At 36.3% G+C, this 132,898-nt stretch overlaps 1 protein-coding gene, 1 long non-coding RNA gene and 3 pseudogenes across 6 annotated transcripts, besides 1 other annotated feature; 1 reads left to right on the forward strand and 4 right to left on the reverse strand.

Moving 5' to 3' along the window:
* Window positions 1,948-2,720, reverse strand: MTND2P41 (MT-ND2 pseudogene 41; annotated as a pseudogene).
* TMPRSS11F (transmembrane serine protease 11F) lies at window positions 5,440-82,111 on the reverse strand. Of its 4 annotated transcripts, NM_207407.2 has the most exons (10): window positions 82,052-82,111; window positions 51,129-51,280; window positions 42,765-42,883; window positions 26,184-26,251; window positions 24,565-24,728; window positions 22,211-22,249; window positions 20,860-21,061; window positions 16,927-17,186; window positions 11,568-11,710; window positions 5,440-6,309 (listed from the first exon to the last, which is right to left on the reverse strand). In NM_207407.2, the coding sequence occupies exons 1-10, from the start codon at window positions 82,060-82,062 to the stop codon at window positions 6,151-6,153; spliced, it is 1,317 nt and encodes a 438-aa protein (NP_997290.2). In that variant the 5' UTR covers window positions 82,063-82,111; the 3' UTR covers window positions 5,440-6,150. The 4 variants fall into 4 exon arrangements, with proteins under 4 accessions (NP_997290.2, XP_047271626.1, XP_047271625.1 ...); XM_047415670.1 differs by lacking the exons at window positions 26,184-26,251; window positions 51,129-51,280; window positions 82,052-82,111 and adding exons at window positions 26,702-26,854; window positions 27,437-27,596 and having other exon boundaries at window positions 42,765-42,823; XM_011531935.2 differs by lacking the exons at window positions 5,440-6,309; window positions 16,927-17,186 and having other exon boundaries at window positions 11,574-11,710.
* Window positions 5,750-25,475, forward strand: LOC550113 (uncharacterized). Its single transcript, NR_046116.1, has 3 exons — window positions 5,750-5,800; window positions 12,857-15,463; window positions 25,347-25,475. It is a non-coding gene; the product is annotated as an uncharacterized LOC550113 (long non-coding RNA).
* Window positions 12,852-15,539, reverse strand: SYT14P1 (synaptotagmin 14 pseudogene 1; annotated as a pseudogene). Its single transcript, NR_027094.1, has 2 exons — window positions 14,154-15,539; window positions 12,852-14,093 (listed from the first exon to the last, which is right to left on the reverse strand). The product of NR_027094.1 is annotated as a synaptotagmin 14 pseudogene 1 (transcript).
* LOC100420693 (solute carrier family 47 member 2 pseudogene) lies at window positions 28,563-30,096 on the reverse strand (annotated as a pseudogene).
* Window positions 65,619-66,120: an enhancer, noted in NCBI's record as "NANOG hESC enhancer chr4:68979095-68979596 (GRCh37/hg19 assembly coordinates)". NCBI's record gives its function as "activates a minimal SCP1, AML or CMV promoter by ChIP-STARR-seq in naive H9 embryonic stem cells {active_cell/tissue: H9 hESC(naive)}" and the evidence as "EXISTENCE:reporter gene assay evidence [ECO:0000049][PMID:30033119]".
* Window positions 82,112-132,898: the final 50,787 nt, after the last annotated feature.

Below are 132,898 nucleotides of genomic sequence, written 5' to 3' on the forward strand. Positions count from 1 at the left end.
TTAAAGCCAGGGAGAATAAACAATCACTTGAGATGGCTAAAACAAAGTGATGTTTTAGATAGTGACATCCAGACTTTAGTAAGATGACGTGGAAGCATTCCGTGGAGAGGCTGAAGGTATAGGAGCATTTTAATGAAAGGGAGCAAGGAGGACTCAGTGAAACCAGCTGGGAAAGAGGGTGCTAAAGAGATGTTAAACCAGTGGAGGAGAGAGTGGTATGGGGTAAAGGGGGAGAAATCACACTCATTATTGGTAAGGAACAAAATAGGGGAAATGACAAGTGGTCACAGAGTGTTCATTGGTGCATAGAGTGGGGAAGGGCAGGATGCCATACTTATGGTTCCTGGTCCTGATATTAAATTTAATTGACAACAGACTAGCCTAATGTCCTGGGCTAGGTCTCTGTGCCTTAACTATTTGATGTATCATAGACATCAAAACTGACGGTTACATACAAAATATGGTCATAAAATATATAATTTAAGGTGGAGAAATACATTTTATAATGCTATTATGTCAATTTGTGAAATAAATGCATTCATATATACACGAATTAGAAAATAAAATTAAAAATAGTTGTGTTAAGTTGGTACAATTGCGTGCTCTCCCCCCATCAGTAAGTAGGTGTCATAATGTTTCTTTAATATTTTTCAAAGGTGGTGAATAATCCATTTTCTTTACTTCTTAAAAAATAATCTTTGTTCTGAATTACAGCTATTTTTTCATCAAATAGCTTAGTAGTTGTCTTTCCAATAGTTTCTTCTTTATTCTTAGATTATTTTTCCTCTCCATTTTTAAATTTCCCCTTTTCTCATAGTGAATTCTAGCCTGTTCGTTAAACCTTTGAATCCACTTTTCCTAAAGATTATCAATATAGGACAAACACTAAGGATAAAAATGCTAACATTATATAAAATCTTATTTACAATCTTAACAAATGTGTGGCATTGTCTGTGCTGAAATCAGTTTATAATAATATGCTTTACACTTATTTTTTTTTTTTTTGAGATGGAGTCTCGCTCTGCCGCCCAGGCTGGAGTGCAGTGGTGTGATCTCAGCTTACTGCAACCTCCGCCTCCTGGGTTCAAGTGATTCTCCTGCCTCAGTCCCCTGAGTAGCTGGACCTACAGGCGCGCACCACCATGCCTGGTTAATTTTTCTGTTTTTGTAAAGACGGAGTTTTGCCCTGTTGGCCAGGCTCATCTCGAACTTCTGACCTCAAATGATCCACCCGCCTCAGCCTCCAAAGTGCTAGGATTACAGGCCATCTTCCTCATTTCTTATTAGTCATAGTTAAAACCTTAAGGCAAGGAATATATTGAAACCTGTAAAAGAATGTTAACTGTAAGCATTTACAAAAGTGGCTTAATCAAAACTTGTTTATTTTTTGCATTTTAGTGGGCTTCTATAGTTTTTTTTTTTATAAAACAGATATTCTGAAAAAGTAAAGAGTAAAACAGATATTCGGTGTTTTAATAAGGCTTGAAATCTTTTGCTGCCTTATTTTAAAATATGGTGTGGATATTTTATTTCTATCATATTAAGGCTTTAAATTACTTCAAAATTTAAAAAATTATAACTGTGGGGAAAGTGAGAAAAGGATGGAATACGGTATGAATTTGGGGGGTAAACTTCCCATGAAGTATTATGATCTGCCTATTTAACTAGCTTAGTAGCTTTGCCTACACTCTATTCATCTTCTGTTTCCTTAGGTATAGTTGAATATGGTTTTAAGTAGGTTGTTGTCTTAATCATAAAACTGGTTTGGTCCAACAATATACTTTGCAGAACACCATGTAAGTTTAGCTTACTTCACTTTTTTTTTTTTTTTGGCATCCAATTGATGTGAGATAAGATCTTGCAATTCTTATTATTGAATTACAGAAATTAAGCATAATTTACTTACTTAGGGCTTTGAGGATTCTTGGTCTGATTTAACCTAAGTTTCTAGTTTAATATCTAAAATATTGGTGAGATTGGCAGGAATAGGGCTGAGGTAATAATGAATGGTGGTAGGAGGAGGATCTGTTTTATGTTTTAAAATTGCAATTTTAATGTTATTAGTTGTTGGGAACATCATTAGTGATGTGGAATAAATTAGATGTATATAAAAGTACAGGTTGAGAAGAGCTATGATAGCAATGAATGTAGGTATAATGAGGCTATTATTTTTTGTTATTTCTTGAATGATAGCTCATTTGGGTAAAAATCCTGTTAGCAGGGGCAGTTCTCCTAAGGATAGTAGAATAACAAGGATTATAGATGTTAGTGATGGTCATTTATTTCACATACAGGATAGTGATAATGTTGTGTTACTTATATTTGCAATGAGTAGTATAAATATGGTTACTGTTAATATTAGGTAAATTGTAGATTTGAGAGTGATGGTGGGGATGTAAATTAAAATTGCGATTACTCAACCTATGTGGGTAACTGATGAATAGGCTAGAATTTTTTATTGTGTTTGAGTCCTCCTCAACCTCCTACTCGAATGAATAGTACTGCAATTGCTAATAGTATATTTAGGTCTATTGAGGAAAAGATTTAGAACATAATAGAAATTGGGGCTAGTTTTTGTCATGTAAAAAGAATCACAGCTGATGTTGGGGAAATCCCTTGTGTTACTTCTGGAACTCAGAAGTGAAAGGAGGAATTCCCAGTTTCATTGCTAAAGTTACAATAATTATTGGAGATGCTGTTTGGTTTAGCATATTTATAACTACTAGGAGAAACTAGTTTGGCAGTAGTCATTTAAGTTTAGTGACTTGTAGGTCTGCAATGATCCTGCCTACTGAACCTGCATAACTCAGGTTAGAATAGTGGAGAAAAGACTGGACTGGATACTAGGGCTCTTAGATTCTGTTCCTCCACTATCTAAAATCCACTGTATAACCTTGCAGGAATTCTCTTGGCCTTGATTTCACATCAGTCAAAAGAGGAGGTTGATGTAGATAATCTCTTAGGTCTCTCACAGCTCTAATAGCTACGATTCTAGCTTTCAAGTTTATTTTTCATTTTCATGATTGCATGAAGAGATTCCTTGCATACCTCCTTTGTCCATCAAATAAATACATTAACAAAGAAATAAGTTTATTCAGTGAAAAGAATAAATTACTATTAAAATGTTTTTGTTTTTCATATTGTTGTTGAATCATATAGATTTCACTGAGAGATGGTCAGCTATTGGCAACAACTTTGGTCTAATATTGTTCTAGCATTATAAACTAACTAGAGTTCTCATGCCACCCAAAATTCCATCAGGACTGCACAGAGATTATGAGCTGCCTTATTTATTGTCAGCTTAATGGATTTGACCTGTATTTTAAAAAGAGTCATACAAATTATAAGTTTTTGTCTATGAAAATATATGAATATTACTATAGCATCATCACACAGGAGGCAAAGTCTGGTTTTTTTTTTACGTTTTAGGATTTTTTTTGTTTTGTTTTTAACCACAAATATATTTTCAAACTTCACAAAGCATAAAAATGCCAATACTGTACAAAAATCCAAACTTCTTTAAAATCTTAATGGATTTTCAGCATCATCCGAAATGATATCAGTTTACAATGACATACTTTGCATTTTTGAGTAAGTTTTGAACATTCATAGAATTTTCAACTTTATTATTCATCTCAAAAGTCTCACAACAATGCCATAAGGTAGACAGCTTAAGGTCCCATTTGGAAGATGGAAAACATGAGGTAAAAAACATTACATGATTCCTACAAAACCAATCAATAAGTCAGACACCTAAATAGAAATAGGACATATAAATTCTGTTTAAAAAATCCACTTTTCCATTATTGGATTTTCTTATAACCTTGTGTATTTATTTCTCTCATTTGTGCTTAAATATCATTGAATTCAATTGAATTAAGCACAGAAATATTTAAATCAGTATACACAGTTTCACAGATACTTATTCACAAAAAGGTATCACAGTCTTATTAAATATAAATAAAATTACACAAAACACATATTCACGGTTATAGAAATTACATAGAGGAAAGTAATTTTTTGGTAGTCAGATCTGCTTTCCTCTATCTACTAAAGGAAGTGTTTAGTTTTAATATAAAATATGTTCATCATCAATCAAGCCCATCTTTAATATGCTAAACATTCTCAAAAACTTTAAATGTTTCTGTGCTATATGCAAACTGTAGGAGTTTAAGTGAAGGACATGTAAGAATTTAAGTTTTTACTCTGTTTTCTCTGGTGGTAGTTACTCCTAGTCATTGACTCAGAAATTCGATGACATTTCATTTTTAAAGAGGAAATGTGTATGATAAGCTTTTTGTGTTTATATCTTACTGAGATGTGAATAATAACTGGGAGATATTTTTAGTTGTATTTCTCTCAATTACATATAAACACATATAAACACATGTACATGTAAACTAACAAAATTTTCCAACACTAGGGAAATGAATAGTCTAGATTTTTCTCTAATAAATCAGAGCAGCAAATCTAATCTCACATTTGAGGTCTATAGAAATACGGATGCATCTCTGTAGTCAGAACTATGGTGACAGATGATTGTCACATCCTATGACTACTTGTCTATAAGCAGACATAGTGCAAAATATATTAATAAGGCATAAAAGTGATTTTGAAAAAATTATAGTAGTTCACCGAATTTGTCTTACAACGTAATTCAAAGTACTTTGAAATCAATTACATGGCTTTAAAGAAGCAAAGATCAATTTTTTGAAAGTATAGTAAGTTTTATTGAGTCTAAAGCACATTATTAATGATAAATAGTAGCTAATCCATGAGACACTACCGTGTGCAGACACTATTGCAAGTGTTTTACTTGTGTTAATTCATTTAATTCTCAAAACAACTATTATGAGGTAGTACCACTTTTATTCCCATTGTAGAGGTGAAAGAGTTAATGAAGAGAGATGTTAAGTAACTTCAGCAAGGACACACAGCTCCTATGAGGCAGAGACGATGTTTCAACTTGAGGAGCCTGGTTCAAAGTCCATGTTTTCTATCACTATTACCATCATTAGGATTTGGGCCGTATGTACCACTTATTTGAAAAAAAATTGAGCTCATTTATCTTAAAGCTTGCCAAGGCATTCATTTCCATATAACAAAGATTTATTTAGTTCATAGTATATGCAAGGCACTGTCCTACGTGCTTTACACAAAGCTTTACACAAATCAGCTCTGATATTCTGATAGACACCTGACCTGATACTCTGATGGACATCTGACTTGTCAGAGAGCTGAAGACTTACAAAAGTACCAGTTGCCATATACTGATATAAATATTTCTAAGTAAATAATTGGATAACTCATTCCATCAAAAATTAGCGTGCTTGTCCTGTTACTAATTATTTGAAACCAATTCTCCTAGCCTTCATCTGCTTCTTTTTATCCTCCTGTGCTCATGGAAAAACGTTCCAAAGAGTCTTAATTTTTTTTTTTGTCCTTTCTGGGCCAACTGCTACTAACATATAGATGGCAAGATGCTGTTAAAGAATAAATCAGAAAAGCTTCTTAACAACACAACATGCTTCCTGAAGCTAGTGCTTGAGTTATAACACTGTGTTAACAGCAAGTTCAGATACATTTAAAAACTTTTAAAATGTCAACTGTTGAGGTTAGAGATAGTGCTCTGTATTATTAGATATAAGCCCAGTTCAAGTCATAATGCAAATCCCATGCTTCTCCATTCTTGCACACTGAAGGTCCACTTATCAGTTCTAGAATGTTGAAGCCCTGAGTCTTCAGGGAAGACTGTTCTTTTTCACTAGAAGAATCTCACATGCTCCAGGTATTATATGAGGTAAGATTTTGGCATTACTGGCAGCTCTTCATATCCTGTGGAAAATGATGTTCCTGTCTTCAATTGAGGGAAACCACTTATTTATCTTATTAGGAAGTATCACAAGCAGTTTCCCTTGTGAGTAAGGAATAGGTGCTGTCTGTCATTTGCTGTGTCTTCTTCCCTCATGGTAGAGAGGGTTTGGTCCTACGTATGTAAAGGCCACCTCAGGATATTAGATTTGTCTGGGTCTGAAGGGCTTCTTGACATCTAGCAAAAGCACTAATCCAAAGTAAATGAATTTAAACAATACAAAATACGCAGGAGTATCAGCTCTGTGTGCCATGTGTATAACTCATGGGCAATCCACACTACATACCAGTCTTTGAGGCAATCCAATCTCGATACTTAGTTACTCTGGTGTAGACTCCAGGTTTTTTGGGAAGTGCACATGATTGTCCCCAACTTACTATACCTACAATGTACCAGATGTCATGATTATCATAAACCAGAGGTCCACCAGAATCTCCCTGAAATAAAAACATATTTTAAATTGTTAACTCTACTTTAATTCAGTGGGAAGGTATTGTAATCTGACGTTCACAGAGAAAAAAGGAAATTGGTACACAGACCACAGCCAGACTACAGACTATATAATGGGTCTCTCAACTGAATTAAAATTTTTGCTAAACTTTAAAGGGCATTGTTTTTCATAGGAAGGCTAACATTCATTCACAGGAAATGGTTACATTAATTCTGTATCAGTATCCTTAGGTTTTTTTTTTCTAGTTTGAACAGGCCTGTTTAGCATGGTTTAGTAACTATGTATATAAAATGTTAAATGTGAGATTAGCATTTGTAAGCCTAGGTATACAATTTCAAGGATCTCTTCCAAATGCTGTCACCTTGATTGTATTTTATGGACCTATTTTTGGTCTCCTTTTCTGTTACTCACCTATTTCTAATTAGTTTTCTTGCTAAATTTTTATAAACTCCTTTAAATCTCATTTGGAAAACAAAAATAAGAACAAAGAAGATTAAGTAAATAAACAAATAAACATGTGGTCGTTAAAAGTGTGGTCTCAGCAGCTGAAATGCCGGTTTCAGGTCCAGCTCTATTAATTACTGGCTGTATGACCCTAGGTGAGATACTTAAGCTTTCTGTGTCACTTCCTCACTTATTTATTTATCTGTTTCTTTAATTAACTATTTATTGAGTTCCTATTCTATGTCTGAGGCAATCTGATGTCTGTTAGGGATAAAATGATGAACATAAATGACAGGCCCCTGTGCTCATAGAGTTTGAAGTTTAGGTTAAAAACAACAACAACAACAACAATATTAAATAAGCCCAAAAACAAATGCAAAATTACCATCATGATACGTGCTATGGTAACACACAACAGGGAAGTTTGACTGATAAGGAAAAACAGGAAAGTTTCCCCTGATGAGTATAATTGAGCTGATATCTGAAGGAAGAAGAGCAGAGCACAAGGGAAGTGGGGGTTAGGTGTGTTATAGGCAGAGGGAACAGTATTGCAAATGCTCTGTGGCGCGAAGGAGCCTGGCAAATGCAAGGGCCTAAAAAAGGAGGTGGATGTAGAGAGGAGTGTAAGAGGGGCAAATAGTGTGTGATGAGTCTGGAAGGTAAGGAAAGACAAGTCCATGTAGAGCCTCATAGGTCTTGTTTAGAAGTTTTTGTTTGTATCTTAAGACTAAAGGTAAGCCACTGAAGTGTTTCAGAGAGAGATCTGACATGATTAGCCTTTTTTTGGAAATGGTTCTGGCTCTTATTTGACTAACGCATGAGAGGAGCATAAGAGTAAAAATGAGGAAATTAGCAAGACAGCTAGTGTAGTTGTCTGGTCAAGGGAGGAAGGAAAGGAGTGTGAAAGAGAGGCAAAGAAAGGAGAAATGGTGATGCAGAAATATTTAAGAAGGTAAAACAACCTATTAAGACTGAATCATGAAGAAGTGGAAAACCTGAAGAAATGGAAAACCTGAACAGATCAATAATAAGTAAGAATACTGAATCAGTAATTAAAAAGTCTCCCACCAAAGTCAAGTCTAGGACCAGATGGCTTCACAATTCAATTCTACCAAGCATCTAAAGAAGAAATAATACCAATCTTTCTTAAACTCTTCCAGAAAACTTAAGAAGGAATACTCCCAAACTCATTTGACAAGGTGAGGATTACCTTGATACTAAAGCCAGATAAGGACACTTCAATATTCCTGATAAACATAGGATGTAAAAATCCTTAACAAAATACTCATGAACCAAATTCAAATAGATTAAAGGAATCATTCATCATTATCAAGTGGGATTTATCCCTCAGATGCAAGAATGGTTCAATATATTCAAATCAATAAGTGTGATTCATTACATTAACAAAACGAAGGCTAAAAACTATGATCCATTCAACAGATGCAGGAAAAGCTTTTGAAAAAATTCAACACACTTTTGTAAGAAAAACTTTCAACATAATAGGTGTATGTCAAACACAATAAAAGCCATATATTGGCTTTTATTATTAAAGCCATAGTGAAAAATCTAAAGTGTTTCCTGTAAGACCAGGGACATCAAAAGGATATCTACTCTGATTTCTTTTCAATGCAGTTCTGGAAGTTGTCGCTAGAGAAATTAGGCAAGAGAAAGAAATAGAAGACATTCTAATAGAAAAGGAAGACATGAAATTGTCTTTGTGTGTTGACAACATGATCTTATAGATAGAAAACCCTAAAACCAACAAAAAGCTGTTAGAAGAGATAAACAAATTCAGTAAGTTTGCAGAATACAAAATCAATATACAAAACTCAGTAGTGTTTCCATATACTAATAGTGAGCTGTCTGAAAAGGAAATTAAGAAAACAATCCATTTACAATAGCAACAAAAAAAAAATAGCAAAAAAAAAAAAACACTTGGGAGTAAATTTAACTGAAGAGGTGAACGCTTTGTATACTGAAAACTGTAAAATATAGAAGAAAGAAGCTGAAGAAAACACAAAAATGAAAAGATACTCCATGTTTATGGATTGAAAGAATTATCATTGTTAAAATGTTCATTAAAATGTTAAAATTATCATTGTTAAAATGCAATCCCTACCAAAATTCCAATGCCATTTCTTTCACAAAGAAAGAAAACAATCCTTAAATCCATATAGAAGCAAAAAAAAACCTTGAATAGTCAAAATAATTTTGAGCAAAAAGAACAGAGCTACAGGCCTTATACTACCTGGTTTCAAAATGTCTTATAAAGCAATTGTAATCAACATAGTGTGGTCCTGGCATAATAACAGATTCATCAACTAATGGAATAGAATAGAAAGCCAGAAAAAAACACATATATTTATGGTCAATTGATTTGTTGACAAAGATGCCAAGAATACACACTGAGGAAAAGATAGTCTATTCAATAAATGGTGCTGGGAAAATTGGTTATCTATATCAGAAGGATAAAATTAGGCTGGGCGTGGTGGCTCATGCCTGTAATCCCAGCACTTTGGGAGGCTGAGGCAGGTGGATCACTTAAGGTCAGGAGTTCGAGACCAGCCTGGCCAACATGGAGAAACCTCATCTTTACTGAAAATATAAAAACTAGCCAGGCATGGTGGCACATGCCTGTAGTCCCAGCTACTCAGGAAGCTGAGACAGGAGAATAACTTGAACCTGGAAGGCAGAGGTTGCAGTGATTCTAGATCGTACCACTGCACTCCAGCCTGAGTGACAAAGCGAGACTGTCTCAAAAAAAAAAAAAAAAAAAGGAGAAGAAGAATGAAATTAGACCCTTACCCTTACACCATGCACAAAAAGAAACTCAAAATGGATTAAAAACCTAAACTTAAGACTTGAAACTATAAACTACTAGAAGAAAACAGACAAAAACTCCATGACATTGGTTTGGGCAAGGATTTTTGAATATTACCTCAAAAACTCAGGCAACAAAAGCAAAAATAGGCAAATCAGATTGTATCAAACTGAAAAGCTTGCACGGCAAACAAAACAAAACAACAATTAATAAAGTGAAGAGACAACTCACAGAATGGGAAAACATGTTTGCAAACCATATATTTGATAAGGGCTTATATCCAAAATATATAAAGAAGTTAACACAATAGCAAAAAACAAAACAAACAAAACCTGATTTTAAAAAATTGGCAAAGGACTTAGATACCTCTCAAAAGAAGACATACAAATGACCATCACATTCATGAAAAAAATGCTCAGTATTACAAATCATTAGGGAAATGAATTTAAACCACCTAAGTGGAATCAACCTCAGTGTTCATCAATGTGTGAAGAGATAAAGATAATATGGTATATCTACAAAATAAATATTATGCAGCCATAAAAAGAATAAATTCTGTCCATTTGGGACAACATACATGAATCTAGAGGACATTATGCTAAGTGAAATAAGCCAGGCACAGAAAGACATATACTACATCATTTTACCTATATGTGCAATCTAAAAAAGTTGGATTCATAGAAGTAGAGAGTAGACTGATGATTACCAGAGTCTGGGTGAGCCTAGGCGGGTGGAGAGTGAGGGAAAGGGGAGTTGCTAGTCAGAGGGTGCAAAGTTTCAGTGAGAAGGAATAAGTTTTGAGATCTACTGCAAAGCAGGGTGACTATAATCAATAATACTGTATTATAGATTTCAAAATAGCTAAGAGAGTAAATTTTAGATGTCTATCACAGAGAAAATGTTAAGTGAGGTGATGGATATGTTAATTAGCTTTACTTAACCATTCCACATTGTATACATGTATCAAATGTCACATTGTACTCCATAGATGTAATACAATTATGATTTATCAATAAAAAATAATGGACAGTGAAATCTAAGCTGGAAAAGTAGAAGCTGGAAGAAAGGAAATGATTAATGAACTGTGAGAAAACAGAGGAATCAATGGACAATAGGTGTCTATGAAGTTGAAAAAAGACTTTTTCATTCAATCAGTCATCACATATTTTCACCAGTCTATTTCAGGTGCAGTAAATAAAATAGATTAAAATATGTCTTCCTTCATGAAGCTTACATTTTAGTTAGTGGAGAAACAGGAAATAAGCTAGATAAATAAACATACTGCATACTGGATGGTGACAAAGGCTGAGGAGAAAAATAGAACAAAGAAAGGACACAAGGAATGTACATGTAGGTTGTGCATGTTGGGAATGAGAGTTGGTAGACTAGGGTATAACATAGTAAGTGTATATAGGGAAGCAGTAGTTAAAAAGCAAGGGGGAAACACTGGGGGATAGTAGTCAAAAAGGAAGATGCAAATGAGCACTTTTGGAGTGGAGTAGTTTTTGATAACAAGGCCCATAGTGTGACTCTAAGAGGAGGGTCTGAGGTGGCTGAAGAGTATAGAAGATCACTGGAGAAGAGGAGGTCTAGGAACTAAAAGTCCAGCATTTAAACAGGTCAGTGTTGCTAATGCAGGGCTTGGAATGGAAAGAAAACTTGTTTCAGCTGTCGCTGTCATTAAAAAATGTGAGGGGCGAAGGGAAATGACTGGGAGGCTGGGGGATGAATATGGTAATTATAATATTGCTTTTATCTCATTACATTAAATGAAATAATGTATAAAAAGTGCTTAATTTTTGGCTTAGCGTATATTAAACACTCAATACAATTATTGTTATTGTTATGATTATTAAATAAAGTCAGTTCTCGGTGTAAGAGATGCCATTTTTTTTTCTCCTAGGTAAAATATATGCCAAACTCAGAAATAGCTAATGGAAACTTTCCTCATAAACTTTTGGCCTTGACTTTAAACTTACCTTACATGCATCTATTTTTCCTTCCATGAATCCAGCACATAACATTCCTGGAGTTATCAGGCCATCATACACATCCTTTCTGTTACACACATCAGTGCTTATGGTTTCCACTCTGGCTTGCCGAAGTGTATTTTGTATAGGTCCTATTGCACAAATGGATAAAAAAACAAATAAACAGTATTCCTCAAATACAATTGTATCTAAGACATAGAAGACACATAAATTGTAGCAAAAGCCAAAGATTATTTTATTAACATTAGCTATCATCTTATTTTCTGTCATAAATGTCTACATGCAAGGAATCATAAACATACATGTTCCAGTATTATATCACATTTGTAGATCTTTCAAGGATATTAGGAGCCTTAAAACTACATGCAAAATACTACATACGCATGCATTTTTTCATGAGGAGAGGGTCCATAGTCCTCATTAGATTCTCATACAGGTTCATAACATTGATCTTGTCCAACTGCCACATTCTCCATGTAAGGAAACCATGGTCCCTGGAAGTTCACTGACATTCCTAAAGCTATTCAAGTAGAAACCAGGACAGCTGCACAGATCTCTTCACCCTACTCTACTCTGTCATGTATTATTTAGGGGTGTCTCACAGCATGGGAAACAAAATGAATGCCCAATATGTGCTAGTGATCTGATGACAACACAGAACAGGGCTGGGTGTTAGGAGGAGAGGATACTGCACAGTTGAATATCGAAAATAAGTAGTTTAGGGCTCTGGGTTGAAGCTATTGGTGAGTAGCCCTGAGTTAGCTGTAAGAGACTTTTAAGAACCTCTCACAAAGCCAAGTTGGATATGCATGGGGCATTTGGAAAACTTTTCATATAATAAAATTCTGTCAAAAAAAAAAGCTAGATTAAGATATATTAGCAGTAGTTGGCCAGGCGTGGTGGCTCACACCTGTAATCCCAGTACTTTGGGAAGCGGAGGCGGGCGGATCATGAGGTCAGGAGATCGAGACCATCCTGACTAACACGGTGAAACCCTGTCTCTACTAAAAATACAAAAAAAAAAAAAAATTAGCCAGGCGTGATGGCGGGTGCCTGTAGTCTCAGCTACTCAGGAGGCTGAGGCAGGAGAACGGCGTGAACCTGGGAGGCAGAGCTTGCAGTGAGCCAAGATGGCGCCACTGCACTCCAGCCTGGGTGACAGAGTGAGACTCCAACTCAAAAAAAAAAAAAAAAAAAAAAAAAAGATATATTAACACTAGTTTTTTTTTCAGGATATCCTTGACAGAAACATAAGTATCTCTCTTTTTTTTTTTCAGGTTCTAATTCCTACTCGTTTATTGTAAAAATCCTGGAGAAAGCTCATTGATGTAACAATAAAATATGAATTTTTCCCTTTAATGCAGCCCTGTAAAACACATTCTCAAACCTCATGTCATCCAATATACCTTTTGTATTTTTTCTTATAATTCATGTGTATGAATGCATAGAGCTGCTTTTTTTAAATGAAAAAATACAGAATTTCACGGTCTTTTTGGATTTCTTTTAAGGCCTTTCAGTATATCCAAGCTGAAGTAACATCTATGCATTGTTTTGTTATTATGGTAATAACAAGTTCTAGTTTATAATAATATATAGTACTTTTTTGGGACTAGGAGCAATGATATACTGCTTTTTAGTAACTGGTAAATAGTATGTTTTTGTCTATTTGAACTAGAAATGAGAAGGAGAAAAAAGAAACTATTTTTAATATATATAAAACATACTCTATTTAATAAAGTATATGCATAAAATGATACATTAGGTAAGAAGCAAAATTATAAAGAAAACAGCTTATAATATTCCTGATTAATTAGAGTTTCTAAATATAAAAACAAATGAAAGTGACTTGCCATTTACAAAATTAGCACATCATACAACTTTTACATACTTCGGAGGAAATAAAGATCTTGCGACACTGTTCTGAGGAATCGTTGCATTTATAAAAATCGAAGGCTTAATTTTGCAAATACAACTTTCAAGCCGTATGAGCAAATTCAACTTACATGAAAGGCACAAGATAACATCATGTTGAAGAACTTTATCCGTAAATTTCATAAAGTCTAGTCACAAGTTATTGGAAACTTCGTAAGGAATCTCAGAACTGTTTTTAACATGATGTTCCGATTTAAACTGAGAACTGCATAGTCTTTATATCACAAATGTAAATTGAAGTAAGAGTGAAGATTTAGAGAGAGAATAGTTTCTTATTTTGGATGCTACCTGCTTTAGGCAGTGTTGGTTACTAAATACTCAGAGCAGAAAATTAAAATTGAATCGTTTTTCATTTTCTACAGCTTATCTGCTGTGTTTTCAGTTTGTAAAAAAAAATGTATTTTCACATTACTGCAATTTTTGAAGAGTCAATCACTGAAAGAAATTTTAAAGTAAAGTCTTGCTCTACTAGCTTCCTACATTGAAATACAAGAATACAGGAAGTGCTTTCAACAGAAAGTTACGTAGTTCTACAGTACAACCTGTCTAAAGACTTGCAAGGGACCAGCACAGTGACTTTGTCTCTTTGGATCAGGCAAAAGCAGAAGCAAATGAAAAATGAACTTTTAAAAAAAAATTAACATATTAAAAACATTCCTGTATGAAAACGAATGCTTGTCTGCACTTAGATTTAGTGCTATAGAGAGGAACTGAGGCACAATGAAACTAAGTGCACAAAAGGAACATGTCTGAAATAAAACAATTTTCAATGTGACTGAAACCCTTCGCCATTAGATATGACTTACGATAGGGTTGGAGGACTACTTTTTCATATTAAAGAACATTACAAACACCAGGGACTGGCCAAACTATGTTTTATAAATAATATGTAGAGTGATATTAAAATTATATTGCGACTAAAACTCTGGTTTTTAAAATCACTTATAATTTTGATTTTTCATAAAATTACCGGCTCTTTTGCTAAATTAAAATTAACTTCAAATCAAAAACATCTTATTAAATTTCTGGAGGACTGTTAGTTTAACAATGATAATGTACGTTTCTCAGTTTCCCAAACAAGCTCTATCAGATACACATATTTTCTTCATTTATCTCAGTATTAGATGTTCTTTCCATAGAACTTAAAGCATTTTGGTAAAAGGTTGAATATGATTCTTCAAAGAACAGCTCTTCCAATGGCGACTTGGTAGAAACAGTAATGTTGTAATTAGAAATATGCTGCATTGGATGGTAACTGTTTGCTTATTGTATTCATCGTGACTCTAGCAACGCCTGCCATCTACGTACTTGCCGTCCTTTTGACTCTTTCATTTCAGTCCAGTGATTGAGTTCTTCTCCAGAGCTGTTGAGACCTAAATAAATCCAGCCTATCATCTTTCTTCTCATGCTGCTTTTGTTATACACAGACAGCATGAGTGTCACATGAGAAAGCTGAAATAGGGTCACTTTGAAAACAAAAGTTTCCTTGTATACTGGATTTGGCCGCCCTCTGCGGATGGATATCTTGCATTTGGACATCTCTTGATCCGTGGATTTCCGTAGAGTTAACTTAACATATGTATTGGGTGGTCTGTTTGCTGCCCAATTTTTTAAGTGGCTGCCTTTTATCACTTCTGCTGATAGTCTCCCATTTGTGGCATTATAAAGCAGGCTAATGAGAATTTCTGGAACTGACCCGTCTTCGAGAGACTGACATGCGGATGTACTTTCACTACAAGACATTTCTGACACGCTCATTTGGGAGTCACAGACACATTTTATCTTGTGAATTGTTCCTTGTACTGTATTCTGAACCAAGATCTGGAAGCCCTCCAACATTTTCAAAACAGAACTGCTTATTAATATAGAGAAAAAGAAGCAGCATCAGGATAATAAACACCCAAACAGCTGACAAAAACCCAACTGCCTCTGGAGATACTTTTCTAAAACAGGTAAGTTCATGTACTCCACAGGTTCTCTCTCCACCTTCAATCGCCATGATGAGCTCACCATGGACCGCACCAACTGATGGCGGAAACTTAAGTATTTCTTATTTCTCATTAAAACATTCAGTTAATCTTTTTCTCTCTTTTTTTTTGTTTTCTGTTTTTGTTTTTGTTTGTTTTGAGATGGAGTCTTGCTCTGTCACCAGGCTGCAGTGCAATGGCGCAGTCTCGGCTCACTGTAACCTCCACCTCCCAGAGTCAAGCAATTCTCCTGCCTCAGCCTCCCAAGTAGCTGGGACTACAGGCCTGCACCACCATGCCCTGTTAATTTTTTTTTGTATTTTTAGTAGAGACGGAGTTTCACCATATTGGCCAGGGTGGTCTTCATCTCCTGACCTCATGATCCGCCCGACTCGGCCTCTCAAAGTGTTGGGATTACAGGCTTGAGCCATCACCGCTGGCCTAATCTTTCTCTTTAACGTAGAGTGAACTAGTACCTAGAAATCTTAAGTTCTGGTGTTTAATTTATACAATTACTAGACTTGATGTCTTTTAACACCCCTAGCAGGTTGGACACAGGAAAAAGATACAGATTTTATTGACTAACCAAAAAAAATGCTCAAAATATTTACAACCCACTTTAATGTTTATGATCATCATAAATTCTCATACAATGAGAAATAATTAAAATAAACAAAGGAAAAAGCTATCATTACATTTGCGATTTAAATTATATGCTGAATAAAATAAAGTATATGTGATTTAAAGTATATGTAACATATTTATATCTAGGAAAGACAAAATTTGTGATTACTTACTGCCTTGCACTCCCATAGTGTTCTGTCCCTTCTTATATCACCTGATGCAGTTGTTTCTTTTCCTTCTATATTAGTCTCTCTCCCTGACTTTTTTTTTTTTTCCACCGCTCTAGTTGAGCAGTTGAGGAGATTTCTTTCTTTCTTTTCTTTTTTTTCTTTTTTTTTTTTGGAGACGGAGTCTAGCTCTGTCACCCAGGTAGGAGTGCAATGTTTCGATCTCAGCTCATTGCAACCTCTGCCTCCTAGATTCAAGCAATTCTCCTGCCTCAACCTCCCAAGTAACTGGGATTACAGGTGCACACCACCATGCCCAGCTAATTTTTTTTGTATTTTAGTAGAGATGGGGTTTCACCATGTTGGCCAGGTGTGTCTTGAACTCCTGACCTCAGGTGATCCGCCAGCCTTGGCCTCCCAAAGTGCTGGCATTACAGGTGTGAGCCACCACACCCGGCCACCACTGCTCCAATTGTAAACTCAAATACAGGACCTGATTTTTACTTTTTAACCCACAGTCTCCTGTTCTGCCCAAGGCCACACATACTGGAAAGACCATTACTTTTATTAAAAGCTTAAGAGGGATTCTTTAAGATAGATAGCTCGTTTGATCTCAAGACATTCTTGTGCTAAGAAAATTAGGTTGAAACTGCTCACCATCATCTACAATGGATCCAAATCCTGTGACGAACACACTTGTTTTAGGTGGCAACTTTATAGATGAGTCTGGGAGGCAAACTCTCTGGACTATATTTGAAAACTCAACTCCAGTAGAGAGCTGAACCAAAGCAATGTCATTTTCATTTGTTTCTCTATGGTAATTCTCATGAAGAATAATTTTCCTCACATTTCGTTTCACTGCGGGTGGTGTTATAGTTGCACCAAAAGTAGCAATCCATTGAGTTGGGTCTTTATTTCTGCAAAAAATTAAAAAGTAATACTTGTGATGCTTGACTTAATTCTGTAAAAAAGACTGAGACTGTATTTCTTCCCAACTGTCAGTATTATGCTCCTGAAACATTCTTTTGGTGAGAAAGTTTGTAGTTGATAACATAATAGGAAAAAAATTGTTTTTAAATTTATTACAATTAATTATGTACAAATAATTAATAACTGATTAATTTCCAATTTTTAAAGTTCTTGCTTGCTGGGAACTCTTCAGGTTCTTTTTTCCTTAATTTCAACAAACTGTGTAGTAATTAATTTTGATTTGTTTTGGATAATATACATAGTAAGAGGCATTTTCTCTCCATGTCATATCTTCCACCGATTCTTATTTTATGACTCACTTTTTGGTTCTTATTTTACTGGTTTTACTGTGATCGTTGAAGTGAAGCGTAATTTGTCTGCTTTGCAAACCTTCATGTATACACATGGTTTTTTCTCTACCCTACGCCCATATCCCTCCTTGATATACAAGGGCTAACTAATCCTAACTCAAAGTCAGCTCCTACCGCCCATGGATCTGGCCTGGTCAGTCCCTCTTACTAGACTTTCAGTTCTCCTTTCACATAGATGCTTTTCTCTCCCATAGATGCTTTTCTCTCCCACAAGGTTTATATCACCAGCAAATTCTAGCTAGTCCTATTATGTCTTTACTTCCTCATGGTCCTCCAAAGCCTGGTTCTTTCTTTTTAAAGTTATCCTCATCCTGGGTGACTGGAAATATATAGTAACTTGAAATTCTATGGTTGAAGAAAGGATTACTATGTTGGTGAATCATCAACCTTTAAATGTAATAAAAAAAAAAAACCTGAAAGATCAGTGGTTTCCTAAGTGCTGCACTGCCCTAAAAATGAGCAGGCAGAGGCCAGGTGTGGTGGCTCATGCCTGTAATCCCAGCACTTTGGGAGGCCAAGGCGGGTAGACCATGAGGTCAGGAGTTCAAGACCAGCCTGACCAATATGGTGAAACCCCGTTTCTACTAAAAATACAAAAATTAGCTGGGTGTGGCGGTGTGTGCCTGTAGTACCAACTACTCAGGAAGCTGAGGCAGGAGAATCGCTTGTTGAACCTGGGAGGTGGAGGTTGCATTAAGCCAAGATCACACCATTGAACTCCAGCCTGGGTGACAGAGCAAGACTGTCTCAAAAAAAAAAAAAAAAAGAGCAGGGAGATGGGAGGGGTTCTGCTCTCATCTATTTCACTTCTTTAGAGATTAAGATAAGATTTTATTCAAACCTGAAATCTTAGGACTAACTGAAGCATCCATTTGAAAACTAGACACTAGATACTAGAATTCTCAGAGATACAAAGACATATATGACTTCAGGCCTTAAGGAGTTTACAAATGAATCAGATAGAGAATAAAAATTATCCCATTCCTTTATGCATTGTCAATAAGAAAGGAAGCCTCACCTGATAGGCCAATTTAACATGTTTTATGAATACGAAAATTAAGACCCAGAAGTTCGGTGATTTGTGCAGGTAAGTGACACTCTGCTGGTTAGTGCCAAAAGGAGATGGTTCTGGTCTCTTTCCATCCTTTCAAGAATGTTTTCCCCACTCACACTGTTTCACAAAGACTGTAATCATTTTTCATAGACATAAAGGTTTTAAGGTTTGTCTTAAATATGATTTTGAAAATACATTATTTCTGCAGAAAAAATAAATTTATAAAAACTTAGGCCGGGCGCGGTGGTTCACGCCTATAATCCCAGCACTATGGGAGGCTGAGGCGGGCGGATCATGAGGTCGGGAGATCGAGACCATCCTGGTTAACACGGTGAAACCCTGTCACTACTAAAAATAAAAAAATTAGCTGGGCGCGGTGGCGGGCGCTTGTAGTCCCAGCTACTCGGGAGGCTGAGGCAGGAGAATGGCGTGAACCCGGGAGGCAGAGCTTGCAGTGAGCTGAGATAGTGCCACTGCACTCTGGCCTGGGCAAAAGAGCGAGACTTCATCTCAAAAAAAAAAAAAAAAAATTAAAGATGTGAATAATGCAATATTGTCTTCAAAGTACCACGTAGTTTTCCTTCACAACAGTATACCACATTGTGTGATTACATGAAATTATTAATATATCACTTCTAAATTGCACTTTTTTTTCTCTAGGATCATCACTTTACCCAACTCTTTTGGATTATTATTATCAGCATAAAATATGCTATAATGTGTCTCCCATATTTTTAAAAATCTTTCCTTTAACTTCACAACTTCCCTCAACTGTCAAATTTGGTCTGATCCCTTTCATTTAAAAACTTCTTAAAAGCAGTTTAAAAATTTACTGCATCTAATCCTCCTTCCATTTTCTATTGAATCATTCCCATCCCTATCACATTAGAAAAACTTCTTTTATCAAAGTCACTAGTAATCTCTACTTCATCAAGCTCAATGGGCAATTCCCATGTAGGTCTGTGAGTACCCAGAGCCTGCACTGGACCTGCTGAAACAAGTATTTCAATCGCCACAGCCTGTATTCTTCACTAAATATTAAGTTGGAATTCTGGATTTGTTTATTTTTAATTTACATAAAGAGAGATCAGTTATAAACTAAAATGGAAGACACTCTCACAAAAACAGAAGTGCAAAGATTGGAGGACTGTGTGAATATGAAAAAATTAGAAAATCTTCACAAGTGAGTGGGACTCAAATTTGCCCATAAGGCATAATGCCAGTTATTTCGGTAGTTGTAAATACACATATATAAGTGAGTCCCTTTTCTCTTCTTTTCTGCGAAAAAGCAACAGATAATCACCTTAGTATCTTGGAACCATCTGGGATGTTACCCTTAGAAGGATGATAAAGCACCTCTGAGAATCACCAGGGATAGGCTCCTTTAATAAGGTGCAGGGTGCAGAAGTAGTGCCACTGGCCAGGCAAAGGGTCTTTATTTAGAGTTTTGTCTTTGAGAGTTTAGAAGGAAAAGCTTTCTGTACCATGATGGTAAAACCTCAGGGAAGAAAGATGGTGTGTTCCTGACCTCTTGGGGCAGTAGGGTGCCTATGTATGTCTCTGTACATGAAGTGACACAGCTGAGTTTTAAGAGGTACAACCATGAAAGCCCAAACAGAGAGATTTTGCTGGGCTGTACATAACCAGTCTTGAATACTGTGAGGGGAGTAAGACAAGGTAGCAGGTCTCTCCCACCTTCCACACACTTTTCTGGACCATACAGGCCTGCAGGGTTCCTAGAGAATGCAATGAGAAGTGAGAACTTCAAGAGGGATACCTATGATTCTTTTCTTATTTGTAAAGTGATGGCAATGCTGACAGTGGAAAGTTAGAGGGATTAATTGGAAAAAAACAAAAGTAGCTGACTTTCTTCTTGAGTATGTAAAAGAGATTAAACTTGTTACATGTGTAATAGTCTTCACACTAAAATAATCTACATATTATTTTATATAATATATAATAGGAAAGACAGCACTAGGGTCATGATGATAGAGGAAAATCTGTAAGAACTACAAATGACAAAAACTAACCATCATAGATAGGGCATAGGGGAAGCATAATCCATTTAGGGGACAGCTAGGTCTACCCTGAATGGAGCAAAGGTTAAACTGGAGAGACTGGACTCTTCTGATGCGCTAAATCAGTGGCAGATGAGGACTGTGAAAAGAAGGCTCACAGCAGCCTTGGTTAACTTACTTCCAAAAGCAGTGAGCTGCTGTGAGCAGCCATGTGTTACTGATGAGGCTGGCTCCACACTGATGGCCTGACCCTATGAGCTGGAGGCTGGCCTGCCATGGCCATTCCCCTTCCATAGCTGTTTCCCTTCCTTGGACAATTCTTTGAGTAGAAGAGGATGCTGGTAATGGCATGTTTGAAGATGTCATCCTTATTCCACAGCCTGCCACAGAAATACATGATCATTCATATTCATAAAAAGGAGGAAAAAAGTATATTCTGATTTGCTTTGGTTATAGACAATCCTTTGTCCCTGCTACCATGTGAACCATTCATAGCACTCAGCCTTTGAGCTTATTTGATACAGGTCTTGCTGATCCTACTGAGGTTCAGAAGAAATGTTTACTAACATTTCAAGGCATTCAGTCCAGGAATTAACTTCTATCTCTCCTTATAAAGCATATATAGATAATTCATTGAGCACCAAAAATGTATAGATCCTCTGCTATGTGTCTTAGATGTATTTATAGAAACATACCTTTTAGATGAGAAAATTAAGCCTTGAAGAGGGAACATTGCTGGCGGTCACCCAGCTGGTAAGTGACAGAGTGGGATACAAAATTAGGAGGATCCACACCAAAACTAGTAGCAGTATCCTTATTACTGAGAGAGAGCCCAATACTAACTGTAGGTCATGATTTTCCCTTAACTAATGACTAAAGAGAATCAATTTATTGTGTTTGCAAAGCCCTGTATTTTAACAGATTTAAACACTATCGACCTTTTTGGTCTTTTAAAACTTGAAAGGCTAGTTTAAAAAAAAATTCTTCTTCCCTGATTTCAAACCCTCAATTGACTAGATTTCAAGTCAATCTTAAAAGAGAACTTAAAGTGTTACAACATTTTTAATGGGCATGTTTGTCCACAATAGACCTTAACTATGTACCAATGCTGGAATGTGGGGTGCAGGGCAGGAAGAGCAAGAGAATGTACATAACAGATATTTCAATAAAAATGCAAGCAAATTAAAAAAAAATTAAAGCCTAAATGTTACCAGTTTAAAACACTCTCTTGAATTGTTAGATAATATTAAAAGTTATTTATAATGAATATTAATATAATATCTAGAATATTATGTAAGGTGTTTTTAACCACATCTCGTAGGTCATATAAACTTAGAATTGTATTTGGTATAAATTTATAAATTTAAATACTTAAATGCTAAAAATAATAAAAAGACTAAGTGTTCGGTTTACAAAAATATAAAATGAGTCTTAAAAAGCTTGGTAAACTTTACTGCCAACTTTTCTATAACTTTTTTCATGATCTTTTACTGTGAAATAAACAGTTAATTGTGGGTTTTGGAACTTACGACTGTTGAGAAGATTCCTCATCTTTTTGCTGTCAATAGCTGGAATAAGCAAAACATGAATTAGTTGGCAGAAGAATATATTCCCATTTTCATGTTGTGTTGTTCAACTGGTCATTAATAGAAATGTGAATTATCTAAAGCATACATATTTCAAGAGAATATGAGATTTTTCATAATCAAGTCATATATAAATAACCCTTTACTCTGATTTTATTTTTGGTCCAAATTGTGTAATTTAATTTAAAATTAAATCAGAGAGCATTTTATTTCCTGATTTTGCTCAGGAAAAAGAAACAGAAATTAGGAAATTAGGAAATAATAAATAAAGATAAATGTCCCTGACTGCTTTCTTTGGGGGCTCCAGTATAATCTGAGGCAGCAACCTCCAATTCCCATCACAGTTGGTGTTTACCAACCTATATGGTTTAGGCATATTCCTAATGGCCAGTCAGAAATGGTAGCTCTATGGAGCTAAATGCATCACAGACCCCTGAGGGCCCAATTTCAAGGCCCTGATCTAACAGACTAGGAATTTAGTCAATGCAGGTTGATAACCTTGTCTCCCTGAGGATTCTCTCTTGTGAATGGCTTGGATGGTTGTGGCTCAGGCAGCAGGCACTAGAGGCATGAAGTTCTTTCACATACAACCAGTCCAGAGACTCCAGCCATACACAAACTTTCACTTCATTTTATGTTTCCCTTCTGTGACATCTTTTTTCCCTTCAAATTTATTCATTCATTTTCATTATAACTCAGCTACATTAGATGTTTGTTGGGTTAGTGATTGGTTTTCTGTTTGTCAGTGAGAACATGGGGAATTACAGTGATTTTATTAGAAACATTGACTTCTCCCCAAAAAGGGATGCGAGCCCCAATTCCTACTAGAGGTTTCATGGATATGTCTATTTAACAAAATACATGTATGTGGCAGAAGAAAACATACACAGTTAAATCTTCATTATTGAGCATGGTCAGAGAATTTAGTTATTTTGGTATTAAAACAACTTGTATCATAAAAAATCATTGTATGTAACCAACAATGCCAAAATTTTTTAATAAATTATACAATAAGAAACTCTACAGCTGTAACAACTCAGTAAACATAATATAATGTCACTTTTGTAATGGATATTTTACTTTAGGATATATGATTGTGGCTTAGGCACAGTTATATCATCAGGAATTGAGATTTCCACTTATAGAATGCTGGAAAATACTTTGTTTTACTTTGGAATATAATTGATTAACAATCAAGGTGGATACCGTACTCTCCCTTATTTCTAATTACTTCTTGAGAATGTAACAATATTTGTGGGGATTCTATCTCAAAATATATTTAAAGAACTTTCCTGATTTCTAACAACAAAAGAATTAACTTTAGATAACTTGTTTCCTAAATAAATGCATGACTATTGGGAAGGGAGAAGTCTTTTGGGTCCAAAATACAAGCCCCTCTCCCATCTTTTTTTGTATTAAATTAGAAGTAACTAAACTTGGAAATACATAACAAGAAGCAATGAAAGGAGCTGGAACATCTATCACATGTGACATGTATGCTAGTGTTTGAGGGAGGAGAAAGAAAATAAAAAGACACAGGTCCTGCCCTTGACATTTAAAATTTTATTTGAAACGCATTATTTTACTACCTTCAATTACATATTGGAATAGAAATCAGCTCGGGTTCCAACTAGCTGTAAGGTAGTTTGAATTTTAGTTTCCTAAACTTTTTGAACTTCCTTTTCTTCCGCTTTGGAAGGAAAACAAAACAAGAACTTTCCTATTTCAATTCATGAGCAATAAATAAGGAAGTGATGAAAAATAGTTTTAAGTTGGAAACAAGCTAGAGAACCTCTTTACAGTTCATGTCACTGGCTCTTCCTACAGGGGTAAACCTTCATGAAGATGTCTTTCTTTGATACTGTAAAAAATAACCCCCAGAAATGATCTGTAAAGACCTCTGTGAGTCACAATACCTGTGTCTAATTCTAGCCCCAAGGTTTGCTAATCCCATGTCTCACATCTTCCTTGAGTCTCAGCTTCTTTACCTGTAAAATGGCGAAAGTAATACTTACCCTTTGGAACTTTTGTAAGGACCCAATAACATATGATATGGAAAAAAGTTTAGAAAGCTTATTAAAAGCCCTAGTAAAATATGAAAAAAGAAAAAGTTGTAATACTAAATTTTGCCTCATAGTGGAATTTTATTTTAGTTTTATTCCATGCTGAGATTTTATATATATATATATATCTTCCAAAAAAAAAATATATATATATATATATATTGCTTACAAAAATTAAAGAGGGTTGTAAGAGGAGGGAATGACAAAAGTGGCAAATAAAAATAAAAGACTTACGTGTGAGTCTAAATGATGGTTTGTTTATGGTCAAAGACAATTGTTTGGTCTTCAAACTTTGATATAAAGCCTTTTCAATTTTTTTCTTGATTTGTTCAGCACTATCAGTAGATGGGTATCGAAATATGAGCACTATAAGAATATCCACACCTTGTTCATCTGGACTGAAGAACAAAAAAGCAGATAAAAATGGCATTTATCTAATCATTAATGACTTTAACTTATTAGGACTCACATTAAACTTAAAAAACATAATGCATGATACATGTGCATACCAGATTTTTAAATTATCTCTGGATACAGAGATTAAAAATGAGTGTATAATAACCAGGAAGTGTTGGAAGCACTGTAGAAGAAATAAAGACAACATTCTGGAAATACTGGATAAAATACCTACCTGAAAACAGTTGTTCACTGTCCTTACTTAGCTCATAGTTTAGAGGGGTTTGCGGGCGGAGATGTTGGTGAAATCATGCTTTATACATACTTAAAAGGCTTGCTTTTTAAGGCATTTTGAACAAAAGCTGTAACTAATGTCATTATTCTTTAGAAGTGGTGTGACAGGGAGGATCCTTTTGTTTACCAAACCTAGTTTCCTTTGTCTCCTGAGCATAGAGGTAGATTCCATTTCCTGGGCTTTCCTGAGGTTTACTGAAACTTTCTAATGAATCTGGCCAATGAAATATGGAAAGAAATAATGTTCCCCACTTCCAGGTCTGGCTTCTAATAAAACCTCTCATGGCATTTTCCTTGCTCTCACTCTTCCCTTGTCTGCCAACCAGATGCAGAAGATCCAGTGGGCAATTTCATTTCATAATCTTGATTGGCACCCACACCCTTGCCCCAACTTCTGACTCTTTGGACTGTACCATAAAAAGGAAATAAACCTTTACTATATTAAAGCACTGACATTTTGGGGTCTGGTGGTCTGTTAATAGATAAATGATTAAAGAAAGCAGTTATAAAAGAGAATCATTTGATAAACAGTTCAAATATATAAATTTAAATTGTGATGTGCAGGGTTAAAAAGCCTCAAGAAATCTTTTCAGAATGAATTTAATTTGAGAGATAAAAGAAAAGAAGGAAGGAAGAAAAGGAGAAAGGGAAAGAAGGAGAGAGGGAGGAGAGAAAAGTGGAAAGGAGAAAGGAAAAAGTCAAGAAGGTATGAAAGAAAGAAGTGCAAGAGAAAAAGGAAAGACATGAAAAGCCATTTTAAACTAACAATAAACATGCACTGTCATGAAAGAAACACTTTACTGTGGAGAAAGTCATTGTCTTCTGGTGGAGTAGGCTTAAAATGAGGAAAATGAAAAAGACGTTAAGTTCTACTTAGCCCCTAGCTTAAGAGACGGGGGGAAGAGGGAATGTTAACTGTGTCATTCCCCTGTTTCTTGTGTTTGTTTCCTCTTTTTGTATCCAATAGCTGAGATTTTCTTGTCACAAAGCACCTTACGACTTTCTATTGTGATTGGGAAATAAGTAGGAAACCTTGGGCTGCTCAAGATTTATGAAATCTCTGTGTTGCTGTAAAGACTTGCTCAGGGCAGCTAAGCAATTAGGTTCATCAAATACCTCATCTTAACAGTATTAACTTGAAATTATAAACCAAATTTACATACCTTAATTTGATAACATGAGATTTGATAAATCGACCGCCTACAGAAGAATGTCGAAATATCCTAGACATCTGATTTTTAAAAAATAAGTATTAGTCTTCAGAACTTAAAAGTAAAATAAAAAAATAATTTTTTAAAAGAAGTATTAGTCTTAAGAAAAGTGTTATTCCTTGTCTTATCTAGAGACTTGGGCAAAAAAATAAAAATAAAAAAGATTTTCAGCTTATTCCCAGTCATGTTAATGGGTACACTGACAGTTGTAAGACTAAACCTGGGGTCTAATCTTTGTGGAACCAAATAACCACAACAAAATTGTTCAACTTTGCTAAGCCTCTGTAAAATGGGATAACAACAATATCTGCCTTATACAGTTGATTTGAGAATTAAGTGAAATTATGTCACATATTTTACACCTTGTCTGGTATCTACTAAGCTATTGATGATAGTTTTAAATACTGTCAAGTAAATTAAAAGTACATGCTATTTTTTAAGACAGCATCCCTATTTCTAAGAAAGCTTACCTTGTTTGCTGCACTCATCCCAAATATGGCATCTCATCCAGTATTGATAGAATTTGTTGATTTCTTAAATGATTATGTCATCACTAGACCATTTGACATGACTTGAAATGACTTCTGCCATGTGACTCTGACACCCTCACTTGTTAGTCATCTCTATGAGAGACAGGATTTCACAACTGGTACTATGCTTGGGAATAAGTTTCACCACACTCTTATACCATCAGCATTTCATTACTTAGCTTTCCCAGTCTAAGCCATTGGAAATTTTTCAGTATTCAGGAAACTGATTTCATAAAGGGTTCTGATTCCAGCTGGCTATTGAGGCACTGCCTTTTTGTCAAAAAAGCACTGGGCTAGCAGGGTGCAGTGGCTCACGCCTGTAATCCAAGCACTTTGGGAGGCCAAGGTGGATAGATTGCTTTAGCCCAGGAGTTCCAGATGAGCCTGGGCAACATGGCAAACTCCATTTCTACCAAAAATACAAAAATCAGCCAGAGTCATAATCTGGTCTCAAAATAAATAATAAATAGATTAAAAAATTTTTTTAAAAAGCACTGGGCTGAGAGTTATCAGTCGGAATAACAGGTCAATGTAAGTTTACATAAGATCTATTTCCATGGTAAATTTTGCCCCCAATTTCTACATCCTGTCAGAGTAGGGAAAGTCTCCCTCCCCACAAGATTCCTTCCTCTCCCTGACTCTTCTAATGTAGTAATAATGCCCAGTAGACTTTACCTCCTAAATGTTAAATCCACTTTCCTTGATTCAATCTCATTGCTATGGTCTCAAATCAGCTCCTTAGAAACTTGTATTTGGGCCTTTGCAGCAGCCTCCTCATGGCATGTTGATGTGGTTCTACCCTATCTTCTGTCCCCTCAGTTGTTCCCTCCGAATACTGCAACCAGGATGATATCTTTAAAATGCAAACCTGAGTATATTAGACCCTGCCTCAAGTTCAATATTTCCTTCAACACAATCTTACCCCTTCATTGGCCCCTACTTTGCCCCATCCCTACCTTCAAAGTCTCTCTCTCTGTCTGTCTCTCTCTCTCTCTTTCATTTTAAGGTGTTTATTTTGTAAAAGCTTGTATGGCAATATCCTAGACAGGACTTGAACAGGTACTTAATATATACTCAGTGACAAGATTAAGCACATTAAGAGAAATAAAAGAAAACTAGGTCACCAATAACAGTTTATAGGACAATGAACCATTTTCCTGGAAGAAGAAAGATATTCAACATAAGAAAGAATAGGCTGGGTGCGGTGGCTCACACCTGTAATCCCAGCACTCTGGGAGGCCAAGGCGGGTGGATCATGAGGTCAGGAGATCGAGACCATCCTGGCTAACAAGGTGACACCCCGTCTCTACTAAAAATACAAAAATTAGCTGGCCATGGTGGTAGGCGCCTGTAGTCCCAGCTACTCGGGAGGCTGAAGCAGAAGAATGGCCTGAACCTGGGAGGCGGAGCTTGCAGTGAGCCAAGATTAGGCCACTGCACTCCAGCCTGGGCAACAGAGTGAGACTCTGTCTCCAAAAAAAGAAAAAAAAAAAAGAATAAAGAACACTTACAGCAGGAAAAATCAAATTTACATACTTAGAAATTATGTTACAGTTAACAGACAAAAGTTTGCTTAAAGTTATACCTCCTTTCTTGATTTCCATTAAAATAACACAGTTTCTCAGAATAACCATGGAGACATCACCTTTCCACCCAGAGTTGAGAGTAAAACCACTGTCCAAATAACAAGGTCGCCTTCCATGCTTAATATAAGGCATATAATTACCATTTCTAGTTGAAGGCTGGTGATAATTTTTCTGCTTTAACTATAGTCATTGAAAACTGTTATTAAAATTCCTGCTAAAAGGATAGCAATAGCAACAGCTAAAGCTATTCCACAATAGAAAATCAACTGTCTCAATGTCAAAACATCCCCAACAGAGGGCACTGCATATTGGGTGTTTTCTTCCATTAGTTGTGTGATCTGGCACTCTGGTCTGACAATATCAGGCAAAATCACTCCATCGGTTACTTCTCTTTCTGGGATAGGTAGCTCTATTGGGGTAGCTATAGTCTCTTTGTACCCTTTTAGACTAGTTCAAACCTGTGCCTGCTCTGCAACTCTACTCTAGTTTATTCTCAAGATGTACACTAAAGAGAAAAGGTTTTGAAAGACACGCTCAATCCAGACCAGAGTCCTATTATCCCAAGTTTAGCAGCAAACATCAGAGATACTCCCATGGGAAAAGAAAAAAGGTTTTCCCATAACCAATGGCAGTCAAGATAGCACCAATCTTCCATTTTCCTGTGCCTCTCATGACTCCACCAAAGGTACCTGCAAGTGCATCAAATAGATGAAGACGAGCAAAAACAGGCATCACTTGGCTCACAAAGGGAAATAATATCGTTGTCAATGGTAAATACATAGGCAACCACACCCTTCAAAACAACAGTAAAACACTTGCTGCAAGTGTACACACACTGGCACACAGGAGAACAGTAAAGTGGGAACACCAAGCCTGCTCATGATTCCTTGTTCCCACAGCATTACCCACTCATACGCAGGCTGCCACACCAAAGCCAGGGGGCAACCATGTAGACTACAAAGGCCAGTTCACAGATGATGATGCCCTGAGCTTCCAGCTCTGTCACATTAATCAGTCCTGCAAGAAGGGTTCCAATTAAAACAGTCTGTCACTCAATATATACCATGAGCATACTGGGATAGCCAGCTGGATGTAGGAGCCCCACTCCTGGGAAAAGTCCCTAGTCCAACCTCCCCAAGTATTGATATGAATTTGTTTTTCCACCACATGTAGAGGAAAAGAAGTGCAGAAAGGAAGAACTGGGAAGTGATGTTGGCCCAGGCAGATTCTAACCCTCTAAGTTCCACAGTCTACAAGCAAGAGTGCATTAAGGCCCACATAGACTGCATTCTCTGTGATTCCAGTGATAACTTAAGGCAAGTTGATGCCCTGACTTTTGTAAATATCTCCTCTGCAGCCAGAACAGGAATGCTGCTGGAAGAGCAAGAATGAAAATCATCACATAAATTTGGGCCATCCTGGTGATGTCAGGATCCACTTAAGAGCAGGAAGATGCTGTCAGTATTGAGAAAGATGGCCCAGCAAGGAAAACAGCACAGCATCAAGATAAGGATTCCTCTTTGAAGTATGGTCCCCACACATTTTAGGTTCTTGCCTACAAAGGATTGGGACATTAGCTTGTCACAAGGGGAGGCTAATCCAGTTGTAACTGAAGTACCAGTACGATTCACAAGTGTAACACTACTCAACTTGACTGCCCAGATATCCACAGAATATGAGATGGATGATGCAAATAAGAAAGATCATCAACTGTGCAAGGAACACCAGGCTTTGAGCAAGGGCTGCCAGCTCCTGCAGCCTAGCACCTTAGGTAGTGGGCGGTGTGCCGGCAGACTCCACGCCATCCCAGATGGTAGCCAGGGCTCCATGCCATTGAGTGGAGAGGGTTCCGTGGCAGCCAGGATGAGCACGTTGGGAGATGGAAGACGGAAGCGGAGACAGGAGGCTGGGCTGACCTGCCCTGCCCTGCCCTGCCCACTAACAAACCCACTACAGGCACAGCCCTCCCAGGAAGCGGTGGATGGTCCCCTGGCCTTTGGCAACCCCCATCCCACCCTTACTCCCACCTGCTTAACTCTTTTGTAACCCCTCCCCTGATCCTGGTCCAGCTGGAGAGGGGCCAAAACCTCTTATCTACTGATTTAATTGCCTTTCCTAATCACAGTAGGCTGGTTCACACCTCTGTGACTGTGTACATTCATTTTCCTCTTCCTACAACTTTTTTCCCCCCTGGCAAATTTCTTCAATTACAACCTTACCTTACTTGAGAAACTCTAATGACAATTAAGTTAGCTCTAACTTGCCCTCCTCAAAGTTGAACACTCCTTTATTTGGGCCACCTTGTCATCTTGAATATGATTTTATTACATTAATAGCAATTATCACACTGGTTTACAATAGTGTCTCTCTCACTCTACACTATGAACTGTGGTAAGGCAGGGAGTGTGATTTATGTTTATATATCCAATGTTCCACACATTGTCTGGCCCACAGTAAACACACAAGCCATGTTTGACAAATAAATGAGTGAATGAATAACTGAATTAATGAATTAAGAATCAACAATATGGTAAAGGGAAGAAGATGGTAACACATTGTTTTATCTGCAAATTGTGTTGCCAAGTGAAAGTAGAAATCTGTGGTTATCTGCAGAAAGGTGGGACCCAGGAGGCCCCAGTAGTGACCTCACATATTTGGGTCATTCCTCAGGTTTGGATCAGTTCTGAGTCATGACACTTACAATTTCACTAAGCTTCTCTGAGCCCATTTTATTTCCATCACTCAGGGAACAGGGAGAAAAGGTGATTTTTGTATCTCTAGCACATCTGATTAATGTCCTTTGAAATTCTGAACTGTGTACATATGACACTTTGGGGAAGGATTAGGAGTCTTATTATATTAGAGTATAAGAAAATATCAAGATTCAATTCAAACTAAAATGTGATATTAACAAACCATAGTCCCCCAATGCATCAACCTCTATTTAAAAAATGGCATATTCTGGTATAGTACAATACTGGTGTGACCTTTACTAAAAGCTTACAAGTATTAATTCCATACTGCATGGCAGGCATTGGACTGATTCTTTTGTTTAAAACTCACACTACCTTAGGAGGAAAAGTATCATTCTCATCAGCTCCATTTGATAGATGAAGAAACTGAGACTCAGGATATATAATCTTGTCTAAGGTGGCACAGGAAGTGGTGGCTCTGTAATATGAACCCAGGGAAGCCATCTTTAGATCTTGTGTTAAGCGCATTAAGTGACTTTGACAACCTTGAATTAATTACATATTTGAAGCAGATGTTAAAGTTGGTGGGAGACAGGCAGGTAGGAAGGTCATGGTGAAAGAAACCCTTAAAGAAGCCCTCAAAGGCATCTTTTATTTCCTGAATATAAATCTCCTAAGAGATAATCTCTTCAGAGATTGTTTACTGCTTCTAAGTTTAACAGGGGTAGGGGAACTATTCCTCCTCAGATACCTAATGATTGTTATAACTAGTTTCTGGAAAGTTTAACTCATATTTACTTTTTTCTGTTGGAAACTCAGTAATATAATGCTTTTAATGTGATCCAAACTACAAAAACTAATTGTATCCTTTCCCTTTTTACAGTTCAAACCTAAGAATAGATCATTTTACTAGAGATTATTCTATATGAAACAAGATAGTGTGCTCATGGTAAAATGGGGGAAAAAACTTCACCCTAAAATCAGATACCAATTGTAGTCTTTGGTTTGAACTCCAGCATTAAAAAACAAAATAACATATTTGAAACAATACTTATGGCTCTAACTAATTAGCTTCATACCACCCAGGTACTGTTTTTGGCAAGTCTGAGCTCACATCTTTCCTTTGGTTGTGAACTAAATGCAGATTAAGTCCTCAAGGAAGATCAGTAGTTACTGTATGCCAGGTAGGGAATCCCTTTTGAGGTTCACCCATGAAAATAATCAGGCAGGTTATGCAAATTTCCTGTTACTGTCAAGGGAATATGTGCCAGCAGAGGGCAAAAACACCAACAAAACTGATTCTTTTCCTCTTTCCTCTCCAGGAAAGCTTCCTGCTGACTCAAAAGGATTTTTCTTCTTCTGAACTCCTATTATGGGAATGGATGAAATCACTTACAGAGCCACAGAAGGAAACAAAGCAAAGCCAGGATCATGAGTTGGATTATCTGGAGGCCTAGGCCAATGGGGAGTTATTGCTTGCAGTCACTGATCAAGCAAATAAACTTTTCCTTCTTTCTTATGAAATTTATTTAAGAAGCTGAAATTACTTAAATGATAATGAGTTGTGAGAAAAGAATTGTAGTAGATATTTGTTCTCTATCCAAATTGCACTGAGTGGGGAGGTGTACCCATACCCCAGCTTCGAGAATTGACTGATAACAGTTCACACCTGCACTTCTCCAGAGAATTGTCCTTGTCTGACCTGAGCACCTTGTTTAGTAATGTCTGGTAGGCTATGCTCCACCTTCCCTGGGCAGATCCACTGGTCTAAGACAAACAACCCAACCCTCTAATTTCTGGGAAGAATCACCTCCGTGATTAATCTAAGCTCCAGATCTCCCAGAGAAATCATGCTGAGGCTACATTTGTGAAACTACATTTTTATCTAGCTTCTTCCTTTGCCCTTTCCTGCTGTCCTCACTTCCTTATGAATTTTTTTCTGAAAGATCTTGATTAATAAATTATTTAATCAAGATCCCCCAGTCATAAGTTCTGTGTTTTGGAATATAACCTATACAAAAATAAATTAATTGGTACTAGATAATGCTCCGCTATGCATCTATTTCAATGTCTATTCTTTGGAAGTTCTGTCATCACACATCCCCAAGTTTTAGATAAGGTTTTTAGCTAACAGCCAGGAAAAGATTCAATAAACTTAAAAGAAAAAGTGTTTTTAAATGTAATATTTTTTGTCTCTAAAGAAGTTTTTGTATTGCAAATGTTAATCTCTTAAAATAGAGGGGAACGAAGAATGAAAAAAGAAATATTTTTAAGATGTCCTTTTAAAACATAGTCCCTCAAGCTAGTTGTTGTAGTTTTAGAATATAAAGAGCCCAGTAAAGATGGTTTCAGTGAGAAGCTATTATTAAGAAATGAGACTAGAAAGTTTTGGAGTCAATATCTGTAGCCTTTTGATACTGAAAATTCTGCATAGTGGATGGGAGTCATGAGAATTTTCCAGTCTTTATTTTGGAAATCTCTTACCTATCCAACTATAATAACTGTCATGTCATTTATAGTATTATCTTTTTGGATTGTCCTGAGCATTCAGTTCCAAAGTGAAGTCAATGTATCATAGAACATATGGAAAAATTCCAGAACTCATGTTTATATTTATTTTTATCTAAACAAACAATTTTTTACAGCATTGGCTTTGAGGTGTGGAATCTTAGCAGAAGTACATTAATTACTGGATGCTCCCAAGGGGAAAATGGAGACCAGTCTGTTAGAAAGATTGCTTGTCCTAGGATATGTACTTGATAAAGTATTCCTGCATTCCATTTAGTTAAGTAGTGATACTTCACACATTAATTTTAAGTAATTAATATTAATTTAATCACACGAGCAAGTCTCAGTATGTAAACAATTAGTATCTTGTTTTAATTACCAGACTAGTCATTTTTTTTAACTTTGGCAAAAACGATGGAGTACTGTCAAAATATAAATCCAGTTTTTAAACAAAACAGTTCCACACAAACTCTACCACACGTATGGCTTTCATATGGCTTTTGGGCATAGAAAGATGGTAGAGACAGACAATCTTCAACATTTTTGCTGAAGAACCATGATTTAAAGTATTAATATATCATTAAAGTGGATATGTTTCACTCACCTCCTCTCTTTGCCACCAATGAAAAATAACTGAGAACTTGTTGGGGGAGTGGCAAGACGGCTGCCCAGATACAGCCAGAAAGGAACTTTCCCACTGAGAGAGACCAAAATATTGAGTAAGCCAACATACATCAAACAGATCTCTGGGAGAGAAAACACTCAGAGTTGATAGAGAGGCAATGCAGACACAGAGGCTGAAGATGAGGAAGCTGGCAACCCTATGTGGTCTTGCTGGATGTTAGGACTAGCTCCCGGCCCTGAATAGCAACTAGGGAAGGGGTGAATGAAGTGACTGTGAGGCAATTCACTCTTGCTGGGGATCTCTAGGATCATACCTACAAGAGATCCCACAACCCCCATAGATACTTGAATTGGCAGGGGGATCTGCCTCGAGAGTAGGCAGAGAGAGCTCCTGCCTGCATGGACCCCAGAGGGTTTTGCACGTGAGGCAGCTACAGCAAAACATGGCCACAGGAACCCATCCTCCAAGGCTCTCCCCCTTCCTCCAAATAGCTCTGACCTCTGCTGACCGCAGGGCCAGGAGAGAGCAGTGCTGCCTTTCTCATGAGACTAAGGTGTGTCTCTTCTGTACAGCTGGCTGTCCACCAGCCCCTCCCAAGGATGCTACCTGGCTGCTCCCACAAGAACATGCACACAGCAGAGCTTCCACTGCCCAGTATGAGTGCTTTACTGGTTTGCGAGCATATCTGCTCCCCAAGCAGAACCAGTCTCCAACCCCATGAGGCCAGAAGATAAAGCTGCAGGCTCAATCTCAACCCCGTTGGGTTAGAGCACATAGTTCAGGAGTGCCAAGCTGAGATCTGTGGCTGGTGCTGCAGCAGGGGAAGAGCCCCCACTCTCAGAACACTGAGAAGAGTGAGACATGGATTGATGGGCTGGTACAGAAGCTGGTGTGCCTCCCTCTACAGGGATAATCCAGAAAGAGTGTGGCCTGTCTGACAGCCACTGCCTCTGCCCAAAGAAGCACCACAGCTCTGGACACCTAACAGCCCAGTGATCTGGGTACAGAAGGCTTGGGACAAAACCAGCTGGTTGGGCCAGATACTCAGGAAGCAAACAGAAGGAAACTTGGGTGAGGGAGAACAAGCTGGGCAGGCCCCACAGCTATCTGATGGGCAAAAAAACTGTGAGCCACGAGCACCACATAAGCTGCATACCCATGACAACACCACCCTGCCCAGAGACCCCTCACCCTTGACAGTAGGTCAAAGCATCAACAGACCACCTTCAGATATACCCCACAACCTGCTCTGACTCCATTAAGCTTCCACAACATTGCAGGTCTCTTGGCAACCTAATCTTTAGCTTGGACTGTCACTAGTAGAGGCAGAAAGCCTACCTGGGCACCCCTTGAGGCTAAAGAAATGAGGGCATGGTGCCAGTGATTAAAGGGGGCCCCCTAAGGCACAGGGATGGACCTGGTAAGAGCATCATCTCTCTTCAACGCCACAACCACAGAGCACTGTTGCAAACACACTGAAATACACAAGAGCAGGGCAGCTAACAGCCTATCTGCCAGTCATTACTCTTAAGCACCATCTACTGGATCACAGTCTTAATTATAACACCAACAAAATTCTTCCAAAACACATGCTTATGAAACCCATGCAAGAATCTAGCCACAAATAAAAACCAGTACAGAACTTTGGCCCTCTGAAAGCACCAAGAAATGAAGACAACAGACTATACTCAACTTATACAACAGCCAAAATGTCAAGGGAAATAAATAATAATAATAAAAAAAGCCCCATTCAAACGACAGCAAATTCAAAAAGATAAAGGAACATGAGACCTCTCATATGAAAAAGAATAGGTGCAAGAACTCTGGCAATTCAAAAAGTCAGACTGTCTCCTTGCCTGCAAACAATCACCCTACCTCCCCAGCAATGTTTCTTAACCAGACTGAAAAGACTGAAACTACAGATATAGAATGTAGAATCCGGATAGCAAGGATACTCATTGAGATGCAGGAGAAAGTTGAAATCCAATCCAATGAGTCCAGTAATATGATCCAAGAGGTGAAAGATGACATAGCCACTTTAAGAAAGGACTAAACTAAACTCCTAAAATTGAAAAATTTACTACAGGAATTTTATAATACAGTTGGAACAACAGAATAGACCAAGCTGAGGAAAGAATCTCAGAGCTCGAAGACCAGTTCTTTGAATCAACTTAGGCAAAAATAAAGAAAAAAGAAATTTTAAAAAAGAACGAAACCTCCAAGAAACATGAGATTATGTAAAGAGACCAAACCTATGATCCACTGGCATTCCAGATATACAAGAAGAGAGAGGAACAACTTGCAAAACATATTTAAGCATAGGATCCACAAAAATCTCCCCAATCTCACTAGAGAAGTTGACATGCAAATTCAAGAAATGCAAAGAACTCCTACAAGAGGCAATATAAGACAACAATCCTCAAGGCATACAGTCGTCAGATTCACCAAGGTCGCTGCAAAAGAAAAAAAAATCTTAAAGTTAGCTACAGAGACGGGTCAGGTCACTTATAAGTGGAACCTAATCAGGCCATCTCAGCAGAAACCTTATAAGCCAGAAGAGGCTGGGGACATATTTTCAGCATCCTTAAAGAAAAGAAATTCCTACCAAGAACTTCATTCCCTGCCAAACTAAGCTTCATAAGTAAAGGAGAAATAAAATCATTTTCAGATATGCAAAAGCTAAGAGAATTCGTTACCACTATCGGCCTTACAAGAGGTCCTTAAGAGAATGCTAAATGTCAAAATGAAGGAACAATACCAGCTACCACAGAAACACATTTATTTATTTATTTATTTTTTTATGTTCTTTTTTTTTATTATACTTTAAGTTTTAGGGTACATGTGCACATTGTGCAGGTTAGTTACATATGTATACATGTGCCATGCTGGTGCGCTGCACCCACTAACTCGTCATCTAGCATTAGGTATATCTCCCAATGCTATCCCTCCCCCCTCCCCCCACCCCACCACAGTCCCCAGAGTGTGATATTCCCCTTCCTGTGTCCATGTGATCTCATCGTTCAATTCCCACCTATGAGTGAGAATATGCGGTGTTTGGTTTTTTGTTCTTGCGATAGTTTACTGAGAATGATGATTTCCAATTTCATCCATGTCCCTACAAAGGACATGAACTCATCATTTTTTATGGCTGCATAGTATTCCATGGTGTATATGTGCCACATTTTCTTAATCCAGTCTATCATTGTTGGACATTTGGATTGGTTCCAAGTCTTTGCTATTGTGAATAATGCCGCAATAAACATACGTGTGCATGTGTCTTTATAGCAGCATGATTTATAGTCATTTGGGTATATACCCAGTAATGGGATGGCTGGGTCAAATGGTATCTCTAGTTCTAGATCCCTGAGGAATCGCCACACTGACTTCCACAATGGTTGAACTAGTTTACAGTCCCACCAACAGTGTAAAAGTGTTCCTATTTCTCCACATCCTCTCCAGCACCTGTTGTTTCCTGACTTTGTAATGATTGCCATTCTAACTGGTGTGAGATGGTATCTCATAGTGGTTTTGATTTGCATTTAAACACATTTAAGTACGTAGCCCACAGACATCATAAAGCCACTATACAATCATCTACAAAACAATCAGCTAACATGACAGGAACAAAATATCATATATCAACACTAACTTAAATGTCAATGGTCTAAATGTCCCATTTAAAAGGCATACAGTGGCAAGTTGGATAAAAACACAAGATTCTACAATCTGCTGCCTTCAAAAGAACCATCTCACATGTAATGACACCCATAGGCTCAAAGTAAAGGGTTGGAGAAAGATCCGTCATGCAAACAGAAAACAAAAAGCAGCAAGAACGGTAAAGAAGGAAAAACAAGGCCATTACATAATGATAAAAGGATCAATTCAACAAGAAGACTCAGCCATCCAAAATATATATGCACCCAACATTGGAGCACTCAGATTCATAAAACAAGTTCTTCTAGACCTATGAAGACTTGGACAGCTACACAATTATGGTGGGAAACATCAACAGTCCCACTGATAACATTACACAGATCATTGAGGCACAAAACTAACACAGAAATTGTGGACAAAAACTTGACACTTGACCAACTGGACCTAACAAACACCTACAGAATACTACACCCAACAACCATAGAATATATATTTGTCTCATCTGCATGTGGAATATACTACAAGATAAATCAAGTATTTGCCCATAAAGCAAGCCTGAATAAATTAAAAAAAAATCACAGCAAGCACACTCTCATACCACAGTGCAATAACAATAGAAATCATTACCAAGAAGATATCTCAAAACCACACAACTACATGGAAATTAAGTAACTTGCTCCTGAATTACCTTTGGGTAAACAACAAATTTAAGGCAAAAATCAAATATTTCTTTGAAATTAGGGACAGTAAAGGCACAAGACATCAACATCTTTGGGGTGCAGCTAAAGCAGTGTTAAGAGGAACGTCTATAGCACTAAACAAATACACCAATAAGTTAGAAAGATCTAAAATTAGCAATCTAACAATGCACATAGAGAAACTAGAAAAACAACAACAAACCAACACCAAAGCTAGCAAAATAAAAGACAATTAAAATCAGAGCAGAACAAAACTAAATTGAGACACAAAAATCTGTTAAAAAAAGATCAACAAAACCAAATTTTTGGTTTATTGAAAGAATAAACAAGACTGATAGCTACCTAAATTAGAAAAAGAGAGAGACAATCCGTATAAATACAATCAGAAATGACAAAGTTGACATTACAACCAATCCCACAGAAATACAATCCCACAGAAATACTCAGTCTATTATGAACACCCCTATGCATGTAAATTAGAAAACCCAGAGGAAATAGATAAATTATTGGTAACATATAACCTCCATGAATGAACCAAGTAGAAATTGAAAACCTGAACAGACCAATAATGAGTTCTGAAACTAAATCAGTAACAAAAAACCTACAAACAAACAAAATCCCTGGACCAGATGAATTCACAGCCAAATTCTACCAGACATACACAGAAAAATGGGTACCAATCCTACTGAAATTATTCCCAAAAAATCAGGAAGAAAGCAGTCCTCCCTAATTCATTCAACAAAGCTAGCATCATCCTGATACCAAAATTTGACAAAGATACGTGAAAAAAGAAAATATCAGGCCAATACTCCTTATAAACATAGATGCAAACATCCTCAACCAAATACCAGCAAACCAAATCTAGCTGCACGAAAAGTTAATTTGCCACAATCAAGTAGGCTTTATTCCTGGGATGCAAGTGGCTCAACATACATAAATCAATAAATGTGATTCACCATATGAACAGAATTAAAAACAGAATGATCATCCCAATAGATGCAGAAAAAGCTTTTGATAAAATCCAACATCCCTTCATGATAAAAACCCTCAATAAACTAGGCATTGAAGGAACATATGTCAAAATAATAAGAGCTATCTATGACAAACCCACAGCCAACATCACACTGAATGGGCAAAAGCTGGAACCATTCCCCTTGAGAACTGGTACAAAACAAGGATGCCACTCTCTCCACTCCTATTCAACATAGTACTAGAAGTCCTACACAGAGTAATGAGGCAAGAGAAAAAAGTAAAAGGCATCCAAATAGAAAAAGAAGTAGTTAAATAATCTATCTTCACAAATGATACAATTCTATGTATAGAAACAAAGACTTCACAAAAAAAGCTCCCAGAATCGATAAACTTCATTAAAGTTTCAGGATACAAAAAATCAACATAAAACAATTAGTAGCATTTTATTTATTTATTTATTTATTTATTTATTTATTATTATACTTTAAGTTTTAGGGTACATATGCACAATGTGCAGGTTAGTTACATATGTATACATGTGCCATGCTGGTGTGCTGCACCCACTAACTCATCATCTAGCATTAGGTATATCTCCCAGTGCTATCCCTCCCCCCTCCCCCCACCCCACAACAGTCCTCAGAGTGTGATGTTCCCCTTCCTGTGTCCATGTGTTCTCATTGTTCAGTTCCCACCTATGAGTGAGAATATGTGGTGTTTGGTTTTTTGTTCTTGCGATAGTTTACTGAGAATGATGATTTCCAATTTCATCCATGTCCCTACAAAGGACATGAACTCAGCATTTCTTATGGCTGCTTAGTATTCCATGGTGTATATAGACTGGCAGATTGGATAAAGAGTCAAGACCCATCAGTGTGATGTATTCAGGAAACCCATCTCATGTGCAGAGACACACATAGGCACAAAATAAAAGGATGGAGGAAGATCTACCAAGCAAATGGAAAACAAAAAAAGGCAGGGTTTGCAATCCTAGTCTCTGATAAAACAGACTTTAAACCAACAAAGATCAAAAGAGACAAAGAAGGCCATTACATAATGGTAAAGGGATCAATTCAACAAGAGGAGCTAACTATCCTAAATATATATGCACCCAATACAGGAGCACCCAGATTCATAAAGCAAGTCCTGAGTGACCTACAAAGAGACTTAGACTCCCACACATTAATAATGGGAGACTTTAACACCCCACTGTCAACATTAGACAGATCAACGAGACAGAAAGTCAACAAGGATACCCAGGAATTGAACTCAGCTCTGCACCAAGCGGACCTAACAGACATCTACAGAACTCTCCATCCCAAATCAACAGAATATACATTTTTTTCAGCACCACACCACACCTATTCCAAAATTGACCACATACTTGGAAGTAAAGCTCTCCTCAGGAAATGTAAAATAACAGAAATTATAACAAACTATCTCTCAGCCCACAGTGCAATCAAACTAGAACTCGGGATTAAAATTAGTAGCATTTTAAAACACCAATAATGTTCAAGCTGACAGCAATATCAAGATGCAATCCCATTTACAATAGCCACAAAAAGAATAAAATACCTAGGAATATATCTAATCGAAGAGGTAAATGATCCCTACAAGGAGAACTACGAAACACTGCTGAAAGAAATCAGAGACAAAACAAACGTTGTCTCATGGACATGATCATGGATTGGAAGAATCAACACCATTAAGATGACCATACTGCCCAAAGCAGTTTAGAGATTTAACACTATTTCTATCAAAGTACCAAGATCACTTTTTACAGAATTAGAAAAAAAAAAACTATTCTGAAACTTACACGGAACCAAAAAAGGGTCCAAATCACCAAAGCAATCCTAAGCAAAAAGAAAAATGGCAGAGGCATCACATTACATGAACTTTTAGGGAAATGATTTTCGATTTAAAGTTGTGCATCCAAACTTTCAACTGAGTGAAATATAGAATACAGGATTTTTTCAGTATGAAATAATTCATAAATTTTACATCCCATGAACTTTTTCTTAGTAAAGGTACTTGAGGGCATATCTTACTATATCAATGAAAACAGGGATGCAAGAAGCAATGGATCTCACAAAAGGGTGCAGTCCTGTCCTGGTTAGGTTTACCTTTGTAAAGTGGACCTACAGCGCAACTAGTTGAAATTGAACAGGAAACATAAAGTTTTAGAAAAGAAGATTTAAAGAAATATCAAGACCTTGGAAATGTCTGATAATACAGTAAAATGGTAGAGGTGTTACACACACATGAAAGAGAGAGAAAATATATTCATACTTAATTCCAGGAACATTATTTGAATGGCATAAGAACTGTGGTAATAATTGTAAAAAACAAAAACGCTATTTGAATAGCCATGGAAATGGAAATGCTCTTATTGCTTTTCAACATTTAGAATCAACTTATGTAAATAACAGGATAAATTGTAAATATTTTCTCACATTGTGAATAATACAGAGAAAGGATAGTACAGTGAGGGAGAATGGGAATGCTAAAGTTCTCCTATTTTATTAAAGGAGATCAGTGTCTAAAGCTAATCATAAAGAATCATATTAACATAGTGCTCTATTTGGCCATTAATTCTTGGTTCTAGAATAACTCTTATAAGTTTAAAAGACTACAATCCAAGCTAATATACTGAATTTTGCTAAACAAATCTATGATCTCCATAGCCATGCTTTTCATGGGACAAAAAATGGAAGACTATTCTCTTTGCCTTTCTGCTATGACAGTTAAGGAGATGGCTCACCCAATATACTTAAAAAATTACAAATAACTTGATAAATACATAAGCTATTTAAAAAGCAAAATATGTAAGTCATAACTAGATCTAAGATTAATATCAAGAATTATAGCTATACCACGTCCTTTTATATAATCTTTTTAAGTGCTGTCAAAATAAACAAACCGGTAAGCTGATTGTGGCAACTCTATATTCTTATGTTAAAAAAGAATAAAGAAAATGAATCGAAAACGATAAAATCAAGAGTTAAAAATAGAGAAACATTTGTTTCAACCAACAATTTCTCAGGAGTTAGTTGCCTACTCTAATCTACTATATACATTTGATGGTGCACACAGTATACTGAATATTTTATACATATTAAGTAATTTAATCCTCACAACTGTATGACTTACATACTATAGTATCTCCATTATGCAAAAGAAGAAATTGAGACTAAGTTCCTATATAACACCCACATTCAAAGTGATGCAAAAGACACATTAATAAACATTTAAAATTTCTGTTGAGCTTACCATTCTTTCAATCTGATGACTCCTTTCTATAAACTCTCTTGAAGATCTTATGCCATAATTTTCTTTATATTTGATATTTGTGACTTTAAAAGAGGCAAGGTAATAGAAAGACTTATCATCTGAAAGGTAAAACAAACAAAAGTCTCATGGTTAAAGGTAATAAGTTGTTTTGTCCCCTACGTCTTGCCCACACCTGCTAAATAGGCTACAATAATGCAGTTTATTTCTACTTAGTGTAAAAATTCTTGAAGACACTTCTCAAATACTCTGTAATTTCACCACTGCTGCTGGTTAAAATAAAAAATTCTGATCCCAAAGTACTCATACATAACACTCCATTATAGATATTTATGCATATCAAAATATTCATAAAATTGGACATGCAACATACAGTGGAAAGATAATATCGAAAGCAATTGCTGAAAGTCATGTAAATGTCATCAGTTCCCTCAAAGAATTGCTAACAGGTATATCAGATATAAGCTGTATTATGAAGATACACTGAACAAGCTGTCAAATTTTTTTATGCTACTGCTAAGCTTACTTAAGTAGAAGTCCATATTTATTGTTTTCACCTTCTTTTTTTCCCATTCACTCCCTAATTCTCTGCAATCTGTTCCTAACACACCACTAAAGCTGTCTTTTTCAAGGACAACCATTGTAATGTCTTTCATGGTTTTGTTTGTTTGTTTTACTCCTTGATTTCCTTGTAGCCTTCATCATGTTCCCTGAAAACCTATCTTTGGTTTTATGAAGCCATCTTCTAGTTTTCTTCCACCTCCCTGGCCATACGTCGCAGTCACCTTGGTGAGCTCTTTATTTCCACCCTTCTCCTTGGCATTCAAAGATTCTATCTTTGACCTGGTCATATTAAGTACTTTTTGGTAATCTTAACTGGGATGGCCTTACCCACTAACTATTTATTGATGACTCCTAAATTCTTTATCTTTAGACCAAACCTTTGTCATGAGTTTCAATTCTACATCAACTGACTTCAGAAGACTGCTTATTGCACATTAAATAGGCACCTCTAATATATTTCCAAAGTGAAATAATCATTTACTCCCTTATTTACTTAAACCTGCTCCACTTCCTATATTTTCTATCTTTGTGAACAGCCCTAATATCCACATGGTCACCCAAGGCTTGGTTTCATCCTCATTTCCAATATCCAATTAATTTTTCAGTCTTTAAATCCTGTAACTATAACCCATTTAATCTCTAATCTCTCTCTCTCTCTCTCTCTCTCTCTCTCTCTCTCTATCTATCTATCTATCTTTTTGAGATGGAGTCTCACTCTGTTGCCCAGGCTGGAGTGCAGTGACACTATTCCAGCTCACTGCAACCTCCACCTCCTAGGTTCAAGTGATTCTCTTGACTCAGCTTCCTGAGTAGCTGGGATTACAGGGGGACGCCACTACACCCGACTAATTTTTGTATTTTTAGTAGAGAACAGTTTCACCATGTTGTCCAGGCTGGTCTCGAACTCCTGACCTCAAGTGATCCATGAGCCTAGGCCTCCCAAAGTGCTGGGATTACAGGTGTGAGCCACCGCACCTGGCCAGATCTCCAATCTCTTACTGCATTTTAAACATTCATTTTAAAACATTTTTTCAATGTTGAAAACATTTAAATATTCATTTAAATTTTTTTAAATGTTAAAAACAAACATTCATTTAAAAACATTTTTTAGATCATAAATGCTGTATCAGAAAATCTGGAATGACCAGAAAATTATATACAAGAGGATGAAAATCTGTAAGTGTAATATCTAGAAGTAATTGATGTTTTAATTGTGGTTGTTATTTATTCTGTTAAAATAATTGTTTTACTTGGCTGAGATAGCTTATCATCACAATTTTGTATCTTTTTGTTCCACTTACAAAATTGATTCTAAGCATTATCTTACTTCTTTAAAAAAATACATTTTGTTCATTCAAAATGAGATGTCAAGAAATATGAATCAGGGTGACATTTTACCACAACAGTTTACAATCTATTTGGCTGTTTTGCTGACAATTGTTATTTCTTTATTTTTACTGATGGATGCGTGGATGAATTAATCAATATTTACCAAGTTCCTAACAAACACTAAACTGTCTAATCAACTCTCACATATATTATCTTATTAAATTTAATGAATTCAAGCTATTTCTCAAGGCACATCTTGATAAGATTTCACAATTAAAGTTTTATTACAAAAAAAAGATTAAAATTAAGATTGATCCCAGAGTGACACAGCTATTCTATTCATTATCATATACATATCCCTATATTGTCTTTAAGAATTTCCATGTTAGGCAAAAGCATATTCTGGAATCTCGTAGAAGTAAAAGTGATTTTAATATATACTTTAAGTGCTTTTAAAAGTGCTAAAAATATAAGTTATATATGAAGCATAACTATATTAGTCACTATACTATAGCAATTATGTTAATGTTGAACTTTTGTCTTAATTAATAATACCTTTCCTTTATTGAATTGTCCTTATATGCAGAGAACATGATATTTGCCATTTATTGAATCTTTATTATATGCTCAGCTCATTTCACCAGTGAAGAAATTCAACATTAAATAAGGTTTTATAAAAGATCAATTAGGAAGCCATTGTAGAAATCGAATTTAATAATGGCAAATATTTGTGAGAAATTACTACATACCATGCACTGTGTGAAAACACAAATCTAATTTAATAATCACAACAATTTTCTGAAGTAAAAATAATAGTATACCCCTTTATATAAGAGTACTGAAGCTTAGTGAAGTAGAAAAGAAGTTTGCTGAAGATCACCTAAATGGTGCTGGGAAAACTGGCTAGCCATATGTAGAAAGCTGAAACTGGATCCCTTCCTTACACCTTATACAAAAATCAATTCAAGATGGATTAAAGACTTAAACATTAGACCTAAAACCATAAAAACCCTAGAAGAAAACCTAGCCATTATCATTCAGGACACAGGCATGGGCAAGGACTTCATGTCTAAAACACCAAAAGCAATGGCAATAAAAGCCAAAATTGACAAATGGGATCTAATTAAACTAAAGAGCTTCTGCACAGCAAAAGAAACTACCATCAGAGTGAACAGGCAACCTACAAAATGGGAGAAAATTTTTGCAACCTACTCGTCTGACAAAGGGCTAATATCCAGAATCTACAATGAACTCAAACAAATTTACAAGAAAAAAACAAACAACCCCATCAAAAAGTGGGCGAAGGACATGAACAGACACATCTCAAAAGAAGACATTTATGCAGCCAAAAAACACATGAAAAAATGCTCACCATCACTGGCCATCAGAGAACTGCAAATCAAAACCAAAATGAGATACCATCTCACACCAGTTAGAATGGCAATCATTAAAAAGTCAGGAAACAACAGGTGCTGGAGAGGATGTGGAGAAATAGGAACACTTTTACACTGTTGGTGGGACTGTAAACTAGTTCAACCATTGTGGAAGTCAGTGTGGCGATTCCTCAGGGATCTAGAACTAGAGATACCATTTGACCCAGCCATCCCATTACTGGGTATATACCCAAATGACTATAAATCATGCTGCTATAAAGACACATGCACACATATGTTTATTGCGGCATTATTCACAATAGCAAAGACTTGGAACCAACCCAAATGTCCAACAATGATAGACTGGATTAAGAAAATGTGGCACATATACACCATGGAATACTATGCAGCCATAAAAAATGATGAGTTCATGTCCTTTGTAGGGACATGGATGAAATTGGAAATCATCATTCTCAGTAAACTATCGCAAGAACAGAAAACCAGACACCGCATATTCTCACTCATAGGTGGGAATTGAACAATGAGAACACATGGACACAAGAAGGGGAACATCACACTCTGGGGACTGTTGTGGGGTGGGGGGAGGGGGGAGGGATAGCATTGGGAGATATACCTAAGGCTAGATGACCAGTTAGTGGGTGCAGCGCACCAGCATGGCACATGTATACATATGTAACTAACCTGCACATTGTGAACATGTACCCTAAAACTTAAAGTATAATAATAATAAATAAATAAATTTAAAAATAAATAAATAAATAAATAAATAAAATCAAGGTATGCTTGGCTCTTGGGATTTCATGGGAGAATAATATTTTGTGGGAAAATATAATCCCTACATTCCTGGAAGTGGATCCAGCCCTATAGAACAGGAAGACAAGTGATGCTATCTCAATGCAAATTTTACTCTTTAGGTTTTCAAGAAACCAAACTTCAAAAACAGCTTTAGATAATTGGGTTTCTGGATTTTGTTAAAACATAATTCTAAATAGTAAAATCTTTAAAATATTTCATGCAACTCTATAAAGCATTTTTTTTACCCCATAACAAGTGGTATAACAATTGATTCTTAAAAATCCTGAAAAATTTATCTGGGTCATGAAAATGCTTGTTGAAAATATAATTTACTATATAATTCCAGTAACTAAACAACAAAACCAACAAACACAAAAAATACTGAGACAACTGGCAAATTCAGTGTTTGAATTTTTTTAGTTAGTGTCATAATTCATGTGAATGGTAGTGAATGTTATTTTATTCATTAATCTCGAAAGAGCTTCACACAGTTATGAAGGCAGCATTTTATATATATATATACATCATCATAATACATAAAAATATATGTATATTATATGTATAACACATAATATGTATTATATATAAGATTTGTGTATACATATGTGTGTACAAAATTTTTCACTGGAAGAGGACATTTCTAATACATACAACTGACAATGAATATATATATCCAGAGAGAACTCTTTGAAATCAATAAGAAAAAACAGATGACTCAATACAAAATGGGAAAACGACTTAAAAAGGCACTTCACAATAGCAGAAAATCCAAATGAGCGACTGAGACATGGACAGATCCTCTACATCATTGTAGAACAGATAAATGCAAATTAAGATTATGAGGATAATGCTATATCCTACACCAAATTAGCAAATATAAAAAACTATGGCAACACTAAATGTTGGTGAGGATATGGAGCAATGGGAACTGAGATGCACTGCTGGTAGAAAACAGTTTGGTATTATCCATGATGATAAAAAAGCACATGCCCTGGCCAGAAGCGGTGGCTCATGCCTGTAATCCCAGCACTTTGGGAGGCCAAGTCGGGCAGATCACGAGGTCAGGAGTTAGAGATCAGCCTCACCAACATGGTGAAACCCCATCTCTACTAAAAACACAAAAATTATCTGGGCATGGTGGCGGGTGCCTGTAATCCCAGCTACTTGGGAGGCTGAGGCAGAAGAATTGCTTGAACCCGGGAGGCAGAGGTTGCAGTGAGCCAAGACTGTGCCATTGCACTACAGGCTAGGCAACAGAGCAAGATTCCATCTCAAAAAAAAAAAAAAAAAAAAAGCATATGTCCAATGACCCAGTGGTTCTGCATCTGCATAGTTCCTAGACAAACTCTTGGATGTGTGTACAAGATCTGTGTATAAAAATATTTACAGCAGTATTGCTTTAATGACTAAAACCTGGAACAACCCAAATGTCTATAAGTATTTGAATAGATAAGTAAATTATGGAATATTTAAGATAATGAATATCAGTCAATAATTTAAAAAAAAAACCAGACTAAAGCTGCCTTCAACAAGGCAGATGATGCTTGCAACAATGTTGAGTAGATGCAAGCCTCAAAAAAATACGTACAATGCTGTTATACTCATTTAATGTTCAAATACGATTTCGTTTTAAGACATTTTCTTTCTCTTTGAGGAAATAATCAATAAGAATCCAAATGGAAATCCTGAGGATAATAAGCACACATTAATCTAAAAGCCTTTTCATCATGTCAAGTAATAAATAGAGGCATGAATTCTATCAAGCATTTAATAGTCAATTAATAACACAGTAATTGTTTTTTAAAATGATACCCAAGTAGCATTGAAAAATTTTATGGAGTTGTAAAAATAAAACCTGAGAACGTTTAAACAATGTTTTACTGCGCAGCCTGTGGTTCTCCATGGCATATGTTCTTTTTCCCTTGTATATATCTGAAGATGTATTCCTGTGATCCCTGGCTGAAGGGCACTGATAAATCAACCATATTCAAAAGTCACTGATTTTATTAATTCTTATTTTAAAATTGCCCAGTTTTAAAAACAGTGGATAATTGGTCAGAATTATAATGCACTGAAAGCCGATCATTCATAATTACTGAAATCTTTAGAATAAAAATAACTCCATCAAATACACTTCCATCCTGGTGATGTGACTTTTACCACTATGTCTGCTGAAATCCTTATTTCTATTGTGATTATTTTACAATTATTGATAATTTTTACTCCACTGTCTTTCAGATCTATTCATGTACAATCTATAAAAGTAATATTTTAGAAATAACTTGTCCTCTGTTGTTTCCCTGGTTACTAGAATGTAATTTCCTTTACTGAATTCTTTCTGCTATAAAAATAGGTATGTTCCTTTTAAAAACTGCATCATCTTATATACCTCTATTTTATCCCATTCTACTTGTTTAACTTTTGTCATGGTCTACCTTCTCCTGTCTTTTCCTAAATGTCCATCTGCAGTCAGGCAACTTTTCAATTATCTGCAGTCAGGAAAGACTTGGAGATAGAACACTCAAATCCTTGGGTGTTAACCTCTGTATTAGTTGTCTATTGCTGCTATAACAAATTACTGTAGGTTTGGTGACTTAAAACAACACGAATTTATACTCTTACAGTTCTGGAGGTCATATATATCATATGTGAGTTTTACAAAGCTAAAATCAAAAAGTTGGCAGAGCTGGTTCCTTCTAGACGCTGTAAGGCGAGAATTTATTTTTTGCCTTTTTCTAGAGACTACCCTCATTCCTTTGCTGATGGTCCCATTTTACATCCTCCCATTCTCCTCTTGCTTTTGTTGTTCTTCCTCCTTTGACCTTCTTTCCTCCCTTTTATTAGGACCCTTGCAGTTATATTTAGGACCTATCCAAAATATCCAGGATAAAGTCCCATCTCAAAATTATTAGTTTAATGACATCTGGAAAGGCCTTTTTGCTACATAAGGTAACATTCACAGATTCTAACAATTAGGACATGGACATCTTGGCATGGGAATGGGGCATTATTCAGCCTATGACAACCTCTAAGATTTTTTTAATGGCTAAAATGCTTTTTTTGTCATTATTTTTACTATCCCTTCATTTTTTTTTCGTTTTTAAGCATTGGGAGTGAAGGGCATTTTAAAAACAAAACTATTTCATTACCTTCTAACCCAAAGAAAATACTAACAAAAGATAAAATTGTATAGAGTAACTTGGCTTATGCTTTCATTTTATGAGAGTCTAAGGAATGGCTATTAACAATCCCCCAATAATGAGGGTAGGAAGGTAAACTGGGCATGTTGGACAATATTTCATTTCTTCTTCGGATCTTTCAAATGTGGTTTATTGCTATGACTGATATGAGTGCCTAAAATTTTAAGTCTCAATCACCTGTGATTAAAAATGCAGAAATCGGCGGGGCATGGTGGCTGATGTCTATAATCCCAGCACTTTGGGAGGCTGGGTCGAGTGGATCACCTAAGGTCACAAGTTTGAGACCAGCCTGGCCAACATGGTGAAACCCCAACTCTACTAAAAATACAAAAATTAACCGAGTGTAGTGGCAGGTGCCTATAATCCTAGCTACTCAGGAGGCTGAGGCAGGAGAATTTCTTGAACCTGGGAAGTGGAGGTTGCAATGAGCCGGGATCGTGCGACTGCACTCCAGCCTGGGTGATAACTCAAGAATCTGTCTCAAAAAAAAAGAGGAAAATACAGAAACCAAAGACGAAGGTAAATGAATCTTAGTTGATTGTCATTTGGCTCAACTATGATACTGACTCTCCATTTTTGCATATATAATTAGGAAGTAATACTGAGCTTTTCCTTCTTCCCACAGTCATAAAAAAATCTGTTTTTTTCTTCAAAAATAATGCTTGATCTTTAGCCCTTTAAAGGTATTTTTCAGATAACTCTTCTTATATCCTGAGCTTTTCTTGAGGCAACTCATTAATATACTGATTCTGAAAAGAGTATACTAAACTCTCAGCACATTATGTAATTTGTCTTTATGCGAAAGATGATCTTTTCATTCTTCTTTCTCTTTTTTATGTATTTCTTTTAGATACGTCTATCAATGCCATGCTTATTACAAAGTTAACTGGGTGGAAATATGTAACACAGAGCTCAATACAGAAGCAAACTATAATTTAACATCAGTAAAAGACTGGTAATTAAAATGTTAATATCATGCAAATGTCACTTTTTATACAACAGAAAATTTCAAGATACGAAGTCATGGAGTACTTAGGCAATGGAACTGTGACCTGGATACTTACCCTCAACAACAAAATGAGTAACAATACCAATTGCAATTCCTATGATTGCTACAATTGCTAATGTGAAAAGAGCTAGCCGTACTGAGTCCCAAAATTGCTGCTTTCTTTGATATTCAGCTCGTGAGAATTCAGCTTCTGAAAATTCAACAGGTCTGTGATAACAGAAAGAAAATAGAGACAATAAAAATTCATTATAGTTCAACTTTATGTTTACTTACTATGTTCCTCTATGAAAATAGTTTATACTGCTAAATAACAGTGAGCAACTTAGACCTTGAAAAGAACAGTAGGTTTTAATTTGCATATCCTCCCCCGCAAAAACCCAATCACAGAGTGAGGTTTAGACAAAGTTCTGCTGATGTTGACATTCAAGTGAGGATATCTTCCCACGGCATTTTATCCGGCTTATTGGCAATTTAAAACTTTGGTAGTGAAACACAAAGACTGGCTTTTAGATTTTAATATAACTACTTTTAAAATAACCTTAACAATTTCTTAATGGCATGTTGTACAAGTAGCAACATTACTTTGGAAGACCTGATCATGGCTCTTTTCATTTACTAGCACCTCCCAGTGAAATAAAAAAATGGTGAATTGTACTTAGTAAGATTCCACCACTCATGAGCATCCTTCACTTACATTTGACTCACATGACCCCACTGGTGCATTACCTCCATTACTCAAAAATATCTTACATCATTTACCTTTTTCCAACTTGAAAGTTGCTATTTATTTACTTTATTGTCTAAATTCTCAAATAAGATTCAATATTGTGATATCTTTCAAGTGAAATTTTTCTGTAAATGACTTTATGCTTTTCTCTTTACTTAATCAATATTTATTGTGAACTTGTTTCATTAAATGAGATCATGAAAAAGTCCATAGAATAGGACCTACCACATCAAAATAATGTTTCAGAAACTGTTCTAGATCCCTAAATGTATACAGATTTTAAGATAAACTCTTTGTCTTTGGGATGCCCACACTTTAAAAGGGGAAACAGACATGGAAACAAGTAGTTATTATATAGTGTGAATTGTGCCAAAATAAATTTGTACAAGAAGAGGGAGCACTAAACTTTTTGAAGGGTTTTGTCAGGAGATTTTATTAAGAAAGTGACATGATTACAACTTTGAGGAATAAAAGCTCACCAGGTCAAAAAAAAAAAAAGGACAGAGAAAATAGCATGTGGGGCGTTGGGGGGAAGGGAGGAATGTGAAACAGGATTCATTACTAATAGGGGGTAAAAACATAAATAAAACATGACTTTTGTCCTCTAAGAATTTATTGTCTCAATATATGTTCAAGATTGCAAGTCTTTCACAAGACTGCAATTCTGGGAAGAGGATATGGTAGAGCTGGTGGACTGGGAGTCTCATAACCCAAAGTAAGCACCTGGAAATTTACTCTGGAGGAGGTGGAAAGCCAATAGAAAATTTTAATTAGATTGAAGAGTTTCGAAGATTTAGAAAAGTCACACAGATGTGAATGAGGATGGGGATTAAGGCAAGAGTGCAGACAGGTAGACCAGTTTAGAGGTCATATTGATGGTCCAGGAAGGAGACTGTGAGGACCTGAACTGAGGCTATGGAATGGGGTGGAGAGGAGGCGATGGATTTAGTTGTAGTTCTTGAACTTTGTTGAATGATTGATCAGCTGTGGGACAAGAAAAGGATTAATGGCCCACTTGTTTGGACGTCCAGGTAAATGACTGTGACTCCAGGCAAGATGAGGAATATTAAAGGAGAATAGTGTTTCCAATAAAGACATCAATATAGTTAATAAAGAGCAATTTGCTGTCCTTAGACTTGGGTCTGGGTCTGAACCAAATGAAAAGTATCTGTTTTACGGCCTTTCTCTTTGACTTATTTTATTTTAGTTGTGTCACTAATATCTGTTTATATGATTCTAATAAAGCAACTGTTAAGGTTAGAATTACATAACCTAGAAAAAAAATGAAAAAGTTACTATGTACTCATGTGAAACACCATTCCTCTCACCCATAATCGAAGTCTCTATTTCCAAAATCTATGGCAATAAGTAGTTTGAGTATGTAGCTTGTGAATATTATGGCTGCTGTAATTACTTTATTATTCCCATTCCTTTTCCCCCTTAGTTTTGTAGGTTTCATTACTATACTCTGATCCCTTCAAGAAGCACGAAATAACAAGAATCAAGTTTAATAAAATGTAAGGGGTTGATAGCCAAATATCACATTATGGTAGCACTGCATTGTTGTAAAGGGACTTTTTAAAAAATCATAGTCACATTTGATTTTAAAATAAGTTTCTTCTGCCTAGTGATTAGCTATTTTCAGTCTGATGTAACTGGAATGTTGCCTTCTGTCTAATGTGGAAGTTGAAATAAGTTTTACCAAATGCCCATTTATGTGTTTTGAAGTGTAGCTGGCAGGTACAGTATGCAGACACCAGCCAAGTGCAAAGGAAGTGAGGTTTACCCTAATTGTGGAAAAAAGGTCATAATAAAATAACAAAGTGTTCAGAAAATTGTTAAGAAATGTGTTGGTTAGGCTGTTGTGAAAAGCCTGTAATAAGCATAATAAATAAAACAAAATATATTAAGTGCATTCTTAATTATGCAAGAAACTTTGAGATTTTGACTATATTTTAGATATATTTGTTAGATGTATAAATGGTTTAAGCTTTGAAAAAGATTATTTAGATGACATTTAAATTCCCTAATGCCTTTAAAATTCCTATATGTTTCTCCTGATTTGTACATGACAATTTTTTGTTCATTTAAACCCGAATGAGTTGGATGCTAAATGGAACCTTTCAACAGCATTTTTTTAGAAAAATAAATTTTATTGTGCATATTTAAAGGATATAACATGATGTTAAGGAATACATATAGATAGTTCAGAGGTTTCTATAGTGAAACAAATTCACTTATCCTTTATCTCACCTAGTAACCATTTTTTGTTTGTTTTTGTGGCAACAGCAGCTAAAATCTACTCATTTAGCATGAATCCTACATAGAATACAATTTTATTACCTATAGTCCTCATGTTGTACATTAGATCTCCAGACTTTCCATCCTACATATCTGCTACTTTGTATCCTCTGGCTGACATCTCCCCATTTAATTGCCCCTATAACCACCATTTTGTTTGCATCTCTGTATTTTTTATTTTTTAAAAAATATTACACATCTAAGAGATAATGCAATATTTTTCTCTCTGTTTCTGGCTTATGTCACTTAGCTAATATCCTCCAGGCTCATCCACGCATGGCAAATGGCAGGATCTTGGTTTTTTGGGGGGCTCAGGAAAATTCCATTGTATATATTTACCACAACTTCCTTATCCATCTGTCAATGGACACTTAGGCTGTTTCCGTATCTCAGCTATTGTGAATAATGCAGCAATGAATATGGGAGTGCAGATATCTTTACCAGATGACGATTTCATTTCCTTTGAGTATAAGCCCAGAAGAGAGATTGCTGAGTCGTATGGTAGTTATATTTTTAATTTCTTTAGAAACCTCCATACTGTTTTTAAAAATGTCTGTACCAATCTACATTCTCAGCAACACTGTCCTAGGTTCCCTTTTCTCCATACCCTGGTCAACATTTGTTACCTTTTGACTTTTTGGTAATAGCCATCCTAAGGAGTGTGAGGTGGTATCTCATGTTAGTTTTAATTTACATTTTTTTGATGATTAATGATGTTGAGAACCTTTTCATATACTGTTGACCATTTTTATGTCTTCTTTAGAGAAATGTCTATTCAGGTCTTTTGCACATTTTTTAATCAGGTTATTTTTCCCCACTATTGGGTTGTATGAGTTGTTTATAAATTGCAGATATTAACCCTTTCTCAGACATACGGTTGCAAATATTTTTCCCAATCTGTGGGCTGCTTTTTCATTTTATCAATTGTTTCTTTTGCTGTGTAGAAGCTTTTAAGTTTGATGTTGTTCTGCTTATTTATTTTTGCTTTTGTGGGTTGAGCTTTTGGTGTGATACCCAAAAAATCACTGCCAAGGCCAATGTCCAGGAGCTTTTACCCTATGTTCTCTTCTGAAAGTTTTGTAGTTTCTGGTCTTCTATTTAGGTCTTTTATCCAATTTTGAGTTGTTTTTTTTTTTTTTGTAAGGTGTAAGGTAGGTTTTAATTGCATTCTTTTGCATGTGGAAATCTTGTTTAATTTACCATACCAGTACCATTTATTGGTACCAATACCACTTATTCAGAAACTATCCTTTCCTTATTGTGTCCTTGTGATGCCCTTGTCAAAAATTAGTTGACCACGGCCAGGCACAGTGGCTCATGCCTACAGTCCCAACACTTTGAAAGGCCAAAGTGGGTGGATCACTTCAGTCCAGGAGTTTCAGGCCAGCCTGGACAACATGGCAAAACTCTGTCTCTACAAAAAAAATACTTAAAAAAATAGTCAGTTGTGGTGGCACATGCCCGTAGTCCCAGATACTTAAGAGGCTGAGATGGGAAGATCACCTGAGCCCAGGAGGTCAAAGGAGCAGTGAGCTGTGATCATGCCCCTGCACTTCAGCTTGGGTGACAGAGTGAGACCCTGTCTCAAAAAAAAAAAAAAAAATTAGTTGACCATATGTGTTTGGATTAATTTCTAAGCTCTCTACTTTGTTTTACTGCCCTGTTAGTCTTTATGCCAGCATCACACTGTTTTGATTAACATAGCTTTGTAATACAATTTTAAATCAGAAAGTGTGATGCCTCAAACTTTTTCATTCTCAGAATTATTTTGGCTACTCAAGGTCTTTTATGGCTCCATACAAACTTTGGGAGAATTTTTTTCTATTTCTATGAAGAATGCCAATGAGATTTCGATAGGGATTGTGTTAGATCTATATATTTCTTTGGCTAGTATGGACATTTTAACAATAGTAATTCTGATTCAGAACATAGGATATCTTTCCATTTATTGGTATTGTCTTTATTTCTTTCGTATTTTGTAGTTTTGGCATACAGATCTTTCACTTCCTTGGTTAAATTTATCCTAGGTATATTACTTTTTAAATTTTTGATACTATTGGAAATAGAATTGTTTTCTTCATTTATTTTTCAATTAGGTTGTTATTTGTGTGTTGAAATAATACTGATTTCATATGTTGATTTTGTACCCCGCAACGTTATAAAATTCACTTATTAGTTCTAATAGTGTTTTGTGGCATCTTTGGGATTTATACATTTAAGATCATGTCAGAATAATTTTACTTCCTTTCTGATTTGGATACCATTTATTTCTTTTCCTTATATGACTGTTCTTGCCAGTAGTTCCAGTACTATGTTGAACAGAAGTGGCAAGAGTGGGCATTCTTGCTTTTTACAGATGTTGGTGGAAATGCATTCAGTTTTTCCCCACTGATTACGATATTGGTTGTAGGTTTTTCATAAATGGCATTTATTGGGTTGAGGAATTTCCTTTATGATGTGGTTTGGCTGTGTCCCCATCCAAATCTCATCTTGAATTGTAGTTCCCATTATCCCTACATGTCATAGGAGGGACCTGGTGGGAGGTAACTGAATCATGGGGGTGGTTACCTCCATGCTGTTCTCATGATAGTGAGTGAGTTCTTATGAGATCTAATGGCTTTATAAGATGCTTTTCCCTGCCTTCACGCTGTACTTCTCCCTGCCATTGCCATGCGAAGGACATGCTTGCTTCACCTTCTGCCATGATTATAAGTTTCCTGAGGGCTCCCCAGCCCTGCAGAACTGTGAGTCAATTACACCTCTTCCCCTTATAAATTACTCAGTCTCAGGTATTTCTTCATAGCAGTGTGAGAATGGACTAGTACACCTTCTATTCCAAAACTGTTGAGAATTTTTATCAAGAAATAATGTTGAACTTTGTCAGAGATATTTTCAATAAAGATAATCATGAGGCTTTTATCTATCATTCTACTAATGTGATGCATCACATTGATTGATGTATGTATGTTAAACCAGCCTTGCATGCCAGAGTTAAATCCCACTTGATCATGATGTATAATATTTTTGATGTGTTGCTGGACTCAGTATATTTTATTGAGCATTTTTGCATCAATGTTTATCTAAGAAATTTGCTTGTAGGTTTTTTTTTTTTCCTTGTGATGTCTTTGTCTTCTTAGGTATCAAGGTGATGCTGGCCTTGTAAAATGTGTTAGAAATCATTCCCTCTAGGTTTTTTTTTTTTTTTTTTTTTTTTTGCAAGAGTTTGGGAAGTATTGGTATCAATTCTTCTTTAAATATTTGGCAAAATTCAGCTGTGAAGCCATCTGGTCCTGGGCTTTTCTTTGTTGGAAATTAACAACCTTTTATCATACTTTGTATTGCATCTATTTTAAAAGATAAAATTGTGTTTGTTATTTAGTTCTTTTGAAGGTGGAAATGTTTGTTTTGCTGTATTTTCTTTCTTCATGTTAAAGTAAAATTGGAATAAAAATGAGAAATATACAACTCAAACCTACTCTTCCATGTAAGTAAACTTTTTAAAAGTTAAACAGAAAACGTCCGTATATCCTCTAAACTAGTGATGGGTTTTTATGATCAAAATAAATACAAGTTGACTGGGTTTAATTCTGGCTTTGCTACTATCAGCAAGCTAGTTAAATTCTGTACTTCGATCTCCTCATCTGTAAAATGAAGAATAAAAGTCTTTCATGGCTTTGTCAGACCCAAAATAATACAAATAATAAATACCAGTAAATAATTGGTGGATAGTCCTGTTTCTTTCAATCCCTAAAGCAAAGGGATTTGTTTTGTTCTGTTTTTGGTCTTTTCTTTAAATATAATTCTTCAGATGACCTGACAGTTTATAGTTAAGAATATTTCTGTATTTTCTCCAGAGTAATCTGTATAATTACTGTTAAAGTTACTCACTAATATTATTTTTGTTTAAAATGTATAAAAATAAATGTTTCTGAATTTCTTGCAAAATGAACAAAATGACGTCTAGAAGCATAAACATAAAGAATATAAACCTATCAGTATTTACTACCCAAATTCTCCATTTTAGCTGCTTTAAGATATTAACCACTCAGCAGAATTAAAATCTTGATCTATAGTCTGAAGGTAAAAAAACACAGAATATTTAAAATAAAACCGATACATCTGTTAAAAAACTTGTGGGATTATGCTTTATCCATTAATAATTCTATGTGGACACCAAATAAAATGACATTGTTGTGACATCACATTAATGTTGTAATGAGACATAAAATAACTATCATTATTATGTCCATATCATTAAAAAAATCTATTCAAATAAACAGAACACAGTACCTAAAGCCTTTTGGTAATTTAAATAGAAATAAAACTCGAATAGTCACAGTAATGGAGTACACATCAAAAGAGTCCAATTTAGTTCTGTGGATGGCAGTGGGATTCCCTTTGGGAGATCTCTTTCTATGGTAGGTCTATTGGCAATATTGGAAAGCATGAGTCAGAAACACTGGCAACGGGAGACAGATAGTAAAAAGCAGGGGCTACTTGTGTTGTTGCAGCATTTAAAATGATAGAGCCATCTAAGTCATGATGACACTGGTATTTTCATGAGGAGGCAAAATTTGCTTTGGACTCAATAAAAATTCCAAAGATAAGAAACACTAATCAGAGGATTGCAAAAAATGTCCTTGGATTTCTCAAAAGGCATATGAGGGGATATTCTATAAATGTCATTATGATAAGTGACTTCAGAAGCATCAAGAATTGGCAAAGTGGTGGGAAACTGCGGGGGGAGGGGTTACAACTATGAGTTAATACATCAAAATTAGCTTCCTATCAGCTAGAAATGACTGGTTTGACAAAACAGTCAATGAAGAAAGGTGAAATTGTGGAGTGTGGGCAGAAATTGCATAGCATCCTGCTCCTTTATTGGAATGTGTAATAGCTCTGTACATGGGGGAAAATATTAAATCTTATTTACATAATAGAATATAATGTAAAACATATAAGACATTTAAAGAAACTGGTTATAATAATTTCATGAGTTTTCTGAAATTTTCTTTGAAAACATTTTTTAGACCTTCGAGTTCTAGATTCAGTACAAGATCTATCTCTCTTTATAGCTGACTTTCAAAATCACTATTACCATCTTGGAAGCACTACTCTCATGCTATGGTATCAGCAAGGTCAGCTATACCTCTGATAGCAGTCACACAAGTAACAATACTAAACACTTAATTTCATTCATACAAATACAAGCAGCATTTCTGCAGTTTTCTTGTATTAGAATGGTCACATTTTCCACCTCAAGAAGACTTTATAGTTACTATGACTGCCAAGTATAGTATTAATAAAAATAAATTTCATTCATTCATTTAGTACATGTTCAGTTAGTACATGTTCATTGGACATCTACTATGTTCCAGACACTAATTTAGTTACTATGGATATGGCCGTACTAAGGATATAGACTGCCTTTATGTGTCCCAATGGAAAAGATAGTTTGTGCAATAAACAAATCTATACATAAATGTCAGGTATCAAGTAAGAGGACACAGAATAACCAGGGTACAGTGAGGGAGGTGGTAGGATTAAGGTGATCAGGGGAGATCACTCTGCAAAGGTGATATCTAAGTGGAGACATGAACAAGGTGAAAGATGGAGCCATGTAACTATCTGAGGGGAAAATGTTACAGCAAAGAAATAGTCATTACAAGGACCCTGAGGTAGGAGCAGACTTGGTGAATTTGCAGAAGAGCAGAAGGTCAGTGTGGCCAGTAGGCAGTGTGCAAGTGGAAGAGGGAAGATGATGGGGTCAGAGATCATTATAGACCACATCATAATCCAGCAGGCCACAATAAGAACCATTTTGGTCCCAGCACTTTGAGGGGCCAAGGCGGGCAGATCACGAGGTCAAGAGATCAAGACCATCCTGGCCAACATGGTGAAACCCCATCTCTACTAAAAATGGAAAAATTAGCTGGGTGTGGTAGCACTTGCCTGTAGTCCCAGCTACTTGGGAGGCTGAGGCAGGAGAATCGCTTGAACCCAGGAGGCAGAGGCTGCAGTGAGCTGAGATTGTGCCGCTGCACTCCAGCCTGGAGACAAAGTGAGACTCTGTCTCAAATTTAAAAAAAAGAACCACTTTGGAGTTTTGATCCCTGTGGATGGGACTGATCTTTTCAAAAGGATCACCCTGTGGATAATACACTGGATGGAGGGCAGCAGCGAAGATGTGAAAAGTGGAAGCAGCAAAACTGATTAGGGGACCCTTGCAATAGTTCAGGTCTGAGATGATGGCTACTTGAAGTAGGATGCTAGCAACGAGGAAATCAGAACATATAACTGGATTCAGAATATATTTTGAAGTTATAGCTGACAGAATTTGCTGATGAATTGGTTGTAGAAATGACAGAAAGAGAAGAGTTAAGGAGGATGCCAAGGTCTTTAGTTTGTGCAGAGAAAAATGATAATCCAGTGGATATGAAACATTTTGAAAGTAGTGACATCATTCTCAAATTAATGCTTATATGGAACTCTAGTGTATAACACAGACTTAAAGCAAAGATGTTCTGGGATGGAGAGGGTGTACAGAAGTCTGCCAGTATGCAATCTGCCCACTGGAAGGGACCCCTGAGACACATTTGCAAGAATTAACTGCTGAATTTCACACGGACTACAGTCGCTTCAGCAAAATCCTGAAGATCCTCCATAATGGAGCCCTGGGCAGCATGATGTGTCACCCAGCCCCTACTGATGTCTCTTGCATTCTGTTCTCCAGCCTTTACATGCCATGTACCCAATGAGCACACCTTCATTTTTCTAATGTCACCTCTATAAAATCTTTCCAATATATACAACTCCTGGGTAGGCTTTGACTTGTAAATAAGGAACCAGCATGCCATTTATTTGCTCTCTGTCCTCAGAAAAGATTATTGCTTCAGAAGAGGTAGAAAAGGCTGTGATGTAGAGAAGTTAGTCTTTGATAAAGGGACAGGCTTCCTCTGAGACTAGCTGTAGTACAAATGTATTTGTAAGTATGGGGGTAGGGATTTGAAGGATTCCTTTTTTATTTTACCCAGGACCTGACAGAATCACAGAATTTACAGTTAACTTACAATTAATCCACTTCAATCACCAATACTAACATCCACTTTATCAGAACACTACCATAATGTTGTCTAGCCTATTCTTAAAACCTTTCCTTCTAACTTCCTGAGAAAGCTCCCCTCACCTTTGCTTAGTCTGATGATGGTTTTTAGGCATGCATTCCCAAAGTTTGCATCTCCTACACTAACTATATTTTCTTAGGAACATTCAAAATGGATAAAATCCATATGTCACATCTAATACAGTCAACAAGTTCTAATTGAGCACCTACTATGTAACCTAACGCTATTCTAGGTGCTGGGTATTCTCTAGTGAACAAAAGAAGGTCCAGTACTCCAGTACCAGTACTGGAGTACCCGGCCGGTACTCCAGTAACAGAAATAAAATCACTTATACATTTACAGCTCCTCCCACTGTTTGGCCAAACCACAGGGTTAAATTCTCTTATTGCCTTGGTGAAAAATTAGGGTCATGCTGAGAAAGCATTTGCCACATATCTTTTATAAATTAAGAAATATGAATAGGAATTATACACCAGGTGGATATAACGATGAAAGTACAGATCCCTAAAAATTTTATAAGTCTGCTTCTTTCATTCAGAATTTAATGTTTAGCTTTGTTTTAAATCAACCACCTAAATAATGTGTCTCAAAATTTGAAATAAAGAGCCAATAGTTTATGTTGAATAAGTTTATATATTAGTTCAACTTAGTAACACAAAGGAAAGAAGGATGAGTTGGCCAAGGGTTTAAGTACAAAAGAGAAGTTATTTGTCAGGACTATATAAACATCCTTTAATAACATATGACCAGTATTATTCAGATCTTTATGATCATCCCACATGACCCTCCATTGGGTTTATTTCTGTGTTTGTTTTTAACATCATTAAAACAAGAAAACACTGGGCAATTAATTTGAAGTTGGTGAAGTGAATTCATGAGATAATTGATGACATCAAGATGAAGATTTAAATATTTGATTATACTTGGTACTAAAGAAATGTAAACAACAAAACATTAAATTAAATGCAGTACACTCTTCTATGTGCAGCATAAATATTTATGTGCTAATCAAGTATTCTCACAGCAGTAGCCTTGGGGGGAAATTCTTTTTATGTCTTACATATGTCTTAACATATTTGTATTCAACCTGAAGCATAGATACACATTAGATATTCCGTTTGGGCACAGTCCTCTCTACTTCTTGCCAAAAAGCCTTCATTTCTGGGAATACTTGTGGTTAATAACATCTTCTTAATGGCATGGGTTAACTAAGGTTAATGACCTTCCTTACTACACACATATACACACAGATACACAGAATGAGACTCACATGTTAATGGTGAGAAGCAGCAATGGAGAACAAATACAATATTCATTTTAAATGCTATTTTAGATGCACAAAGGAAACTGTGAACCTCAGCAAAATCCACAGACTCAGACCTCTTCCTCCCCAGTGTTTAGCCATGGATATGTGGCAGAGTAAAAGTAAATCACCAAAACTGGACTGTCTTTAATTATGATCTGCTCTATAGGCAATTAAAAGGCATAAAGTTTGTTTTGAGAGATTTAAGTTGAGAGATAGTATAACATACTAGTTAGAAGCCCAGATTCTGTAGTCCAGCTGTTCTATTTTAAGTTCCAACTCTGACATTTGTGAGCAGTATGATTGTAGGCAAGATACTGAACCTTTTTTACCTCAGTTTTTTCATCTGCAAAATGGGTATAACAGTATCTACTTGATATATTTCTTGCGAAAATAAAATGAGATAATATATTTAACATGTCAAAGTGCTATAAACATTATTGCTATTATTAAAATGCTATCTGCTTACTGATTTTTATTTTAAAACACTGAATGCCTAGGAATAATCAAATCCAAATGTCTTTGTTCCTCTTCAGTATGACCACTTTATTTTTGTTCTCACTTTAGTGAAATGTTTTTCTGCTTTCTTATTTAACTTTCTTGTCTTTAAAAATAAAATGGCTATAGCAGGAGTCCAATGATGGAAATGGACAGTACAACTCTTTAACCATTCTTCAAAACCATAGTACTAAGTCCTTTCAAAATAAACAAGGCCATCATAAATTTCAATCTCATTTTCTTTTATGCCTTATTTAGGCTGAAGTCCACCAATTAGAGACTGTTTTTATACAAATTCCATATGGCATTAAGCATGATGATGTAACATAACTAAATCTCAGTACTGTTCCCCCAAAACATAGGTATAGTCCCTTTTTTATATGACTTGTCTAGTCTACTTTTCCCAGTTGGAGCTTATACATCTGCTTTCACAATCTTCACCCATCTCAGTTTTATATTTCCAAAATGATTCTTTCTCATGCACTGAATCTCTTAATAAACATGGTCTTTCCAAAACTTTTGACTATTCCTACGGCAACTCAGACATCTTTGCCTACTGTATTAAAAACAAAATAAAACAAAACAAAAAAACATGAAACAGATGGCCCAATACTTGTAGACAGCAGCTGATTTTACCACTTACTAACTGTATATGCTCTCTATACCCTTCAGTTTCTTCATCTGAAAAATGGTGATAATGGCCCTAAATTTCTGGACTGTAGTGAGGTTTAGGGACAATATAAATTAAGTGCTTAGCACAATGTCTGACAGGTAATAGGCTATAAAAGGAAACTATTATAATTATTATTCTTCATCAACTTGAAACTATAATTATTTCAATGAAACTCCCCAAATGCCATCTTGAGGAGGAAATGAAATTTGTGTTATTTCTCCTTTGCAATATTTTTCTGCCAGCATGGTGGTGGACAGTTGATACATTTTACCTCAAATTTACCCAATTCTTTTTAGTAGTTATTTAATAGCCTCATTTAATGATTAGTTAAGGCTTAGAGAGACTAATTTAGGCAAGGTAAATTTGACAAGTATTGGAACCAAGATTTGGACTCAGAACTATGATTCCCAATTCTCAATTATTTCTGTACTCTATAAATCTTCCTTTGATATTTAACCCATAGATAACTAAAACCAATGATTTGGGTTAAGTTCTATCTCATTATGTACTTACTTAATTATCACAATGGAGTCTTAGCCTTTCTTCCTATTTCCACATTTCTCCGCAGCAATCCATCAGACACTCTGTAATTTGAGATATTTTGGAAAGCCTTTGATACTGTCTCTTCTGCTCAAATGTCTTCTTCTACCTACTGTCTACTGAATCAAGCACACACTCCATAGCATGAACTCATACCTTTTCAGTCAAGCATTTATTATTTTCATTGACGTTTCAAGTTCAGTGAGTCTAGCTTCCCTACTGAACTGTCTTTGAGCCTTTGAACATGCCCCCACACTTAACTGATCGTGCTCAAGCTGTGGGCCCCATCGGCACTGTTTTTTTCCTACTTCCCTACACTCAAATCCTATTCACCCTTCAAGATCCAGCTTAAATGTTACATCTCCATGGACCTTTTCTGAATCCCTAGTTAAAAGTGACATCATTTTATTAATGCCAAACCTATTTGGGGCTAATATTTTTATGTTATTTGTTGTGCTCTCTCTGCTAAGCTTATGTTCCCATGGTGCCCTATATTTTTCCAACCTTAAATTAATAATAAAAATATAATTTGATTGAGCCCAGGAGTTACAGTACAGCCTATGTAGTGAGACTCCTGCCTCTAAAAAATACTACTAATAATATATCAATAAATAATCAAATGTTATTATTTGTATTGATTCTAATATCATTTTTACCCAGCTAGACAGTAAACTCCACAGAGTATGAATAGTACCTATTTTGCTCATTGCCGTAACTCCAGTGTCTAGCACAGTACCTGAGCCTTAGTAGTGTTTAATAAACATTATTGAGTATGTAGACACTATAATCTACCTCATTTAATATTCTTTTATGCTAATAATTATACCTTCTCTTAGTTTATAATTTCCTAAAGGGCAGAATCTATAGCATTCTTCTCTATATCTCTTCCAGAGTTCCTAAATATGTGATTAAAAATATTAATAAATCTTCCCTCTACAAAATTTGCTCCATAGAAAGTAAAATTCTGAAATATTTATTTTTCTAATATTATACAAATATTGACCTAGTTGACATTTATAGAACACTCCACCCAACAACATAATACACATTCCCTTACACTGCATATGCAAAATTCATCAAAAAAGAGCACAATCTGTTTCATAAACATGACTCAACAAATTAAAACAAATTAAATCTTATAAAGTATGTTCTTTGATTATAGAGAAATTAAATCACACCATAAAGGGTGATTCTGGTGAGGTCTCAGAAATGAGAAACGTGTTATTGGACAATGGAGAAAAGGCTATTCTTGTAATAAAATGGCAAAGAATTTGGCTGAATTGTTTTTGTGTCCTAGTGTTCTGTGGAAGGTAGAACCTGAGTGACAAAATTGGATATTGGCCAGGGAAATATCTATGTGAATTGCTGAAGATATGGCTTGGCTTTTCTTGACGGCCTACTGTAAAATGAAAAATGTAAAAAAAAAAAAATGCAATATCCGTGAAGTGCAGTAAAGTGAATCACAACAAAAAGAAGTATGTCTGTATTAATATCACACAAAATCAACTTTAAATCAAGGGTTTTGCCAAGAACTAAAGAAAGATGATATGTCATTATAAAAGGGTCAATTCATCAACATAACAAATGTTAAAACGATCCGTAAATGTGTATGCAACTAACCACAGAGTTGCAAAGTACTCGAAGCAAATACTGTTATAATGAAGAGAAGTACACAAATCCACATTATAGTTTAAGACATCAACACTCTTCTCTCAGTAACTGATAAAGTAGACAAAAATTGATAAGCAAATAGTATCTATTAGCAATATTATCAACCATCTTGACCTAGTTGACATTTATAGAACACTCCACCCAACAACAGCATAATACACATTATCTTCCACTGCATATACAAAACTAATAAAAAAAGAGCACAATTTGGTTCATAAACACACCTCAACAAATTTAAAAAAATAAATCTTATAAAGTATGTTCTTCGATTTTAAAAGAATTGAACCACAAGTTAATAACAGAAAGATATCTGGAAAATCCCCAAATATTATAAAATTAAACAACAAGCTTCTAAATGACTTAGGAATTAAAAAGAAGTACAAAAAAACTTAAAAAATATTTTGTTTTAAATGAAAACATAAAAAATTTGGGAGATGCACACAAGGCAATGATTGGGGAAAATTTATAGATTTAAATTCTTAATTAGAAAATAAGAAAACAAGAAAACAATAATCAACCCTACCTTAAGACACTGGGAAAAAGCAGAGTAAATTAAACCAAATAAAAGCAGAAAAAAGGAAATAATAAAGAAACTGATGAAATTGAAAACAGTAGAAAAGTCAATAGAAACAAGTCAGTTCATTATAAAGATATATAGAATTATTTAGAAAAAAAGAAGGCACAAATTTGCAACACTAGGAATGAGGAGAAAGATATTACCATAGACCTATTAAACATAAAAGAATGATAAATAAATGCTATGAATAACATTATGCCAATAAATTTGCTCATGTAGATAAAATGGATAAATCTTTTTGAAATACAAAAACTTTCAAAGCTCATTCAGGAAGACACAGATGTCTGAATAGTACATACCTAAAAATAATAACATCAATTTAAACAGATTCTGCCAGAAAACAACAGATTCTGCCAGAAAATAGAAAAAAAGGAAATGCTTCCAATTTTTTTAATGAATCCAGCATATTCTGATAACAAAACCAAAGACATTATTTTTAAAAATCGGACAAGTTAGAGTTTCCCAAAGGGAACTGGAAAAAAAAAAATCAGATGAAAGCCCCTCTAAACAAGAAGTAAAAATCTTTAAAAAATGGAATTCAAGAGTGCCTAAAACCAATATTATATAAAAACAAGTGAGATTTATCTTAGAACTACAAAGTTAGTTCAAAATTTGAAAACCAATCAGTATAACTCATAGTATTTACAGACCAAAAAACAAAACAGAAACAAAAACACTCCTATGTGATCATCTCAATATATTCAGAGAAAGCATCTGAAAAAAACTTAACCTTAATTCATTATTTAAAAAAAAAAAAAAAAAAAAAAGAAGAAGAACAAGAAGAAAGCTTTCAACAAGCTAGGGATAGAAGAAAAGTTTCCCGGCCGGGCGCAGTGGCTCACGCCTGTAATCCCAGCACTTTGGGAGGCCGATGCGGGCAGATCATGAGGTCAGGAGATCGAGACCATCCTGGCTAATACGGTGAAACCTCGTCTTTACTAAAAAATACAAAAAAAGAAAAATTAGCTGGGTGTGATGGCGGGCGCCTGTAGTCCCAGCTACTCAGGAGGCTGAGGCAGGAGAATGGTGTGAACCCAGGAGGCGGAGCTGGCAGCAAGCCGAGATCGCACCACTGCACTCCAGCCTGGGCAACAGAGCAAGACACCATCTCAAAAAAAAAAAAAAAAAAAAAAAAAAGAAGAAGAAGAAAAGTTTCTCAAGCATATAAAGCTCTTCTAAGGAAATCCTATAGCTAATATATGCAATGGTGAGACTGAATGCTTTCTTTTGAAGCTCGGAATGGAGCAAGGATGTCTGCTCTTATCACTCCTATTTGTATTGGAAGTCTTAGCCACTGCAATAAAGCAAGAAAAAGAAATATAAAACACACAAGATGGCAAGGAATAAAGTGCTTTTATTAATATACTATAAAGAAAATCCTTGAGAATCTGCCATGAAAAGACTAATACGTAAGTTTACAAAAATCACAGAGTGAAAGGTCATACATAAAAATCAAACTATTTCCATATACAAGCATTTAACAAATAGGTACTGAAATTGTAAAAGCAGTAACATATACAATAGCACTGAAAACTATGAAATAATTATCTGTGAATCTAACAAAATTTGTAAAATATTTAAATGGAAAAAATTTTAAAGCATTTATGAAAAATCAAATAAAACCTTAAAAATTGAGAGAGATATATTATGCTTAATTAGAAAAGTTAATCTTGCTAATTTGACAATTCTTTCCAAGTTTAACTGTATATTTTCAGCAAGAATAAACTATCAATCACAAAATGTGAGTCCTTCAGCTTTTTATTGTTTTTCAAAATTATTTTGGCTTTTCTAGGTCATTTGCTTTTAAATATCAACTCTAGAATTGTTTCTTTCTTTCTCAAAAAAAAAACCCTTACAATTATAAAACTTAGAAAATACAGAAGAAAATATTTTTGACCTTGAAGTAGAAAATATTTCTTACCTTAAAGTAGAAAATATTTTGTAGATAGGAAATATACACGTATTAGAATGGCAACAGTTTTTGTTTTTTTCCCAAGGGAAAATAACTAGAATATTCATACATTGGTGTTGGGAATGCAAAATGGTACCTCCACTTTAGAAACTGGTTTGGCAGTTTGAAATGAAGTTAAACATTAAAAAATGCACAGATAAATGGAAGGACATTCCATGTTCATAGACTGAAAAGATGAATATTGTTAAAATGCCCATACTACCCAAAGCAATCTACAGGTTCAATGCAATCCTGTCAAAATCTCAATGGCATTTTTCACAGAAATAAAAAAAAAATCCTAAAATTCATCTGGACTCACACAAGACCCCAAAAAGGCAAAGCAATTTTGAGCAAGAACAACAATGCTAGAGGTACCACACTCCCTGATTTCATAGTATACTACAAAGCCATAGTAATCAAAACAATATGGCATTGGCATAAAATCAGACATATAGACCAATGCAACAGAAGAGAGAGCCCAGAAATAAACTCATGCATCTATGCCAACTGATATTTGACAAGGGTACCAAGAATACACAATGTATAAAAGATAGTGTCCTCAATAAAGAGTATTAGGGAAACTAAACATCCACATGCAGAAGAATAAAATTGGGCCCTATTTCACACCTTTCATAAAAATCAACTTGAAATGGATTGAAAATTTAAATATAAAACTGAAACATTAAAACTCTTAGAAGAAAACATAGGGACCAAGCTTCTAGATATTAGACTTGGCAATGATTTATTGGATATGACATGACACCAAAAGCAAAGGCAGCAAAAGCAAAAACAGACAAGGGGATTACATCAAACTAAAACGCTTCTGCACAGTCAAGGAATCAATTAACAAATTAAAAGGCGGTCTACCAAATGAGAGAAAATATTTGCAAGCCATGTATTTGATAAAAAGTTAATATCCAAAGTTTATAAGGAACTCCTACAACTCAATAGCAAAAGACCAAATAATCTAGTTTAAAAATGGACAAATTGGCCAGGCGCGGTGGCTCACGCTTGTAATCTCAGCACTTTGGGAGGCCGAGGGGGGCGGATCACGAGGTCAGGAGATCGAGACCATCCAGGCTAACACGGTGAAACCCCGTCTCTACTAAAAATACAGAAAATTAGCTGGGTGAGGTGGCAGGTGCCTGTAGTCCCAGCTGCTCGGGGGGCTGAGGCAGGAGAATGGAGTGAACCCTGGGTGGCAGAGCCTGCAGTAAGCCGAGATCCGGCCACCGCACTCCAGCCTGGGTGACAGAGCGAGACTCTGTCTCAAAAAAAAAAAAAAAAAAAAAAAAAAAATGGACAAATGACCTGAATAGACATTCCATCAAAGAAGACACACAAATGGACAACAGGTTTATGAGACGGTGAACAACATTCCTAATTATCAGGAAAATGCAAGTCAAAACAACAATGAGATATCACCTCACATCTGTTAGGATGGTTGTTAGGTTGAATAGAAAGTTGGGTGTCTCCACTGAGAAATCCTTTGGGCTAGGGTTGGCTCCAAGTTCTCAACTGTCAATTCACTGAATTATAAAAATAGCTATTAATTACCATTGATACTTCAGCAAAAACCCCTTAAAACACATTCCTACAAATATTTCACACCCAGGTAGTTAGTCTCAATCATGATACTTCCATCTCTGTGGCTAAGGGCTATTCAAAAATGGACATGCAGTCCAACTCTGGCCAGTGATATGTGAGAGATAGTTGGGAAATTGTTGAGAAATACTTCTTTTCTTCTAAAATAAGTCAAACTGAGAGATAACTCCTTATTGTTTTCTCTGAATATTGTTGTGTCCCAATGTGACACCTGAGACTGCTACAACTCTATGAGAAGCAAGCTGTAAGAGAAACTAACCTGAGGACAATGTGGACTCACAAAGAATACCAAAGTAGAAAGACAGAAATAACCAGGGTCTCATATCACACATTTGAGGGGCTGGATCAAATGCCACTGAGAACAGCCCAGCTTTTGATATTACTATTATATTAAATAATAATTTTTCATATTGTTAACACCAACCAGTGTGAGGCTGAAGTTTTAATTAATCACAATTGAAAACACCCAAATGAATACACATACTTAAACATTAATTCCCATAGCCTCAAGAATCTTCCAAAAATATGGAAGGCTTTTTATGTGAAACTTCAAGAAAGGTTTTAATTCAAACTGTATTATAACACAATTTTGGATAGTTCAAACAAGGACTTTTGTATTACACGTATACAAAAACATTTTTAAAAAAATACTATAACTCACCAAAGAGAGAAACTTCCTGTATATTTTATGCAATTTAAAGCACCCATTACATATGCTTGATATACTAATTACAATATATTTCTAGCAATTCTTTGATAACAGGTCTTTAGTCATAAGCTTGGTAAGTAATTCTGAGATTTCTTAATTCATTCATAAAATACTTATTGAAAATTTTTGCTGGCTGAAGGTGAAATGGTTAACCATACATACTCAAGGAGTTTATAGGCTAGGGGGAAATACAAATATTAAAAAATTTATATGTAAACAATTAACATAATAAAAAATGGTAACAAAAATGAAAGGTGCTCTTATATGTCTACAACAAGGAAATCTTATCTAGAGTAAGGGGTCAGGGAAGGTTCCTCTGAGAACATTTAAATGAAGACCTGAAGGATCATCTAATTAGGGTGAAAGCAAAAGAATGAGTTGCATGTCTCACATTTTAAATCAAAAGCTAGAAATAATTAAGCTTAATGAAAAAGTCATGTTGAAAGGTAAGACAGGCTGAAAGCTAGGCCTCTTGTACCAAACAGCCAAGTTATGCAAAGAAAAAGTTCTTTGAGTAAATTAAAAGTGTTATTCCAGTGAATAAACAAATGATAAGAAAGTAGAACAGATTTATTGCTGATACGGAGTAAGTTTTGTGGGCTGGATAGAAGATCAAACCAGCCACACACAACATGTGTTAAGGCCATAGCCTAATCCAAAGCAAGGCCCTAACTCTCTTTAATTCTTTTATTCTATAAAAGCTGAGAGAGGTGAGGAAGCTGCACAGAAAAATTCTGAAGCAAGCAGAAGTTAGTTCATGAGATTTAAGGAAAGAAACCATTTTCATAACATAAGAGTGCAAGGCAAAGCAGCAAGTGTTGATGTAGAAGCTTCAGCAAGTTATCCAGAAGATTACTTAAGATCCCTGATAAAGGTGGGTAAACTAAATAACAGATTTTCAATATAGGCAACTTTCATAGCTAGAGAGGACAAGTCAATGCCTAGCTTCAAATACTGGCTGACCCTCTTGTTAGGAGCTAATACAGTTGGTGACTTGAGGTTGAAGCCGATGCTCCTTTCCATTCCAAAAATTCTAGGGCCCTTAAGAATTATGCTAAATCCACTTTGCCTGTGCTCTATAGATAGAAGAACAAAGCCTGATGACAGCACATCTGTTTACAGCATGGTTTACCAAATATTTTAAGTCCACCGTTGAGACTTATTGCTCCAAAAAAAGAGATTCCTTTCAAAATATTACTGCTCATAGACAATGCATATCGGGTCACCCCAGAGCTCTGAAGGAGATCAATGTTGTTTTCAAGCCTGCTAATGGGAGTCTATTCTGCAGTCCACGGATCAAGGAGAAATTATGACTTTCAAGTACTGTTATTTAAGACATACATTGATAAGGCTATACCTCTCATAGTAGTAACTGAAAGCCTTCTGGAAAGGATTTACCATTCTAGATACCACTAAGAACATCTGTGATTTATGGAGGGAAGGTCAAAATATCAAAATTAACAGGAATTTGGAAGAAGTTGATTCCAACTCTCATGGATAATTTTGAGGGGTTCAAAACTTTAGTGGAGGAAGTAACTGCAGATGTAATGGAAAAAGCAAGATAACTAGATTTAGAAGTGGAACCTGAAGACATGACTCAAATGCTGCAATCTCATGATAAAACTTGAACAGATGAAGAGTTGCTTCTTATGGATCAAAAAAGAAAGTGGTTTTTTGAGATAGAAACTATTCCTGGTGAAATGTTTTCATATCAACACTGTTGATATGAAAAGAAAGGATTTGGAATAATACATATGCTTAGTTGATAAAGCAGTGGCAGAGTTTCAGAGGACTGACTCCAACTTTGAAAAAAGTTCTGCTCTGAGTAAAATGCTATCAAACAGCATCACATGCTACAGAGAAATCTTTTTTTTTTTTTTTTTTTTTTTTTTTTTTGAGACGGAGTCTCGCTCTGTCGCCCAGGCTGGAGTGCAGTGGCGGGATCTCGGCTCACTGCAAGCTCCGCCTCCCGGGTTCACGCCATTCTCCTGCCTCAGCCTCCCAAGTAGCTGGGACTACAGGCGCCCGCCACTACGCCCGGCTAATTTTTTGTATTTTTAGTAGAGACGGGGTTTCACCGTTTTAGCCGGGATGGTCTCGATCTCCTGACCTCGTGATCCGCCCGCCTCGGCCTCCCAAAGTGCTGGGATTACAGGCGTGAGCCACCGCGCCCGGCCGAGAAATCTTTATTGAAAGAGTCAATTTATGAAACAAGCTTCATTGTCTTATTTTAAGAAATTGTCACAGCACATCAGCTTTCAGCAATCACCACCATGATCAGTTAGCAGCCATGAATATTAAGGCAAGACCCTCACCAGCATAAAGATTATGACTCACTGAAGTTTCCAATGATTGTTAGCATTTTTTCATCAATAGAGTATTTTTCATTAAGGTATGTGCCTCTCTTAGATATGTTTTTGCACATTTAATAGACCACAGTATAGTGTAAACATAACTTTTACATGCACTGGGAAATATAAAAAATTTGTGGCACTCACTATTGTGATATTCACTTTATTGCAGTGGTCTGGAATAGAACCTGCAATATCTTCAGGGTGTGCATGTATTAAGTCTCACCTCCCCTTCTATATGACCCACCCAGTTGGCTGGATCCATACTTCTTAGGTCTATTCTTTTTTTAGTTCTATGAGATGTCTCAATGGCCTCTCAATTAATTCTGTTTTTTAAAACTCAAGTTCAATTGTTTCAACCAAAATAATTTTAACCACCCACATCTAACAGCCCATAAAATGTTTCTTAAGGAATCAAATTCTGTTACTTGTGACTGAGTATGCGAAAACACCTAAGGAGACAAAAACAGAATTAAAATAGTGACTGAAAAAGAATTCATAAAGTGTCCAGTACACTCTCTTCTGAAAAATATGTTATATTACTTGTAGATGTTGAATATTTTTGGTATGCTATTCCTAGAAATAATTCAATATTTTGTCTCCTATTCAAAGTTATATTAATTGTAATACATTTGAATTTATAATAAACACCAGTTCTATTTTATTTTATATATATATAACATGGAGGCTAAACAGAATGTGCTATGGTTGTGCAGTTTCTGACAAAATAAGTAACTAAATACATAAAAATAAATTTTAAAACACAGTTGTTTTCAATAAGCAGCCAATGTTCTTCACTTAGCTTCCTGTATGATTGATTTAAATATTTGTATTTCAGTGGTATTTTGCAATCCAGTTCAGGGGGAGGAGCTATGATGAAGATATAATTGTCCTAGAGAGATGTGATCAACAATGTTCACAGCTAATATAATCTGCATATTAAATAAACAAAATTAACATGTCCCAGAATCTGCCTGTCACATTTCTAAAGGGCCATGTGTGAAAGAGTTAATCGGTATGTTACAGTGCTGCATATGAAGACCTTTGAGAGCTTCTCATTCTTGGAATGCTCCCTTCTAATGCCAAGTGGCCTTATCATTGCCCAATCAACTCAAAAAACAACCCAAATGCTATTTCTTAAGATTTATAATTTTTAAATAACCACTTTTTTTATTTTTGAATATTTGAGTATGTATTAAGTGATTCATTAAGACCTAATTAATTGTTATAATAAAATCACCTAATTCTCAAGATGTTTAAAAAGATATACCATATAGTATAGGATAACATAGAATAATTACATTTTAACTGTTGAGCTTTAAAAGAAAAATACCTTACAAACTGTGTGTATAGTTAAAACAATGTAAGTATTAAACTTTGTGTAAAAATACCTAAAATTCTATTATTGAATTTCATATTCTGATAGACCCTACTTTTATTTTGATAAGTGGATCAATAGAAATTTACTTCTCTATTTGCATGAAAATCCATTAATTTATTATAGTACTGTATCTGGCTACAGATAAAATTCTGAAAAATAATTACAGCCAGGAAAAAAGCTTATTTCATAGCTGTATGAATGATAATACCAATATTTCATTAAGTATACCGAGGGATTTGGAATCTAGCTTTCATGTATTGTCTCCTATGCAGTTAAACATTATAAATGAAACAATAGTTTTCTCAACATTAGCATATGAATCAAAGAACATGCAATTCTAATAGGTAGATTCCATCCTAAGTAATGTTTATGTCATTTATTCTAATGCATAGATAACACATAATTCAAGCAGATAAACCACTATCAGGCATCTATCTAGAACAACTCCTAATACATGCCTGTTGAATGAAAAACTTCATCTTACTTGACATTTATTAAATTACTTCCAGAAAGGCAATCACGAATATAGAACACTTTATTTTTATTAGTTTAGACATATGCACATTAATGCTGCCTGAATTCCTAATACACTTTAAAAAATGTTTTTGAGGGAATGTTAGAATGACGCTTTAGTCTGAACTCCGACTTACCATTATCAGAAATAATACCTACTTCAGTTTATTCAAGTTGGGAAGTGAGGTAAGAACATAGTCACAGTTGCCTTTACTATGTTCCTTGATAATGAACTGCAAGTCTATCTTAGCCATCCAAATTTCCAGATAATGCTCTAAGAGAGTCAGAGTAAATAAATCCCCACAATACAAAAGAAGAGAGCAGCTAATAATCCATTATCTTCTGTTGCCACAGTTTCGTTATAAGTAATGTTTCACATTCTTCTAAAAGCTGCTGTCAGTAGGAGAAATATGGTAGCTAAGCAGCTAAATGAATTAAAATGAGAAGAAATTAATGGTTTTGGCAGTTTTGAAGAAGTAGTACACTGACTAAATTCTTGCTGCTCTTATTAGATCAAAAAGTAAAGAACACAAGAGCAGTCCTAAGCAAGAATTAGTTGCCCAAAAAGAATAAATCATGAACGTCAAGAAATCTAAGTCTATGTCATCTAAAGAGGACACATTCCTTGAGTTAACTTTACTGAAAAAGATTCTGCTCATTCTGTGAAAAAGTGAAGGTACTCGTCTCAACCATTTTTACCTGATAATATCCGAAGAGCCCAACCACAATATCCCATGAGTTAATATTTTTTAAAGTGATATGATATACAAGCTATGAAACAAAATAAATTGATCTTTCCTTTACCTAGCAGAAATCATGGCCAAGTACCATCCAAAGCAACTGAAGTTTGAGATTGGAAATTAAAGTATAATCTGGGCCTACTAACCACCACAAAGCAAGACGATTATGGAAAATGAATGATAAAAGGGAGGGGAAGGTAGGCAGTAGGGCCACAATGGGACAGGAAATGTCCCACTGATTTGCTAGAGAGGAGAGATAGATGATACTGCTGACGTGGTTTCAAGGTGGTGTCTATGCTAATATGGCAAACCCAATCCTTAACAAGACAAGCCTCTACAATCTATTCAAGTCTATACATATGACTGAAATAATGAATTCAGTGTTAAAGATAGGAGCATCACAAATAACTTATATTTAATCTATTTTTAAAAACCTTTATCAAGGTCGGGCACGGTGGCTCATGCCTGTAATCCTAGCACTCTGGGAGGCGGAGGCAGGTAGATCCCCTGAGGCCAGGAGTTTGAAACCAGCCTGGCCAATATGGCGAAACCCCATCTCTACTAAAAATACAAAAATTAGCCAGGTGCGGTGGTGCACGCCTGTAATCCCAGCTACTCGGGAGTCTAAAGCAGGAGAATCACTTGAACCCGAGTGGCGGAGGTTGCAATGAGCCGAGATTGCACCACTGCACTCCAGCCTGGGCGACAGAGTGAGACTCTGTCTTAAAAAAAAAAAAAAACAAACCTTTATCAAGATAAAGCTGTAGGGGCCAAGGGCATGGTGCCTCGCACCTATAATCCCAGCACTTTTGAGCTCAGGAGCTCAAGAAAACCCCGTCTCTACCAAAAATACAAAAATTTAGCTGTGCGTTGGGGTGCGCCTGTGGTCCCAGCTACTCTGGAGGCTGAGGTGGGAGAACTGGAGAATTATCGTTTGAGCCTGGGAGGCAGAGGTTGCAGTGAGCAGCGATCATGACAGAGCAAAACCCGGGCGACCAAGCGGAAACTTCAGCCTTAAAGAAAAAGATGAAGCTGTAGGTTATTTTAGTTTTTATTGATTCATTGATTCTTTTGTTATTTGACATCAATGTATTGCACTAAAGGCCTCATTCATTTGGGGTCCTTCTGCCTGTTCAGGTTTATTTGCCTAATTATAAAAAGAAGCAGTGCAAAGCAAATACAACAATCTGTCAGTGGGCATAAGAGTAGTAGATATAAGAGTTAAGGCTGTTGTTTGGCACCTTGTAGATCAAACGATTAACTAGATTTTGTTTTTTTCTTTTTGTTTACAATAGTATCTAGACACACCCTACACTCCGTTTCGCACTGAGTTGTTTTGTTTTGTTTTTCTATTTTCAGAAGTGAATGCTTGCCAACTTGCTTTTATCTTATCTTACCTGTTGGAATGTGTCTTCAAAGTAGTTTGACATTCTAAGTATCTAAACCAGCATTTTTTTTTTTTTTTTTTTTTTACATAGTACAAAAGACTTTTCAATCCTTGATGCTTAGTTTTGAGAATCATGCATTGGGAATGCTGCATTGGTCATTCCATATATTATATTCTACAAAAAATAAAACAAGACCAGGAAAAGACTTCATAAACTTGAACCATATGAAATTGCCTGTATTCAATGGTTTTTTTAACTTACAAACAGGGCAATTTCATATGGTTCCCACTTGTAGATTATACTGTATATTTTTATGTTATATTTTAAATTATTTTTATTTTATATAAAGTACTGAATATGTGGGCTGCTCCCATCACCTGATAATAATGCTATATAAATTGTTGAATTCTTCAAAATACTCTACATTCAAATTTTGAGCAGTAATCAATCATTTATAAAATTTTCTAAATTTTGCAAAAAAAATAAAGACAAGTTAATAATACATTTTAAATAATGGCCAACTACAGAAAATTAGTTAAGAGTCAAAGTTTAGTCATATATGATACTGGAAGAAAATATAATACACAGAATCTGAAATAGTAAATGCAAACATCTCTGATATGAGTTTGAATTGAGTTTTGAACCTGGATTTTGAATATGAATGTTCCTGAAATGCTAAGTTGACTGTGCTTCATAATAAATAATGAACCCTTATAATGCTTGTACGATCCAAGGGTATAAAAACTTTCTTGCTATTTGTCCCTAAATATTCATTCACTACCCTAACACACCCAATCACACACTCCAAAGACACAATATCCTTTTTTAAAGACTACTGCAAATACCTGCTTAAAGCAACACAGACTTATCTTCTTGGTCAAGATACTGGTTTCCATGCTGTCTTCCTACATTTGTTTTATAGTGTTAAGAGGTCCTGCTTAGATCTTCCCAAGACTTCTTTAAGTGCAATGGGAAGCTATGCCAGTATTTAATGTTTTTCAAAATGCATTTCAGAAATTTAGCCTTCATTTTCCTGCAGATAAACAAAAATAGGCAGTAAAATGTTATCATATAAACTGGAGATCTACTTTTTAAAAAGCTAGCCATTAAAGAAATAAAGTGAATTAGCAACATTTTTTGGAAAAAGTACAAAATGTTTACTTCATACTTATCAAAGTCATAATTCATATATATTTGCTTAATTATTTATCACGTTTCCTCCTCTTCCTCCTATGGTGTTATAAACACCATAAAAGTAAGGATTCTGTTTGTTTTATTCATATATGTGTGTATGTGTGTATTTGTTTATATGCATCTGATATGTGTATATACACACAGGATATATACAAACACATATGTCTACATAGAATATATGTAGATATATACATATGTGTATAATGTGCTACTAGTATACTATAAGCTAAATTAAGTATTTGTTGTACTAATGAATAAATGAAACTTTAAAATCTAGTCTATAAGCATCTATCTGATGTTTTTATCTCTTCAACAATAAATCTCCATCAGCACCACAACTTAAGTTTACTTAAAGTACAGTCTCTAGTTTTCAGCTTTTTACTTACTTTCTGAATTACTGAATCTCAAATATCTCACAGGCCTTCTTTGAGAAGATATGTAAGATATGTGCATACATAGATACATAATAAACGGTAAAACTTGAAATTTTCATTTACTCCTAACCTTTCCTCTTTTCTCAGTATCTGTTCTTTGGTTTTAGCCATATGAAATCATAAGTCAATGTACAAATGTTGAGAGTCTGCAATGTGACAGGCAATGTGTTTGGCACTAGCAATAAAGGGAGGGAGCTCTCTGAGCAGAGAAATATAAATGAAAACAAATTAGCATACAAATAGAAGAGTGCCAATAGAAGTATACACAATGTGTTACATATGTTTGAAGAGAGGACGGCTGTACTTCAGGAACAATTAAGATGTGAAGGTAGGAGAAAAATTTCACAGTAACTTTGTTATATCTTGAAGGAAGACCATGGGGTCTCACTAAATGTCAGGAGGAACATCCATTGTAGGCAGACGAAACAACAAATACGTAGGCAGTCTCTCTCTGCCACGCCCTTCATTTAGTTCTGCAAAAAGTGACAGTAGCACCATCAAGCTGCACTGGTCCACTCCAATGGTTCTAAATTGCATTATCATTTTTTCCTCTTGCTTAAATCAACTTTTATTATGTAGTATGGAAATTTAACCTGGTGCAAAAGGCCCTTCATAGTCAGAATGATCACTTCAGCTTTATCTGACAACTTCCAACATCTATTTGTGAGTGTATCTCAAGTCTCATGACTCTTGCAAGGGCTATGTTCTCTCAACCCAGAATACCGTCTTTCTCCTACTACTAATTCTGCTTGCTTTTAAAAACTAAACACAGTTATTACGTATTCAAAGAAGCTTTTATGAAATTGAATGTGCACCCCTGTAGCAGCATGTCAGTATTTGTTTTTTCGCATTGATCACAACGTGCCATCAGAATGTGGCTTATTGATTTGCCTCATCACAAAGGTCTCAACTTGTTGATAACTATCTCTCTTATCTCTGCCTCACTTGCAGAGGGCACCAAATACAGGGACCCATGAAAAAAACTTGAATAACCTACAATGTGGGATACTTTAAATAGTTCTCTAGTGCCTTAAGAATGTTAATGTGTTCTCCATATTAACTAGCTATTAACTCTTTGAAATCATAGAATTAAGCATTCAAAAGGACTTCAGGGCTATCTAACCCAGTGTATTAAAAAATATTTTTGACCATGACCCACGGTTAGAAATGTTCAACATCAAGGCCTGGTACACATACTTGTATGTGTACTGTCTATATATGAATCTGAATCTGAATCATATATCCATAATACAATATTTACACTAATACTTAAGATACAGAAAAAAATAAAATTAATACAAATCTTATTTTATTACTATTTAAATACACCAACAACAAATGAACAATACCAAAATAAACCAAAGAATAAACCAATAAACCAAAAATTGCTTTTAGCTATCCACAAATATTACTTCAAGGCCCATTAATGGTAACAACCTCACCCCTCATTCATTTACTTATAAACCTTCCCCACATTTCACAGATAAAAGTGAGGTCTTGAGAAGTACCAGACAAAAGAGTTCAAAGTTGGATCTTGAACACATCTAAATGATGGTACTCTTTCTACTTTACCAAAATGAGAAAGACAGGGCTTTTGCTAAGAGGCCATAGTCTATCTGACTAATTCATTCTTTGAGACTAGATCCCTTGGGCAAAATACCTTTACTAATGAATTCAATAAATCCACTGTCTAAGCTTCTTATCTTTATACACAAGATATATTTTTTGACAGAATATTTGTTTTAAAAGCAGATCTGATTTGAAATCTAATTAGCAAGAATATTTTAAATCCTCCAAATAATAAATGTTTGAGATGATGGATATGCTAATTACTCTGATCTGATCACTATATATTACATGTACTGAAATAGTGCTATGTACCCCATAAATACGTAGAATTATTATATGTCAACTTAATAATAAAACCAAAAAATCCTCAGAACTCTAATAAACTCTGGATCAAAGCTGACGAGGCTTCAATATAGAAATTTCATGTTGTAATGATATTTTCAGGGTGGAAAAGTGAGTGTTTGGAGATGATGCCGTAAGTTGGGAAGAGAAGAATCAGGCTGATAAAAAACACTTACTGAAGAATTCTGAAATAAATTAGAATAAGAGAACTCCAAATTTTTCTAATTTTTTAAAGAAATTTTTAGCATATTATATTTATATGAATGTTAGTTAAATATAAAAGTTTTTTCTACTGTACGTTTTGTCTTATTCTGTCTTTATCTTGATAAATAAGAAATATACTTTGTTGTATTTAGTAAGAAGTACAGATAATATGCTATATCATGCTATCATGATGGGTTTATATGGGAGATTTATGCATGAAATGGAAGTCTTCCTTAGGCTTATGCTGTCATTTGAAAGTAAATTAGGGAGGGCAGGAACACTCATCATTTAAGAGTGCCAGAGCCTACAGGCTTTAAGTATTTAGGTTAATTGAAGACAAAATCAAATGACTGAACAATTAAAATTATCACAAAATCATGATTAAGTTGGAAACATCAGTCAGTGCAGAACATGTGGGAAATTTGTGTCTGTAGAAAGATCGAGAACCTTTTTAAGAAACAAGGCTAGACTTAGCACAAGTTTGAATGAAATCATCCATCAAATATCAATTATTCCTTTCGAAGTCTATAAAACAATAGCCTGAATATTACCTAAACATAAATATATAATACAAATTTATTTACCTTAAATTCAACAATTGATCAATTATTTTGGAGTTCAATTATGATGATACAAAGTCTAGATTTTGTTAATTTGATAATTTTTTACATATGAGTATTTTAATTTTAATCATTTCACTCATGATATACAAAATAACCTATCATAGTTTCTATTAGAGTTAAATAAAAATTCTAGTAGACTCTCCTCTTAAATTTATATTTAATTTTCCCAGAATATACATCAATAAGCAACATATGATAAAAATGTATACCATGCTATGGAACATGGAAAAGTAACTAAATGGGCTATATTAAACACTTTATTCTTTGAAGTGTAGGTTTTACTAAATGTTTTAAATATTAATATAGTTAACTTATTACCTCACATCATTTCTATTTCTTTTATTTAGAAACAAAAAACACCACATTGGCCTCTGTTGTTCAAAAAAATTCTGATATTTAAAAACAACAACAATAAAACTTTAATATAAAATACAATAACACACATTAAAACTCTAATGTTTAAATCAATCTCCACCAGCCAACATCTGTACTACCTGTCTCAGGAATTGTAAACCTCTGTCCCCACTGATAACCTTTACTGAGAAAAGCTGAATACTTACGCGTACATCATGAACCCAGGACTGGGGCAGCTTCTATTCAGTCACCATCTGATCTGTATCAGCAGGTTAGGACTTGGAGGCTGCAAAATAATGACAGTCACTGGCAACAAGAAAGGAAACAAGTTTGACAGGTTTAGTGAGTGAGGTATGCAGTCTTCTAGCCTGATAAGAACAAGAACATGATCAGTTTTGTGCCAACTGGCTCCACACAGTGAAGTAATTGTCAATATCCGCATAGAGAAGCTCCAAGTAGTAGAGGGCTCAGAATGTGCAACTTGTGATGATTCAGAAGACCACACTTTTCCAGTTGGGGAAGTATGATAAGCATTGAGGTGTGGCCCCAGTTTGCTTTCCAAAAAAAAAAAAAAACCAACAAAACAAAACACACTAGAGCACACTGATGGCACTTCTTATTTGTTCATTAGAAATGTTCAGTCTCTTCCCTTTGAGGGAATAACAAGGGGTAGCGGAGTGGAGAAGACCTGAGTTATGAACCAGGGCACCTGTCTCAGCCATTATTCAGCTTATTGGGACTTACTTTCCTCCTAAGGAAAATGGCAGGACTGTATTAGCTTTTCTTAATACTGTCCATTTTAGCTCTAAATATAATAGAACGTATTGAAACAATTTATTTACCCCAAAAAAGGCAGAAAAGGAAGGTAAATATCAAAAGCAAAAACGTATTTTCTTCTTTCTTATTATTAGGAATAACTTTGTCCATCTTAGTGGTATGAATTCCCAGTATTTACAAACCGTCCCTTTAAATACTTTCATATATCTATAGAGAATTTAGTATAAATACATGAACTTCTTATAAAGATCAGAAAAGTTACAAAATAGAAATTACAATTTTAAGAGCTATTAAGGCTCAGAGTCAAAGGATATTAAAGAAAAATGATAAATTTTTACTTTGGTTGTACAGAATATCTTCATCTAAAATGCTAAAAATGCAATGTGCCTCTAATTGTAATACTTTCATTATAATGCTCTGCAAAGGTATTAAAAGGAACTATATTTTCCAAAACATTTGACAAATGAAAAAAATGAAACAGATTGTCAGTTTGTATAAACACCAACAATATGACAGAAGACATATGATAATACAATTTTGAGTAGAACTAAAAATGTCTAAATAAGTAGTTAATAAAATTTACCAGTCAGTTCACACTGAAAACTATAACTTCATTTAGCAAAAGTAACTTTCATCTTTGGAGCATTACTTTTTTTCAAAAGTAAAAAATTCCAAAATCTAATAAAAAGGTGCTAGAAAAATTATATTTGTTTAGTATATAAATATAACTGATTATTTTCATTTTTATATAGTATATGTAGTAGTATTTGTGCTAATTTGAAATTAACATTGTGTAAATATTCTTTTTAAATGGTTTTCATGTTTACATTTAAGCATTTCACATTAATAATAAACTAATATTTTATAATCCTTATTTGTTAAAATTCATAAATATATTCTCAGCCTCTTACATTAGTAAATAATAATACAGCAGACAATAAGCTCTGTGGCTTAACTGAGGGAAATTAGGCTTTACAAGAAACATGTCCAAGTAATTACAAGCAAGTCCAGCAACCAGCTTTGAGGATTCTGGATTAAAACATGTGGTATGTATAGATTTATTCTCTCAAGAAAATCAGTGTTTTCATATTGAATCACAGGACATGGTGGGGGGAACTTAGGAGATACAGCAATATTTACTTTAACCATGTTTAAAAAGTTAGAGATTACAGTAGAAGCTGTTTTATGTTTAATGGCTCAAAAATAGAGATTTAATTGTCTCCCATCGGAATATTTTCTGTTTGGCCATTCTTTCAAATGATCTTTTATTTGAATAGTTTTAAAGTTTGTGTTTATTGGTTTTTATTTTCCCCCTCCTTCAGCTTTCAGTGACTACGTAAAATAACTCATTTTTTTCTCTGACATAATAGCTTTACCACAGTGGGGTGACAGTATACCAGGCTACTAGATAAGATGACTGGGTTCAGTTTCTGGCACTGGCATGAATTACCTTTGTGAAAATAGGAATGTTCTTAACCTTTCTACATCTCAGATCCTCCCTCTATAATATGGAGATAATATTTGTCTCTAATTTAAAGGGGATAATAAATGTAAAGGACTTAAAATAGTATCTGTCCCATATTAATGTCCTTAGCACAGCTAGGTACTTTATTTTTTCTCACCCCTTTTTTTTGTGATTAGCACTATATTGCTAATTGTTCTCAATAGACTTCAAAAGTGGTATTTTCTAAACTCTTCTGTCTATATGGCTCTCTTTTCAACAATACATTGTCTCAAGTTCTTTGCTTCAATTGTGATAAATAGGAGGAAGGGTATTAAGATGAATAACTAGAAGCACTTCCCACTTGCCTCCTCCACTAAAAGTACCAAAATTAGTGAGTAATCACACTTTGAATAGGTCAAAAAACATGAGAATTTAACAGAAAAGTAACAGGGAATACCAAAAGCAAGAAGAGGGGAGTGAAGATGACCTGCTCTGCCATTGCTGGCTAGGAGCCAAGAGACTCCCCAATACAGGGAAATGGTGAGAGACACTCAGAGGTCCAAATGTCTACCGTGGACTTTGGCAATCCTTGCCACAGCCCCTCAACCCTATAAGCCTTTAAACTAACATAGGGAGCTGCTGAGAGATTGTGTGACAACAGTACCCCAAGATGAAGCCCAAACTGGATTCCACAAATTCCTGGATACCTAAGCAGCTACCACAAGGTGCCATTTTAGAGCCCTACCCCCAAACAACTATGCGCTGTCCTAGAGCCCAGTGGTGCTGGGACTGAGGTACAAGAGAAGCAGCAGCAGTTGCCCCTGTGGCACAGGCAGAAGCAATCATGGCATAATGCACACAGGGCTAAGATGCAAGTGAGGTGCCAGCTACCACAGCAGGGCCTGAGGAGTGGGCACTGTGGGGGCTAAGGCATAAGTAGTGCACAGATTCCCACCCACCAGCATAGGCTGCTATCACTGAAGGTGGCACTGCCTCTGCCAGTGGCAGGACAGCAGCACATCCACTGCCACTCCTCACTTGAGCATCCTCCCAATGGCCTAAGGATTGCCCTGGCATTGCCTACCATAGCCTATACAATCACAAACCAAAAAACAAGCCCACCCCACCTGGATTCAACACCCTGCTACATGCCAGAGCACACAGTATGGAAAACAGAGAATTACCCAGCCCAATACTGTTGGCACCTGAATACTCTTCTCAAGAGTCTGAGATTAAGCCTATCTACCTGCCACTACCACCATAGCTGACACCTACCTGCAGGCACCACCTGCAGGCCTGGAGATTGACTCATCCAGTTCATTGCAGCCACCACCAACACCAGTTCACACTGCCTAGGACCTAAGTGGTTGTCCTGCCACTGCCATCACCCACATCACATCAGCTGCACAGAAGCCTAAGAACCTGCCCACTTGACAAGCCCACTGTAGCAACAATCAGCATCTAAGTAAGCTACCTAAAGGCCCCAAAATCAGCCTTCCTGGAACCAATGGTACCAGTGTATGCCACCGTGGGGCCCAAGAACAGGTACATTTAGCCCACCATTGCCACCACTGGGGCCCAAAGACTGGCCTACCTGTGCCAGTCTCCAAATATCTGCACCACAGCTTCATTAATAACATCACTTTAAACCACCAAGAAAATAACAGATACCACTGACAATATTTACAGCCAAATAAATCATACGGAGACTACACTAATGGACACACCGATAATCAAGGCTAAAGTGCCTGAGTTATCAACACCATAGATTCAACCTCAGGAAAAAGTGCCCTCTATGACAGCAAATTCAAGATATTCAAAGAAACAACTGTTACATCAATGTGCAGATATCAATGTTAGACCACAGAAAACATGAAAAAGCAAGGGAATGTGTATTAGTCTGTTCTCATGCTGCAATAAAGACATACCCAAGACTGGGTAATTTATAAAGGAAAGAAGTTTAATGGACTCATAGTTCCACGTGGCTGGGAAAGCCTCACAATCATGGCAGAAGGCAAAGGAGAAGCAAAGACCTGCTCCCATGATTCAATTACCTCCCACCAGGTCCCTCCCAAAACACATGGGAATTGTGGGAGCTACAATTCAAGATGAGATGTGGGTGGGGACACAGCCAAACCATATCAGAATATGACACCTTCAAAAGAACACAACAATTCTCCAGCAAAGGATACCAATTAAAAAATAATTCATGAAATCCCAGGCACAAAATAAATTTGATTCTAAAAATGCTCAGTAAGTCACAAGAAAATTCCAAAAGTAATGCAAAGAAATCAGAAAAACAATTCAGGATGTGACTGAGAAATTTACCAAAGAGATAGATATCATACAAAAAGAATCAGACATATTTTGGGACTGAAGAACAGCAATAGACTAGATCAAACAGAAAAATCTCAGACTTTGAAGACAGGTCTTTTGAAATATCCCAGACAGACAAAAATAAAGAACAAAATAAAAAAGAATGAGCAAAGCCTTAGTGTCCTATGGGACACCATAAAATGAAAAAATATTTGAATTATCAGAGTCCCAGAAGGTGAAGAGAAAACAAAAGTGTTTGAAAACCTGTTTAACAAAATAATAGATGAAAACTTCCCAAGTCTAGCAAGAAATATAGACAGCTGAAATAGAGGAGGTGCTGAAATCACCAAACAGATACAATGCAAAAAGGATTTCTGCATTACACATTATACTCAAAAGGTCTAAAGTCAAATAGATAAATCTAAAAACAGCAGAAAAAAAAAAGTATCTAGTCACCTATAAAGGAACTCCCATCAGACTAACAATGAATTTCTCAGCAGGAACTTTACAGGCCAGGAGAGAATGGGATGATATGTTGAAAGTGTTAAAAAAAAAAAAAAAAAAAAAAAAAAAAAAAAAAAAAAAAACACCCTGCCACCCAAAAATACTATATCCAGCAAAATTATCCTTCATAAATGGAGAAATAGTCTTTCCCAGACAAGCAAAATCTGAGAGAATTCATCACCACTAGCTGTTCCTACAAGAAATGCTCAAGGTAGCCCTAAAGCTGTAAGCAAAAGGATGGCATTTACTATCACGAGCCCACATGAGAATATAACACTCACTGATAAAGCAAATACAAAAATGAGAGAGAAAAAGAGCTAAAATGGTACCACTACAGAAAACCACCAAGCCACAATGACAATAGGAGAAAAAGAGAGGAACAAAAAATACATAAAACAACCTGAAAACAACACTATGATATAAACAAAACCAGACATATCAATGATAGCCTTGAATGTAAATAAATTAAATTTTCAAAGATACAGACAACAGATAAAAAACCATGACCCAAATATATACTGCTTATAAGAAACACACTCTACCTCTGAGAAACTGATAAAGCACTAAATCCAGGGAGAGGATTTAGCAATTCTAAATATATATGTGCCCAACACTGGAGCACCCATATTCATAAAGTGGGATTTATCCTAGGGATGCAAGAATGGTTTAAAATACATAAATCAATAAATATATCACATCAACAGAAAATAAACATAATTCATCACATCAACAGAAGGACAAAATCCAAAACCATATTATCAGTCTCAATAGACACAGTAAAAGCATTTGATACAATTCAACATCCCTTCATGATGAAAGCTCTCAACAAACTAGGCTTAAAAGGAACAAACCTCAAAATAATAAAGGCCATATATGACAAACTGACAGCTAACATTATATTGAATGGAAAAAAAAAGTTGAAAGTCTTTCTTCTGAGAACTCTAATAAGACAAGGGGGTCCACTTTTACTGCTCCTATTCATCACAGTAATGGAAGTCCTAGTCAGAGCAATCAGAAAAAAGAAAGAAAGAAAAGATAATCAAATTGGAAAAGAGGAAGTCAAATTGTCTCTCATTGCAGATGACATGAGTTTATATTTAGAAAAACCAAAAGTCTTTACCAAAAAACTCTTAGATCTGACATGCAAATTCAATGAAGTTGTAGGATACAAAGTCAACATACCAAAATCAGAAGTGTTTCTATACACCAATAATGAAATAGCCAAAAAAGAAATGAAGAACACAATCCAATTTACAATAACTACAAGAAAATATAATACATAGAAATAAATTTAACCAAGGAATGGAAAGAGCTCTGTAAGAAAAACTACAAAATACTCATGAGAGAAATCAAAGAGGACACAAACAAACCAAAAGACACTCTATTCTCATGGACTGGAAGAATTAATATCTTTAAAATGACCATACTGCCGAAAGCAATCTACAGATTCAATATGATTTCTATCAAAATACTAACATCATTTTTCACAGAAATAGAAAAAAGAATCCTAGCACCCTCCTCAATAAATGGTGCTGGAAAAATTAGATATCCATGTGCAAAAGAATAAAACTGGACCCCATCCTTCACCATGTACAAAAATTAACTTGTAATGGATTAAAGACTTAAACATAAAACCCAAAGCTATAAATCTACCAAAAGAAAACATTGGGAAAACATTTTGTGACATCGATCTGGAAAAAACTTTATGGCTAAGACCTTAAAAGCATTGAGAACTAAAACAAAAATAGACAAATGGGAATATATTAAATTAAAAAGCCTCTGTACTGCAAAGGAAACCATAGTCAGGAGGCAACCTGTTAAATAGGACAAAATACGTGCAAAATATTCACCTGACAAGACACTAATATACAGAATTCACACGGAACTCCAGCAACTGAACACATTAAAATACTCCAGCAAATAAGCACATTAAAAAGTGGGCAAAGGCAGGAGTTCAAGACCAGCCTGGGCAGCATAGTGATACCCCATCTCTACAAAAAGTAAAATACAATAAAAATTAGCTGGGTGTGGTAGCACATGCCTGTAGTCTTAGCTAGTCGGGGGTCTGAAGCAGTGGGGTTGCCTGAGCCCAGGAGTTTGAGGTTACAGTGAGCTTTGATTATGCACTCCAGCCTGGGTGACAGAGTGAAACAAAAACAGTAACCAAAAAAAAAAAAAGTGAGCAAAGGATATGAACAGGTAATTCTCAAAAGAAAATATATAGGCTGGGTGTGGTGGCTCACACCTGTAATCCCAGTGCTTTGGGAGGCCGACACAGGTGGATGATGAGGTCAGGAGTTCAAGACCAGCCTGGCCAACATGGTAAAACTCCATCACTACTAAAAATACAAAAATTAGCCGGGTGTGATGGCGGGCACCTATAATCCCAGCTACTTGGGAGGCTGAGGCAGGAGAATCACTTGAAACCAGAAGGCAGAGGTTGCAGTGAGCCGAGATCATGCCAACAGGTATATAAAAAAATCCTCAACATTGCTAAGCATCAGGGAAATGCAAATCAAAATCACAACGAGATGTCATCTTACCCCAGTTAGAATGGCTGTTATTTAAAAATAAATAAATAACAGATGCTAGAGAGGATACAGAGAAAATGGAACTCTTATACACTGTGAGTGGCAATGTAAGTTAGTATAACCACTATGGAATACAGTATGAAGGTTTCTCAAAAAACTAAAAGTAGAACAGCCATACAACCCAATAATCCCGCTACTGGGTATCTATACAAAAGAAAATAAATCAGTTTATCAAAAGGACACCTACACTTGCATGTTTATTGCAGCACTATTCACAATGGTAAAGGTATGGAGTGAAGCTAAGTGTTCACAAACAGACAAATGGATAAAGAAAATGTGGCATATATAAACAATGGAATACTATTAGGTCATAAAAAAGAATAGTCATATCATTTGCAGCAACATGGATGGAACTGGAGGTCACTGTGTTAAATTAAATAAGCCAGGCAGAGAAAGACAAATTCCACATGTTCCCATGCAGATAGAGAATAAAGTGATAGATACCCATGGCTGGGAAGGGAGTGAGTGTAGGATGGGCCAATGAAGAGAGGTTGGTGAATGGGTACAAACTTATAATTAGATAGAAGAAATGAATTCTAATCTTTGATAGTAGACTAGGGTAACTATAGTTGTCAACAATATATTGCATATTTCAAGGTAGCTAGAAGAGACGACTTGAAATGTTACCAACAAATAGAAATGATAAATACTCCTCAAGGTGATGGATATTCCCAAATACCCTGATGTAATCACTACACATTCTATGCATGTAGAAGGCACTCATATGTATCCTATAAATATGTAAAATATTATTTATCTGCAAAAAGCAGGATAACAGTTTATGTGTGGGAGGGGTGAGGAAGGTACATGGGAATTCCTTGAACCTTCTGTTCAATTTCATGATAAACTTAAAATATACTATATTCTGAAAGAATATAGTATATTAAAAACAAACAAAAATGTGATGATTAAAACATTGAACTATTAGGTCCTATTTCGTGTAGCATGTGAAGATTTTAAAGAGTGATCTTCATATGGCTTTACAAGCCTTCATAAAACAAATTCTGAGGGTTGACAGGCATTAGTAATTTATACTATAAAAGTGAAATTACTATACGTGAATTTTATTTCATTAGCATTCAGCACCCTTAGTTAGACACATATTGCCACATGTGGGCCAATACCACACTGTTTTTTTGTTTGTTTGTTTTTTGTTTTTTTTTTTTCAAGACAGATTCTCACTCTGTCGCCCAAGCTGGAGTGCTGTGGCATGGTCTTGCCTCACTGCAACCTCTGCCTCCTGGGTTCAAGTGATTCTCCTGCCTCAGTCTTTCCAGTAGCTGGGATTACAGGTGGGCGCCACCACGCTGGGCTAATTTTTGTATCTTTAGTAGAGACGGGGTTTCACCTTATTGGCCAGGCTGGTCACGAACTCCTGACCTCAAGTGATCCGCTGGCCTCGGACTCCCAAAGTTCTGGGATTACAGGCATGAGCCACCATGCCTAGCCCACACTGGTTTCTATTGCTGCACTGTTGAATGATTTATTATCAATCAAAAGATAATGCATGTTTGATGCAATACATCAATAAGGAAAAGTCAACGATAAAATGTCATTACCCCAGGATGTCAAGGGGAGAGTTAAGATATTTCCAAATTAATCATGTTTCTTCAAAATCAAAGAAATTTTTTTAAAACCCCAACATTTAGAATAGGCTTTCTAAAAGGATTCTGTGCCCTTCCCTGTAATTTTGGACTTTAAAATAAATTAATTAAATGTTTAATAAATGAGTCATCAGCAAATAATTTTATTTATACCTACTAATAACCTAAAGGTTGGCCTTAAGTTTTGCCTTGTGCTTGTGATGCTATTGTGTACTATTTTTCCACTGAAGAAAGAACATAAGAGAATGTAGTGAAGAATCACACCTTTCTAAGTACGAGCAATCAGATCCAAAAGATGAGCATCCAGAAGACGCAATCTTGGAAAGAAGAGGCCACCTTCAACGGAGACAGAGAGTCCCATGAGTTAGAATGAATGAATCATAGGCCTGAGGAAAGGGAGACCAAATTGGGTGGCCTTTATTATAAGAATTGATAGGATTTGTCTCAAAAAACTAAGACAATAAAAATTGGAGAAACACTATAAAATCTATTCATTTCTATGGATCACTTCCATTTGCTCATTAAATTCTTGAACTGAGAAAAACATAATATATGTACATTTTAACTCAAAAAGTGTGTCTTGGAACACATCAATGTTCAAGTCAATAATTTTTTGTCAGATCTTAATTGTTTCTTTTAGAAAACTTTATTTTTAAGCAAAACATATTTTACACATAACAGAAAAAGATCACATTTGAATTATCAATATATAACTTAATTACTTCACTATAACCATATTCAAAGGTGTACATACTCTATTATTACTCGAAGGTAAAGTGTGAAATGGTGTCCTTGCTGATAAGTATGTATAATAGTACCTAAAACAATTTATCAGTTTTAAGCAGTACAGCGAAACTGCAGGAACTGACTTACACAGCATTCTTTGGTCTCCTCCTAGTTTTGGGAGTTTCTATTTTCCAACAGATTTCTAGCTGAACTCTATTATTTATTTCTCCTTCCAACACACATTCATGCTCACTAAAGACTACACTTGCCCATAAAAAGCATTTTCATCATATGACTATTTTTAAAAATCTTTTAATGACTCTCTGTTTTCTACCTCATCAAAAATATACCCAATGAACTTCAAAATTTTCTGAGAATTAAATCTATCCCAACTTCATTTCTCATAATAGGTCACATTATGAACTTTAAGTCTAACTAAGCTTTGTCATTTTTAAAACATGTAATTCTCATTCTAACTTTGTAATTTATCTTCTATTATCACAGCCTCCTTCCCATTGGAGTATTCTCTATATTCTTTTCTCTCACTTAAATATGACACTTTGAAAAAGCTCAATCTAATTACTAACTCCTTAATGAAATCTCTGTGAGATTAGGACAGCAGTTTAAAGTGCAGTTCCTGTGTATAGACTGCTTGGACTCAAATCTTTGTTCTGCTATGAACTTTTTGACTTTGGTTAAAGCACTTTTTCTGTGCCTCCATTTCTTCATCTGCAAAAGAAAGATGAAAATAGCACTTATCTTTTAGAATAGTTGTGAGTAGCAAATGAAATAATGAATGTAGATGACTTGGAACACTAATAAATCAATTAATAAATATTACATCATTATCAACAATGACAATAGTTTAGTAGTAGTAGCATACTATCCCATAACTCTTAGGCTCTCCTCTATAAGTGATAGATTTCTTGGAATACTATGTAAGAAATCACTTAATAAGCCAGACACGGTGGCTCACGCCTGTAATCCCAGCACTTTGGGAGGCCGAGCCAGGTGGATCAAAAGGTCAGGAGTTCAAGACCATCCTGGCCAAGATGGTGAAACCCCGTCTCTACTAAAAATAGAAAAATTAGATGGGCATGGTGGTGGGCACCTGTAATCCCAGCTACTTGGGAGGCGGAGGCAGAGAATTGCTTGAACCTGGGAGGTGGAGGTTGCAGTGAGCTGAGATCGCGCCACTGCATTCCAGCCTGGGCGACAGAGCGAGACTCCGTCTCAAAAAAAAAAAAAAAAAGAAAAAAAATGAAATCACTTAATAAATATTACATCATCATCAACAACGACAACAGTTTAGTAACAGTAGCACACTATTCCATAACTCTTAGACTATCCTCTATAAGTGATAGATTTCTATTATTATAAGTGATAGATTTCTATCACTTATAATCCATGACATACAATTTAGCCCTTAATTATATGTGGATTTGTGTTATTTGCTATTGTCTTATGTTTTACTCTAGTTTTGTCTCTTTAAGTACATTAAAAACCCTAAAGACTCTAGAAACAAAGCAACGACAAACCAAAGCTGGAGTCCGGTGTTAACAGAAGCAGTCTATTCTGGAGGTAGGAAATAAGCGAATACATTACCTGTAAAGAATTTTAAAACAAAGTTGGTGTGGTTATTATCACCTCTCATCAATTATTTTAAACAACATCACTGATAAAATATACCTCCATGCTGGGGGTAGACTACTATACACTGACACCGTACCCCCACTCTTCCTCCTAAATCACTGCTCTAACATGACCCTTGCAGGAATTAGATTTTTCCTGGTCAGTATTGGGGTTTCTGACATATCTGAAGGCAGCATTATTTTTCCAATTTTTTACTATGTTCCACAGTAAAAATATATTTTAAATCACAGCACAGTACACACATAGATACACATATATGTTTCACAGGAGTCATGTGACTACTAAAAGGTCATGGCACTGATTTTGAAAAAAATATTGCTCTAATTTGATCCTTAGCAATCCAAATTAGAACTACCAAGAATCTTTTCTAACATGAATTAGGTAGTTTCCCTGGGGTCCTGTGAACTAGATCTATTTCAACACTGAAACAAACTAGACTTCTGATACTGAGGGGTAAAAAACAGAAATGAAGGAGTTGATTTACTTTCCTGGGCCTTGTATCCTAATATGCATAAACAATAGATAATTGTGTATAACAAAGCTAATCCCCAGGCTCAGGGACGAGTATGATGGACTCCCCAACTTTGTTCTATGGAATTTCTATTCCCAAGTGTGGCCCTAACCATCTCTCAATGTCTCCTCCATTTCTATTCTTCATCTAAAATATGCTTATTACTCTTATTGAATTCTAGCCAAATTTGTATTCAATTCCAAATTCACATAACAATGAAGCTCATCAGTGTCCATGCCTTTCTAGACCATGTGTTTTGTTTCATTCATCTCCACTGAGTGTACTAACTCTTTAGTTATCTCTCTCACAATCTACCCATAAATCAAGTACCTGTCAATGGAGAAATTACTTTATGCCCGTAATTCATGAATGAAACCAGTCATGATGCAGTATTGGCTGGTCAGGATTTCCTCATGAAAGCTATAGTTAAAAGCCTAATTAACAGTAAGATGAGAAGTTTAGGCTTAATGACACATTTAAAATATTACAAATTATTCCTTCTTACCTACTCTCTGGTTTAGGAAAGAGACCAGTTGTAAACAGAGACTTCATCATTATTATAAAATTTCCAGAAATGTATTTAAACAACTAAAATTTTATCAAAAAGCCCTTGGTAAATATTGAAAAGAGGATGATGTATTCTTAGTTCTACATGAATGGCCATACGGTTACTTCACATCAACTAAAAAGATGACCTAAATCTGTTTCAGTAGGGATTGTAGGGATTCATTATAGATTAACATGCATACTTTCACTGACTAGCTAGTGTTAATATGCGCTTTTATTTCCTCTAAGCCATGGTTTCTCTAATTGTTTAAAATTAAGGATATAAATATTATTAACAGTTTTCTGTATGTTCATGATAATATAATATAGCAGAAAATTATACAAGAACGTTTAACTATTAAAGCCTTGTAGGTAAAAACACTATTTGCAAAAACGTGATTTTCTACATAGAAATTCCAAGCTAATTAAGAGGAAAACTGAACTAATAAAGAATTTCAAGGTAACTTGATACAAAAAATAAATATACCAAATTAAGTAACTTTAACACTATAAGCCAACTGTAAATAAATAAAAAATCATTTCATTCACAAGACCAAAAATCATACAATAATAACCTTTTAAAATGTGGAGAACTCATGTAAAAAAAGTTATATATATTTTTAAAATTTAACTTAAATTTATTTTACGTTCTGGGATACATGAGCAGGATGTGCAGGTTTGTTACACAGGTAAACGTGTGCCATGCTGGTTTGCTGCACCTATCAACCCATCACCTAGGTATTAAACCCCACATGCATTAGCTATTTACCCTGATGTTCTCACTCCCCCCACACCCCCTGACAGGCTCCAGTATGTGTTGTTCACCTCCATGTGTCCATGTGTTCTCATTGTTCAGTTCCCACTTATAAGTGAGAACATGCGGTATTTGGTTTTCTGTTCCTGTGTTAGTTTGCTGACGATAATGGCTTCCAGCTCCACCCATGTCCCTAAAAAGGACATAATCTCATTTTTTTATACTTGCATAGTATTCCACATTGTATATGTACCACATTTTCTTTATCCAGTCTATTGATAGGCATTTGTGTTGACTCCATGTCTTTGCTATTGTGAATAGTGCTCCAACGAACATATGCATGCATGAATCTTTGTAATAGAATGATTTATATCTCTTTGCGTATATGCCCAGTAATGGGATTGCAGGGTCAAATGGTATTTCTGGTTCTAGGTCTTTGAGGAATCACCACACTGTGTTCCACAATGGTTGAGCTAATTTACATTCCCACCAACAGTATAAAATTGTTCCCATTTCTCCACAGCCTTGCCAGCATCTGTTGTTTCTTGACTTTTTAATAATTGCCATTCTGACTGGCATGAGATGCTATCTCATTGTGGTTTGGGTTTGCATTTCTCTAATGATCAGTGATGTTGAGCTTTATTTCATATGTTTCTTGGGCATTTAAATGTCTTCTTTTGAGAAGTATCTACTTATGTCCTTTGCCCAATTTTTAATGAGGTTGTTTGTATTTTTCTTGTAAATTTGTTTAAGTTTCTCATAGACTCTCGATATTAGACCTTTGTCAGGTGGATAGATTGCAAAAATTTTCTCCCGTTCTGTAGGTTGTCTGTTCAATCTGATGATAGTTTCTTTTGCCATGCAGAAGCTCTTTAGTTTAATTGCATCACATTTGTCAATTTTTGCTTTTATTGTAATTGCTTTTACATTTTCATCATGAAATCTTTGCCAGTGCGTATATCCTGAATGTTATTGCCTAAATTTTCTTCTACATTTTTTATAATTTTGGGTTTTACATTTAAGTGTTTAATCTATCTTGAGTAAATTTTTGCATCAGGTGTAAGGAAGGGGTCCAGTTTCAATTTTCCACATATGGCTAGCCAGTTCTCCAAGCACCATTTATTAAATACGGAATCCTTTCCCCATTGCTTGTTTTTGTCAGGTTTGTCAAAGATCAGACGGTTGCAGATGTGCGGTCTTATTTCTGAGATCTCTATTCTGTTCCTTCGGTCTATGTGTCTGTTTTTGTACCAGTACCACGCTGTTTTGGTTACTGCAGGCTTCTAATATCGTTTGGAGTCAGGTAGTGTGATGCTTCCAGCTTTGTTCTTTTTGCTTAGGATTGCCTTGGCTATGGGGCTCTTTTCTGATTCCATATGAATTTTACAGTAGTTTTTTCTAATTCTGTGAAGAATATCAATGGTAGTTTAATGGGAATAACATTGAATTTATAAATTAATTTGGGTAGTATGGCCATTTTCACAATATTGATTCTTCCTATCCATGAGCATGGAAAGTTTTTCCATTTGTTTGTGTCCTCTCTGATTTCCTTGAGGAGTGGTTTGTAGTTCTCCTTGAAGAGGTCCTTCACTTCCCTTGTTAGCTGTATTCCTAGGTATTTTATTCTCTTTGTAGCAATTGTGAATGGTAGTTCATGCATGATTTGGCTCTGCTCATCTATTGCTGGTGTACAGGAATGCTTGTGATTTTTGAACATTGATTGTGTATCCTGAGACTTTGCTGAAGTTGCTTATCAGCTTAAGGAGGTTTTGGGCTGAGACCATGAAGTTTTCGAGACACAGGATCATGTCATCTGCAAACAAGATAATTTGACTTCCTCTCTCCCTATGTGAATAACTTTTATTTCCTTCTCTTGCCTGATTGCCCTGGCCAGAATTACCAACATTATGTTGAATAGAAGTGGTGAGAGAGGGCATCCTTGTTTTGTGCCAGTTTTCAAGGGGACTGCTTCCAGTTTTTGCCCATTCAGTATGATATTGGCTGTGGGTTTGTCATAAATGGCTCTTATTAATTTGAGGCATGTTCCATCAATACCTAGTTTATTGAGAGTTTTTAACATGAAGGGATGTTGAATTTTATCAAAGGCCTTTTCTGTGTCTATTGAGATAATCATGTGGTTTTGGTCATTAGTTCTGTTTAGGCGATGAATTAAATTGATTTGCATATGTTGGACTAGCCTTGTATCCCAGGGATGAAGCTGACTTAATTGTGGTAGATAAGCTTTTTGATGTGCTGCTGCATTTGTTTTGATAGTATTTTATTGAGGACTTTTGCATCAGTGCTCATCAGGGAAATTGGCCTGAAATTTTCATTTTTGGCTCTATCTCTACCAGGTTTCAGTATCAGGATGATGCTGGCCTCATAAAGTGAGTTAGAGAGCAGTGCCTCCTTTTCAATTGTTTGGAATAGTTTCAGAAGAAATGGTGCCAGCTTTTCTTTGTACCTCTGATAGAATTCAGCTGCAAATCCATCTGGTCCTGGGCTTTTTTTGGTTGGTAGGTTATTTGTTACTGCCTCAATTTCAGAACTCGTTATAAGTCTATTCAGGGATTCAACTTCTTCCTGGTTCAGTCATGGGAGGGTGTATGTGTTCTTGGAATTCAATCATTTCTTCTAGATTTTCTAGTTTATTTGCACAGAGGTGTTGATAATATTCTCTGATGGTTGTTTGTATATCTGTGGGGTCAGTGGTAATATCTCCTTTACCATTTTTTATTGCATCTATTTGATTATTCTCTTTTATCTTCTTTATTAGTCTAGCTACTGGTCTATCTATTTTACTAATTTTTTCAAAAAAAAAACAGCTCCTGAATTCACTGATTTTTTAAAGGGTTTTTTGTGTCTCTATCTCCTTCAGTTCTGCTCTGATCTTGGTTATTCCCTGTCTTCTGCTAGCTTTTGGGTTTGTTTGCTCTAGTTTCTCTAGTTCTTCTTGTTGTGATGTTAGGGTGTTGATCTGAGATATTTCTAGTGTTGTGATGTGGGTATTTCATGTTATAAATTTCCCTTTTAACACTGCTTTCACTGCATCCCAGAGATCCTGGTACATGGTTTCTTTGTTCTCATTGGTTTCAAAGAACTTCCTGATTTCTGCTTTAATTTCATTATTTACCTAGGAGTCATTCAGGGGCAGGTTGTTCAATTTTCATGTAGTTGTGTAGTTTTGAGTGAGTTTCTGAATCCTGAGTTCTAATTTGATTGTGCTGTGTTCCAAGAGACTGTTCGTTATGAGTTCAGTTCTTCTGCATTTGTTGAGGATTGTTTGACTTCCAATTATGTGATCAGTTTTAGAGTAAGTGCCATGTGGTGCTGAAAAAAAATGTATATTCTGTTGTTCTGGGTGGAGAGTTCTGTAGATATCTGTCAGGTCCACTTGATCGAGAGCTGAGTTCAAGTCCTGAATATTCTTGTTAACTTTCTGTCTCGATAATCTGGTAATATTGACAGTGGGGTGATATAGTCTCCCCTTATTATGAGAATCTAAGTCTCTTTGTAGGTCTCTAAGAGCTTGTTTTATGAATGTGGGTGCTCTTGTAATAAGTGAACATATATTTAGGATAGTTAGCTCTTCTTGATGAATTGATCCCTTTACCATTATGTAATGCCCTTCTTTGTCTTTTTTCATCTTTGTTGGTTTAAAGTCTGTTTTGTCAGAAACTAGGATTGCAACCCCTGTTTTATATGATTTCCATTTGCCTGGAAAATTTTCCTCTATCCCTGTATTTTGAGCCTATGTGTTTGCACATGAGATGGGTCTCTTGAATCAAGCACACCAGTGGGTCTTGACTTTTTATCCAGGTTGCCATTCTGCATCTTTTAATTAGGGGCATTTAGCCCATTTACACTTAAGGTTAATATTGTTATGTGTGAATCTGATCCTGTCATCATGATGCTAGCTCATTATTTTGCAGACTTGTTGATGTAGTTATTCCATTTTGTCATTGGTCTTTGTACTTCAGTGTTTTTTCAGTGGCTAATAACATTTTTTCCTTTCTATATTTATTGCTTCCTTCAGGAGCTCTTGCAAGGCAGGCCTGGTGGTGACAAATTCCCTCAGTATTTGCTCAGCATCTGAAAAAGATCTTATTTCCCCTTCACTTATGAAGCTTAGTTTGGCTGGATATAAAATTCTGGATTAGAAATTATTTTCTTTAAGAATGTTGAACATTGGTCCCCAATCTCTTCCGGCTTCTATGGTTTCTGCTGAGAGGTCTGCTGTTAGTCTAATGGGCTTTCCTTGTGGGTTACCTGGCCTTTGTCTCTGGTTGCCCTTAACATTTTTCCCTTCATTTCAACCTTGGAGAATCTGATGATTATGTGCCTTACTGGGGTTCTATGGATTCCCTGAATTTGAATGTTTGCCTGTCTTGTTAGGTTGGAGAAGTTCTCCTGGATGATATCCTGAAGTATGTTTTCCAACTTGTTTACATTATCCCCATTTTAGGTACAGGTTCAGTCACAGGTTCAGTCTTTTTACATAATCTCATAGTTCTCAGAGGCTTTGTTGGTTTCTTTTCCTTCTTTTTCTCTAATCTTGTCTGCCTGTCTTATTTCAGCAAGATAGTCTTCAAGCTCTAAAATTCTTTCCTCTGCTTTATCTATTCAGTTATTGATACTCGTGTTGCATTGTGAAGTTCTCATGTTGTGTTTTTCAGCTCCTTCAGGTCATTTATATTCCTCTCTAAACTGGTTATTCTGGTTAACAGCTCCCGAAGTGTTTTATCATGATTCTTGGCAACTTTGCATTGGGTTAGAACGTGCTCCTTTAGCTCAGTGAAGTTCGCTATTACCCACCTTCTGAAGCTTACTTCTGTCAATTCATCCACCTCATCCTCTGCCCAGTTCTATGCCCTTGCTGGAGAGGTGTTGCAATCAAGTGGGGGAGAAGAGGCACTCTGGCTTTTTGAGTTTTTGGCATTTTTTTCATTGATTCTTTCTCATCTTGTGAGTTTATCTAGCTTCAATCTCTGAGGCTGCTGAACTTTGGATGGAGTTTACATAGGACTTTTGTTGATGCTGTTGTTGTTGCTTTCTGTTTGTTTTTCTTTTAACCCTGAGGCCTCTCTCTGTAGGGCTGCTGCAGTTTGGTGGGGGTCCACTCCAGACAATATTCACCTGGGTCCCTCCCACACCTGGATTGTCACCAGTGGAGGCTGCAGAACAGCAAAGATGGCTGCCTGCTCCTTCCTCTGGGATCTCTGTCCCAGAGGGGCACCTGCCTGATGCCAGCAGAAATACTGCTGTATAAGGTGTCTGGCAACCCCTGTTGGAGAGGGTTCTCACCCAGTCAGTAGGCATGGGATCTGGTACCCACTTAACAAAGCACTCTGGCTGCCCCTTGGCAGAGGGGGTGTGCTGTGCTGCGGGGAGTCCCACTTGTCTGGACTGCCCAGATTCCCCAGAGCCAGTAGAGAGAAAGACTAAGTCTGGGGATCCACGGAGACCATGGACACCACTCTTCCCAGGGGCTCAGTCCCAGGGAGATCAGAGTTCTGTCCCTAAACCCCTAGCTGGAGTTGCTGAAGTTCCTGCAGGGAGGCCCCATCCAGTAAGGAGGGATAGGTCAGGATCTGGCCTAAGGAGGAAGTCTGGCCACCATCTGCCACAGCCACTGTTCTGTGCTGTGAAGAATTCCTCCTGGGTCCAAACCATCCGGTCTCCCTGCAGTGGGATAATTTAGGAATCAGAGATACCAAGGGGCTGAGGAGGATACTTATTATTTATTATTTAGTACACCGGCCCAGTCAGATTAACATCCAAAAAGACTGAGCCCTGAACATAGAGTCTGGTTACCTTTTAAGCATTTTGTGGGGCAGGGGGAGATCTGTGTAGGGGGAAGCATATTACAGAAACAAGAAACAAAGACAGTTATTCAATTGAGACATACATTACATCATTTCTTATTTTTCAAGGAAGAACATGTTTTACAACTTGAGATTATCTGTTTAGTGACCTTGCAGCTGCACAGCTAGAGAAACAGAGTCTTCATAATGCCTTGGAAAGGGAGAGATAAGGCTCACTAGCCACAGAAAAACAGGCAGTTATTTTTTAAAGGACTTCGGCTCTTTCTCTTCCTCTGGGAGAATTGGGTTTTCTTACATACAACTGAGTTTTTGCTTAGACATTCTTTTATTTCTTTTAACTCCTGTTTCATCCCCAGCACTGGCAGGGGAAAGCCACAGACTGGAGCTGCAGTGATGGCAGCTGCCCCTCCCGCTGGGAGCTCAGTCTTAGGCAGCAGGCAGCCACAGTGATGGTGGCCTCCCCTCCCTCTGGGAGTTCAGGTGTCTTGGGCAGCAGGCAGCCACAGTGAAGATGGCTGCCCCTTTTCCTGGGGAACTCCATAGTCTTAGGCAGTCTCCAGCCAAGTGGCTGCTGAGAATCTGCACAGTTCCATGCTTGAGACCCAAGGCCTCAGTGGCATGAGCTCACAAGAGGGATCTCCTGATCTGCGGGTTACACACATCCATGGAAAGAGCATGGTTTCCTGGGCAGGGTAGCACCATCACTCACTGCCTCCTTTGGCTGGGGATAGGAGCTCCCCTTGCCCCATGTGGCTCCCAGGTGGGCCATCACACAACCCTGCTTTTCCTTGCTCTCTGTGGGTCATGCCAACTTCCTACAGTCCCAGTGAGAGAACCTGGATACCTCAGTAGCTGGTGCAGGATTCACTCACCATTTTCACTCTTCTCTGTGGGTGCCTCTGACCACAGCTGTTTCTAGTCAGCCATCTTGGCCTCTCCGCCAGTTACATGCATTTTAAAGAGAAGATAAACTACTACAAAGATATGCAGAAAAATATTACAAAAGAAAAATATTTTTACAAGACAAAATGCGATTTTTATATGTAAACACTGGCAATACAAAATTGTTTAAAAAGTGTAGCAGTTTTAAGTATGAAAATTCATATTAGGTATCAGGATGTGGAAGAGGAAGAGTAGAGAAGAGAACAAGTAGAGGTTTTCAGCAGGATAGAGAAAAAATAGGTGGCAAACAGTAAAACAAATAAAAGAAAGAAAATGAGAAGAGAACATAGGAAATTCTGGGGATTACAATATTCAAATGTTCCTTTAGGTATAAATCTTAGAATGTTCTCTGATCATGGCTCTTCAAATATTTTTTATCTTTAATCTTCAGAGGCTCCAGTTTAAATAGCAAGAGAGAGGCAGAACATGATTGCCTAATAGAAGGCTCCACTGATTGTGCCCCAACAAGGACACCAATTTAACAACCATCTACACCAAAAAAATCACCTTCATAAGAACAAAAAATCAGGTGACCATTCACAGTACCTCGTTTTAACTTCATATCACTAAAAGAAGCACTAGAAGAGGGCAGAAAAGACAGTCTTGAATCACCGATGCCATCCCTCTCCCATCCACTGGCAGCAGTGGATTCTATTTTTACTTGCCTCTCCACCCTCTGGAGTTCCACTTCAAGTGGGGGCATGAGTAAATGTGCATCTAACCTTTCCCCAAGTCTTTTTCATTCTCCTCATAATTTACCCACTAAGAAAAGTTCTTTTTTTTTCTCCAGCATGGACTTACCTTATCATAACTTTCTTCCTTGAGGCAGTAATCCTCAGAGTTTAGTTTTAAATAAGGAAAGAATATCCTTTCTACACTATGGAAGAAATGTTAACAATCTTGTCCTGGCTTGGCTCTAGAAATGATCATTGGAGCTAAAAGGATTTAGAAAATACTTTTTTTTTTTTTCATGACAAAGCTTAGCTTTCAAATTATGGCTTTGCCTCAACTACAAACAAATTTTACTTTGGATTTCAAAAGTTGTATCTTTCTCTTACAAAATTTCCATTGTAAAATTCCTAACCCAAGGCAAATGGATATCCTTGGCATGATGGGGGGTTCTTCATCATGAAAAAATGCAAAAGAGAAAGGCACAATGATGACATTTTTAAAATATTACCTTATTACATATACTTGTCATATTGTATTTCCCACAATACTGTGCTTTTTATAGAGAACATAACGAATGGAATCTTCTGACAGTAATACTATCTCCCATTTTTCCTTAACTATGGAAACCATTAGATATTCTAGTCGCTCATTTTCTTCTATTTTTTTAAATTTTCCCTACTCCACGTGGAACCTCAGCTGAACATCTCCCCTTTTGACTTGTGTGAATTTAGGCTTCCATATTTAACTATGGTTTATCCTTTAACATATCAGTACAGTTATAGGAAACTTCCAGTTAAGAAATTTATAGGAAGTAGAGTATCCCAGTATAAAGATCTTGCATTCTGGAACTCTCAGGATTTTTTCTTAAATCATTAACTCTCTTTTGCTTTTCTCTCTTAAAGGCAGTAATGTAGAATACATTATTAGATTTATAAAAATATACATCCATTCAAAATCATGTACATAGAAAGTGTCTTTAAACAATTACATTATGAGACGAGCATCATAATATGAATGTGTTTAATGTGTGCCTTTGTTAGGCTACAGGTAAGAATAGGATAAGAAAACAAAGCAAGGTTGACATGTATAATACCTTTGGGTTTTTCCCTAACTAGGATCTCAAGTTTCTTGGATGTGTTTTTTAAGGAGTTCTCTTGTGTTGAAATCGTTTATGACTTACCGTCCAATCAGAAATAGCTAAAGGACACATTGTTCCTCTCATTTTCTCACAGCACAACTATGATATACACAATCAAATCCTGAGGAAAGTTGAACTTCATAGACACAATGGTATCTTTACTTATATATGAAAATAGTTTAATGATTTTCAACCTTAAATTTCCAATTATGAAAGCATAACAATCTAGATAAAAAACTACTGATTTTCTATCATGTGCCATATGCCTAATCATATTATGTCTAATCCACAGAAGAGTACTTGAGGTATTATTATCCCCCTTTAATGTATGAAGAAACCAATACTCAGAGAGGTTAATGACCAAATTATAAGTCACACAGCTTGTAAGGAGTAGGGCCAAGATTTTAGTTTGCAGAGATTGACTTTTTCTACTATACTATGTCAGCTATAATCTAGGGGTAAATGTTGATATATGTCGGTCTCTTCTCTGTACTAAAGTTTTCTGCATGCCTCCTCTCCAAAATTTAAGCAAAGGCTGTGAATTAACAGTAACTGCCAATATCTCTCACCTCTTTCTCTAATTCCACAAGTGTAAGGGCTGTTGAATCCCAGACAATGGATATGAGGCCTCTTGGGATCTATATGGCTGACTTCCTGACAGAGTTAACTCATTCTTGGCATCACCACCTTTTACTGAAAGGTGATTTTTAAAAATTAGAAAAGAGATGGTATCACAGAGAGATGGGATTAAGAAAGAGTCAGTGTAGAAGCCCAAATGTCAAATATCTATTGAGCGATTTAAAAGGAAATACAACCAAGATAAATAGACAGCAGAAGCCAGACATAATCCCTGATACTACAAAAAAGCTAAGCCCTCAGCTAAAAAGAAACCAATGAAAATAGTAAGCAAAGAAGCAAGCAGCAGACGAATGGATGATTCAGCTAAGGCTAATTTATCTCTCAAAAAAAATGTCCTTTGTCAGTATAAGAACTGATACCAGAGCATTTTCACAAAGACTACCTGTGATTCAACACAGCAAAGGAAAGACCATGACTCATGACTCACGCAGTAACTGGAGAGACACATCCCAGATGTGAGGGGACAAGAACAGGATATGTTACTCTGATTCAAACTATTTTACCTTACCTCCTTAGTATAATTTTTTAGTTCTGCTTTCTCACTCCTTTAAAAAAATATTATAGACAACAGGAATGGAGACAATGGGCCATTATGACAGTAAGAAGGGGGATGTGTGATAGAAAAGAGAAGATATGTTTCTGCATGTGTGGCTGTGTGTGTGTGTGCGTGTGTGTGCATGTGCGTGCGTGCAATAGAACAAGAACTTGGGAGGGGAGCAAAAATTACACGCTTGAGTGTTTTAAGCATTTTGTTTTGTGGCGGAATATTGAGATATCAATGTCTAAGTCTATGGCATTGTTTATGGTAATGGTTTCATGGGTGTATACTTATCTCCAAACTCATCAAGGTGCACACATTAAATACATACAGCTTTTTTGTATGTCAATTATACCTCAATTAAAAAAAAGATTTGAAAAGAATTCCTTTATTTGTTACATATAGATCAGGCTAGAAATAGGGACAGGGGAAATTGGCATTAATCTGCCAACAGAGATAAAAAGTAGAGTCACCGGATACAATACAAGATGCCCAACTGAATTTGAATTTCAGATGAAAATAAGTTTTGTAGTGTATGGTACATGCAATATTTGACATACTCCTATACCCCAGAACTGTACTGCCCAGGTCTTAAGGTTGCCACTTATTTTCTAAGACAAGCAATATTTAGGACATATTTATTATAAAAATTATTATTGTTTACTAAAATTCAAATTTAACTGGGTGTCTTGTATTTTTATTATAAAATCTGGCAACTTTATTCCAAAGTACATGATTGATCTATGTATATATTTTTCTAAATTTATATTATCATGGGTCTCAGCATGTGTGTGTGTGTGTGTGTGTGTGTGTGTGTGTGTGTGTGTCCATGTGTATGGGGGTGATGAGGGTAGAAGAGAGACAGAGAAAGAGAGAGAGAGGGAAAATTTAGATGACTTTGGATGAGGGATAAGAAATATTATATTCTTCACATTACTAAAATACTTTTATTGTATTAGTATATACAAAATTGTACAAAATTTAGAAAATAAATAAGAATATAAAGTTTTAATATTCATAATCCCATCACCTGGAGATAATCACTCTTAAAATTTTGGGTTTTCTTAACTCTTCACTCCTCATATCCACAAATACAAAACTGTTATGAAATGTTAAGAGCTACATAAATGCTAACATTGATTGCAGACTTAATATATGCCAGGCAATTTACTAAGAGCTTTATGTGGACTAATTCATTATAATCTCAGTGAGAACCCCCTATTCTTGTTACTACTGTTTTACCAATGGGAGAACAATGAATAAGGCACAAAGAAATTAAGCAATATTCCCCAAATTACTCGGTAAATAAGTGTTCCAGCTGGGATTCAAATCTGAGAGGTAGTGCTCTGGAGTGTGGGCTGAAAGACCTTGCCCAAGCTATAATTGAGAGACTGAACTTTATTCAGAGCCATTCACTCATTCATTCATTCCTTCATTCATTCATGACAACATTTAATCTACTAACAATGTGAAAACCACGGACCCCCTTTTTTTTTTTGGCTTTGGAACTAGGAACAAGATATTTCCCACAGAAAAATTAAGCTACTTCTTCAATAGAATGAATAAGTCATTAGCAGTTCCTGTGACTGATCGGAAGTTTAAGAAAACTTTTAGAAGTGAATTTTTCCATATGGCAGAGAATCACAACTGAATTAGATATATTTGGATTTAATTTTCAGCTCTTCTGTTTATTAGTTATATAACATTGTGGAGGTGATATTTCAACCTTAATTTGCAAATTTTTTGATAGAGAAAATAAGAATACTTATCCCAGGGATGGCTTCAGGAAAGTGCAACTTGTGTAGTCTTATAAAGCATCACCCACTAGAATGGCCCTTGCTAGATTTGAAGTTTTATTCTTGCCATATTTAAATTCTTAACAATTTTATATTTGAATGTGCATTTGAGTAGAGGCAACACAATACTCATGGATGACAGCATGAACATGCCACTTAGTCAAGCTGTCAGGTCCTGGGCCTGATGGACAGCACAGGCAGAGAGCAGTGGGTCTGGTTGTCTGGTATGCACGTTCAAGGTGCTGCAGACCTGAGTGGGCTGCCAGGGTGGGAATCGGATCCACACTGGTAAAAACAATGGTGCTAACAGCAACAGAGATAGCAACAAGAATGGCAGTAGCCCTGAGAAATAAGGGCTTCCACATGGAGGCAGAACTGAGATCACTGATCGAAAACCAGCTTGTCTGTCTATCCCCAGAGCAGTCCCTGCAGTGTTTTCACAAATATTAACTCTCCAACGTGAGCACTGACATAAGGGCTGCCACCATAAGGAAATAAACTTTGCCAGTAAATTATTACAAAATAAAAGCATACACATACACACTGTGATAATGAAGCATATCAGGGATTATATCCTTCAAAATGTGTAGGATCTCTAGTTTTATGGATGCATCATATTCCAAGGTGTATATGTACTATATTTTCTTTATCCAGTCTACCACTGAAGGGGATCTAGGTTGATTTCATGTTTTTTTCATATCAGGGAATTATTATATCCTTCAAAAAGTGTAGGATCTCTAGTTTTTAAAAACTGCTGCAGAATTGCAAAGCAAATATCCACAGGCTTAGAAATGGGAATTGAATTTAATAATTATCACATTTGGTGTTGTTTCCTACTTTTATTTTAGGTTCAGGGACTACATGTGCAGGTTTGTTACGCAGGAAAATTGTGTCACTGAGGCTTGGTGTATGAATGATCCCATCAACAAGGTAGTGAGCACAGTACCTAATAGGTAGCCTTCCAACCTATACTTCTCTCCTTCCCTATCCCCCAGTAGTCCACAGTGGCCACTGTTCCCATGTTTATGTCCATGTGTGCTCAATGTTTTGTTCCTACTTATCAGTGAGAACTTGTGGTATTTGGTTTTCTGTACCTGTGTGAGCTTCCTTAGGATAATAGCCTCCAGCTGCATCCATGTTGCCACAAGGACATGAAAAAGAGTGATCATAAAAAAGAATGATTTTTTTATGGATGTATCATATTTCATGGTGTATATGTACTACATTTTCTTTATCCAGTGCACCACTGATGGGCATCTAGATTGATTTCATGTTTTTGCTACTGTGAATAGCACTGCAGTGAACATGCAAGTGCATGTGTCTTTTTGATAGGATGATTTATTTTCCTTTGGGTATATACCCAATAGTGAAACTGCTGGGATGAATAATAGTTTTAAGTTATTTGAGAAATTACACTGCTTTCCACAGTGGCTGAACCTGAACTCTACATTCCAACGAGCTGTGTATAAGAGTTCCCTTTTCTCTGCACCCTTGCCAGAATCTGTTGTTTTTTGACTTTTTAAAAATACTCATTCTGACTGCTATGGGATGTTATCTCATTGTGGTTTTGATTTGCATTTCCCTAATGATTAGTGATAATGAGCATGTTTTCATATATTTGTTGGGCACTTGTATGTCTTCTTTTGAGAAGTGTCTGTTCATGTTCTTTTCTCACTTTTTAATGAGGTTATTTGTTTGTTGCTTGTTGAGTTGTTTAAGAGATTCTGAATATTAGACCTTTGTCAGATGCATAGTTTGCAAATATATTCTCCCATTCCATAGGTTGTCTCTTCATTTGGTTGATGATTTATTTTGCCGTGCAGACACTCTTTAGTTTAATTAGGTCTCACTTGTCAATTTTTGTTTTTATTGCAATTGCATTTGAGGACTTAGTCATAAATTTTTTGCTAAGGCCAATGTCAAAAATGGTATATCTTAAGTTTTCTTCTAGAATTTTTATTGCTTTACATCTTACATTTAAGTCTTTAAAGCATCTTGAAAAGATTTTTGTATATGGTGAAAAGAAGGGGTCCAGTTTCAATATTCTGCATACAATTAGCCAGTTATCCCAGCACCATTTATCAAACAAAGAGTCCTTTCCCCACTGTTTGTTATTGTTAACTTTATTGAGTATCAGGTGGTTCTAGGTGTTTGGCTTATGTCTAGGTTGTCTATCCTGTTCCCCTGGTCTATTTGTCTGTTTTTGTACCAGAACAAATGCTGTTTTGGTTACTGTAGTATTACAGTATACTTTAAAGTCCGGTAGTGTGATGCCTCCAGTTTTGTTCTTTTTGCTTAGTATTGCTTTGGCGATTTGGGCACTTTTTTGGTTCCATATAAATTTTAGAATCATTTTTTTCTAATTGTGTGAGGAATGTCATTGGTTGGTTGATTGTGATATGGCCCCAATGACTGGAGGAACACCAGGGTCCTTTATCTCGTGCTGGTTTGAATAAAACAATACAGACACACGTGGAGTGGTTTTAAGGGGCATATAATAGGCAAGAAAGAAGGAAGAGGCTCCCAGGTACAGAGACAGAGGGAGGGGGCCTCCAACCCAAAAGAGGAAACCCCAAGTCTGGCTGAAAACAGCCAGTTATATGAGAAGGCAATGTCTGATTTGCATAGGACCCAGGGGATTGGTTTGACCAGGTATGTCATTCAAGTAGCCCGCAAAAAAAACTGGCCCCCTACCCTGGCCTTTTAGTATGCAAGTGCAGGTGCCATGATGTTCTACATAAGTGGGCATATGTGGGGGCGGCCATGTTGCCAGGCACATGTGGGGACCTGAAGAATTGGTGGGAATCGCCATGTTTGGGTGGACCCAGTTTCTAACAGCTGGCATTTGCATATGGAAGCTTGCTGGCCCAGCCAGGGCTTTTCTGCTATATAAGAAAAGTTTCTGGAACTGCTTTAAAAAAAACAAAACAAAACAAAAAAACTTCCCAAGGACTCCTTTTCCTATCTTCCTAAAATAATTTCTTAATAACTCCTATAACAACTGGAATAACATTAAATCTGTAAATTGCTTTGAGCAGTATGGCCATTTTAACAATATTGATTCCTCCTATCCATGAGCATGGAATGTTTTTTATTGTTTGTGTTGTCTCTGACTTTTTTCAGCCATGTTTTGTAATTCCCATTGCAGAGATCCTTTACCTCCTTGATAAGCTGTATTCTTTGGTATTTTACACTTTTTGTGGCCATTGTAAATGAAATTACATTTGTGATTTGGCTCTGAGCTTGGATGTTATTGGTGTATAGAAATGCCAACTTTTCTATGTTGATTTTGTATCCTGAAACTTTACTGAAGTCATTTTTCACTTCTAGAAGCCTTCTGGCAGAGACTATAGGATTTTCTAGGTACAGAATCATACTTTCTGCAAACAATAGATAGTTTGACTTCCTATTTGGATGCCTTTTATTTCCTTCTCTTCCCTAATTGCTCTGCATAGGACTTTCAGTACTATGTTGAATAGGAATGGCAAGAGTGAATTTACCTGTCTTATTCAAATTCTCAAGAGAAATGCTTCCAGTTCTTGCCCATTCAATATGATGTTGGCTGTTGGTTTGTCATAGATGGCTCTTACTTTGAAGTACCTTTGATGCCTAATTTGTTGAGGATTTTTAACAGGAAGGGATATTGAATTTTGTCAGAGACTTTTTCTGTGTCTATTGGATGATCATGTCATTTTATTGTTAATTCTGTTTATGTAGTGAATGACATTTATTGATTTGCTTATGTTTAACCAACCTTGCATCCCAGAAATAAAGCCCATCTCAATATAGTGAATTAACTTTTTTATGTGTTGCTGGATTCAGTTTGCTGGTATTTTGTTGATGATTTTTGCTGCTATGTTCTCAGAGATATTGGTCTAAAGTTATCATTTTTCACTGTATCTCTGCCAGGCTTTGGTGTCAGAATAATACTGACTTTGTAGAATGAGTTAGGGAGGAGTCCCTCCTCCTAGATTTTTGAAATAATTTCAGTAGGAATGAGACCAGTTCTTTATACATCTGGTAGAATTTGGCTATAAATCCATCTGGTCCAGGACTTTTTTTAGTTGGTAGGCTTTTTATTACCAAGTCCATTTCAGAATTTGTTACTGGTGTGCTCAAGATTTTAATTTCTTCCTGGTTCAGTCTTCAGAGGCTTGTGTTTCTAGGAATGTATCCATTTCTTCTAGGTTTTCTAGTTTGTGTGCACAGAGGTGTTCACCATAGTCTCTCAGGATTTTTTGTATTTCTGCGGAGTTGGTTGTCATATCACCTTTGTCATTTCTAATTGTGTTTATTTGGATCTTCTTTTTTTTTTTTTTTACTAGTATAGCTAGCAGTATATCAATCTTGTTTAATCTTTCGAACAACAAACTTTTGGCTTCATTTGTCTTTTGTATGGATTTTTGCATCCCAGTTTCATTCCATTCAGCTCTGATTTCAGTTATTTCTTTTCTTCTGATTGCTTTGGGGTTGGTTTGCTCTTGTTTTTCTAGTTCCTCTAGGTGTGACATTAGAATGTTAATTTGAGATTTTACTAACTTGTTGATGTAGGCATTCAGCACTATAAACTTTCATCTTAAAACTGCTTTATCTGTGTGATTTTGGTATATTGTGTCTCTGTTTTCATTAGGTTCAAATAATTTTTTTTATTTCTGCCCAAATTTCATTCTTTACTCTAAAGTCATTTAAGAGCACATTGTTTAACTTCCATTCCATTGTATGGCTTTGATAGATCTTCTTGGCATAATTTCTAATTTTTTGCCCTACAATGAGAGTGTGGTAGGTATGATTTCTATTTATGTTTAATTTGTTGAGATGAGCTTTATGGCCAAGCATGTAGTTGATCTTAGACTATGTGCCATGTGCAGATGAGAAAAATGCATATTCTGTTATCACTGGGTGGAGTATTCCTTAGATATTTATGAGGTCTAATCGGTCAAGTGTCAAGTTTAAGACCATGATATCTGCTAGTTCTCAGCCTCAGTGATTAATCTAATCACTAGCAGAGGAGAGTTGAAGGCCCCCAGTATTATTATGTGGTTGTCTAAATCTCTTCATAGATATCTAAAAACTTGCTTTATGAATCCACATGCTCCAATGTTGGGTATATACATATTTAAAATAGTTAAGTCTTCTTGCTATATTCAGCCATTATCATCATGTAACACCCTTTTTTGTCCGTTTTGATCATTGTTAGTTTAAAGTCTCTTTGAACTGATACAAGCATAACTACTTCTGCTGTTTTTAGTTTTCCATTTGCCTGAATAGATCTTTCTCCAGCTCTTTGTTTTGAGCTTATGGATGTCATTACTCTTAAGATGGCTCTATTGAAGTCAGTTGGGTCTTAATTCTTAATCTCACTTCCCACTCTATGCCTTTTAAGTGGGGCACTTAGCCTATTTACATTCAGGGTCAATATTTCATTGTACTATTAGCTGATTGTTATGTAGATTTGGTTGTATAGCTGCTTTATAATGTCTATGGGGTATGTGCTTAAGTGTGTTTTTGTGGTGGCAGGTATCATTCTTGAATTTCCATGTTTAGTGCTCCCTATAGGCACTTTTGTAAGACGGACCTTACGTATCTGGTAAGAAATTCACTAAGCCTTTGTCTGAAAAGGATTTCATTTCTCCTTCGCTTCTGAAGTTTAGTTCAGCAGGGTATGAAATTCTTAGTTGGAATTTCTTTTATTAAAGGATAATAAAGCTTGGCCCCCAATCTCTTCTGGCTTGTATGGTTTCTGCTGAAAGGTCTACTGTTAAGTCCAATAACATTCCCTTTTCAAGTGACCTACTCCTTCTCTCTAGCTGCCTTTAATATTTTTTTCTTTCATGTTGACCTTGAAGAATATAATGACTGTGTGTCATGGGGATGTTCATCTTGCATTAGTATCTCACAGGAGTTCTCTGAATTTCCTGAATTTGCATGTTGACCTCCCTAGTGAGATTGGGAAAATTTTCGTGGACTATATGCTCAAATATGTTTTCTAAGTTGCTTGCTCTCTCTCTCCTCTTTCTGGCATGTCAACAATTCGTGGGTTTGGTCTCTTTACAAAAATCCCTTTTTTTTTTCAGAGGTTTTGTTCAGTTCTAAAAAATCTTTTTTCTTTATTTTTGTCTCCCCATGTTGCTTTAAAGTGGTGATTTTTAAGTTCTGAGATCTTATCTCAGCTTGGTCTATTCTGTTGTTAATGATTCCAATTGTATTCTGAAATTCCTGTAGTGAATTTTTCACTTCCAGAAGTTCAGTTGGGTTCTTTCTTAAAATTGTTACGCTGTCTTTCAACTCTTGGATCATTTTAATGGTTTTCTTTGGATTGTGTTTCAACCTTCTCTTGTATCTCAATGAGCTTCCTTGCCATCCTGATTCTGAATTCTATGTCTAACATCTCAACCATTTCAATCTGATTAGGATGCATTGCTAGGGAGCTACTGTGATCATTTGGAGATAAGAAGACCTTCTGGATTTTAGAGGTACCAGAGTTTTTGTGCTGTTTCTTTCTCATGGTTGAAGGCTGAGGTTCCTTTTTCCTTTGAAGTTGTTGTCCTCTGGATAGGGCTTTTTATTTTTAATGATTTTTATTGCCTTTGAGGTTTTAACAGTGGTGCCAGTTGGATATAGTTGAGTATCTCCATTTCTGGATGCTTTTAAGGGCAAGGCTGAGCTCTGCACTCATGGACTGTGTATTCTAATCCCGGGGGACTGGGACTGGATCTGTGACTTTGTCCTCTGGTCCCTTGAGGTCAAGCCCTGGCTGGATGGAGGGGCTAAGGTGCTGTCAGACAGCTGAGAACAGCACTCCACAGGGGATGGTGGGGAGCACCAGAGGCAGAAGGTACCCCTTCCTTAGGAACTGTTCAGGGCCTAGAACATGTCCTAGTCCTAGTGCTCAACAACCCCATGAAGGGTTCTCAGCTTCCTCCTCATTCAGTCTGGCATCTTGGTCAACTCTCTAATATCTCTCAGTGTATTCTCTCAGATGGTCTTTTCAGAGTATTCCAGTTTACTCAATATTTTGGTCTGTCTGGGTTAGAGAAGTTCTTCCTAACTATCTCTAGTCAGCCATCTTAGCATCCTCCCCCATGATCACATTTAATGGAAAAGAACACTATTTTCATATGAGGCTTTGGATGAACCAATTATTAAGGAGAAATAATTTCAAATTTAATTTTTTTCTTGTACAGGTACTTTATATACAAATCATGAGGCCTCTTTCAATTTCTTATATTATTTCCATAAGTTTCAGGAAATGTCAGAAGAAACATTAAAATGCCACTGTATAAATATATATGTAAAATTGATTTCAGACTAACAAAAAACTGATTTATATGAAGAGTTATATGTTTTTAGAAAAATTTTTCTGTAAAAATCATGAGCTATAGATGTACTAAAACTTAAGTTTTGAAAAATTCATCATTAATTTATCCCAATCTTGTCAGATTCTATAAAACACACTTAACAGTTCCAGTATTAGTTGTCATAAAAGTTGTATTTAAATTTTGACCCAGGGGTGAATTAGGTGAGGAGGTCTTATCTCAGCCCCTCATCACAGAACACTGCTGCCAACTGAGCAAAATACAAAAGACTTATCCAGTAGGTGGCACTTGGAAGTGTTAGCCATCTATGTGCTGGCTAACACTCTCAAGTGCTACCTATTGGATCACAGCCCAAAATACACCATCAAAATATACTGCCAGAACCTGTGAAAACTAAGGCAAAGGCTACCTGCCTCCAGCACCCTATTCCAGCTAATGCACATGCACCCTGCTATGATACTGTGGCTACTGGCACACATGAGCGAGCATGGATTCCACTCCCACTGCCATAAGAAGCACTTTGGCCAGCGCCTCCCATCAGATTATTGTGGTCAGCCGCCAAGGAATGTCTCAGCCCCTCCAGCACAGCAGGTTCCAAATATTGAGGAGCCAGAGAACAAAGCCAGGGGCTGGGTACCAGAGCCCCAGAGTTAGAATATGCAGCCCAGGAGTGCTGAGTCGAGCACCTGGCACCCTAAAATCTTCCAGGAATCAAAGCCAGTCTATAGAACCCACCTTATACCATAATCAAAACCCCAAGGGCATAAAAGAAGATAAAAGCAAAAAGGAAATCAACTTCAAAGACTGATGGAACATCACCCCACACAGATGAGAAAGAACCAGCACAAGAATGCTAGCAACTCAAAAAGCCAGAGTATCCTCTTGTCTCCAAATGACTGCACTAGTTCCCCAGCAATTTTTCTTAACCAGGCTGAAATGGCTAAAATCTCAGACATATGACTCAGAATATGGATAGTAATGAAGATCATTAAGATTCAGGAGAAAATGAAAACCTAATCCAAGGAATCTGAGGAAACAGGACCTACTACAAGGCAACAGTAACCAAAACAGCAGGGTACTGGTACAAAAACAGACACATAGACCAATGGAACAGAATGCAGAGCCCTGAAATAAAGTGGCACACCTGCAACCATCTGATAATCACCAAAGTCAACAAAAACAAGCAATAAGGAAAAGACCTGCTATTCAATAAATGGTGCTGGGATAACTGGCTAGTCATATCCAGAAGATTGAAACTGGACCCTTTTCTTACACCATATACACAAATTTAGTTGAGACGGATTAAAGACTTAAATGTAAAACCTGAAACTATGAAAATCCTTGAAAGAAAACCTAGGAAATACCATTCTGGACATAGGCCCTGGCAAATATTTCATGACAAAGATGCCAAAAGCAACTGCAACAATAACAAAAATTGACAAATTGGACTTAATTAAACTAAAGAGTTTCTGCACAGCAAAAGAAGCTACCAATAGAGTAAACAGACAACCCACAGAATAGGGTAAAATATTTGCCATCTATGCATCTGAAAAAGGTCTTATATCCAGAATCATAAGGAACTTAAATTTACAAGCAACACCATTAAAAAGTGGGCAAAGTACATGAACACTTTTCAAAAGACATACACGTGACCAGCAGGCATATGAAAAAACACTCAACATCACTAATCATTAGAGAAATGCAAATCAAAACCACAATGGGATAACAGCTCATATCAATCAGAATGGCTTTCTTTAAAGTCAAAAAATAACAATGTTGGCAAGGTTGCAGAAAAAGGAAACATTTATACACTGCTAGTGGGAATGTAAGTTAGTTCAGTCATTGTGGAAAGCAGTTTTGTGATTTTTCAAAGAACTTAAAATTACCATTCAACCCCACAATCCCAGTATTGGGTATATACCCCAAAGAATATGAATCCTTCTACCAGAAAGAAACATTTACTTGCATGTTCATCACAGCACTATTCACAATAGCAAAGACATGAATTCAGTGTAGATGCCCATCAATGGTAGACTGGATACAGAAAATGTGGTACATATACACCATGGAATACTATACAGCTGTAAAAAAGAACTAGATCATGTCTTTTGCAGCAACATGGATGCAGCTGGAGGCCATTATCCTAAGCAAACTAACGCAGGTACAGAAAACCAAATACCATATGTTCTCACTTGTAAATGGGAGCTAAATATTGAGTACACATGGACACAAAGAAAGGAACAACAGACACTGGGGCCTACTTGAGGGTGCAGGGTGGGAGGAAGGGGAGGATCAAAAAAACTACCTATCAGGTAGTATGCTTATCATCTAGGTTAGGAAATAATCTGTACACCAAACCCCCACGACATGCACTTTACTTATATAAGAAACTTGCTGCCCAGTGCAGTGGCTCATACCTGTAATCCCAGCACTTTGGAAGGCCAAGGCGGATGGATCACAAGGTCAGGAGATCAAGACCATCCTGGCCAACATGGTGAAACCCTGTCTCTACTAAAAACACAAAAATTAGCCGGGCATGGTGGTGTGCACCTGTAGTCCCAGCTACTCAGGAGGCTGAGGCAGGGGGAATAGCTTAAATCTGGAAGGCAGAGGTTGCAGTGAGCCGAGATCATGCCATTGCACTCCAGCCTGGGTGACAGAGCGAGACTTCATCTCAAAAAAAAAAAAAAAAAAAGGAAAGAAACTTGCACGTGTATCCCTGAAACTAAAAGTTAAACAGTAAAATAAAATAATGGAATTGGAACACACACAACAACAACAAAATAAAATACATTTTGAAAAAGTAATCAAGCTTTCTGTAATCAATGTATTAGACTTGAAATCATCATACTCATCAGTACAAACTCAGCTTAATAGAGACACAGATTGTTACCATGGTCAAATCTGGAACAATTTGAACAATAAAATTAGTAAACTAGTATTGGATTTTAATCTAAAGTATAAAATAAGTATCCAAGAGTCCACAGTGGTATAAGTATATGATTAAATAAATAAATGAGAGAGAAGAGACAAATATCCCATGCAGAAAAATTCCAAATAATGTATGTAGATATTCCACCCTCAATGAGGTGGGTCATAACTCCCCACTCCTTACGTGTCATCTCTAAACAGTGATTTCCTTCCAAACAGTACAAATGGAAAGTGGGGAAATGTAACTTTACGGTGGAGAATCCTGAAAAACACTACCTAAGCTAGATGATCAAAGTAATATCAACAGAGATAAGTTATACTGACAGTATAAACCACCGACACAATATGATTAAAATGGCACTTTACCTCTGTGATCTTCTCCCAAAAACCCGTAACTCCAAATCTAATTATGGGACTAACATCAGAGAAATCCTAATTGAGGAGCGTTCTATAAAATACTTGACAAGTACTTCTCAAAACCGTTAAGATCATCAAAAGCAAAGAAAATCTGAGAAACTATTACAGCTAAAAGGATCCTAAGGAGACATGATGGCTAAATGTAATGTAGTATCCAAAATGGGATCCTGGCACAGAAAGGGGCCATTGGATAAAAACTAAGGAAATAGGAATTAAGTATGGGCTTTCATAATAATAATGTACCAATATCACTTCATTAATTGTAACAAATGTACCACACTTTAGATAGCAGCAACAGGGGAAACTGTGAAATATATAGAAACTTTCCCTACCATCTTAACTTTTTTGTAAATCTAAAACTGTTTTAAAATGAATAGTTCATCTTTATAAAAAGTAAAAAACAAACTGATCTTACCAAGAGCAACTGGCATTAATTTCAATTATATCAACTGAAGTTTAAAAAGTATAAATTTTGATAAACTAACAAATGAGTTTCCAGAAAAGCAGGAAAAAAATTTATGAGAAATCAAGATTACACATTATAAAGTATTATTTCTTTTATGACCTAAAATTAGAACACCAAAAATTGTATTTTTGTAATTTATTAGTTTATATTGTTACCCACATACCATTTTCATCCCTATTATGTTTTATAATATAATAGCTTTTTAAAATTAAAAGCTTAAGGAGCATTGCATTTTCATTTTTCACTACTACCTGAAAATTATTATTTAGCCCCCAGTCAGTTGCAGAGATGTATGCCTATAGTCCCAGCTTCTTGGGAGGCTGAGATGATACGATTCTTGAGCCCAGGAGTTGAAGTCTTGCCTGGGCAACATAAAAAGAACCTGTCCCTTTAATATAATAATAAATAGATAAATAAGATCATCAATGTTATACTTACCTCACCACCACATAGGAAACTGCTTAATAAATGCTACGTATTATTAGTGAGCTACAGTTAGTACCCAGTTACTGATTCTCAAGAATTATTCTTCATAGAATGTATTTAACACCTCAGTTCAATTTTCAACTACTTCATACAAAATCACTTTATACCTAACTGGTGTTACATAGCTGATGGAAGAGATCTGCATACATATTTGCATGTGAAATTAAATATCTGAGAAAAATGAGTGAAGAAGTAGGATTTAAGAGTAGTTTCTGATTTAAATTTGCTGATTTCCAATTATTGCACTGGACACTTTTTAATACATTTCCTTAATTTTTACAAATGCTGTGAAGTACGCACTTTATTCCCATTAAACTGGAGAGCAAACTGAGATCAGGGAGCTTGAATAAACTTCTCAGGTCACAGGATCACAACATGAGTAACAGGATTGAGATTGAAACCCAGTTTTTATTACTTCCAAGTAGTTTTCATTACCTCACAGTGCCTCTTATTTATCATAGTGCAGGCAGGTACTATTTACTAGCTTTGTCAAAATTTCCTTATTTTGGTGAATACTGTAAAATGGTTGGATATCTCTAAAGAACTTATTTTAAACAGGTCAGAATTAAGAATGACTCATTCTCATGCATCTTTTACAAGCTCAATTTCCAGAAATAGTTCTTCTTTACAACTACAATCTGTTATCATGATCTCACTCTTTCAGCTCTGTTGGGTTACTGGCTAAACCTAGTTTTGGAATTACTTGGATTCTAGATTGTAGTTTTCTCTAGAATCCTCCTGATGATACTTCAGAAGACTGTCCGGCATCTACCACATTAGGGTATACCATAGAAAAGGGCTTTCAGACTTTGTTGGAGCAAAGTTTGTTGATGCTTTCATGTTGGGGTCATGTTTTCATGGTACTACACCTGCTTGGCCAGCCAGTTCCATTGAGGTGCCTGTTCCCAGTCCCTCCGGGGGTTCTCAAACAAAATCTGACAGCATATTCCCTCACTCTTTACTCTGCATTTCTTGCTTCCCACGTGGAGTTTTTCCATCACCTCTGAGACACTGTGGAGGTGCACTGATTTGCCCAGTTGTGTTTGTGAGGTTGCAAATTATACATGGACAGTGGCAAGTGTCACTGACTTGCTTCCACTCACTAGCTTACTCCATGCAGTGTGGCTGCCACTGTGGATGTTGTCACTGCTGTTTTGTGATCTAGCCTCCTCATAGCTGCTAGAGGGCCAGGTGGTACAACCTAAAACTGTGTCACAGTCGATGTGTCATGGGAGGAATTTTTTTCCAATGGCAGATACAAGAAGGTGAATTCTTCTCCCTTCCTCTCCCTAGACAAATCATTCAGAAACACAGTGGCTCATATAGACTCTCCAAAGATATCCCACTAGCTTGATATAAAACTCTAGCCCAATTGGTAACGTACCCCTTACATTTGCTTTCCATCCTCATCCCTTCTTTCTCTATTGATCCCTTTCCCTCAGTCCTTCTTCCCTAGAATTGCATATCCCTAGAATTGCCTTGGGCTCTATTTTCTAAAAAAATCCACACTAAAAACAGTTTGCCATCCTATGATCACTACCATTATTCAATAGCTAATCAAACCATTTAGGGGTTTATTTACAGTTATTTGATTGAGAGACGAAAGAGGAACAGAAAAGAGAACCTTATTTACTAGGCTCCAAGAAGGTAGAGGAGGTTGCCCCACTTGGAGAACTGTGCCAAATTTCCTGACTCCAACTGCTATACTTCGTAGGTAACAGATGGCATAGTGGGTGGAAGGGAGTTACACATGCAACTATTCAAATCTCTAGCACTGAAAATATCTTGATTGCAAGAGGTGACGCTTAGGAAATTTTAGAGACAGACATGTCAGAAATAATTCTGATGTAGCAATAGCAGAATATATAAGCAGGTTATCCTATAGGTAATTGTTTGCTTGCACACTATTGAGATTTATATTGATGCATAGTATGCATTCTTCACCAAATATCCAGAGCAAACGTGCTAATGTATTGTGTTTAAAGAACTGCAGCCAGATTTGGGGAAAGAAAAGAACACAACAGGACCACTATTTCTACTCTCTCAAGGGAAGAGAATGAAGTGAAAACAACTCTATCTAATTTGGGGGCCATGAACATTTGCCCTACAATCAGTGGCAATCTAACCGATTTGGTTCTGCAGATGTCGGAATAAAGGGCAAGGAACCCAATAAACATGATAATGTAACATTGACAGTAAAAATAGAGATGTCCAGACAGAACACTGTACAGTGAATACTTTAGATCACACTAATGTCTTATCGAATGTTAAATATATCTTTTGTTGACCTAATTAACATATGAAACAGATTTTGTTTCGATTACACATTAAGTAATCTCATGACGTGTTCTTTTGTGGAGGTTGAGGTTGTATGAGTTCAACATGTGTTGGTAGTGGATGAGTGGGCATCCAAGTGGCAACATGCACTACCTAATTTAAAATAATACATTAGAGGTTTAACTTGATTGGGGTTACGGGAAGCTTTGACTAATGTCTTACCATTTGAGCAACGAAATGAATATTTATGTCTTGTACTTGTATCTCAAAAGCAATGTTCTTTAACGTGTTTAAGTTGCAGCCCTTTAGAAAAAAGATTTTCATTTCCCTCTTAGGTATCTCATAGTAATAGGGCCAATTTCTATGGCAACTCATTTATTAATAAGAAGTTATTATTTCGGGCAAAGACTCAATGATGACTATAAAGAAGGAGAAAAGAGTCTTCTGATGCTACTTTAATTTGAATTTTTACTGAGAAGATGAAAAGGGCTGCATATAACATTAATTAGTTGGCCTTGTAGTACGCATTTGAAACTACTATTTTGTGAATCTGTTTATTTATTTAGCAAATATTTACTGAAGGTGCACCATGTGTAGGCAGTGTTCTAGATGCTGGAGTGACGGTGGTGATATAACAAAGTCCTTGCCTTCATGGTCATTTATATTCAAAGAGAAGAGATAGGTAGTAAACAAGTAGATACATAATACAATGCCAGGTTGCGTTTGGTGCTGTGAAGGAAACTGAAACAGAATAAGGGACTGGAGAATGAAAAAGACCTGGAGACTATATTAGATAGTAAAGCCAGAGAAAACCTCTCTGAAGATATAAGATTCAAGTAGAGACCTGAAGAAGATAAAAATTGATAAAAATCAAAATATCGCAGGGCGTGGTGGCACACGTCTGTAATCCCAGCACTTTGGGAGGCTGAGGCAGGCAGATCCCTTGAGCCGAGGAGTTTGAGACCAGCCTGCTCAACACAGGGAGGCCTCATGTCTACAAAAAAAAACAAAAATTAGCCAGGCATGGTGGTGCACACCTGTGGTCCCAACTACTTGGGAGACTGAGGTGAGAGGATCAATTGAGCCCGGGAAGCAGAACTTGCAGTGAGCTGAGATTGTGGCACTGAACTCCAGCCTGGGAGACAATGTGAGACTCTATTTAAAAGAAAAAAAAATCAAAATATCTATTCATTCACTGGCTGTTTTAAATGAATTTTTATTTTAAGAATTGCAACATCTATTCATATTTGGAAGTGGTATGTAATATACATTCAGTTTAAGGCATGGGTTGGTGTACTAATGGATTTGAGGATTTCTTGTGATAACTCCGCAATCCACTACTGCCCCTAGGGAACTACTCCTTTAGATCCATCCCATGTGCCCAACCTATCCCTATTCTCTTTAATGGGCATTTATTTCCTAGTGCTCCCACTTGTGCCATGCTCAGCCCTTTGACCATTAATCCCCTCATCTAAATGCCAGCCTTTTCTCAACTGTATACCAATTCAAATTATCTCTTCCCAAAAAATTATCTCTTCTGTAATAAGAGATCACTACTTTTTAAAAAATTTACTATTTGCTAGGCACTATGCAAAATGCTTTATATTTATTGTATTCATGTACAAATGTAGGTAGTAACTACTATGATTCCTACTTTGCAGACAAGGAAATGGAAACTTGGGGAGTTTAAGAAACTTGTTTAAGTTCATATAGCTTGGCAATGTCAGGGAATGCCTACACTTTTTCTTTACTCTTTGATGGAAAATTGATTTAAAAAAATTATTTTATCAAAGTGTATTATCTGTACCTACGAATCAACCTCTCTTCATCTCTCCCCTTCCCTTTACCCTTCCCAGACCCTGGTAAACACCAATTTACTCTATCTTCATGAGATCTACTTTTTCAGTTCCCACACATGAGTGAGAGAACAAGTGATACTTGTCTTTCTATGTTTGTGATGCTCACACTTTAAATTATTATTCTAGTGTGCCTTCCTAGACCATTCTAGGACAACTATTCTATCTTGGTATGATCTCACCCTAGAATGTTTATCATCAGAATGCTGATAAAGAGAAAACCACATTAGGAAATTTCACTAAAAATTATACAAATAAGAGCTATACAAATGCTGGTTCATTTTAATAATTTTTATTAGCCAAAATCAAAGGAACATCCTCAAAAGTGAGGAGATCCCTGTTTTCAGTGGTGCTCAAGCAAAGAAAGAGTGATTCTCTCAACTGGGTGAGAAGTTGAATTTAGTGACTTCAAATGTAGAAATCTATGATTCAGATATCTATGCTTTTGCAGCAAGGTTCCATAAAAAGAGGTGGGTGAGTTATAAGCAGCCTGGAGGTGTTCATAAACATAATATACTTGCAAAAAAAATTAAGTGGAATTTTTATGACCTAGTAGTATTTTTGAATTGTTTACCAGACTATATTACATACAAGCACTAATGTCTCTTTGTAATTAATCCCCATGTCAGTATTTCAGTTAGAATTTTCCTCTGTGGTATAAAACCCTTAGGAGCCCTTCAGGGAAGATGTACCAGAAAAGTATTTTATTAGTCCAGAGCTAATATTTAGTCAAAGAAAATATGACAGAACCAAGAAGAAAAAGCTACTTTTAGAGGTATGGGGTTTTTCTATTCCTTCAAATTTACTTTTATACAAGAGATAATCTGAAAATCTTATTTTTGGAATCCAGAAAAAGTATTTTTTTTTTTTTTTTTTTTTTTTTTTTTGAGACGGAGTCTCGCTCTGTCGCCCAGGCTGGAGTGCAGTGGCGCGATCTCGGCTCACTGCAAGCTCCGCCTCCCGGGTTCATGCCATTCTCCTGCCTCAGCCTCCCAAGTAGCTGGGACTACAGGCGCCCGCCAACACGCCCGGCTAATTTTTTGTATTTTTAGTAGAAACGGGGTTTCACCGTGTTAGCCAAGATGGTCTCGATCTCCTGACCTCGTGATCCGCCCGTCTCGGCCTCCCAAAGTGCTAGGATTACAGGCACGAGCCACCGCGCCCGGCCCAGAAAAAGTATTTAAACAATAAAATTTTTGAAAAGTTCTTTTCATTAGCATTTACTAAGAAGGATTTCACTCATTCATGTATTTTATTATTCCTTAACAAACCTTAACCTGGAAAATATTATTAAAAGACAATATTTTTTCTGGGCAAAACCTTAAAGTTTGTATAAATCTTTAAAAATTTTTTAAATATAAACCTGAGCTCTTCCAGTGCAGTTCTCATGAGGAAGTGGATGTAAGCAGTGCATAGCACAAATGAACAAGCATGCAAGTATAAAGATCCCCCGCTTGTACTATCAGTGTGCCACTTGATTCAGCATATTAAGCTTCTACTGTGTTGAGTAGGCTGCTTGTCTCATAATTTTATAAAAATGGCATAGAAAAAAGAGACATAGACACATTATTTTAAACAGACTCTGATTAGTGTTTGATATGGTTTGGTTGTCCTGATTCAAATCTTCTCTGGAATTTCCATGTGTTGTGGGAGGGACCCAGTAGGAGGTAACCGAATCATGGTACTATCAGTGTGCCACTTGATTCAGCATATTAAGCTTCTGCTGTGTTCAGTAGGCTGTTTGTCTACTGAACTACAAAACTACTGTTTTATAAAAATGGCACAGAGAAAAGAGACATAGACACATTATTTTAAACAGACTGTGATTACGGTTTGATATGGTTTGGCTGTGTCCCCACCCAAATCTCATCCGGAATTTCCATGTGTTGTGGTAGGGACAGGGTAGGAGGTAACTGAATCATGGGGGCAGGTCTTTCCCATGCTGTTCTCATGATAGCAAATAAGTCTCATGAGATCCGATGGTTTTAAAAAGGGAGTTTCCCTGCATAAGCTCTCTTTGCTTGCTGCCATCCATGTAAGACGTGACTTGCTCCTCTTTGCCTTCTGCCATGATTGTGAGGCTTCCCCAGCCACGTGGAACTTTAAGTCCAATTAAGCCTCTTTTTTCTGTAAACTGCCCAGTGTAGGATATGTCTTTATCAGCAGCATGAAAATAGACTAATACAGTAAATTGGTACCAGTAGAGTGGGGCGTTGCTGAAAAGATACCCGAAAATGTGGAAGCGACTTTGGAACTGGGTAACAGGCAGAGGTTGGAACAGTTTGGAGGGCTCAGAAGAAGACAGGAAAATGTGGAAAAATTTGGAACTCCCTAGAGACTTGTTCAGTGGCTTTGACCAAAATGCTGATGATATGGACAAAGTAATCCAGGCTGAAGTGGTCTCAGATGGAGGTGAGGAACTTGTTGGGAACTGGACCAATGGTGACCCTTGTTATGTTTTGGCAAAGAGACTAGCAGCATCTTGCCCCTGCCCTAGAGATTTGTGAAACTTTGGGAGGCTGAGGTGGGTGGATCACCTGAGGTCAGGAGTTTGAGAACAGCCTGGCCAACATGGTGAAACCCCATGTCTACTAAAAATAAAAAATATTAGCCAGGCATTGTGGTGGGTACCTGTAATCCCAGCTGCTAGGGAGGCTGAGGAAGGAGAATCACTTGAACCCAGGAGGCAGAGGTTGCTGTGAGCCGAGATTGCACCATTGCACTCCAGCATGGGCAATAAGAGTGAAACTCCATCTCAAAAAAAAAAAAAAAGAAAAGAAACTGAACTGGAGAGAGATGATGATTTAGGGTATCTGGTGGAAGAAATTTCTAAGCAGCAAAGCATTCAAGAGGTGACTTGGGTGCTGTTAAAGAAATTCAGTTTTATAAGGGAGGCAGAGCATAAAAGTTCTGAAAATTTTCAGGCTGACAATATGACAGAAAAGAAAATCCCATCTTCTGAGGAGAAATTCAAGCCAGCTGAAAAAATTTGCATAAGTAATGAGGAGCTGAATGTTAATCTTCAAGACAATGGGGAAAATGTCTCTAGGGCATGTCAGAGGTCTTCTCGGCAGCCCCTCCCATCACAGGCCCAGAGGCCTAGGAGAAAAAAGTGGTTTTGTGGGCCAGGCCCAAGGTCCCCATGCTGTGTGCAACCTAGGGACGTGGTGCCCTGCATCCCAGCTGCTCTAGCCATGACTAAAAGGGGTCAATGTAGAGCTCAGCTGTGGCTTTAGAGGGTGCAAGCCTCAAGCCTTGGCAGCTTCCATGTAGTGTTGAGCCTGCAAGTGCACAGAAGTCAAGGATTGGGGTTTAGGAACCTTGGCCTAGATCTCAGAGGATGTATGGAAATGCCTGGATGTCCAGGCAGAAGTTTGCTGCAGGGGCAGGGCTGTCATGGAGAACCTTTGCTAGGGCAGTGCAGAAGGGAAATGAGGGGTCTGAACTCCCACACAGACTCCCTACTGGGGGACCACCTAGTGGAGCTGTGAGAAGAGGGCCACCGTCCTCCCGACCCCAGAATGTTAGATCCACTGACAGCTTGCACCGTGTGCCTGGAAAAGTTGCAGACACTCAACACCAGCCCATGAAAGCAGCTGGGAGGGAGGCTGTACCCCACAAAGCCACAGAGATGGAGCTGCTCAAGACCATGGGAACCCACCTCTTACATCAGCATGACCTGGATGAGAGACATGGAGTCAAAGGAGATCATTTTTGAGCTTTAAGATTTGACTGCCCATTGGATTTTGGACTTGCATGGGGCCTATAGCCGCTTTGTTTTGGCCAATTTCTCCCATTTGGAACGGCTGTATTTACCCAATGCCTGTACCCCCTTTGTTTCTAGGAAGTAACTAACCTGCTTTTGATTTTCCAGGCTCATAGGTGGAACGGACTTGCTTTGTCTCAGATGAGACTTTGGACTATGGATGTTTGAGTTACTGCTGAAATGAGTTAAGACTTTGGGGGACTGTTGGGAAGGCATGATTGGCTTTAAAATGTGAAGACATGAGATTTGTGAGGGGCCAGCGTGGAATGATATGGTTTGACTGTGTCCCTGCCCAAATCTCATCTTGAATTTCCAAGTGTTGTGAGAGGGACCCAGTAAGAGGTAATTGAATCATGGGGGCAGGTCTTTCCCATGCTGTTCTCATGATAGCAAATAAGTCTCACAAGAGCTGATGGTTTTAAAAAGGGAAATTTCTCTGCACAAGCTCTCTTTGCTGGCTGCCATCCATGTAAGATGTGACTTGCTCCTCCTTGCTGTCCACCAGGATTGTGAGACTTCCCCAGCCATGTGGAACTTTAAGTCCAATTAAACCTCTTTGTTTTGTAAATTGCCCAGAATCAGGTATGTTTTTATCAACAGTGTGAAAACGACTAATACAGTGTTCTAACAAAAATACAAATGACATGTCATCAGAGAACGGGAGAGGAGAGAATAATTTTTGCCAAGTCTTTTTTATATGAAATTTGAGCTGGGCTCTGAAGGAAATTAGAGTTTTAATTGGCATGTTGTGTTGCTAAAGGGAGGAACCCATAGGCAGGACTGGGAATTTAGATACCATTTAGATTACGAAGGGCTTGAAAATAAAATTTTAAAAGTTATCTTTCTTAGCTGGGCATGTTGGCACATGCCTGTACTCCCAGCTACTTGGGAGGCTGAGGCAGGAGAATTGCTTGAACCCAGGAGGCAGAGGTTGCAGTAAGCCAAGATCACACCATTGCACTCCAGCCTGTGCAACAGAGCGAGACTGTCTCAACAAAGAAAAAAAAAAGATAAAAAGTTATGCTTCATGTATTAGTAAATCACCAAAGACTTGCAAGACTAGTTAGGAAACCATCAAGACTTAGGACTGATGGGGAAAGATGATAGAAAAGGAGAAATTAAAGGGGATAATAAATTTTCAAGAACAGTAATGCCATTAAATAAATGGGTGAACATATAAAGAGGAGCACATATGTAAGTCAAATGATAAAATGGGGTGGACATATTAAGTTTTGGGGGCCTTGCATTATTTGGAGTGGTCAAGTAGGCAGCTGGAGGTATAAAACAGAGTGTAGTGTTCTAAACCTGGCAGTTATTATAATTACCCTGCATTGCATTTGCTGTGTACTGGTACTTTCCACTTGGTTATGTGGTTTTTAGAGCAGAATCTATTACTTAAATACATCTTTATTTATCATGGAACTTGTTACTGTCCTTTGCAAGAATGAGTTTTTTTTTTTAATGGAATCACGGTTTATATTTTGTATTTGCCAGAAATAAGGATGGGGGGGGTAGGTTTTCACTTTGTCTATTCTTCTGTCTCCTGCTGGGATTGTATTTTGCTCATTTATGAGACTTCTCAAGTTAACAATGTTACGTTTGACATTTAGGGGAAACATGAGAAGCCTGATACTTGGGTTGTAGTGCCCTCTGCTGGGAAAAGTGATAGAACATAGGGGTGTTCTCGCAGAAAAGAAAAAAACAGAAGTTGAGATGTCAGAGACAGTAATTAATGTCTTTTTATCCTTTAAGCAAGTATATATGTGCATATATATTTTACATAAAAAAAAACTCAAAATAGTGAATGTATTTAAACATCAAGTTATTCTGGTAATTTAAAATGCAATTCCGTTTATAAAAACTAGCTTAACAAATTTCATTAACACATTTATGGAAAGCAAAAATAAATGATAAATCTGTCATATACAATTATGTCCCATTTGAGCTTAAAGAAACATAATTATAGGATTTCAGTTATTTATGACTACGCAACCATATGATTTTCCAAGACTGTTCGATGCAAAATTTTCAATTCATTTATATCAAGCTAAATGTCCCAATTTAGGCTGGGAAAATATGTTCACCATATTCATAAATATCTCATCAATATTTAATGACTAATGATTTATTGAAAATATCTCATTTAAATTGAAATTTCTTTAAACAAAGGTTAATGAATTTTTTTTCCTTTTGGTTATAAAGTAACCATGCTCATTATGGAAAATATAAGACAGACTCCAGAAATCATTCATAATATCACTAGAATAAACTCTGTTTAAAAAAAACACTCTGGTGTCCTATATTTTTTCTAGTCTTTTTTTCTACTCGTGTTTTATATAGCAGAGACAAACTACAGAGCAGTTTTACGTAACTTTTTTCTTTGCATGATGACTTATAAATCTGTGCAATTTTAAAGAATTCTCATCCCAACATTGTACTTGTTTCCTTTTCCCTTTTCTACCCAATTAAAGATAAAACTTCTTCAATACTAGCACAGAGCTTTTGATCATTACACCAGAAAGCATCTCTTGCTTGTCAGAACCTTCCAGGCTCTACTTCTACTCCTCTTTGATCTGGAACTGCACTGTTGCCTACTAGTCATCATTCTAGTTTATTCCCAGAGCCCTCTACTGTTTACTCTGTGAAAACTATTTGTTCTTTGCTACAGTAGAAATTAGTGCCAGCGGTCTTTTTCAACAAATTAGGCCAGAGAAACTTCTGTATCTCCAAATATACATGTTCTGTCTCATGTTTCTCAGCCTCCTTAAAGTTAAAAGGGGCCATTTAACAAGTTTTGGCAAATGATCTAGGAGCATTAGTGGATATATTTTCATTCTGTTAGTGGGTCTATTAGCAGCATTCTCTTGCTCTGTGATTAGGATTGTGAAGGCAAATGTTCACACGGCATAGCCACAAGATGAAAGCAGCCTGCATTGCTAATCCAGCAGCCTGGGAGAGTCATCCTACTGTCAATACCTATGAGTGAGAAGTAAATTTTGGTGTGCTAAGCTATGGAGATTTAAGTGTATGGAGCCACAGTAAAATCTAGCCTATCCTGACTAATACATGATAGTATATTCAGTCACAGTGTTTGACAATGTTGTTTTCTCTGCTTTGGGTGCCCTTCCCAAGCACCTCCATCCCTTCACCAAGAAGTTTTTCTTGAGCTTCCTCTTATTCATCCCACAGGACTCATCTCAGGGGCGTTTACTTGATAAACTTTTGATTGCCCCCACCCCTCATTCTGGGTTAGCTGTCTGTCCCATATGCTTCTGTAGTACCATAAGTATATAAATGAACAGTTCTTGGATATTTATGGATTGATGAAATTATTTTGTAGGTATTAGTTATATAAACTTTTCTTTAGAATAATTATTAGAATAATTAGAATAGATCAGCAGTTTTCAGAGTGTTTTCTGCAGACCCCTAAGGGTCTCTGAGGCTTTTTCAGGAAGTCTGTGAAATCAAACTAACAGTGAAAATAGATTAGTGGCAAAAAAGGCTGGGACTTTTAGCAAATCAAGGTAAAGGCAACAAACTGTACCAGGAGTCATTGCATCATTGTATTTTTCACTGCCATACATTTGCAGTAAAAAAAAAAATCCAACTTTATTTAAGAATGCCCTGGATGAAACATTAAAGATTATAAATTGCATTGCCTTTTGAAATTGAGTACATACATGTCTTTGTTATGAATGACAAAAGAGAGGTAGACATAAGCATGGTTGCTGCATAATTGAATTGAATGGCAATCTTGAGTAAAAGCACTGAAGTAATTTTATGATTTGCAAGGTGAATGCATCATTTTTACCGTGGAACAACATTTTATTTGCTAAGAGTGACTGAAAACCTATTAGAATCAGAATCAGTATTTAATATATTTAGAATCTGCATGTGGCAGATATTTTCAGAAAATGACTATTTGTTGCTAATTATGAAATATGAGATTTATTAAGAAAATTAGAATTTTGGTAAACTTATTTGTGCTACCGTGAACCTGACATCCCCATAATACTTAAAAGATTTTATAATGTGATCAGTGATATTAATGAACATGACTTTGTGACACAGTACAATGAAAGGTGTCAACATTTGGAATATTTACTTAACTCAGTGTAGTTGTCTGTTCTCACACTGCTGTAAAGACATACCTGAGACCTGGTGATTTATAAAGAAAGGAGATTTAATTGACTCACAGTTCCATATGGTTGGGGAGGCCTCAGGAAACAACATTCATGGTGGAAGGCGAAGGGGAAGCCAGACACATCTTACATGGCGTCAGGAGAGAGACAGCGAAGGAAGCCACACACTTTTAAACCGTCGGCTCTCATAAGAACTCACTCACTATCACAAGAACAGCATGGGGGAAACAACCTCCATGATCCAATCGTTTCCCACCAGGCCCCTCCTCTGACACATGGCAATTACCATTCAAGATGAGATTTGGGTGGGGACACAGAGCCAAACCATATCACTCAGTTAACCAACATTTTCAAAAAGACATACAAATTATGTCACAGAATCATGCATGAATAAAATATCCATTCAAAATGCAAGATATACTAATGGATTTCAATATAACAACACGTAAAAAGTTTGTTGATATGGTTCAATCAACAAGAACAAAAGCAAAAAACGTTGCCTCCAGAGAAAGTACCAAAGTTCTTACTATTCCAGATTCCTAGGTGCAGAAGAGGGTTCCTCATAAAAGCTTGGCTGAACTCCCCTACATTCTCCCTTTCTATGCTACAGCACTGCTGTCCTTTGCTTCGAGGCTGCTACCCACCCCAGAAACTATTAAGAGTGATGGGATGGTCCTATCAACCTTTTCCATCAATAGAATAGAAACTAACATATAGATTTTTAGTTGTAGGAAAATGCTAAGAGGTTTCTATGACTACAAAAGTCAACTATTCTTTTGAAACAGGGAGGCTAACAATCTGAGCAGGCTCATTTATAACAGTAAGTACACAGACTCATGAAATAGCTCCTACCCATATAGGAGTGTTGGAGAAAGGAAAATAAAATGAAATAAAAACCCAGCAGAATATGGGTAAGAATGGAAGGACCCATCTTTAGCGTTCATACACACTCTCTTCAGAGGATGTGGAGGGCCCAAGTCCCTTTCTTTCCCAGAAGAGTAACCTTTCCTAAGAGGAACACATGCCACAAATTAAGATTTTACATTTTTTTTGGTTTTGTTTTTGTTTTTGACAGGACTCAACACTCTGAGAAAATGAGAGAGCCAAAAACTCTACATTATTAAAGCAATGCTTCCAAGGATGTTATAGAATAATAATAAGCAAAAAAACAAATTCAGCAGTTTATCGGATCCAAAGAGCCATGTAGAATGTCTTGTGGCTGAGAATGAATGAAGAAAGAAATGAATGAAGGAAGAAACATAAGCAGCTGAAAACTGAAAAGACCAAACTCCAAAAAGGGTTCAGTAGAAAGGGAACTTGATCTAGATGCTGGTTTTATAGAAAAATCAGAGTTACAGAACCTGTATCACCCCACAGACACTGTAAAAGGCCTAATTAATATTTAAGAATAAAGGAGAGATGAGGAGCAAATATAAAACAGTTTAGGTCAGCTATATAACAAAAAATCACCAAGCCAGTGATAATCCAGTTTTTCACTCTGCAGTGCTCTAAAAGAAGCATCCTTCCCAGAACTTAAAAAAATTATGATTATTGACTGGACATTAAGTTTTTGGACTTGGAAAACACTGAGCTCTCTGAGGTTTCATTTCTTCTGATAGAAACTAAATAAATACCTAGAATAATCTTTTAAAGTAATCATTGTTTTTCTTTTCTTAATCTCAGGATTTTAAAGTATAGAAATCCAATATGTGTAATAAACAATCTACATTGTCATACCCTTTTAAAACACTTTCATTGAAACCTCTTTTGTACTATGAATGAACTGCATGCATTTTGTTATGCACATTTAATTAATTTGTATAAAATATTTAAGATAAATATTTCTAATTAAAACTAGCTGTGTCAAATTTTGCACTACTCTTAATGATAACATCAAAACTATCAGGAAACATAGTTAAAAATTGTATTTTATTGGCCTGGCACAGTGGCTCCTGCCTGTAATCCTGGCACTTGGGGAAGCCAAAGCAGGAGAATGACTTGAGGCCAGGAGTTTGAGACCAGCCTGGGCAACATAGTGAGACCCTATCTCTACATTTCTTAATTTATTTTGTGAAGAAAACAACCAACGTGGTAGTAGTTCTTTTTTAACAACAACAACAAAAAATTATTTACAAGTTTATATAATTAAGTAGAGCATACTTTAATTTGTAACATTTTGTTTATGGTATGTTTAAAAATATTTTAAAATATCCATGGAATTATCAATTTGTTTTGAATACCGTATGGTAGACATAATACTAATTGGCAGTATTTGATTTTAATAAATAATTCATAAAATTTTTAATACATAAAACAGCTGCATCTGCATTGCTACTTCTCATTGCAAAGTTTTGTCATTAACAAACTTTAATTCAGTAACATACAGAATTCAGTTTAAGTTGTAGCTTAAAAATTTGTCA

The sequence above is a fragment of the Homo sapiens genome, chromosome 4 (genome assembly GCF_000001405.40).
Source record: "Homo sapiens chromosome 4, GRCh38.p14 Primary Assembly".
Lineage (NCBI taxonomy): Eukaryota > Metazoa > Chordata > Mammalia > Primates > Hominidae > Homo > Homo sapiens.

Bases quoted from the DNA above. Each gene is read 5' to 3' on its own strand.
- TMPRSS11F (NM_207407.2), bottom strand. The intron at 26,252-42,764 runs GTAAGCTCAACA...TTTAAAAATCAG, and splicing joins GTCATCAGATTGAAAGAATG to ATGTCTAGGATATTTCGACA. The intron at 21,062-22,210 runs GTAAGTTCCAAA...TTTCTGTGGCAG, and splicing joins GAGGAATCTTCTCAACAGTC to GCTGTGGAATAAGGATGACA.